Raw genomic sequence first — 139,838 nt, 5'->3', positions numbered from 1 at the left:
GGAGAACTGGGTTTAATTCCCCGCTCTGCCACTTGAGCTGTGGAGGCTTATCTGGGGAACCAGATATGCTTGTGCACTCCAACACATGCCAGCTGGGTGACCTTGAACTAATCACAATTCTTCAGAGCTCTCTCAGCTCACCTACCTCACAAGGTGTTTGTTGTGAGGGGGGAAGGGAAAGGAGATGGTAAGCCCCTTTGAGTCTCCTACAGGAGAGAAAGGGAGGATATAAATCCAAACTCCTCCTCCTCTTCTTCTTCTTCTTCTTTGTCCCCGTGTCATCTGAAACAGGGGAAGGGATGACTCATGGTCTCAAATGTTGTGCCAAACACCAGAAGGGTGATGCTAGCGACGCATTTCAGAAATACAAGCTAGAAAAGATTAGGGTCCCTAATATTGTGGTTTCACTTAGAAGCAGAAAATCCAGATCTGCAGAATTCAGAGAGAAATTTGGCACAGGAGAATGAATCTTGGAAGCACACAAATCCAACACCACCTCTGGAGCTGTTTTGAAATTATCAGACGGGCCAACGCTGCAGGCATGTGCAGAAGTAGATAGTGAACATACACTTCCCTGCTCAGCTCACAAACACCCAGATAACAAAAAGGTGAGGCAGAACTACGAGAGGTTGGTTACATCCCCTTGCCAGCCACAAAAAGTTTCTCAAACAGATCTCAACTTTTGCATGAAACAATGAATCCTCTTTCCCTGCAGCCAGAACCATCACTCTTCAGTCAGGGATGAGATTTTTGCAACTACATAATTAATAACTATTGAAAGAAATGAACAGGTATGATGATGACATGCCAGCAAGGTGTGGGAACCTGCCATCTTCACCTTCCTCTAAACATTCTGTGATGAAAATCCAATTGGCCAAAAAAAGGCACTCTTTGCAGACAAATAAAAATTGGCTTGAAATAGCTCTTTGGCATACGAAGAGCAGCATATTCAAATACTTTTGCGTATCCTCTGTTTTTGAGGCCCAGAAGGATTTTAACAGAGAGAAGAAGAGGAGTTTGGATTTATACCCCGCCCCCTTTCTCTCATGTAAGGAAACAGGGGCTTGCAATTTCCTTTCCCTCCCCCACAACAAACACCCTGTGAGGTAGATGGGGCTGAGAGAGTTCCAAAGAGCTGTGACTAGCCTAAGGTCACCCAGCTGGCATGTGTGGAGTGCACAGGCTGATCTTGTTCCCCAGATAAGCCTCTAAGGTTCAAGCGGCAGAGCAGGGAATCAAACTCACTTCTCCAGATTAGAGTTTCAGAGATCTTGTTCCTAATGTTTCACCTGCATCTGTGGCTGGCATCTCTTAACTACTTAACTACTACGCCACTGCTGCTGACTGTAAGGGTGATTGAAGGAGGGGCGCAAGCCCAGCCCACTCTGGGATCTTATAGGTCACTCGGCTGAGTTTTTCAAGTTTTCATTCTTAAAACAAAAAGTTAAGTTGCTGGTCTTTGTGCTTTGGGGAACCAGGGTGGAGGGTGGGGAATGCAAGCGGGTTTCTGTCCAGCTAAGGATTGGCTGAGCTGCAATCACTTGTACAGAAATCTTTAATCTTATCAATAATAAACATTTGAACCCAAAAATTCAAAGGCCCCTTCCGCACCTGCAGAATAATGCACTTTCAATCCACTTTCACAATTGTTTGCAAGTGGATTGTGCTGTTCCACGCAGCTGCAAAGTGCATTGAAAGTGGATTGAACGCTCGTTATTCTGCATGTGCGGAAGGGACCGAGGAATCAATGTCCCCCACAATGTCCTCTTGTTGACAGCCTTGTTCAGGTCTTGCAAACAGAGGGCTGTGACTTCTTTGATTGAGTCAATCCATCTCATGTGGGTCAGAGGCGTAGCTCCAAGAGGACGAGGGAATACGCAACACACCAGGTACGTGCCCCTCTGGGGGCGTGGTGAGGGCATGGTGGGGCATTCCGGGGCAGGACAGGGCGGACGTTGGCATGGCAACAGCAGAGGACGCTCGAGTGCACTGGGCGCTTTTCCCCCTCACTCCATCCCTGTGGTGGGTCTTCCGCTTTTCCAGCTGCCCTCAACTTTCCCTAGCGTTATTGTCTTTTCCAGTGACTCTTGTCTTCTCTTAGGTCCCTTCCGCACAGACCAATAAACACTGGTGTAGGATGCTAAAAAAACCAAAAACGAGTCTGCCCTGTGTCATTTCCCCCAACTCGGCTTTTTGGAAAATAGCTGAGCAAGCAATCCTGTTGAAAAATCCCAGGTTGCAGCCTCTCGCAAGCGAACGGCAAAGCAGGAGGTGCTTTATTTAACCTTCCTTTCCCTTTTAAAAAAATTTTGTGGCTTGCATCTGCGCAGATGGTGGTATTGTGGGACTTCAGCATGGCTGTGGGGGTTCATTTGTGCATGCCTGCTTGTCTATGCATGGGTGGGAAGTAATTAAAAAAACAGACGCCTGTCAGTACAAAAGCAAACGGCAACCCAGATTGTTTCTGTGGGCTCCAATTGCTAACTGAACGGGAATGCAAAAATAGGAAAACGAGTTCCTTTATCCTGACTGCAACCCATTATACATTTGCTGTGCAGAAGGGGCCATAAGGTGACCAAAGTATGACAGGTGATAGAAATTGCCATCAAGTCCCATATGACATAAGAACATAAGAACAAGCCAGCTGGATCAGACCAGAGTCCATCTAGTCCAGCTCTCTGCTACTCACAGTGGCCCACCAGGTGCCTTTGGGAGCTCACATGCAGGAGGTGAACGCAATGGCCTTCTGCGGCTGTTGCTCCCAAGCACCTGGACTGTAAAGGCATTTGCAATATGAGATCAAGGAGGATCAAGATTGGTAGCCATAGATCGACTTCTCCTCCATAAATCTGTCCAAGCCCCTTTTAAAGCTATCCAGGTTAGTGGCCATCACCACCTCCTGTGCAGCATATTCCAAACATCAATCACACGTTGCGTGAAAAAATGTTTCCTTTTATTAGTCCTAATTCTTCCCCCCAGCATTTTCAATGGATGCCCCCTGGTTCTAGTATTGTGAGAAAGAGAGAAAAATTTCTCTCGGTCAACATTTTCTACCCCATGCATAATTTTATAGACTTCAATCATATCCCCCCTCAGACGTCTCCTCTCCAAACTAAAGAGTCCCAAACACTGCAGCCTCTCCTCATAAGGAAGGTGCTCCAGTCCCTCAATCATCCTCGTTGCTGTTCTCTTGCTGTGTTGCCAGAGGATTTCCAGGGCAAGGGGTGTTCAGAGGTGGTTTGCCATTCTTCTCTCTGTCTGGCAAACCTGTATGTACTTGATGGTCACCCATCCAAATACTGACCAAGGCTAACCCTGTTTAGCTGCCAAGATCTGACAAATCTAAGCTAGCTTGGGTTATTCAGGTCAGGTATGATGATGATGAAGGAGGAGGAGGATTTATATCCCACCTTTCTCTCCTGTAAAGAGACTTAAGGAGGCTTGCAAACTCCTTTCCCTTCCTCTCCCCACAACAGGCACCTTGTGAGGTAGGTGGGGCTGAGAGAGTTCCAAAGAACTTTGACTAGATAAAACGGCAGGGGACTGGACTGCCTGTTCTTTGGTTAACTCATCAATTTGGTCTTGGTTGCAAACTCCATATGCAATTGTGAACAATATTTTACTTAAGAACTGAGTACTCAGTAGAACGATAAGCAAACCCCCCCCCCCCCCGCCAACTAGAGTCCAGGAGACACTGTACAAATTTACATACCCCAGTCTGCACTGCTGGGGGCGTGACCTAACCAGCTTGGATGACTGGGACCCCACCAAAAGAGGGAAAAAATCACTTTTGTTTAGTGTCAGGCGCAGTATCCGTGGGGGACTGCAAGACGATCATGATGCTCATAGTCTTATTTTGAACTGTATCCTGAAATTATTGCCATTGTATGCATAAAGTTCAGTTTCCAAAGCAAGGTAAATGCAGAGGTAGTTGCCTACAATATAATAAGCACCACAGTTCGTCTTGGCAGGCTTTCCAGTGTGTAAAAATTAATAGGTGAAAATCAAACATGTAGTTAAAGTTTAAAATTATATAACAGACTTCACTACAAAGATAAAAACAGTTTTCACCAGGATAGCGCTATCGCTATCACCACTAGCAATATTTGAGCCCCAGCTACAATTTTAGTTTACAGAAACAGAAAGGTACCATGGACATTTTAAGAATGTCCCACCAGGAATGTACAAGTGTGGAAACTATCTGGTTCACCAGATAAGCCTCTGCCACTCAGGTGGAGGAGTGGGGAATCAAACACGGTTCTCCAGAGTAGAATCCACCTGCTCTTAACCTCTACACCACGCTGGCAATCTCTAAAGAAGGGGGTGGTGGTAATATTTCTCTCTAGATCTGTAGTGGAAAAGTTTATATTCTATTTTTCAACATCTATGTGTAATTTTTCCTTCACCTCCCAAGATAAGGAACATAATCAATGACGCAATCCAGAATGGAGCACGTTGTGTATTGCCCCTTACCTTCTATGCACTGCATACAAAGATCCCAGTGCTGATGTACACTATGGGAAGCACCCTCTCCTCAGATAAGCAAATTGTTGTATTGGTTTTGGCACGTCCCGAGCATTGAACTGTGAAAGTACATATGAAGTAGCCAAACAGAGTTTACCTGGAAGGTGGGGCAAAGGATGTGATTAGAAGAGGGGAAATTACAGCAAAGAATCAGGAAACATTTCGCACAAATCTCCTTCTCAAGGTTCCAGTGAAGCATCCGTGAGATCAGAACAGAAGGAAATCCTCTAAAGATGTATGATTCAGCAAAATGCTGAAGACTTAGGGGCAGTTGCTGTGAAAGAATGCCAGAGTGCGTCTGGCTATTGGATCAGAGTCAGACCAACTGTCTATCCAGCCCGGTGTCCTGTTTCCAACAGCGGCATTTGGAAGCTCTCAAGCAGGCCAGGGAAGCAGTCCTGGTCCTATGTATCGGTGAAGGCTTTCACATCTGGAATCAACTGGCTGTTGTGAGTTTTCTGGGCTGTGTGGCCATGGTCTGGTCATTTTTGCTTCTAATGTTTCACCCACAAACATTGGGGGCGTCACATTAGGAGCAAAAACAACCAGACCATGACCACATAGCCCAGAAAACCCACAACAACCAGTTCCTGTCCCCTCACCCCAAATTTAGTATGTAGAGGTGTACAGCCACTGTATGTAGAGGTTTAGCCATCATCACAATCTTCTCTTTGATGCAGTCCTGCATAATAACATTTAAAAGCTGTGCTGGATTAGACTGATCTTGCTTCCCATGCAGGGGCGTACCGCCCAGGGGGACATATGGTGTCAAATGTCCGCAGGCTGTGGTAATTTAGTCATGGGGGGTGAAAAATCTCCCCCCACACCCCTTCTCCTTCTCCCCAGGTCCATACACTGTGTTCATACTTCATACACTGGTGGGGGAGGGTGGCCACCCATATGGGGGCGGGGGGACTCAGATTTTGCACAGGCTACATTTTCCCTAGATACACCTATGCTATGGTAGTCAGGTGAGAAGCCCACACAAAAAGCATGAGGAAAGTGCCTCCCCCTTCCATGCTGCTCCCTCAACAACTGATGCTGAGAAGCAGTCTGCCATTGAACCTGGGGGTTCTATTAGCCTTCATGACTTGTAGATATGAATAACATACTCCACAACCTTCCTGGGTCAGACAGACACTCTCACTGAAGCCCAAAATCCAGCTTTCAGCAGTGGTCAGCCAGGTGCTTCTGAGAATGTCCAAGCAGGGTATGAAGAATGCAAGTCTTTTGCCAGTGAGATAGACTGCTTCTGACCAGGAAGGCTCCATGGTGCTATCACGGTTAACAGCTACTGGCAGACTTCTCTTTCCACAGGCATATGTCTCAGCCCCTTTGAATATGAACATCAGAATATCTGGATCAGACCCAAACGGGTCATGTAAAACAGTATCCTGTTTCCAGAGGAACATAAGAGCTGCACTGGATCAGACCAGTGGTCCATCCTGTTTAGCATCCTGTCTTACATACAGGTCAACCAGTTCCTTGGGAGGTCCAGCAACAGGGGCCATCCAGACACCTCTGGAAAGCCAGGGTATAAAACCCTCTCTTGCTTACCCCCCGGGCAACTGATGTTCAGAGATATATTGACTCTGGGTTTGGAGGTTCCACTTGTGTCTAACAGAAGACAATAAATCCTTCCCTTTCTCTGTTAAGGACTCCACATTGACATCTTCCCAGCACTGCTAAAGGAGTCAAAAAACTTCCCACAGAGTACTGGGAAAGGACTGAGAACCGGCTGCTTAGAAAGCTCTTTCCAGTGCATGCCACTCAGGCAAGATCCCAGCCATACTGTGCCCCTTTCCAGCCTAAGTCACGAGCTACCACCCGTGGCCCCACTGGTCACGATGCAGGACACAGTGCGGAATGCAGAGGCCAGCTGAGTAGCCCAGAATGGGATACGTCCCCTCTTTATCAGCAGCAGCCAGACTCTGCTAAATCACCAGGCGTAGTTTCAACAATCTTCAGCTGTGAAAAGTCAACAGGGCTGATTTTCTTTCGGCTTTCAACATGACCCTCCTTTGTAAATTGAGCGGAACCTAACGTGAAGTCACGCGGCTCCCCCAGTTGGCTGATGAGTGTCAACACCAGAAGCTAGAGCATGCAAGTCATACTCTTTTCCCCGAGTGGAGTTCATAAACAGCGGGACGCCAAGATTAGCCAAAATACACACAAGTGTTTGAAATTAAAAATACATGTGCAGGAGAGCCATAAGACCAGGGCAAACAAACAAATAAGCTGTATGAGAAGTCCAAGACGACGTGACTGGGACAGCTCTTAACGAGAGGACAGGAAGTGAGATTTCTTCTGAACGTCTTCCCTGACTGAGTGTATGCAAAGGGCCATTAAGTTTGCAACCAGTTCATGGCAATTCTATAGGGTTTTCAAGGCAATAGACGAAAGAGGTGATTTGCCATTGCTCCCCTTGGCACAGGGACCGTAGACTTCCTTGGTGGTCTCCCTCCAAGTACTAATTAGGACCCGGCTTAGTTTCCAAGATCTGATGAACTCGGGCTAGCCTGGGCCATCCAAGTTAGCCTTAGATTTTAGAGAGTTCCAAATTACCTGGTCTTCATTCCAAGGGAGAACCACATCATTAGAAACTCACACACACACACAGCCTTTATTGGCATTTAAACGATAATGTGTTGAAATGAAACAGGATCAGTACAAAATTTACATTACAAAGAGCAAATAAAGTATAATTGGGGATGAACAGTCCCAAATCAGCTGTTCAATTCACAGTCTCCAAATCATCTGTCAACACACCTCCAAATCATCTGTCAACACACCAAGCATTAAAACATACAACATGCAATTCACTGTATCTAATAGCTTTCTGGAAAAACCTTGTGACTGATTCAGTGATTCTGGGATCTTGGTCAGTCATAAGAAGAGATATTTTAAAATCATAATTCCTTGACACAATGTAACTAGTGATAGCACTAGTGTTAGGTTGGTTTATGTACTAGGCTTGGCATAGCGATTGATGTTATTTTTAGGTTAGTCTTAGGTCGTTATGGTTGTGGTGGGTTTTCTGGGCTGTGTGGCCGTGGTCTGGTAGATCTTGTTCCTAACATTTCGCCTGCATCTGTGGCTGGCATCTTCAGAGGTGTATCACAGAGGGAAGTCTAGACACTAACAGCATTCCGTCTGCACAACCATAATGTGGTGGAAAGTGGACTGTTGAGTCTAAAGTACAGAAATGCAGACGGGATAACATACTTTATTCATTTATTTCAGTAACCGTCTGTCTTTCCGACTAAGACTAAAGGTGGATTATGAAATTATAAAAAGCATTCAGTTAAGACTTGTACAATGCAACAAGCAGGTCAATAGAACTGGACCGCCCAGTTAGGGATTTATGAAATAAAAACAGCCTAATCCCTCCAATAAATTTCACACTGACAAAACTGCCAAGGTATTCCCTTTCTAAACAGTGCTCTTCTGCTTAATTCTGGATCTTGGTCAGCTGTCAAGCCCTGGATCTGCACCAATAATGAACACAGTGATTTCAATCAAAAGTCTTTATTGTCAGACAGCAGTGTGGCCATAAAAGAAGCCAGTTCTAAGAACTGTCTTCCAGAACACCCTTTTTATGCCTACTAGGGTGTCCCCCTCCCCACTTCCCCCTGGATTCTCAAGCTGAGCAGTACAGAACAAGAATGCAAAAGATTGATACAACTGAAGAGGTAGTGTAGAACCTCCTGTACAGTGTCCCAATTTGGATCCATGCCTGGAAGCCAATTATAGAACGGATCCAATCTAACTTCCTATACAAGATATTTGATGTGAGTTGCTACCTTCAAATTTTGGGTGCGCCTTTGTTTTCATACAGACCCATGTAGTTTAACTCAGCTAGCAAAGTGGGAGTTTCAGCGCTCGAAATGATGGCTTCATATTGAAGTTAAAGTTCTTTCTCTGGGTTATACTTGGGAGTCTCTGCTAATGCTTTCTGCTCCTGAGTTATTTCACCAACTAAAAGCTAGACTATTTGAACAGGAATACCAATTCCTTTTAAATAAAGCACAGAGCTCTTGTTCTCCGTTATTTTTTGGAATTACTCCCCAGAAATTCAACCCTGCTACTTACCTGGACCAACTGGTAAATTATAAACTTAGGCTCATTCCGCACATGCAGAATAATGCACTTTCAAACTGCTTTCAATGCTTTTTGAAGCTGTGCGGAATGGCAAAATCCACTTGCAAACAGTTGTGAAAGTGGTTTGAAAATGCATTATTTTGCGTGTGCGGAAGGGGCCTTTGATTGGTTATGACCAGAGCAAGATGTAACTCCTTTCCCTCAGCTTTACTCCAAAGTAATTTTTCTAATATCACTCATCTTTAGCGACGCTGCCTGTTCTGTCTCCATATACCTGCTAATGTTTTGCTTCACTGCCCTAAACAAAATAATCTTAGATCTGACCTGGTTGCATTATTTCCTACAGGATTTGTGTCTCTGACAGACAAAATAACAATGATTAAGTTACTGAATAATCCTGAGGTGGAAATATCGGAAGCTGTAGCCACATTCTTAATACGTGTTTTGCATGCCTTGTAATAATGCTCTTTTAAGGGTAACTTTATTTAGTTTTAACTGTTGCAATTGGGTGCAATCTACTTACTACACGTTACAAAGCACAGTGACAGCAGGAAACCGGAAGTAGAGTGAAACCCATTAACATGACAGAAATCAAAACCCCTTTTGATGTCAGGAGGGCATCCTGGCACCAGCACTAGTGAGCACTTGGATGGGAGACCACCAAGGAATACCAGGGTCATAACGGCAGGCAAGACCGAACCACCCCCAAACAACTCTTGCCTTGAAAACCCTCTGGGGTTGCCGTAAGTCAGCTGTAACTTGGGGTCATTCCGCACATGCAGAATAATGCACTTTCAAACTGCTTTCAGTGCTCTTTGAAGCTGTGCGGAATGGCAAAATCCACTTGCAAACAGTTGTGAAAGTGGTTTGAAAAGGAATTATTTTGCGTGTGCGGAAGGGGCCTAAGTGACACTTTCCACCACCATCACCAACAATGCAGATAAATACAATAAGCTTTGCCTCCAAGTCAACCCCGCTGCCCTCTTCAGTCCAGAGCCCTGGAAAACGCTCAGGAGGTTGAAAGGGGGATGGCGGCAGGAAATCTGACTGCAAAACAGTACAAGTTCAATTGCTTGCCAAAGCATCTTCACTGAACTGTGTCCTGGATTTCTGTTGCTGTTAAAATAACTGACCTACTTCCTTCGTTTCGGAACCCTAGGCAGAAATTATGGGGCTGTGGAAACCCAGGAAGGATTAGGGGCCGCATTTCTTTTTAAAAACATGTTTTGGTTTTTATTTGAAAATGCAAATCTTCCTTTGAGTTTCCTCCAAGGTGACCTAGCATCACCCCTGCACGTGTGTTTTCCCAAGGGACTGACCTACATTGCAGTGATTGACAGCAAGCCCCAGGCAGAGATGAGCGTGCTGTTCAACACTGCAATTGTTTGTCTATCTGAGAAAAGGTTCCAACTAGGGATGCTTGACTCTCTGGTGAGTCTCATGTCCTGTTCACCAGTCCCCAAAAGAAAGCCGATTTTTCAACTGACCATTAGCCCTGTTTGTGGTTGTTCAGGAAGCTGCTCTACCATATTCCTAACAATAAATTCAGTGCACCTAGCTTTTTGCGCATGCCCATTAGCATACTTGATTCAGTACATTGCTCTGGCGCTGCTCATCAGTAGGACATTGTTTTTAAAAAACCAGGGTCTCCATCATGGTGCCCATGGACACCTTGACACCTGTCAACACCTATCTTGATGCCTGCCAATTGTTTTTAGAAAGTGGGTGGGGCCAGGTGGGGCTCCTGCCCAGCAGAGATCCTGATTGGCCACTGAATATCTGATAGCCTGTGCAGATTAAACTAACTTTTTCAGTGTTGGTTTCATTCTCTCCGGCCCCTTCTGCACAAATATTTTTAGACAATTTGAAGAAAGAAATAAAAAATTTCCTCCATGGAGTTCCCCATTGTTTTTACTCCCAAATGTTTTATTTCCAGCCTCAAAACATTTTAAATGAACCCCCCCTTTTAAAACGATCCTTCGGTAGAAACGTTTTCAAAACGTCTACAGTTGCTATGCGATCTATTGACGTTTCCGATACGTCTCTGCTTCCCTGAACCTCAGCACCATTTTCTGAACTCACTCAGTTCCCCTTTGCCTGTTTATTTGCAGCATTTCTCTGTTTGTTCTTTTATTGGGGGGAGGGCAATCTTCGAAGCATCAAGTATAAGAGGAGTATAGAATGCAGCATTGAAGCATCAATTCAACACAGAACTTTAAAAAGGGGGGGGGTCATGTAATGGTGGCCAGGAATAATTTTGTGGTGAGTGCAGACACACACCATTGTAAAGGAGTGGACTGAAAACATTTTATAAATGTTCTAGGCAGTGGTGGCGAACCTACGGCACAGGAGCCAGAGGTGGACTCTCAGAGCCCTTTTTGTGGGCACACGAGCTGTTGTCCCAGTTTGGGCACTCGGCAGTGGAATAGCGCCAAGGGGGCAAAGGGTGCACGACATACAGGGCACGCGCCCCTGCGGGGGTGTGGTGAAAGTGTGGCAAGGGTGTTCTGGGGCAGGGCGGGGTGTTTCCGGACATTCTGGAGCCATTCCAGGGCAGGGCGGGGGCGTGGAAGGGGCACAGGGCACATGCGTGCCCCAGATGCAGTTTCCCTTTGCTCCACCCCCGGCACTCAGTCTCTAAAAGGTTTGCCATCATTGTTCTGGGGGATTTGTGCAAAAGGGGTCTCTCACTCCTTATTCCCAGCGTATTTTTCAATATTACTCCCTTATTTGGGTGCTGTGTGGTTTCCGGGCTGTATGGCCGTGTTCTAGCAGCATTCTCTCCTGACGTTTCGCCTGCATCTGTGGCGGGCATCTTCAGAGGATCTGATGTTGGGAAAGCAAGTGGAGTATATATATCTGTTGAAGTGTCCAGGGTGGGTGAAGAAACATTGTCTGTGAGTAACAAAGAAGGCAACCAGGTCAATAGTTGAGAGCATCTGAATAGAAGTAAGAGTAACAATGAAGTCTATAGCATGGGAGTAACAATGGAGATAGCAAGGTCACTGGTGGGAGCATCTGAATAGAAGTATCCTGGCCTTTGTTTCCTTTGTCTGTGGTCATCCTGTGTTTGTGTGGAGTTGGTTAGACACTGTCTTGACTCTAGTATTTTTCAACACTGGCAGCCAAGTTCTGTTCATTTTCATAGTTTCTTCCTTCCTGTTAAAATTGTCCATGTGCTTATGGATTTCAATGGCTTCTCTGTGTAGTCTGACGTAGTGGCTTTCAGAGTGGTCCAGAATTTCTGTTTTTTCAAATAATATTCTATGTCCAGGTTGGTTTATCATGTGTTCTGCTATTGCTGTGTTCTGTGTTCTGTTCTATAGCAATAGTCAGGATACTTCTATTCAGATGCTCCCACCAGTGACCTTGCTGGGCAGGGAGGCACTTTATTCTGCTGTGCTTTCCTTTTTGAAAATTTCCCGGCTTCCATCTGCACAGCCAAGCAGGTGCAAAGGGTTGTGTCATGAGGCAGCATAGCTGTGGGGATTCACTTGTGCATGCCTGCATAGCTATGCATTGGTGGGAGGTAAATATTTTTTTAAAAAAATCAGCCTCTGTGTGAAGGTGCGCCAGCAACCCGCATTGTTTCCGTGGGCTCTGATCACTGCCTGCATGGAGGCATGCGAATGCAAAAACAGGAAAACGAGTTACTTTATCCCGACTGCAACCCGCTGTACATGTGCTGTGCAAAAAGGACCTTAGTCTACCGTTTAAAAACAACTGTTGATTGCTTTAATGGTTAGTTAAGGAATCCCTTCCCCATACCCACAAACAGTGAAAGCCCAGCCCAACAACACCATCAGGATCAGGAATGGGGCAGGAACCATCTTAAGAACATAAGAACAAGCCTGCTGAATCAGACCAGAGTCCATCTAGTCCAGCTCTCTGCTACTCGCAGTGGCCCACCAGGTGCCTTTGGGAGCTCACATGCAGGAGGTGAAAGCAACGGCCTTCTGCTGCTGCTGCTCCCGAGCACCTGGTCTGCTAAGGCATTTGCAATCTGAGATCAAGGAGGATCAAGATTGGTAGCTATAGATCGACTTCTCCTCCATAAATCTGTCCAAGCCCTTTTTAAAGCTATCCAGGTTAGTGGCCATCACCACCTCCTGTGGCAGCATATTCCAAACACCAATCACACGTTGTGTGAAGAAGTGTTTCCTTTTATTAGTCCTAATTCTTCCCCCCACCATTTTCAATGAATGCCCCCTGGTTCTAGTATTGTGAGAAAGAGAGAAAATCTTCCTGCATCACCTGCCTGCCGCTTTGCTACTTATGCTGAAGGTGTTTTCCCCTGCTTGCCTTTACATATCTAAGTGTATAATAGGAATATAGATTTTGCTATTGTGTTTGCACCTGTTGTCCTTTGCTGTCATCTTTTCCATGAAACATTTTTATCTTTCATCTTTTCCATGAAACCTATTGCTTTTATTGGTGTGTTCCACTCAGGTGTGTTCCACTCACGGAAGATCTATTCCAGGTTCCCAGATCTGGGGCGATAGAATCAAAACATCCTTGCCAGGCCACGGCGGGTCGGAAAACGCTTCCATCTTAGCCATCTCACAGTGTTGATGTGAGGAGAGCAGGACAATGCAAGCGACTTTCAAGGTCATGTAACTGACATGAATAAAAGCACACCTACATACATGTTGAAACCTATCTCATCTTTTATCCCTTCTTTCCTTGAAAATTTTCCAAGTAGTGCATGTGCTTTTCCCTTCTTTACATTATTTGCACACATAACACTGGCCCATTATGCATGGGACGTTTACCTCAGGTCTTTCCACTGCGCAGTGGATTTGGAGTGGAGTCTGCTCACGTTTCTGTGTACATGTGAGGAGGCGCTCACTCTTGCCACACAATTTTTCTGCAGAGGACTCTCCCGGGCCTGCTGAGAACTCTCCTGGGACTGCTTTTCCTCGTCTCTTTACTCTGTCCATCCAGTCATTCTTAAAGATCTCATCATACCCACTAGTCTCAAGAGTGCTGGCTTGTATTTCCAAAAAATAACCTCCCTCCTAAATGAAAGAGGCAAAACAATTCCCTGGAGCCCACACTGCTGAAGAAGGGGACCATGTGTACTGTTGATATTATCTCCTCCTTCCCTCCCCTCCCTTCCCCTCCACACACACACACACAATATTACACTTCCTGCCACTGCGACTGCTGAAGAAAGATCCTTCTCCCAGTCATTAGGGAGGGCAGAAGTAGAGAAGGGGAGGTGGGTGGAGCCAAAAGGAGACTCTGCTTGTACTGTTCCTTGGAAAATCCCTGTCTGTTATTATTATATCAAGATATCGATATCTCAGTATGAGCATTTAGGGAAACAAGAAGGAGCCAGCAACATGAGAAGGAGGACAAGGGTGGTGTGGACGTCGATGAGGGGGAGTGGGAAGGGTGGGGCTAGATAGGCTGGCCATGGGTGGAGGGAAAATGTCCAGCTCTGGCGGTGAAGCGAATTAAAAGCCACACTACTATAAGTAGTATTGCTTACTGCAGAGAGAATGGAAAGTGTGAGCGGGGCTCAAGAAAATAATCTAGATGCCAGTGACATTCACCACCATCACACAGCAGACACCTGATGCATAATCAGCCCCTGTGTAGTATGTTAGGCTGAGAGGAGAGAGGTCCAAGACAGCTCAGTGAGCTTCACAACAGAGACCTCAAACCATCCCAGTTCTAACCAGTACATAGCACTGCCCGGTGTAAAAGAAACAAACAATTCACACTAGAAACAACAGCAGGTAGACCACAATAACAACATACCCACACACAAAAGAGCATCTTTAAACCAACATAACAGGGGCAGGGGGAAAATCGATCAGATCTGAGAAAATCTTGTCAGTTTCACTGATGCTCACTGTCTGATCTGGCATGAAAGGGGTCTCCCCTGGAAACATTTAAAAAAAATGTGAATTACTATGGGCACCAAGAAGACCTGACTTCTAAAAGGAGAGCGGGATAGTGAATTTAAAGAACAGAATGGTCAGCCAAAGGTTCTCCTCACAGTCAGGGGGGAAAGAGGAAGAATCAGGTCCAGAAGCCATTCCTTGAACAACAACAGATATAGGTTGATTCCGCGCTTGCGTTATCAACCTAAGTTCGAGCTGCGTTTGACCTAAGTGCTCCGCACAACCACTGGGATCAACGTGGTTTTGTGTAAGCTTCGCCCCGTGTAACGGTCAAATTTCTGACTCCAGTTGGGAACTACTACTTTTTCAGAGAACCATGCTCGAACTCAGCTCGATTCCAGTAAAGTGCGGAATCTCTGGTGCCAGGAGTCCCCCATTCAGCCAATCACAGCTGAGTGTTTCGGGCATGTGTACAGCTGGCCAATCAAAAAACGCCACCTTCGTCTCTCCATTCCTGTGGCAGTTTTTTTTATAACATGTGTGGGGATGGACGGAACATGGCCGTAGAACAGTAGCCAATCAGAACGGAGCGGCGAAGAGGCACAGGATGATTCCGCCCTCCGAGCTAGGATCAAGCTGGTTGTAGTGGGGAACAACAATGGCTTCGACCTAGGTCAGTACCCTTCTCAGGGAACTGGGTCGAACCTATTTTACTCATGTGCGGAATCGCCCATAGTTTTGGACAGGGACAAGAGGTGAGAATGTACAAAAACCCCATTACCAAACTTTACTTCCTTAAATGAGACTACTCATTCGACCCAACAGCCTTGAGCAGGATCATACTAACCAAGCCTCACAGCCTAACACCAGATTTTGCTTCATTTATTTATTGATATTATTATATCTTGCGATAACTTGGGGGGGGGGGGACTTTGCAAAAGCCAAACTTCTACAGTTTCAACTTTAACCTAAAAATAAACTAATATCGCGCACACTAGGTTCCATTCAACCTGCATGCCTTCTGAAGGACACGCAGCCAAACATACAAAATTCCCTTCCACTTTTCTGGGGCAGACGTGGCAGCGGGACAAGCAGGCGAGATTTCTCTGCTATCAGTGAAAAGCATTCTCTCAGCAGCTTCCAATCCCGGAGAGCTTTTCACTGGAACCAGAAGTTGCCAGCGTCAATGGTACCCCAAGACAACTCTTTGTTCTTGTTATGGTGGGCTGCTTCTCCGGAATAATTTGCTCTGTTCCCTTTTCCAGACAGTATGGGTAGCCAAGAAGGAAATCTACACCTGTGGGGGGGGGGGGCAGGGGGGAGGATAAAATTTTTTTAAAGGGCTGGAACTATGGGGTTTTTTTTAAGCGAGGCAAAAGTTCAAAATGACACTTCCCTATATTATACATACATATTTTCTTCAAGTATACATATATAATCATCAACTCTTTTAAATGACAGAATAAATCATGTTGACATCTGTGAACTATTAATGAATAATTACACTTTTACATTATTTTATCAATCTATGAAGTTATTAATTTAGATTCCCTCATAAAAACCCAACCCAAGGAGAATATTTTTCAGCTTCGCCTTTTCCCATTTTTTTTTAAATGGAGCACATATAACTTTGACATGGGAAACACCAAACATTGTTCATGCTCCTTCAGAGCCTGATGAAGTACAGCCCAAGAAAAACAATATCTGGTTATGTTGGTAGAAGCTAAAACAACTAAACCAGGAGTATCCAACCAGAGGTGGGATCCAGCAGGTTCTCACAGGTTCCTGAGAGTAGGTTACTAATTATTTGCGTGTGCCGAGAGGGGGTTACTAATTGGTGGTTTTGCCACGTGATTTTTGCCTTAGTTACGCCCCTCCTCTCAGCAGTAGCGCGCAGAACTTGAAGCAGTCTAGCAGGAGGTACACCGGCGTGCGTGGCAGCCTGCGCCTGCGTGCATTCGTTTCCCGCCCAAGGACTGGCGCAGCGGCTACGTCCTTGCCACAGCTCCGCCCAGCAATGCCCCACCCCTGGAATGCCCGGCCACGCCCCCGTCGTGCCCCACCCAGCCCCATTGGCGCTATGCCACAGTTTGAATCCTACCACCATGGGAACCTGTTACTAAAATTTTTGGATCCCACCACTGTGTCCAACTCTGGAGCGTCAGATGTTCGTGGACTACAATTTCCCATCAGCCCCTGCCAGCAATGGCTGATGGGAATTGTAGTCCATGAACATCTGAAGCCCCAGAGTTGGACACCCCTGGACTAAACTGAAGCAATGGATTTTAGTCACTGGGAAAGACAATATTGCTAGGAACTGGTGAAGTCAGTAAGAAAAGAGGAAGACCCACCATGAGATGGATTGACTCAATAAAGGAAGTCGTGGCCCTCGGTTTGCAAGACATGAGCAAGGCTGTTCGCAATATGGCATTTTGGAGACTGTTGATTCAAAAGTCACAAGTGACTTCATGGCGCATGAAGGCACATTCCCAGGCCCTCTGTTCTTCCTCCCCACTTTCCCAAGGTGTAAAATCAGGCTCTGTGGGGAAGGCCAAGCCTATCACATAAGAGGGCTAGTCTAGTCATGGCCAAGAAGAAGAAGGAGGAGGAGGAAGAGGAAGAGGAAGAGGAAGAGGAGGAGAAGGAGAAGGAGAAGGAGAAGAAGGAGAAGGAGAAGAAGGAGAAGGAGAAGGAGAAGAAGAAGGAGGAGGAGGAGGAGGAGGAGAAGGAGAAGGAGAAGGAGAAGGAGAAGGAGGAGGAGGAGGAGGAGGAGTTTGGATTTATATCCCCCCCTTTCTCTCCTGTAAGGAGACTCGAAGGGGTTTACAATCTCCTTTCCCTTCCCCCCTCACAACAAACACCCTGTGAGGTTGGTGGGGCTGAGAGTGCTCCGAGAAGCTGTGACTAGCCCAAGGTCATCCAGCTGGTGTGTGTAGGAGTGTACAGGCTAATCTGAATTCCCCAGATAAGCCTCCACAACTCAAGTGGCAGAGCTGGGAATCAAACCCGGTTCCTCCAGATCAGAGTGCACCTGCCCTTAGCCACTACGCCACTGCTGCTCCAGGCAAAGCCTGGGGGGATAGGCAAAGCCAAGCCTATCACAGCTGCCAATTTTAAAGTGCAGGGTGTGGGGTGGGTGGAAGAGAAGAGTCCACCTTCTTCCTCTCTACCCTGTTCAGCTCCAGGCTGCTCCAAAACTTGCAGTGCCTCAGAGTCAGCAGAGCACAAGGCGAGGGTGGGGGGAGCCAGAAAGAGGGGCACATCAGATATTTTACACTGTTAACTGTCACCAGTCCCCAAAACTCTTACCCTTATTGAGATTTGAGAATGAACCTTAAGCCCCTCCACCAGAGGCATAGCTCCAAGGGAGCAGGGGTGTGTGCGACGCACTGGGTGCACGCCCCTGTGTGGGTGTGGTGAGGGCGTTCCGGGTGTGCGGCGGAGCGTTCCGGGGCTGGCCGGGGGTGTTCCGGGGCAGGCCAGGGGCAGAGGACGCACCAGTGCACCAGACGCTTTCCCCCCTTGCTACGCCTCTGCCTTCCACCAGAAGTCTTGTAGACCCAAAGCCTACCGTGGCCACAGTCAGTGCATGGTCATTGAAAAGGGGCAGGAAGACAAGGATTTGGAAGCTCCTGCAGGTGGAAGAGGGGAGGGTGCCTCAGCCAAGTGAAGGAGAGAGATTAGAGAGGCCAAGGACGGTTAGCTGGAGTCTATGACTCCCACTGCATAAATCTTGACATTTTTGAACCTTTAGCTCCCCCTCCTCTTCACTCACCATAGTCTCACCCGATTAACAGATGCAGCTTCTGCCCTACCAAAGGCTGCAATTCCCCTCTGAGGCCCAAGGTCTCCTTCTCCCTTCCCCCCACCTCTTAGCAGCAGCCTACTTGGGGGGATGGGCATGCACGCTGGAGAATGAGCCATCTCTGCTAGGCAATTGAGCCTCTGCCACTTCCTAGCATCAGCCTTTACGGAGGAATGGGGAATGCACCAGTGGTGGGATCCAAAAATGTTAGTAACAGGTTCCCATGGTGGTGGGATTCAAACTGTGGCATAGCGCCAATGGGGCTGGGCGGGGCACGATGGGGGTGTGGCCGGGCATTCCAGGGACAGGGCATTGCTGGGCGGGGCTGTGGCAAGGACGCAGCCGCTGCGCCGGTCCTTGGGTGGGAAACGAATGCACGCAGGTGCAGGCTGCCACGCACGCCAGTGCCCCTCCTGCTAAACTGCTTCAAGCTCTGCGCGCTACTGCTGAGAGGAGGGGCGTAACTAAGGCAAAAATCTCGTGGCAAAGTCACCAATTAGTAACCCCCTCTCGGCACACACAAATAATTAGTAACCTAATCTTGGGAACCTGTGAGAACCTGCTGGATCCCACCTCTGGAACGCACGGTGGAGAATGAGCCTGCTGGGCAATTGAGCCTCCCCGACCTCCTAGCAGCAGCCTAATCCGGGGACGGGCAGGGGGAACACCCTGCAAAATAAACCATCTCTTCCAAGCAACTGAGGCTCTTCTACTGCTTGCCCTCTCTCCGCCCGCCACTCAAGGCTCCTGCCCCACCTCACCTGCCAAGATTCAGTCCTGTGCAAAAGGTTCCTCTTCACACACTTCCTTTTGAGGACAAGCAATTCAATGGTGAAAACAGATGTTTGCAAAAATCTGGGTAGGTGGATACCTTACCAACCCACTTTGGGCAGAATATGTTCATTCACAAAAATGCGGGGTGCCTGAAAAACACAATGGTGAATTCCTGTTTGTTAGGTCTCGACCCTTGAATCAATAACCGGACTCTGGTTCTATTGGTCAGCAGTGTTTATTGGAAGGCAGCGAAATACCCAGCATGTACAAGCCAGTTCTGCTAGACCTGGCTTTAGCAAGCCCCTTTATCCAGAAACAATCCCCCCTTTCCCAAAGAATATGAGAGTTACATCAGAACCGAGGCAGCCTCAAGATCAGCAACAGACAGAGATAAAGCTACTTGGCCTGTCACCCGCACAGAGCAACAGAAACGTCCCGTTTCTCTCGTGGGCGAGGAGAGTATCAGGGACAAGCCGAGTGTTCTATTAAGCGTGTGAAAACATGAAAGCAAGGGTGTTCCATTACCACGGCTGTGACATTTAGCCGGCAAAGCGTACATATCTAAAAGCAGTTACATTGGTAGGAGTGCATCTCAATCACTTAGATACAATCACTCTCTATGTATTTTATGGAGCTCGGGCACGGAGTCAGGAACGCACCTCACTCAGTTAGGTGCCATGCCTGACACTGCTTTCTGTGAGGCTAATTTCAAAACTCACGAGAAGCACATGTTACGAACTTTTATATAAGGACTCTGCAAGCATGCCAATGCATATATAGCATGTGCCCAGAGAGAAGAGCTGAAATGTGCTCACTGGTCCTCATCCAGAGATCCAGACTGCCAGCTAAAAGGACCACACAGAGTCTTATACGGATACTCAGTAGGATTTTTTTTTAATAAGGAACAGCAGTGGCGTAGTGGTTAAGAGCAGGTGTATTCTAATCTGGAGGAACCGGGTTTGATTCCCCACTCTGCCGCTTGAGCTGTGGAGGCTTATCTGGGGAATTCAGATTAGCCTGTACACTCCCACACACACCAGCTGGATGACCTTGGGCTAGACACAGCTTCTCGGAGCACTCTCAGCCCCACCTACCTCACAGGGTGTTTGTTGTGAGGGGGGAAGGGCAAGGAGATTGTAAGCCCCTTTGAGTCTCCTGCAGGAGAGAAAGGGGGGGATATAAATCCAAACTCCTCCTCTTCCTTCTCCTCCTTCTTCTAAATGGGCCTCGAATGCATGGAAGAGAAAATGTGCATAACACTCTGGCTGAATGGAATGAGTGACATCATTGACGGGTCAAGTGGACACTATCCCGATCCCAAGTACAGGATGCCTGAATGCCTGCAGGAAGCAAACTGCACAACAGCAATTGGCAGAGAGGACAGAAAGATCCTTAAACAGCACAGATGCCAAAAAATCCATAGCTTCATAGTTTTATCACTTAACTTCTCCACAGTTATGATGTGCCTTTATGCTGGCTAGATTTCATGTGCTCCCCACAGGCCCCTTCCGCACATGCAGAATAATGCACTTTCAATCCACTTCCAATGCACTTCGCAGCTGTACTGTGCGGAATAGCAAAATCCACTTGCAAACAATTGTGAAAGTGGATTGAAAGTGTGTTATTCTACATGTGCAGAAGGGGCCACAGCTGTTCTTTCAGGGAGATTCCAGAAAGTTCCTTATCAGGAAAGATTTTGTTCTTGTAATAACAGTTGTATTGACTCTATTTCCCATGTTTTCTTTTCTTTTCTTTTGCACTTTGCGATAAATAAGTGGGTTTTGGGTTGCAATTTGGGCACTCGGTCTCGAAAAGGTTCACCATCACTGTCCTAGAATCCGCATATAACCAGTTGGGTTGGCTAGATTTCTTTTCATAGCCATGAGGATCTGAGGCCATAGGCAGTGATGGCGAACATTTTAGAGACTGAGCGCCAGGGGCGGAGCAGGGGGAAACTGCGTCTGGAGCACGTGTGCTCCCCGTGCCCATGCCATGCCCCCGTCTTCCCCCGCCTTGACCTGCAACGCCCCCGGAACACCCTGAAACACCCCATTTATTCCCTCAGAACGCTCTCACCATGCCCCTGCAAGGGTGCTATGCCACTGTCAAGTGCTCAAATTGGGACAATGGCGCACATGACCACAAAGAGGGCTCTGAGTGCCACCTCTGGAACACATGCCATTGGTTCGCCATCACTGCCATAGGGCATATATTTTTTCTAATGGTATCTGCCATATTACTATATGTCTTAACTGTTGGTATTTTATTTACGCCAATAAAGATTGACTGACTGATGTGTTCAAAGCAAAAGACCAGGGAGAGAGGTCAGAGGCTCATGGAAGTCCAATTTCATCAGGGATCTTAGCACCTCCCAAAATAAATATGGACCTGAAAAGGGCAGATTCCCTCAGCACTGAAAAATGGATGTTGGGATTTATGTCTCCTGTCACTTATCTTGCAAAATCAAACAGAATCAGGAGTTTCCAACAGACTCACCCATTCATCGGCTGCCATTTCCTTTGTCTTTGGCTGAGCGCCAAGAGGGAAGGATTTTTGAACTTGTAGAGCAGCTGCCAAACACACCTCCACTTTGGGTTTGGTTTCATGAAGGTTTTTATCCTGCCATCCAGACAGCCCAAGGCAGATTGCAGCATTGTGTGTGTGCCAAACTTTGAGGCAATTTTTCCATCAGAAACTACCCAAATAAAATCCCCTTCGAACCCCAACTTAACACAGTCAGGTTTTCTTTGTTCCTGCTTCGCTTCTCACAGTTTTGATGGATTGCAAATGAACAGTGAATGTATGCAACAAATCCCATCATGCAGTGCAACCACAATGCAACAAATCCCATCATGCAGTGTAACCCAGGTGATCATTCCTTCTCTGTTGTTATGTTCTGAAAATCCAAAATTGTGAAAACTAGAGCAGTGCAATGGTTAAGAACAGTGGTGGGATTCAAATAATTTAACAACCGGTTCCGGTGAGGGATTCAAATAATTTAACAACTGGTTGTTTACAAGCATCATTTTAACAACCGGTTCTGCCGAAGTGGTGCGAACCGGCTGAATCCCACCACTGGTTAAGAATGTCGGAGTAGGATCTAGAAGATCCAGTTTTGAAACTACGCTCATACCATGGAAGCTTGCTAGGTGACCTGGGTCCAGTAAGACTCTTTCAGCCTATCCTATCAGAGAGTTGTTTCAAGGATAAAATAGAGGAGATGAGGACAGCGTAAACTGCATTGGATTCCACTGGAGGTTTTAATTAATTAATACACCAATTAGTCCTTATTTTAGTGACACGTTGTTTCCTTGTACCAAACATTCCCCGTTAATAAACATTCTAAATTAATCCCAATAATAAACATTATTCAAAGTTTATTTTCGATTTCTTTGTGAGGAGACCCAGAAGATCTCCAGCCCATAGCAAAATCTACAAAAAAAATCTATTGTAGATTAATCTATAAAGCCAACAGCCACGCCAAAAATACAAACAAAAATATAGAAAGGCCTTGTCATACTCGCAGTGAACCCAAAAGTCTGTCTGTGGCTCATAAGATCAAACAAGACGCTCTGCGCATGCTCATGGGACCAGCCATCCACAGCCAGTGGGTGAGTTCGACAATCGCAGAAAATCCCCTCCATTCTCAATCCTTTCCTATGACAATCAAAATGATTGAGGGCTTCAGCTGAGGCATCTGGGTTTGGGTTTTTACAATTTAGGGGGGAAAAGTAGGAGGGGACATGATAAAGGTTTATGAAATCATGCTTGTGTTGCGAAAAGTCGATAGAGAGAACACTGTATCCCTCTCAATAATACTTGATCTCAGGGTGAGGTAATCTAAAAGTTAATGCCCAATAAATTCAGGATGGAAAAAGAGGAAGTACCGGTACTTCATCTTAACAAATAATTGAGTCCTGGAATTCAATGCAAGCGGACTTAGCAATATCCATGAGCACAGGCAGCTTTAAAAGGGAGTTAGGTTCATGGGAGATGAGAGACCATCAACTAATGGAACAAGTGGAAATACACCTATTTTAAAACAGCTACACTGCTTGCCGCTGTTTTGCTAGTTAAGTTCAAGGCAGAGGCAGAGAGAGGTGAAATAGAGTCCCTGATAGGGTTGCCAGTTCTGGGTTAGAAAATACCTAGAGACTCAGTGGTGGGATCCAAAAATTTTAGTAACAGGTTCCCTCGCCAGCCCCCCGTCAGCAAAGGGGGCAGAGGCGTATCTAGGCAAACCTGAGCCCTGGGCAAAACCTGAGTTGGATGCCCCAACCCCCCATGGGCAGCCACCCCACCACAACCCCAAAAATTTTTTTTGCACCAGGTCATTTCTAAATCATCATCACAATATAGAAAATGCCCCAACTCACAAATCTGAACACAGCAATGGTGAAACACACAGGTTCTTTGATAGAGACTGGTGAGATAAAAGGTACGAAAGGCTGAGAATCAATGAATTGCAGTACCTGAAAGGGATTAACCCAGTTCAGGGAGTTACATTATTAGTCGCAATTGCTATATGGAACCTTCATGTTCAAAGGCAGTATGCCTCTCGGGGAGGCGAGGGCATGGAAATGGGAAAGCGGACCCAATTAGTAACCCCCTCTCGGCACACACAAATAATTAGTAACCCACTCTCGGGAACTGGTGAGAACCTGCTGGATCCCACCTCTGTAGAGACTGTGGGGGGTGGAACCTGGGAAAGTCGTGGTTTGGTGAGAGAAGAGACCTTAGCAGGGTATAAGGTCATAGAATCCATTCTCCAAAGCAGCCATTTTCTCCAGAGGAACTGAGTCTGATCATCTGGAGATCAATTGTAAGAGCCAGGCAGTAGCAGAGATTACAACTGAGATTACAACTGATCTCAAGGCAACAGAAAATGAGTTCACCTGTAGAAAATTACTGCTTTGGCCATTGGATTCTATGGTATTATACACCCTCTTCACACCCTGCCCCTCCTCAGACTCTGTTCCCAAAATTTCCAGTTATTTCTCAGTCTGGAGCAGCCGATCCAGCATGCCTGTTCTGACGATTTTATGATTTAAATTGCTCTTTATTATTATTTAGATGACACAAATGGAGTACACAAAGAAACAGGGTTTGGTTTGGTTTCAAATGGTGCGTCTGCTCTCTATGGCGGCCACTTCTATCACACAATGGGGCTTTCCCCACTCACCTTCTGCTGCGCGCCGCTCTTGCGCCCCCTCAGCACGCGTCATTCCTGGCGCGATCTCGGGGTTCCCCACGACCCTGAGCTCCGCACGGGGTCATCAAAAGGTGCCGTTTCTTCAGTGCCAGGAATGACGCGCACTGAGGTGGTGCAAGAGCGGCAGAGTCGGGGCGGCTGCGTGGTTGCCGCCCTTGCAAGTGGGGAGCGCCGCTGGACCCCGCGCTACTTTCCTGGAGTAGCGCACAGCAGAAGGTAAGTGGGGAAAGCATGATTGCTTCTCAAATGGGGATTCCCAAAACACCTTATAGTACAAAAATGAACAACAGAAACGCAACTGAAAGAGACGGCAAAACAGAAGGGGAATGAATGGTTTTGAAATGCACAATGGGCCTATCCTTCTGTCCCTGCGAACAGATTCCCACACACACATACCGGCGCCAGCTCTAAGCTATTATGACCCTCAGACTTAGAGCCAAAGGTGTTTGGTTCTCGCCCTTGGGCTGGTGCCCCTGGTAAGCCTTAGGTAAAGAAAGAAAAAGAAATCAACAAATCTTTCCTCAATACAGCTGGCCAGCTACATAGCAAAATCTCCCTTATTCCTCACAAACATTTAGCTTGGCTTCTCTCCCATCCAGCTCTATACAATAATGTCTGTCAAGTACCCATCTAGCAATGATAGCTTAAATGGTTGTTTTAAAAAGCAGGTTGAACAATAAAGTAATTCCCAAGGATCTCCTGAGGTAGCCCCAAGCTAGTGATTTCCTATGTTCTCAGTTCAGAAGTTTGCATATGGTAGAGAGTAGCTCCACCTACAGGCCTTATCCTGCACAACAACAGGATTCAATTTAAAGTCTCTTAGGCTCATTCCGCACATGCAGAATAATGCACTTTCAAACTGCTTTCAGTGCTCTTTGAAGCTGTGCAGAATGGCAAAATCCACTTGCAAACAGTTGTGAAAGTGGTTTGAAAACGCATTATTTTGCGTGTGCGGAAGAAGCCTTTGTGACAAATAGGAATTCCTTCTTAAATCGCATGCATGAATACCATTTCCATCGCTTCAGGATGGAAGCTACTAAATTTGCATCCCAAAGGGGGTGGCGCCACAACCTTCTGAAATTTACTGGATTATTAAAAGTATGTCATTTTTCAGTCTGAATGTTCTGGTGGCTTTCCAAATTTCTTTCTTTTCCAAAGATTCTGCTCATGTGACTAGCCAAGTTGCATTCTTGCAGCGTTCACATCTTTCATGCCAACCTAGAAACATTCCCATGATATTTTTCTTAGAGGGATGAATTGGCTGCTGAAAGGAGGCAGCAAGGACGGAGCTCCACAGAAAAGTGCTAGAATATTAGGGCCCTGTCCCTTTCCAAAACTTAGCAGCTTCATCTGTTGTTTTCAGGTAATGTATTTGTGGAAGGTGATTCTGTGGCCAATTATGCACAAGATGCGTGAGGGGGGTGAATGTCTGTTGTGGCAAGATTTCTTGTACAGGCGTATTTCCTCGAGCCTCTCTTTCACTATCCATTCTCTCTGCAGCAAGTGAAACCACTTCTAGCAAGATTTTAACTTGCTTTGTTGTCAGAGCGGAACAGATTTCCCAATGAGCATGGCTTTGCCCTGGACCTCTTCTCTCTGCCCATGGCCAGCCTTCCCCCTCCCTCACACTGCCATCCAAGCCTTCCCTTCCCCTCAACACCCCCCCCCCGGTTGCGGGCTGTTTCAAGTCACAAAAAAGCTCACTCAACAGTTTTAGTCAAAACACACTGACCTCTAAGTCTCATATTGATATATCGAGATATCGATATAATAATAACAGAGAATGCTTGGAAATAACAAGCCTCTATGTTCTCTGGTGGCGCCAGCAGCAGAAAGTGTGTGTAGAGGGGAGGAGAGGGGGAGAGACTATCAGCTCAAGGACTGTCCCCTTCTTTAGCAGTCTGTGGTTCAGAAAATTGCTTTGCCTCTTTCATTGGGGGGAGGGTATTTTTGGAACAGTAATATTGATATACGTGCAATTTAAAGGGCTAAGCCAGCAATCTTTCCAGGAATAATGAGATCTGTAACTTTAAGGATTCCTTGATGTGTGGGGTTAAGGGAATCAGGTCCGGGAGAGTTCTCTGCAGAAAAGCTCGTGGCAGGAGTGAGAGTCTCCTCACATGTAACAGAAAAATGTGAGGAGAGCCCACTACAAGCCCACTGTCCCATGCATAACAAGCCTATGACAGAGCAAAATGTATCCTTGCAACCTTCAGCATTCTTTCCCTATCCATGTATGCTCAACCAATATTTCAAGTCTTCACCATACATCATCCTTATTCCAATACATACCTACAAAAGCTATCATTTAGAGCAACTTGGGTGAAATACACAAGCAAAAGGGGGGGAAGAATATTCCATCATTTACTTGGGCAGTAGGACTATCTGCAAAAAAAGTCATTGTCCAAGGCTGATTCCGCATGGGCCAAAAACAGCAGTGTGGAAATGGTGTTAAAGGGTTTAAAACGGTGTAAAAGGGTTTATACTTTTTTCACACCGTTCTCACACTGCTGTTTTTAGCCCATGCGGAATCAGCCCAAGCTCAGAAAGTGGAATTTTAGGATGGTGCATTTCTAAGTGCTAGTGTTGTGAGGATAAAGCAGCTTTTCATACCCTAAGCAAGCTGGCCCAACTCCCTTCCCACCGCCCGCCGCCTTCCCGCCCTCCCCCTCCAAGTAGCCCAAGCGCCCGAAGCCACTGACTGGCTAAGCAGTCTAGGCTCAAATAAATCAAATAAATAAATACATATTGATTCAGCAGAAGAAAGTGGGGGAAGGAGTGGCGTCCAACACCACTTTTGGGCAGCACTCTAAGAATTCTTGAAATCTCTATGATAAAGATTATAGAGATTTGGGGATTCCTAGAGCAATGCCTGTCATTTCCAGGTTCTGATCGTGGTGTGAGAGCCAGCAGCACCAAGCAGGCCATAGCTGCCACCCCATCCTCCAGGCACCTTCAGCTTCCTCGGCCAGCCCCTGCCTGAGGGGCTGGCTGCACGCCCCTCAGGCAGAGGCGGGCCCTGCCTTTCAGGCAGGGGCTGGCAGAGGGGAGTCGGAGGAAGCGGCTGAGCAGCCACCACCTGCACTACAACCAGGTGTATAGCGGGAGTTTTTGCGCCCCCATGTGACCTGGCGGGGGCATGCCCGGGACGGATGTCCGCAGATGTCCCCATTGGCACTACGCCACTGGATATACTTGATGTTGAAAAGCAGGGGTCTTATCACCTTTCCAGCTCATTTTGCACTAGGCCTAGACTCATTTTGCCTTGACACCAATACAATTATTTATTTCTGGAAAGCTAAAGAGACCCTCAGGATCTAGTATGATTACTCCCTAGGAGCAGCCCCCCGAAAAACCTTGTTTGGAATATAAAGTGTCCATCTCCATACATGCGCACTGTACTTCTGCCCGTTGTGGGCAAAGACTGCTCTCACGGGCTGCCGTTTCAGTAAGCAACAGGAAATCTGTCAGAGACCTCAAAAGTTCTCAGAAGTGAGGCAGGAAACAAAGATAGTTTTTATACTGTTATTATCCACTGCAGCATCTTCTAGCCATCCACCTACTCCGTCTCAGAAGTTTTGGCCTGCCAACAGCAGCTCTCGCCAGATTTGGGGCTTCGTATCCCATTCCCCTTCGGGCAGGTAATTGCCTGATGGTTTCGGGGGAGGAGAAGAGACCCGGCAAGGTAAAGGAGTATGCTTTGCTCTCAGGAGGAAGGAAGGGGTTAAGGGGAATTGGAGGGGCTGCCCCTTCCCTCTTCAAACAGATATGAAAAACACAAGATCAACGGACCAAAAGGAAACCCTTGTGAGCAATGATTGTCAGCTTGGCAAGTAGGTTAAGAAGGAACAACAGAGAGGGTACGTTTGTACCGCTCAGTGAGACTAGAAGTTCCAAAACAGCCATTCTCTCTGGAGGAAAGGATTTCTGTCATCTGGGGATCAGCTATAAATCTAGGAAATCTCCAGGGCCCACCTGGAGGTTGACAACTGTATCACAAGTGACCTGGGAAAGGGTGCTTTCTCAGTCTTACCTACTGCTCAGGGTTGTTTGGCTCAGATTCTCTGATACAAGTAGCGTAAGTAGTTTTCAAACTTGATATGCTGTGTGACCACAAATGAAGGGGCTAGAACATGGCTTAAATTTTTTTTAAAATGTCCAATTAATCCCCTCCTCTCTCCATCTTAGATCTGGGCTGAACTTCTTACTTCACTTCTGTTTCAGGTATTTAGTCTCAAAAGGATCTTGGTTTGTGGCTCTTAGCATATGGTTTGCTGCCTGTGATCCTGGGTATACCAGGCTAACAGAGGCCCCTTCCGCACATGCAAAATAATGTGTTTTCAAACCACTTTCACAACTGTTTGCAAGTGGATTTTGCTATTCTGCACAGCTTCAAAGAGCACTGAAAGCAGTTTGAAAGTGCATTATTCTGCATGTGTGGAATGAGCCAGACAGAGAAGGAACCCAGGACGCAATATATGAGGCCATCTGTTTTATTTTCTTAAACTGTATTTGGTTAAATGCTTTGGGTCCTCACTGGTGAGAAAAGTAAGGTTAAAATGCTTAAATAAATAAAATGAGAGACAACCCCATACACCACCCCGGGATCCTTGTAGGAAGGGTGGATAAAAATGTATAGATAATTAAATGAATTGATAATTAAGAGAAGCAAAAAAGAAAAAGATATATTACCGAAGGAGGAAGTTAATGCAGACTGATTAGCAGAGCTGGAACACAGACTTCTAGAAATATTTTAACCTTTGAAACAAAGACCACCAGAAAACTGACTTTAGGGATACCCCTGGAAATAACCATAACGTATCTCTTTGCTTTTCTCTGTCTCCTCATAAATCCGGTTTTTTCAACTTCTCTCTCTCATACTGTAAATGTTATCGGACAGTTTACAAGAAAGTACATATATTTGTCATGTCTCACAAGTCAAAAGGGTGCAGTCATTAGAGTATCAGACCAGGATCGAAGAGACCCACATTCAGATCCCCACTGTCTCATGGAAGCTCTGTTGTGAGGATAAAATCCAGATGAGGAGAACGGTATAAGTGGCTTTGAGTCCTCCTTGGGGAGGAAGGCAGGGTATCAATTTGTTAAATAAATTCATAGCATAGCTGGCCAGTATTTGTTTGGAATATGCTGCCGCAGGAGGTCGTGATGGCCACTAACCTGGGTAGCTTTAAAAAGGGCTTGGACAGAATTATGGAGGAGAAGTCAATCTATGGCTACCAATCTTGATCCTCCTTGATCTCAGATTGCAAATGCCTTAGCAGACCAGGTGATCGGGAGCAGCAGCAGCAGCAGCAGGCCATTGCTTTCACATCCTGCATGTGAGCTCCCAAAGGCACCTGGTGGGCCACTGCGAGTAGCAGAGTGCTGGACTAGATGGACTCTGGTCTGATCCAGCAGGCTAGCTCTTATGTTCTTATCTGCTGGAAATCCAATAGACATCCTATCCAATGTTAGCTGTACAGACAAATTCTTGGCTTCCACTACAAATAGAAGTGCCAGGTACCCCCCTGGCATCCAATGGGGGAAGGGAGCTCACCAGCGTCGCACCAAGGCCTAGTTCCCACCTTGTTGATGATGAATCGAGATCCCTTCTGGTGCTTGCTGGAGGTGGTGTCATCACGGCACTGGCAGCATGAGGACACTCTGGCATTTGGGCAAAAACTCTCTGGAGGAAGCTGTTTTCATCATAAATCTTTTGTTCAATTACCAGAGCGTTACCATGTTATTTATTTATCTATTTAAATTTATAACCCGCCCCCCACCCCCTGCAGGGTTCAGGGCAGTGAACCAGAAGATAAAAGCAATAAAATGAACCATAAAATGCAATAAATAGGAAACAATTTGTCGGTGCTGTGTTAATGTCACTTTTGATGGGTGCTGGAAGTGATGTTGATATATCTCCAACAACATGAAGCCTAGGCCTCAGTGTGATGGGCCTCACTTAGCTAGTTGAACGGTGCTGGGGAAGGAGGCCCGAAGCTGGAGACCCCCTGCCCCCAATAGGGGTAAGGCACCACTAACCTACAAACCCTCAGATACAGCCCTTGAATTGCTGTAAACCAGTTCCTTCCTGCCCAGCCCTCCCCTTTCTTCTGTTTAAGGCTGATTCCCATGATACAAAGTTCTCCTGGATTATGTTTCCCAACTTCCAGGTTGGGCCTGGAAATCTCCTAACATTTCAACAGATTTCCAGATCTCAGGGATCACATCCCCTGCAAAGAAACAGCTGGTTTGGAGGGTGAATTCTATGGCATGCTCCCTAGCTGAACTCCCTCCCTTTCTCAAAACCCACTTTCCTGAGACTCTGCCTCCAAAATCTCCAAGAATCTCCTAACCTGGAGTTGGCACCCCTAATGCTGTGCAGTGGAGGGATTTTGAAAAAAAGATAAGAAGAGAGAGAGAGAGAGAGAGAGAGAGAGAGAGAGAGAGAGAGAGAGAGAGAGTTTGCAAACTGTGATAGTAATCAAGGTATATTGGATACGTCAACATGGTTTCCGTGGCGCAAGTACCTTACCCATTGTAAAAACCCCTCCGAGTGTGAGACCCTAGCATCTTTTTTTTAAGTTAGAAGGCAGACTCCTTCCCTTCTTTCCCCACTTCAGCCTGCATGTAGCAAACATTTCAGAGTATTAGTGACCATCAATATCACATAAACCAGTGATGGCGAACCTTTTTGAGACTGAGTGCCCAAACTGCAACCCAAAACCCACTTATTTATCGCCAAGTTCCAACATGGCAATTTAACCTGAATACTGAGGTTTTAGTTTAGAAAAAGTGGTTGGCTCCGAGGCATGCATTACTCGGGAGTAAGCTTGGTGGTATAAGGTGGCTTTGCTTTGAAGCAACTGTGCAACTCTTCCAATGGGTGAATCACGACCCTAGGAGGGTTTACTCAGAAGCAAGCCCCATTGCCAGCAACCAAGCTTAGTCCCAGGTAAAGGATCGCGCTTTAGTTCTTCGCATGAAAATCAGTGGGGTTTAACAGTACTTCCCCAAAACAGTGCTTCCCCAAAACTAAGTCTTAGGTTTAATGATAATAATCAAGCCCAGCGGCCTAGGCCAGCCTAGGTGTGTGGGGGGTGGGGTGGGGGGCAACTCTGTTTGCACGTGCCCACAAAGAGGGCTCTGAGTGCCACCTCTGGCACCCGTGCCATAGGTTCGCCACCACTGACATAAACTGTTAGACCTTGGATCCTCAATCCACTCAATCGAGACACTGATGCCTCTCTGCAGGACGGGGTGATGCCTCCCACCAGCGAAGATTCCCCCTTGATCGGTGACAGTTTCGACAGCCTCTCCTCCACCAGCTCAGGGACCCTCTGTGTCCATCTTTATCACCACCCAAACTCCTTCCAACTGGCCCCAGACTCAGCCGGAAGCCTGAACTTCACGTACGGGGACTATACCGCAGAGCAGCTCTGTGTTGCTGCCGCCAAAGTGTGTGGTAAGTTGAACTTTTAATTTTCAGTTCGTTTCTCTGTGGTAACCAGAACCTTTGAGGGATAGCAAGAGCAGCAGATTGTGGGAAACCAAAGTGACAAGGGGAGGGGGGAGGGAGGCAGTGTTTAGATAGAGAAGGATGATATTTTATTTTTTTATTTATATCCCGCCCTGCCCTCAGGGCAATGAACGACAGCATAAAAAACACTATAAAACCATCAGTAATCAATCATAAAACCATAAATAAACAACAGACAGCAATAACCACCTCCACCCCTTTCTGCGGCCATGGGAGGCCAACAATAATATTTTAATTCAACCCACCTGGCAAGATGTAAAAGCCTGGCGGAATGGCTCCATCTTACAGACCCTGCAAAAACAATTCAGGTCTCACAGGGCCCTGATCTCACTGGGGAGCCTATTCCCCGAGGTAGGTGCACAGGGTGCACACCTGGAGGGTGCAGAAAATCGCCCCCAGGCCCCTCCCTCTTTCCCCCGCTCCCCCCTGCAGTGCCCCTCCACCCCTTCCCCCACTTACCTTAGTTCCTTTCCTTTTTCTTGAACTTTTTCAGGCTGCAAAAGGCCTGTTCGCAGTAAAAACGGCCTGAGGAACTACAGTTCCCAGGAGACCTTGGGGCTCACAAGGTCACCTGGGAAGTATTTGTTCCCAACAGGCCGTTTTTACTGTGAACAAGCCTTTTGCAGCCTGAAAAAGTTCTAGAAAAAGGAAAGGAACTAAGGTAAGTGGGGCAAGGGGGGCACTGCGGGGGGGCATGGGGGGCATGGGGGGCATGGGGGGGCGGAAAATATAGAAAGTGCACCAGGCGCAGTTTGGCCCAGCTAGGCCTCTGCCTTGGGGCGCCTCAGCTCCAAACTAGGTCTTTCTCACATTTCTTGGGAAAATGGGAGGGGGGACTAACATCTAAATAAAGGGGATAGCAAAAGCCAGATTTTCCAGAACTGGTTTTGTCAAGCTGGGTGCTCCAATGCCTATCAATAAACGCTTCAGATGAACAACACAGAGCCTGTTTACTGCTTCAAGGTTCAAGACCTAACAACATACATGCTTGCATGCTGAGCTATTTTAACTCCAGTTTGCATCAGAAATACCAGCTGGCTTTGCAGAGTCAAAAAGGTTACCCACCCTTGGACTTTTGCTATGATTCTCCACTTTAACAAAATTCCATGTTGTTGAGAAGTGGATCGTGGACCTTCCAGCGGAATACATGAACACATGAAACTGCCTTACACTGAATGAGACCTTTGGCCCATCAAGGTCAGTTACCCGAAAATAAGCCCTAGCATGATTTTTCGGGATTTTTGGAGGAGGCTTGAAATATAAGCCCTACTCCAAAAATAAGCCCTAGTTACAGATTCCCCGGCGCAGCTGATCTGGTCATGTTTGGGGGGGGGGCGCAAAATCATGGGAAAAAATAAGACATCCCCTGAAAAAAAAACCCTAGCGCATCTTTTGGAGCAAAAATTAATATAAGACCCTGTCTTACTTTCAGGAAAACACGTTACGTCTACTCACACTGGCAGCTGCTGTCCAGGGTCTGAAGCAGACGACTTCCCTATCACCTACTGCTTGGTCCTTTTAACTAGAAGTCCATTATACAGGGAACTCTTACCTTGAGGCTCTTTGCTGCACAGTGGGGTTATTGTGGGCTCTCCTTGCATTTCTCTGTTCACCCACAAGGAAGCACCCCACTGCCTACTGTGCAGTTTGCTTACTGAAGTCCCTGTGGCCTCTGCTGTTCCTGGTTCTCTTAACTCCGCCCATCAACTCCTTAAAGGCACACAGTTGCAAGATGGCTGGTTTTGTTAAAGCCCTTTAAATTGCAGTTATATCACAGCCCCTCCCGAACGCAAGAGAGTAAAAATAACTATTTCTATTTCTTTTTGCCAAAAAGACAGATCTCAAAGTGACTCACATAAATTATAAAGGTGCTAAAATGCTTCTCAGAAAGCAAATGCTTATCAGAAAGGGTGCTTCTCAGCTGGACCTAGGAATGACGGGGGGGGGGCGGGGAATGCTGCCCTCCTTCCTTCTGAAGGTTCCAGAGAAAACAGCACTCCCTGAGTTTCCTCAGCTGGACCTAGGTCTGATGGCGAAGTACCTGGATGCTGTCTCCCTTCCCTCTGAGGATCCCAGGAAAAAGGGAACACCTGGGCTCTTCAGCTGGATCTAGGCATGATGGAGGAGTACCTGCCCACATTTCTCCCTTCCCTCTGAATGCCCAGGGAATGCTGGAAACTGAGATCCCTCTTGTGCTGGCAGGGCGGAGTGGGTATGCTGCTATGGCAGCACCAGCACTGAGAAGGCTTCTGAGATGGGGATTCACCGTGACACAAGGTCAGTCAGTTCAATGTCAGGTCTTAACACAACACAGGAAGCCAGGGGAAAGTCCAAGAAACATAGTCAAACAGTCCAGGGAGTCAAGTAACACAGTATAGACAAACCAGGAGGGAGCAGCCGAGACGCAAGGTCATGGAAAGCCAGTCCAAGGTCAAAGCAAGATCCAAAACAGTCAGAACAGCGGCATGCAGGAGTTGCCGAGAAACTCACACGTTGCATCCACACCTGTAGCTCTTTACTGAAGCTCATTATATGCTTCTGGGTGGCTTGCTTGAGAAGACTTCAGCAAAGACTTCAACCCACACCGGGCTTGCAAGCGAGCAGAACGCCGCCTCTCTTTCAAGGCAACCCACAGTCTCTGCCGGCAACGCTGTGTTCCATCTGAGGCATCGTTAGAGCTATCATCCTCCCCGGTAGTCCTGATAAGCCCTGAACTGGGAAGCTGTCATTCTTCCTCTTCTGCTGACACAACTGTTGTGGCTCTATGAGGCAAGTCTTCCTCTGATGAACTGTCACCCACAACAGGGGAGCCATGACACCTCTTCTCATTTCTCTCAGGGATTCTTCCTGTCTACCATCCCCTGTTCTCCCTGGCCACAGAAGATCTGTCATGCTGGTATCCGCCCAACCATGTCTTCCGCGTGGACGAGTCATGTAGCAAAGTGGTGGTCTACAGAATCAGGTAATGTGGATGTCTCCAAGTTGAGGCCAGCCTCCTAAGATTTGTCCCCGCTCTGGCACTTCCCTCCACCTTGTATTAAGCCTACCTAGCTCCTCAGCATTTCATGTTCTGCTTCTCTCGATACAAATGCCTGGCATGTACAGTCTCTTCTTTTTCATTTTCCAGCATCTGAACTTGCTGAGTTAGACTCACTTAGCCACGGGCCTCTCTGGGGAATATCTTTGGGGGAGGGAGGTTAAAATGGCTGGTTGCAACTCATGTTTGCAAACATTTAACCATCACCAATCTCACTGTTACTGTTTTGGGCTATAAAGCATCACATCCAAACATTAGCATATCTAGCACCATGTCGAGCATTATACGTGAGCCTGCTGTGCAAAAAACACCTGGAACAGAACGTAAATTGTTATAATAGTTCATGCTTCCAAGTGTTCAAGGCACCTGGAAAGTCTGCCAAAGTCCCAAAAAGATGCAACTTTGACAGGAAACAGCTTGGCTTGCCCAAGGTTGCTAGGGTAATCACAGAGGAGCCGAGACGACTTGATTTGAACATCAATTTCTCAGGTCTTCTGCTGCATCAGGTCGATATCATATTTGTACATGCAGTTCATACCACACACACTGTGGGGAGGGGAGGGGAGAGTGATTTGCCCACCCCCTCTTGTCATTTCATGTCAACAGGAACTTTTAGAGGCCTTTCTAATCTATTGCTCTGTCTATAAACTAAACAACCCTTGTCATTCTAGTCTCAGCAGTCATCTTTTCTAACCAATCAAAAGCTCTTTCCATCTCTGTAGATCGATAATTTAATCCCACTGTCCCCCTTTCCATGTGAAAGCTCTGTCTTTTTTTTAATCCACTACTTGTTTAGAAAGCCTTCATTTCAAACAACATGGACCTTGTGTCTTGGGCAGGTTTTTCTTCCCCAACTGGTTTGGGCTACAAAACTCTTATCGTTTTGGGCCAGCAAACAGCCAAGAGAAACCTGTACTGGACGGCCCAACACTGGATTACCTCTTTGCCCAAGTGAGTATGTCACTTCCTTGTGAAGCCTCTTAAAGAACTGTCAACTAGGCACAATCTTTGCTATGTATTACCTTTGCCCAGAATGACTTCCTGATGACTTAAAGGTCTTCCAAGCGATAAGAGGTTCTGTACCTGTAGCATAGGACAGCTGGATTCCATCCCACACATCCTCCTGAACTGCGTATTATACCAAGAACTCCGATCCAGCCTGCTATCCCAAGCTATAGACCCTATGATTGATTATACTGAATCAGACAAAGTAGTTATGCTTTTAAATTGTCAGGATTTTCATTGTTGCCTTATAGTGGCAAAGTTTTTGTCAGAAGTTTGTAAACTGAATGTATGACAAACGCGAAGTTTTCTACTATTCACTTTTTAACTGGAACTGTATTTTATATTATCGTGTATATGCCAATAAAGGCTTATTGAAATTGATTGACTTCCTTAAGGCAATGTGTATTGTTATAAGTATTAGAGAAATGTAAGATTTAAGCAAGGTACTAGCTCTTGCAAGAAGCTGTAAATTCACACTGATAGCTAAGGGTAAAAGAATGCAAAATTAAGCAAAAATTAATGCAAAAAAAGAGATAATGGGGAGAAATCTCTTTTCCTACACTTTGAATCCATTACTCCTTGTCCTGTTCTCCGGAGCAGCAGAAAACAAGTTTGCTCCATCTTCATCATAACATCCCTTCAAGGATGTAAACATAGCTATCATATCACCCATTAACCTTCTTTTCTCCAGACTAAACTTACCTAGCTCCCTAAGCCGCATTTCGTAGGGCATGGAACCTTTTACCATTTTGGTTGCCCTCTTCTGGACTCGTTCCAGCTTGTCAGTATCCTTGAGTTGTGGCACCCAGAACTGGACACAGTAGTCCAGGTGAGATCTGACCAATGCAGAATACAGTGGTACTATTACATTCCTCACATGATATTTTGTGTCAAATTGGTTGGTCCTAATAAAACGTATTACATGGATTTAGTTCTTGTTTTTGAATTCTATGTAGACCAACATGGGGCGTTTCCCCACTCACCCTGATCCCCCCTATGCCGCACGCTGCTCTCAGTGCGCAGCATCCCAGGCACGCGCCCGGGCGTCCCCACGACCCCGCACTCTGGGCGGGGTCATCAAAAGGCGCCCTTTGCAAGAGCACCTGGGATGCCGCGCGCCGAGGGGGCACAACAGCGGCAGCGTTGGGGCAGCTGTGCTGCCGCCGCCCCTGTTGTGGGGAGTGCCAGGGGACCCTGCGCTACTCTCCTTAAGTAGCGCGGGGCTTAAGGTAAGTGGGGAAAGGCTCATGGATAGCTGCTCAAATGTTTCTACTATTACAGCATGCCAACAAGTGAGGAAAACCATTCTTTCTCAGTCCCGCAGTGATTTCATCAGTGGGCAGATGGATGTGTCCTTAAATCTGGAGTCCCAAGAAACGTGTCTTGGCCTAGCTGTGCTTGACATGCTACGAATCTCAAAGGAGAGGAAACAGAACCTGGAGGAGACCCTCAGAACAATGAGGTAAGAATGTTATCTGTGTTGCGGGGGGTGGATCACCAAGGAATTGGGAGGACATGGTGAACAGGACTCCTCAAAACCACAGGACTGTGTGAGACAGCTTTTTAAGGCCCTGCCACCTGGTGGCTGTAATCAGAGGCATATAGGGGAGAAATGGCGCCTGGAGACAAATTGTCTCCAGGCGTCCCCCCTGTGCCTGGGGGCAGAGTGTGGCTCCAGGCCCCGCTGCCACACATACCCCACTGCTGCTCCCCTCTAGGGAGGCCAGAAGCGACTGCTGTCCCTCAGCCTCCAAGAGCTGCTTTTATAAGCACTGCTGGGAGCAGGGCTCAGTGGGCGTGGCCATGTTCCATGCCCCGCCCCCAGCCCCAGTGCTTATAAAAGCAGGTCTCAGAGGCAGAGGCTGGTTTTGCGCCCCCACATGACCAGGTTAGGGGTGCCCAGGGACAGAGGGTACCCCTCGTTCCTAGGCAAATACGCCACTTAAGAACATAAGAACTAGCCTGCTGGATCAGACCAGAGTCCATCTAGTCCAGCACTCTGCTACTTGCAATGGCCCACCAGGTGCCTTTGGGAGCTCAAGTGCAGGATGTGAAAGCAATGGCCTGCTGCTGCTGCTGCTCCTGAGCACCTGGTCTGCTAAGGCATTTGCAATCAGAGATCAAGGAGGATCAAGATTGGTAGCCATATTACTGGCTGTAATAATTCCCTGTGAAAAACAGGATAGATCCTCAGTGACTGAGGATCTCTTAGCTTGTGCAGAATTCTTCCTCATCCTGCAAAGAGAACTTCCAGTATGTATATGAAGGATTTATAAACAAAGGGCCCCTAGTCATGAATAGAAAGGAATGCTTCAGAAGCAGACATCTATGCCAAATGTGACAGCTTCAGAAATTAACAGAACAAAAGAACCCTAGGTAAAGGACGATCCCACAGTGCCTTGTGAGAAGGCAAAGCTTTAGAAATTCAAGTTAGGGCCACTTCAGAATCCGCCCATTCCTTATTGGATAAGGAGGACCAGCCTTACGCTTAGTATGGGTGCCAGCTCTGAGTTGGTAAATTCCTAGAGATTTGGGAGGATGGAACCCAGGGATGGCAGGATTTGGGGAGGAGAGAGACCTTTGCAGGGAATAATGCCATAGAGGCCACTCTCTAAAGCAGCCATTTTCTCCAGGGGAACTAATCTGTGTGACTTGGAGGTCAATTGTAATAGCAGGAGATCTCCAGGTGCCACCTGGAGTTTGGCAATCCTAGGTAGACTGAGATTTCAGCATCAGCCAGATGTGAGCATCAGTCATGTTGCTAGATCTCATGTTATTTGGTCTCCTACTCAGGTTTTCCCAAAACAAGGCCAAAGGCTAAAGGATGAAAAATAAGGAGGAATTTCTGGTTGGCCCGAGGAAAGCTTTTGTCTTTAGCTGCCACCATGTTTCTGTCAGGGTCCACCTGGAAGTTATCAGACACAACTAAGTTTTTCCATCGTACCAGAAAAAGAGATGATTGCACAAGTCTGAGGACAACTCTAAGCACCCTTCCATTGTCAGTTCTTAAACATACTGGATTGTATGCCATTACCTTGCTTAGCTAACTGTGGCACCTTATTCCAACAGAAGCAAGTAAGCTAATTTCTAACCTTGCCCTCTCATCTCTCCTGTCCAGCTACAAGGCGTGTCTTCCAGAGAAGTTGCAGAGCCAGCTGCGGACACAACATTTCTTCACTGCCATAAGCGGTTATCCGCGTCACTGCATGTGGGCCGTTCCCTCCATTAGGGATCAGTGTCCCCTTGAGACCCCAGAGGGCGCGCATGATCTTAAGCTAGAAATTACCTTATGGAGCTGGAGAGTCTACAGGTAGCCCCAAAACAGGAGACCTTCCTGACCAAGGCCCCATTGGCAAAGGAGGCTACATGGGTGATCCAAGTCTCTGGGGAAACAGGGATCTTCTTGAGTCACAGTGACAATGAGGTGAGAAGATTATGGTTGAATCTATTTCCAGCAGTAGCGTACCGCTCAGGGGGACATATGGGGTCAAATGTCCCTGGGCTGCAGTCATTTAGTCACGTGGGGGCGGAAAATCGCCCCTTGCACCCCTCCTCCTTTCCCCCGGGTCCATACACTGACTTCAGGACCTGGTGCAAAAAAATTGTTTGGTCATGGTGGGGGGAGAGCGGCCGCCCATATGGGGTCAGGGGGAGCATAAAAACTCAGATTTTGCACCTGGCTACATTTTCCTCTAATTTCCAGACTCAGTTTATGGAGTTGGCAGGGTACCTCTGGAGTGAAAAAAATGTAACAGAAGCTAATCTGAGGATTAAACAAATCTCATAGCATACTATTCTAATTTGAACTGGTTGTAGAACGATTAGTTTTTCCAGGTACCACTAGCAATAATATCTGGGGAATTAATTTCTGCAAACACCAAATGAAAATCATTCCATCAAATCTAGCATTGTGTCTGAGGCTGGAACTACTTTATACACAATTCCCTAATTTTTGTTCTAAAAGAAATTACAGCCATGGGGTTGCAGCTTACATTGAGAGGGCTATTTAATTCTGCCCCCGAGCCATTTTCCTACTACAATTATACACCTGTACCTTTTCCTCAGCAGGGAATTTTGGATGGCATAAAAGACTTTCTACACGTTCATTCCCCCTTTGAAATTGAAACTCCCGGAGTTGTATTCTGTTAATATATATTGTTTAAGAAAAAATAATCACAGAACTGAAGAAAAAAATGCCTCTATTGGACTGTCAGTGGATTCACTTTGCCCTTTGTCCTATTCAGAAGCTTATAGGAAATTAAAAGGTCAATTATTGGATAGAGAGTTCTCTACCCTAATCACAGCAGCCAAGAAAACGTGCTCCCCCCTGTATTTTTCTCTCCCATTTGAACGGGGCCACTTGGCACACTACCTGTATTGCTTAATAAACCCTGTTCAAAGGAGAGCCATAATGCTCGCCAGGTTTAACGTTATGCCTTCTGCCTTGTTACATGGCAGATTTAATAAGCAAGAAAAGGCTAAAAGATTGTGCCCATGTAACGATGACTCAGTTGAATCTCTGGCCCACCAATTACTTCACTGTCTCAGATTCAAGGAAATCAGATCCACGTATGTGAATCTTACTCCTTTACATTTACCCGATCTCCCCGATTTAATTAGATTACACTACTTGTTGGACAACCCTGATCCTTCTCTCTGTATGATAGTGGCAGACTTTCTCCTGGAAATTACTAAATGCCAGTAGATTTCCTTCGACCTAACATGTATTTTGTATTGTATATGCTTTTTAATCTGTTTTTTTATTATTGTTGTACTGCTGTCTATGCCAATAAAGGCTTGCTTCTTCACAGAACTGGCTACAAAGTCCCCTGCCCCTCGATTTTCAGGGAGATTTGAAAAGAGAAAAAATGTTCCAAGTTTAAACTGCTACGGATTACTCTTAGATTTTGAAAGCAGAGAGAAAACATTATTGTTACTACAACACTAAAACAGTAAATTTACTTTTATTACTGCAACTATACAAGATAAGCAAAAAAAAGGACCAAGATAAGCAAAAAAAAAAGGACCAACAAGGAGCATATAGTGTATGTGTGGGTGTGTGGGTGTATTTTTAAACGTTTTTAACGCTTGTATTTTTTTGCAAGTCACTTCAAGCTTTGGAAAAGCAACCTAAAACAAAGCTAATGTTTAAAGTGAATCAATAAAAGGAGAGCACCGGAAATGCCTTTTGGCAGAGGCGTACCCGGGGTAAATGGCGCCCAGAGACAAATTGTCTCCAGGATGCCCCCCAGGCTCTGGCCCCCAGCTCTGCCCCTGATGACCCCAGGCTCCACCCCACACTGCCCTCGACCCTGCCCACGTCAACATGGGCAAGGTCTAGGGTGGCCACCTCCCCCACAGACTCCCCCTGCCAGCTGGGTTCCCAGCCAGCAGCCTGCAGTCTCTTCTGACCTCCCCTCCGGGCAGGCCAGAAGAGACTGCAGTTCCGGCCTCGGAGATCTGCTTTTATAAGCACTGAGGCAGGGGGTGGGGCTTGGGTAGCAGGAAGGGGTGGGACTTCCTTGGCAGCAGGACTTGTCGTTTTGCATGCCTTGACTGACACAGATGGGGCCGAGGCACTGAAAACAACGAGGCAGCAGGACTTCCTGGTCACGTGGGGGGCCGATTTTGCACACACACCCCACGTGACCAGAAGAGTGGTGTCCCGGGACAAGGGGTACCCCTTGTCCCTAGGTAGATACGCCACTGCCTTTTGGTTCTGCTAGAAAGTGAAAAGTGGAATCTAGTCGAACAGCAGGGGAAGGTCAAGTTCCAGGGTTGCGAAATTCCTCGAGATTTGGGAGAGGAGGCTAAAAAGAGCCAGGTTTGGAGAGGGGAGGGCAGGGGCGTATAGGCCTTTCGGTCACATGGGGGGGCGCCGGACACCCCCCCCCACCAAACAGCGTGCACCCCAGACACACGCCCCAAGCCCTGCCCCCAGGAGCCAGCCTGCAAGGAGGCAGGGGTGGGGTTCAGGGCAGGGCCACACCCCCAACCCTAAGCCATGCCCCCAAGCATGGGGAATGCCCAGAGAAGGACATGTCCCCAGGTGCCATTTCTTCCCGATACACCTCTGGGAAGGGGCCTCAGTAGGGTATAACGCTGTTCAGCCTGCCCTCCAAAGCAGGTGTTTTCTCCAGGGAACTCATCTCTGTAGTCTGGAGATCAGTTCTAGTTTCAGAAGTTTCCAGGTCCCATCTGGAGGCTGGCAACCCCAAGGCCGACAAGGAGGTGTAGGTTTTCCGTTGTTGTTTACTCTATTTTCAGTGGATCCTCAGGAATCCATTTATGCCTTCAAATTCTACCCATTTCGGGGCCTGGCAAGATCTATTTCTGGTCATTTTCATCTTTCCCAACCCTCTAGACCAGCCAGCCATTGTGCGACTTCCCCGAGATCACCGATATCAGCATCAAGCAACCAAGCCGAGATGGTCTGCCAGTGGAGAACCGCATTGTCAGCATAACCAAGACAGACAGCCGAGTCCTAGTGAGTTGGGAGGGGGCCATAGTGATCTCTGATATCCCATTTCTTCCCCTGTTGCATTCCTCCCTGAGTGGTTTCAGTTCCTCTGCACAGTCACTCGATGTCTCCCAAAAAAGCTGAACTATGATCAGGGAGAGAAGAGGAATTTCACTGTCATTTTCATCCTCCTGTAACGGCAAGCCTCCCATTTTGACAAATTTTCACACACCTTGGCAAGTTTGTGTGAAAAATTTGTTTGAATGGGAAGGTGCGGAATGCATTTCTCTTGTCAAGGTAGCCATAAAGTTTCCTCACACTGGGACATACAATCAACATTTAATCCCATCCTCTTTAAGAAGATACAGAGGAACGATGCCTCAGTTTGAACTTTGCTTCAGTTTCGAAATCCTTCCTAGGTGGCTAACCATCAGGGCCTTTTTTGTTGTGGCACCAAAAAAGCTCTTCCAAAATTAGGTTGTTTTAGAAGAACATAATTTATTTTGTCAGGTTTTTTGGTCAAAATATCCACCTCCCTCATATTATTTTGCCAGTTCTCCCATCATCTGAACTATCAAGTTCAATACTGCATACTGTCTTTTTTATTGCTGAATTTTATGCTATGTATACAGCTTTTTGTAAAAAATAAGAATATTGCCGCTTTTCAACACTGTTGTCTGTCTTCTCTCACCACTTTTATTAATGATCCCAAACTATTTTGTACCAAGTTTGATGTGATTAATTTTCACTTATTGTTCTCTGTTTTTAATAGATATCATGATGCCTGGACATTTTTTTCTGGAGTATAGATACTTGGAGGGGATATGGAAGGGTATGGGAGAGTCTGGTCTTAGATCTCAGAAGCTAAAAAGGATCTCTTTTTTTCTTTTCTTTTTTCCCCACTGAATCACAGGGAATCTCATGCATAGGTGTCAAACTCACAGCCCTCCAGATGTTATGGACTACAGTTCCCATCATCCCCTGCCAGCATCATGCATCATGCATCATAATGCCGTAATAATGCCGTAATAGTGTCGTTATAACGCTGTTATAAAGCCATTATAATGCTGGCCGTTATAACACAGCTGCTGACCCCACATGGCTGCCTCCCTCCCACCCAGGTGAGCGCTGCTCCTGCTGCACCATCAGCTCCTCCCCGTCTATCAGGGCAGCCAGAGTCCCCCCCAACAACAACAACGCTGCACCTCTCCGGCCAGTCGGCCAGCCATTATACTCTTGTACTTATAAACGCCATAGCCAAAACACCGTAATAGCATGCGTAAAATAGCAGCGGTAATGAAATTGCCGTAATACCGCGCGGATTATAGCGCCAATTATAACACAGTTATAACTCCATTATAATGCTGTTATAACACCTTTATAACGTCGTTATAACACGGCTACCCCTTTTACCCCTTTCCCCCACATTATAACGTCGTAATAATGCCGGTATATATTGCCGTTATATCGCCGTAATAACGCCATAATAACGCAGTTATAACGCAGTTATAAAGCCATTATAAGGCCGTTATAATGCTATTATACCGCCATTATAACGCCGTTGTATCGCCGTTATAACGCTGTTATAACGCCATTATAACTCTGGCAATGGCTGTTATAACACGACTGCTGACCCCACGCACAGCTTTCTCCCTCCCACCACAGCTGAGTGCTGCTTTTGCAGCACCGTCAGCCCCTCCCCGTCTATCAGGGGGCCAGAGTCCCCCCAACGAGTACGACAACGCACCTCTCCAGCCAGCCGGCAGCCAGGCGCTCCAGCAGCAGCAGCAATACCGCTTGCACAAAGTACCTCTCCTCCTCCTCCTCCTCTTCCTCCTCCCCACCAGCTGCTTCACTGTCAGGGCTCCAGGTTGCTTCCGCCTTTATGGCCTTTACAAAATGGCACTGCCAGCAGCTGCCCCTTTTATCCCTTTCCCCCACATTATAAAGTCGTAATAACACCGGTATATATTGCCGTTATATTGCTGTAATAACGCCATAATAACGCAGTTATAATGCCGTTATAATGCCGTTATAACACCGTTATAACACCGCTATAACGCCGTTATAACTCTGGATACAGCCGTTATAACACGGCTGCTGACCCAACACGGCTGCCTCCCTCCCACCCCCGGACGCTTCATCATGCTGGCAGGGGATGATGGGAACTGTAGTCCATAACAGCTGGAGGGCCGGCATGTTTGACAACTTTGTCAGAGTTTTCAAGGGAAGATAAATTGGGAAGTGGAATGCCATTGCTAATCTCTGTGTCATGACCCTGGTGTTCCTTGGAGGTCTCCCATTCAAATACTAGACAGGGTCAGTGGTGAGAATGTGTGACTGGCCTGAGGTCACTTAGCAAGCTTCCACAGCGCTAGTCCAGATTTGAAGTCTGACACCTTCATTACTACACCCCGCTGGCTCTTTCACCACACAGGATCTTCACTTGGAGGAAAGATGACTGAAGATTCTGCAGAGGAAGCCAATGGCAAAGTAAACCCGCTTCTCATGTACCTTGAAAGCTCCTTGCCAGCATGGTGTAATGGCTAAAAGCAGGTGCACTCTAATCTGGAGAACCAGGTTTCATTCCCCACTCTGCCACTTGAACTGCAAAGGCTTATCTGGTGAACCAAATTAGTTTGTGCACTCCAACACATGCCAGCTGGGCGACCTTGGGCTAGTCACAGTTCTTCGGGAGCTCAGCCCCCCCTACCTTACAGAGTGCTTGTTGTGCGGGCAGGGGAAGAAGGGAAAGGAGATTGTAAGCCCCTTTGAATCTCCTTACAGGAGAGAAAGGGGGAATATAAATCCAAACTCCTCCTCCTCCTCCTCCTCCTTCTTCTTCTTCTTCTTCTTCTTCTTCTCCTCCTCCTCCTCCTTCTTCTCCTTCTTCTTCTTCTTCTTCTTCCTCCCAAGCCTTAGTTGTGATTTGACAGCACGTAAGTACAGATGCACACCTGAAAACAAATAAATAATGTACATCCTGTTCTTTCCATTTCACGATTAATCCCTCAATCCTCAAAGGGTATCTAGTGGCCATAACTCCTCCCTCTGAACTCATGCAGTCCTAACCCTCAACAATGTGGAGTGAAATTTCCCCACTCTGTTGCCTACTTAGAACTCAGAAGTTGCTGCGGGAAGGAAAGCAATGATTGACACTCCTCTTGAGCAGGTTTCTTCTCTTCCAATAGGAGATGGAGTTCCTCACCCTGCAGGAGGCTTTATCCTTCGTCTCGCTGATCGACGGCTACTACCGGCTGACGGTTGACACCCAGCACTACTTTTGCAAAGAAGTGGCTCCTCCCTGGCTCCTTGAAAACCTGGAGAACCACTGTCACGGGCCTATCACGTGAGCAAAGAACCACACACACCACCACTATTTGGTGGAGGAGGGCAGTGTCCATCAGGCTGTGGTTGAACCACAAGAAGACAGACTCCAAGATGTTAGGAAGGACAAGGTCACAGGAGAAACGTCCCTCGATGATTATTCAGCCAGTGAATCCTTGAGCAGAACGTCCATGTTTAGAGGCAGTGTACCTGAGCTTCTTTGCCTAAGATGGCATATTATTTTCCCATCCTTCACTTCACCCTCATAACAACCTAAATTAGGGTCAAACAGAGCAACTGGCCCTAGTGAACTTCATGGCAGACCTGGGATTTGAGCCCATCCACCCAAAGACATAGCTCCGGGGAAGGGGGCATGATGCATCAGTATGCCACTCTGTGGGGAGTGATGTGGCCGAGGAAGTTCAAAGGCGGGCATCAGGGGCATTCGAAGGCGTTCAGGGTGGGAAGCCAGGGGCGTTCCAGGGCAGGGTGGGGGCGGAGGACACACCGGTACACCAGGCGCTTTCCCCCCTTGCTACACCTCTGCATCCACCCCATTGCTGCCTGACTCTCTAACCACTACACTCATTCTAAAATTGGCTCTGATGCTTTACAAAAACCTGTGAAGTTCAAGTAGGGCTGCCAGCCTTTGGATAGGGCTTAGCATTCTCCCAGAATTACAATTAAACTCTAGACCACAGAGATCAGTGCCTCTGAGAGACATGGCAGCTTTGGAGGGCGGAGTCTGTGCCATCACAGCTCCACTCAGCTCCGCCCCTCCCCAAACTCCACACTCCCCAGACAGTGTCCCCAAACCTTCCGGAATTTCTAAACCCAGAGCTGACAACTTTGAGCTCAAGTGAGAGTGAAGAATCAAATCTAGACCTTCAGATCAGAAGTTGAAACGGTTATCATTCCTCAGCTGTTGAATCTTCAGAGATCTTCTGGTTAGCCACAGCAACTATTTTACTTATTTAGGAAGCTTTTCGAGACAGTTCTATTTTTAAAAAAAAAAATAAGCAAAAGATTAACTGCAGTAGTACATCAAAAAACCCAAGAATTAATTCACCATTAATTCGGCATTCACCATTCTGAAAACAGTAAAAGCCCAGGTGTAAAATAATCAGATTCCTTCAAAGACCCCCCATTTTATTCCACGCAAATAACAACAACAACAACAACAACAAAATACCTGGTGTGGATTACCACCTCACACTGTTTATTGGACACCCTACCCTGTTGATATATTGATCTACACTGTAACTTGCCTTCAGTTTCAATGAGAAAAGCGGAGCATAAAAATAACTTGATTAAAGCCCAGCACTTACACCCTGTCTTTCCAAAAACTTTAAAACCCGAAATGAATCTGCACTTGGAAATGTTGCAAACAGGTTAAAAGGAAATCTATATTAATTTAAGCTTGATCTAGAGTTGCCAGCTCTAGATTGGGAAATACATGGAGATTTGTGGGGTGGGGCCTGAGGAGGGCGGGGCTTGGGCAGGGGAGGAACCTCAGCAGCGTACAATGCCATAGACTTCACCCCCCCCAAAGCAGCTATTTTCCCCAGGTGAATTGATCTGCAGGGGTGTAGCTACGGAAAATGGAGCTTGGGGTAGACTCCAAGTTTTCCAAACATCCCCCATAGGCCCCTGCACTGCCCCTGCACCTCCGCCGGGCCTTGCAGGGTGGGGAGAGGGGGGAAGGAGGGGTGGGGATGATTTTCCACCCGCCCCCCCCGTGACCCCAACGGCATCTGCCCAGAGCACCTGTCCCCATCCTTCCCTGTGGTAGCTACGCTACTGTTGATCTGTCACCTGGTGATTAATTGAAATCCCAGGAGATCTCCAGAGCTGGAGGGTGACAATCCTATTCTAAACAAGGTTGGGCAGGAAAAAGCTGGCTCCCCTTGGGAGAGATTTGGGTCCCTGATAGATTAGACAATTATTTTAATTAAGTGTTGGGAGGAAATGTGGTTGCACGCATTAAAGAGTAGGTGTTACAATGCAAAATCGCATGGAGGATCCTGTGGGGCCTTCTGTGGGACACCCAATAATGTGAACCCCCCCCCCCCACCATGACAAACTCTTGCATCCCCTAACCATAGGGTACCAAAGTCTGTGTCAGGAACATTTTTGCAAGATTACTGCTTTCACTCCATCTCTCCGCAGGTCAGAATTTGCAGTAAACAAACTGAAGGCAACAGGCCACGGGGCGGGGTCCTACTTGCTTCGACGAAACCCTGAAGATTTCAACAGCTACCTGCTCACCATTTGTATTGAGGTGATGGAACGGGTCTAGGACCCCACACGTTGGGCTTACTGTGAAGGGAGGGGGCAGAACTTCTCATTGCCCTGGGATAGTGATAACTTCTGCCTAGGCCAATGAGATTTTAAATATCAACCAGAGAATCAATTTTGAAGGGAAAGAACAGACTGAGGACATTGAGACAGGATTCATATTGGGGTTGGGATTTGGCCACATGTCTCAAATGTTCAACCAGCGGGCTAAATGACCGGTGACAAGGAAGATGAATTGCATAACCTCCAATTTTGACAAACACGAAAAAGGTAGACGGGGATTGGTTCTATCTTACAACATGATTCTGGAACGAATTTCAAGATCTGGGCCAGGCTGAAAGCAGTTTGCCCAAACTGGTAGTGTGATAAGCCCCATTCTCCCATCCTCATTTGCCTGGGTCATTCTCTCCTTGGCTGCTCCCATGTTTGCCCTCCAGATGCCAATCGGGAAAGCCTTCAAAAGCCTACTGATCCAGAAAAACAAAGATGGGACCTTCTCAATCGCTGGAATTCGCAAGAATTTCTGCAGCTTAAGGGAGCTGCTGGCAGTCTGTCAGCAATGCAGTCTCCAGGTAGACAGAATGACTGTCCAGCTGGGCACACACTGCCCCCCACAATCCAAAGGTAAGTCCAGAACCAAAGAGTGCCAAGACTCATCTGCCTAGAGTTGTCAGGTAGGGAAATTTGTGGGGGTGGAGCCTGAGAAGGTGGGGTTTGGGGAGGGGAGAGACTTCAATGGAGTATAAAGTCATAGAATCCACCTTCCAAAATGGCCATTTTCTCAAGGTGGACTGATCTCTGTCACCTAGAGATCAGTTGCAATCAGTGGTGGGATTCAGTAGCTAATTTTTCGCCTAGTTCAGTGAACCTGTTGTAATCCCACCATTGGCGGGGCGGACACTGCAACGTCAGGCCGGCTCCTGGACCCCAGCCTCATGTCAGCTTTCGTGCTTGCCCTGAGCCCTGTCCCCAGCCTTAGGTCCAGGGCACCTCTACCCTCCCCAGGGTCCTAGGGGAGGGGCAGGAGGTAAGCTCCCTAGCAAGCCCACTCCCCTAGCCCAGCCTTCAGCCAGAACAGCCTGGCACAGCCAGGCCGAGGGGTGGCCCACAGCAGGCTTTCCAGTCACCGCCTCAGCTGGGCCCCACCAGGCTGCCTGAAACCGCGGCCACCCTCCTGCATTAGCTAAGGTAAATGGGGCCTGGCTGGGGGGCACGGTGAGGGGGGCATGCAGTGGGAGGGGGCAGGCAAACCAGTTACTAAATTTTTAGATTCCCACCACTGGTTGTAATCCCGGGAGATTGGCAGCCACCACTGGAGGTTATCAACCCTCAGTCAATCAATCTTTATTATGGTCATAGACCAGCGTAAGGCAAATAAGATGCAATTAAAATATAGCAAAACTGTAAACATACATCTAAAAGAATCTACTGGCAGAAGGAAACTGGGAACCCAAAAAGGTATGGGAACATAAAGGGGATGGGATAAGAGTGTAAATATTAAAAGGAAACCAGGCATAAAGGAACAGTAAAACTGGCAGATAAAAGAGTACAACTATTAGATGACAGTGCATTCTAATAAGACAATCTTAATATTCATGAAGCGACCATCCTGCAACGAAATTCAATTGGTGCTGCACAAAACCTGACAACACTGTATGTCACGTCAGGCTTGGCCTCTTTAAGCAGCTGGGAAATATAAAATTGCCCCGAGTGTCGTGGAAATCTGTGCAGCAGTGGCGAAAAAAAATTAACATGTATATTTTGATAGTACTGACCTTGGAGAAACACATGTTCTGTTGTTTCTGTGTGCCCAGATCTTCTCCCGATAAGGAGTTTCTTGTTGGTTGGCAACCCTAAACCTGACCCAGGTCTGGAGCAGTTCAGTTAGACCCTTTGTCCAATACGGCATAACTCACACTGTTTTATAACAATGTGCCCTGATAGCTACATTAACTTCATGTTCAGAAGAATTTGGTATTCAGTACTGCTGACTACCAAACATTGGGGGACAAGCGACAGGGGAAAGATCCGGCATGAATTGCTTTTAGGCTTTCCGTAGTAGCATCTGGCTGCCCAGGATGGGGGGCCAGATAGACCCACCCTTAATTTCGTACCTTCGGGACCTTCGTACCTTCGGGACCGTCTTACCCCATATGTCCCTACACGGCCTCTACGTTCATCAGAGGCCAATTTGCTGGTGGTCCGTAGCCCCTCGATGATGCGGCTGGCCTCTACCCGACCAGGGCTTTACACAGCCCTGGTTCCCTGCCTGAATGGAACACTGCCACCAACTGGCATTCGAGACCCTCGCGGGACAGAGGGATTCCTTGGGAGCCTGTAAGACGAATTGTTCCACATCGGCGTTTGGGGAGGTCGGCAGCTGAGAGTCGCCCACGCCCCCTCCTTTCTCCCCTTTTCCCCTTTTACTTTCTGGGTTCTTCACTTCTCTGTTTTGTTTTTCCAGGGTGGATTTATGTAGTCTGTGTTTATGTTGGACGCCACTGCAATGCATTGTTATTAATCTGTTTTAATGGGGGTATTGTAATTATTGTTTTTATCATGTTGTTCACCGCCCAGAGGAAGGCCAGCCGGGGAGGCGGTATATAAGAACAAGTACCAATAAATAAAAATAAAATAAATTTGATTCAACTGGACTTTTGTAAAGCTTTTGTGAAAGGAGAATAAAATACATTAATGATAGAAAGTGAAGCAGCAGAGGCAGTCTACCTCTAAGCACCAGAAGGAAAAACAACAGAGGGAGTTTGGGGACATGTAGGATCACATGTCCCTGGGCGCACGCTGGCTGATCACATGGGGGTGGAGAATTGCCCCCCACACCCCTCCCCTCACCCCCACCAGGCTGCTCCTTCAGCCAGTGGAGGCTCCGTCAGCTGAAGGAGCAGTCTGGCAGGGTGGGGCCGATGGGTGCCCAGCAGTAGCCCAGCCAGGTAAGTAGGGTTCAGGGGGGTTGGGGGCATGGGGAGCATGGGGGTGGGGGCATGGGGAGTGGGGAATGGTGGAGGCATGGCGAGCCCACCACTGCTCTAAGCAGCAAAAGGAATTTTTTAAAGGCTTCATTTGCATGACTATGTCACTTCCGGGGGAAACCCAGGTGTTGCCCCGGACACTATTTCCTCCCCGCCCCGCCCCCTCGCCCCTCCGGGGAGCTGTGGTCTTTAAGTCCTACTTCTGGGCTTTCCCTGAGACACCTGCAGGATGTAGAACAAGCTGACCTGATCCAGCCAAGATATTCCCTTTGCCACAGAATGTCTCCCTCACTGATTCATACCAGCCCTCCATGTTGCTTGACTTTTCTCCCCCTCCCCCCAGAAAAATCAAACCTACTGATAGTGCGGGGTGGCAGCTGCCACAGGCTTCCCACTTCTCCGTCTGCTCCACGCCGGGCCATCAACCAGATGATGTTCCACAAAATCCAGGCAGAAAACCTGGTCCAGGTAAGAGAGGGAATAAGAGTGAAACATGGTGGGATGGTGGGGCTGCTGCCCCTAACTAGGTTCTATTTATCCCTCCTTAAAATACAGCTCACAATAAAGCTTTCCTGAATACAGGACTAGCCTTTAGAACTACAGCTAGGAAGGAATAGCATTCTTAGTACAAGATGAATGCTGAGATACACCTTACTCCCCAAACATACACACATGCACCACAATTCAACTGCTTTTTTCTCTTTAGTAAAATCAGCAAAACTGCAGATCTCAAACTCCCAGGTCTACTTTCATATTCTGTTTATGGAAGGTTTTTTAAAAAGGAAAGAAGGGATGTTAAAAATGGCTTCTACCATAATGTTTTTGCCCAAAATACCAACCTATTACCACAACATGATGACATCACATCCAGTACATGCCAGAAGTGACATCGCTGTGTTGATCGTAAGTCCCCTACAGGTAAGTACATCAGAGCATTGCCACAACTCTGGCAACGTGATGATGTCATTTCTGGTGCTAGCCTGAGGTGTCGTCACTGTGTCACTAGCAATGAGGCCAAAGCCTCCTTCTCATTCCTGGTGAGTCTCTCCACCCAGGCCTCCCCAGTTGTCAGGAAGGACCTGGTAACCTTAAATTGCCCACCACTGCTCTACACAGCAAGGGGAATTTAAAAAGGCTCTATCTGCATGATTGTGTCACTTCCAGGGGAAACCCAGAAGTGATGTTGGCAGCTCTCAGAATCACTTGAAACTCAATTGTTTTGCCAGAGAATTTCCAGTGAGCAATCCTACACCACTTCCAGGTTTTCCCTAGAAGTGATGTAGTGGTGCAGACAACACTCCATGTCTCTACTAAGCTTGGAGATTTGGGTGCACCAAATACCAGATTCGGCCTGAATCTGAGTGTATTCGGGCATATTCAGGCGAAAATCAGCTGAATATGTCCTGCCCGAATATGAACCGAATCCAAATGTTTGGGCTTTGGGGGGGTATTTTTTGGTATTTTTTCACGTTTTGGTTTAAAGCTAGTGGCACCAAAATTTGAGAGTATGATCCAGGGATTGTCCTGGTGATCCCCCCCCCCCAAAGTTTGGCTGGGGGGGGGGGGGCAAACGGACCCGAATAAGACAAATAATATTTTTGGATATACAATACAAAAAAATTCAAACGGACCTGAATTTTTCGGATATACCCGAATATTCAGGTGTATCTAAATATGTTATTTGTCTTGTTCAGGCATACAGATAATTTTATGCCCGAATAAATCCGAACCGAATTTTACCTAATTTTTAGGGTATTTACCAAGCCTAGCCCACCTCCAACTCTTGCGCAGACTGGCTTGGATCCTATCAATCTATCCCACTGGCAATAGCATTTTCCACGAGCACAAGTTGGTGTCTTTTATTAGAGGACCGCAAAAGGAACAGATTTGAAGGATTCAACCCCCTGCTTTTCGTTGTGGGCTTTGTAGATTGGGTTGCATTGTGTATGCATACTGTACAATTTTATGTTCAGTTTACAGGGTAGCTGTGCATTCACACCATGACACTTAAGCCTGCAATATACATATCAGGCTGATTGCTTGGTACACAAATAACTTTGGTAAATGCCGAAGTTTTAAAGGGAAACTGGGTAAAATACAGAACCATGGACCAGGCTTCCCGTAGGGATGGAGAAACTAAATGGAAAAGAAGATTTTCTGTTAGCTGCAGCAGGGGAGGGTAAATTTTAAACCACCTCTAACTCAAAGAGGCTTGAGAGACCAGGAGAAGGTGGGGCAAGATGCCGGGACGAGTCTTTACCACTGCATCCAACATGCCTTCATTCTCCTTCCTATGCACAGTGTGAGAACTTGGGCCAAGGAACTTTCACCAGAATCTACCGCGGCATCAAAGGAGAACAGACCGAGGAGGAGGAAGAGGAAGGAGAGGCCAGGAACCATGTGACGGATGTCGTGATGAAAGTCTTGGACCTCAGTCACTGTAACTGGGTGGAGGTAAGCCAATCTCCTGCTGGCCTTGACACCAGGTTGTCCCTTTTTTCCTGTCACATGAGTATGACATCACATCCTGGCAGCTCAGGCGTTTGGGTAGGGTTGTCAATCTCCTGCTATATGATTGATCCCCAGACGATAGAGATCCGCTCCCCTGGAGAAAATGGCTGTTTTAGAGCACGGACTGGATGGGATTGTACCCTGCTGAGGTCCCTTAGAGAGCCAGTGTGGTGTAGTGGTTGAGAGCAGGTGCACTCTAGTCTGGAGAACCAGGTTTCATTTCCCGCTCTGCCACTTGAGCTGGGGAGGCTTATCTGGTGAACTAGATATTCGTTTGCACTCCAACACATGCCAGCTGGGTGACCTTGGGCTAGTCACAGTTCTTCAGAGCTCTCTCAGCGCCACCCACATCACAGGGTGTTTGTTGTGGGGGGCGGGGAAGGGAAAGGAGATTGTAAGCCCCTTTGAGTCTCCTTACAGGAAAGAAAGGGGAGAATATAAATCCTCCTCCTCCTCCTCCTCCTCCTCCTCCTCCTCCTCCTCCTCCTCCTCCTCCTCCCCCTCCTCCCCCTCCTCCCGCTCCTTCCTCTCCTCCTTCTTCTTCTTCTTCTTCTTCTTCTTCTTCTTCTTCTTCTTCTTCTTCTTCTTCTTCTTCTTCTTCTTCTTCTTCTTCTTCTTCTTCTTCTCCTCCCAAACCTTACCATTTCCAGAATCCACCCCCAAATTTCCAGGTATGTCCCAGCTAAGAGCTGGCAAACCTACATGCGGGAAAAATACAAGTCCTGGGTGTGGAAAGCTTAAAGAGTGCTAGTTAGTCCAGCAGATACAAAGACAAGCTGTAAAGCATCTAGTCTCCAACCTGAATCTCACCACACGTCACAACCCCTCAGTCCTAGCCTCTTCATTCTGGCTTCTATTTGTGTCCTCCTTGCAGCCTTTCCTAGAAGCAGCCAGCATGATTGGCCAGCTGTCGCATAAGCACCTCATCCTGCTTTATGGAGTCTGCGTGGGAGCGGAAAGTAAAGTCCTTCTGACCCACACTGGCATCCCTTTCTCTCCCCTTCCAAGGTTCTTTAAAAAAGGAAAACAGAGGAAGTTGGGGGTTCTGACCCTTGCTTTGAGCCAGAACTCCAGAGGTCCATCTAGGCTACAGTTTCCAGCAGGGGCTGATGGGAATTGTAGTCCATGAACATCTGAAGCACCAGAGTCGACACCCCTGATCTAGGCCTCGGAAAAGAAGGGATGCTTCAGAATCCAAAGGCTGTTTGCCTGGTTACTAAAGAGTACAGACTGAAGCGCATTAAAACGTCACCAGTTCTCATCATCTGGTTGAAATTAATGCTTTGGGGAGGCAGAAGTGTTTTCCAAGAACCCCTTAACGGTGAAAACGTTCACATCTCTTCTTTTTAAAATCCTGCCTTTCCCATTTGTGCTGCTGCTTCAGTCCTTAAAGAGATGCACAATCCCAGCCAATCAGGGATCTCATACTCAACTAAGATGCTTTCCTATTATTCCCTAACCAATCAAGACTTGGCTGTATGATGTCATTAAATTCATCTTTCAAAAAAGCAACACTAAATTATCAAAATGTCCCAGTGAACATTCTCCCTGGGGGAATAAAAACCATCAAGGTAGTTGTCAAACAACAACTTGGGAAGAGATAGTACCACCACTAGGAAGGCCCTATTTCCAGAAGGTATCCAGTTCACCTGTGAAGGTAGGAGCACCCAAGGCCAGACCTGCAGCAAGTATTTGAACAATTGGGCAGATATGTATAGAAGCATTCTGGGTGCAGGCCACAGAGGGTTTTACTGGTTCCAAATAACACAGGCATTGAATGGAAGGACAGATGAAGCTACAAACATTTCTAAGATTAGACTCAGCTTCTTCCCTTTTGCAGACATCATGGTACAGGAATACATCCGACATGGAGCCCTGGACACTTACCTGAGGAGGAATCACGCGACTGGCAAGGTGACACCCACGTGGAAACTTCAGATTGCAAAGCAGTTAGCCTACGTCCTCAGTTTCTTGGTAGGTTTCCTCCAGCTTTCACCAGGTTTCCTCCAGCTTTCACCAGCTGCTCAAATCCACACTCAGTGCTCAATTCATTGAACGCTGATCAAGGGCTTCTCTGCACTTTTTATTTTCATTTTTTTCTTATTTTGCTCCCTCTAGTGGTTGCTTCAATATTACATTGCTGTATCACCAGCTTCTTTCCCTGCATTGTGAGGTAATATCAAAGCAACCACTAGAGGGAGCAAAACACATGCAAAAAGGAAAAAACAACACTGATGCGATACAGGCACACAAACTTTGGGAAAGTCCCATGTCACCAGTGACAGAAGGAGAACTAGGCTTACATTGTGCAGAAGTGACCATGTATCTCAACAGGGTCAGCTAAGCATTGAAATTGTAGGGCAAACACTAATAAATGTTTCTTCCTTAGGAGGACAAGAAGATTATCCATGGCAACATCTCTGCCAAGAAGGTGCTTCTAGCCCGGGAGGGGGATGCCTTGAAAAAAATGCCCCCGTTCATCAAACTCAGTGACCCTGGAGTCAGCACTGCCCTCCTTTCCAAAGAATGTGAGTTTGTGAAGTTCTTTTTTATGTCTTTATTGAATACAGAATAAAAGTAAATCCTGATGTTTATATATACCCGTGGTGGCGAACCTTTGGCCCTCCAGATGATATGGACTACAATTCCCAGCAGCCTCTGCCAGCATGGCAAATTATTACATGCTGAAAAGGGCTGATAAGAATATGTAGTCCATAACATCTTTAGTGCCAATGGGTCTCCCCTACTAATACTCTCAGCAATACATATCAACACTTTAGGATCACAATCATACAGTTTGATCTTAAATGACATGAACTCCCAATCAATTTCCAAAAAACAGCTAATTCAGCAAATATCGAAGAGCCAACGAGAAATTATTCCCAGAGAGAAAATAAAATCCATTTCTAGTTCTCTTCACATATGGGAATTTTTTATTTTAAAAAATCTCATTAAATACAGAGAAAAAGGAATGCAGAGAGTATACTTTCAATGAGGTATTATTTAATTTTCCAGTTCAAACAATACAAAATACAATGTTAAACTTTTTTTTGCCTACAGCCTACATTTCAAAACCTAAAGTTGGTATACAGGGGTATCTTCTTTTTTGAATGGCTAGCTGGTTCACCTCCAAGCAGGGCTGACTCAAGGCCTTTTAGTACCCCTTGCCCATGTAGAGTGAGAACACCTGATTCAAAGGTTTTGTGGAACCACTGATTACATTACAAAAAAAAAATTTTTTGGCTGACCTTGTTGGCATCATACATAGATAGATAGATAAACCTTTATTAGGCATAGAATCCATATAACAGCCAACATTGTCCAAACAAGTATCCCATACATGAGAACCATCACAGGTAATCATTTCAAAGTTTCTATAAGGAACCTAGCTACAAAAGTTAAAATCTCGGGGGCGGAATTGTTTAGTAGAAACGTAATCTTCCCCACAGCAGAGTATTCATTAAAGATTACAGGACAAAGAGCAAAAAGTCTGGTCCTAGATCCCTCGTATTTGGGGCAGTCGAGCAATATATATGTTCCATGGTTTGAATGGCTGTGATACCAGTGGGACATTTCCGGCTCTTACCACGATTAGTTTTTAGAACCTTCCTTGTAACATAGAGCAAAGGGAAGGGAGTTACAACTTGACCCCTAGTGATTATCCATCTATGCTTGAGCTCCTGGAGTAAACTCAAAAAAATCTATATGTGATTGATTTTTTTAAATTTGATGTTAAAAAAAGGGGGGGGGAGCAATTGCTTCTCGCCTTGTCCTGCAAGAACTTAAGGAAACTCTTGATCTAGCAGTCGCCTTTTTTAAAATGAGAGAAGATTTCAGAGAAGCAGGCAGCATTTGCAAGGCTTCCCAGGAAAATCCCAGGGGAAAAGTATTATTTGGAGTTTCCACTGCCCGCCACCACTTAGATTCATGAAGCTGGGGGAGGATAAGATACATAAGACTGTCAGTATCTGAGTTAAATGAAATGACCTTACATCGGGGCTGGACCCCACATATCTGAAGGACCATATCTCCCAATATATGCCCAACCTTCAGCAACACTCCATGCTGACCCATCATATCTGAATGCAAGCTCAGCGACATCCCAGTGCATACAAGAAATAGATTGGCTCCTCTAGTAAAACAGCATATCTACTAATCCTACATCAGGTTTCCAAAGACAGTTGTTAAGCCTCAATGTCCTTCCTTCCTCAGACAATACATTGTTCTTTATCTGACTAAATTCAAAGTGTCCAGTCATCCTGAATTAAGGTAGGTGGGACAAACAAGCATCATGTTCTGAAGACTGAATAAACATTCCATCCGGTTAAAAATCATCCAGACCCTTTTGCTGAGCCTCTGATCACCTGTCAAGGTTGTTAAGTAAAACCATAGCAACAGGCCACTCATCCCGACTAAGAAGGCCCAATTCTGACACCTTGAGCAGTGGCATAAGAACATAAGAACAAGCCAGCTGGATCAGACCAGAGTCCATCTAGTCCAGCTCTCTGCTACTCGCAGTGGCCCACCAGGTGCCTTTGGGAGCTCACAGGCAGGAGGTGAAAGCAATGGCCTTCTGCGGCTGTTGCTCCCGAGCACCTGGACTGTTAAGGCATTTGCAATCTCAGATCCCGGTTTCATCGGAGGTTCCCTCAAGGCCTCGGCAACGTCTCAAACCCCCCCCCCCTCCCCTCTCCTCTCCGTAACGTCTCAACTCTTCAACTCAAGCCATTAGGTTTTAGCTTCCCGGTCCCCAGGAAGGGATGGCTGCGCGGGAAACTGCGGCGGCTGGTTGCTTTCCCTCGATGTAGTGTGGATGTTTTGTGTTTTGTCTTTGTGTGCTCTGTTTTTGTGCTTTTTAAACATGCCTCATTAGACAAGAAGTTTTTATAATTGACAAGTCTTTAATACAAATTGGACTGAAAATGTGAAATATGGCACAATTAAGGAAGATTTCATATGTCTTCACAATATGCCGGCAGAAGCAGCTAGGACCCGGGGAACCTCCTGGATTACAATTCCTCCTGGTAGAAGGTTGAGGCCTAAGTGGGACAGAAGGGAGAAGAGAGGGTGCGGGCTGAATTGTTTTTACTAAGCTGGGAAGGTGTAGTTTCAAGTCTGCACTTCCAAACTGGTACTCTTACCCAATGCACAATCTCTTATCAACAAAATGGATGTGAATTAGGGCTACAGACTGTGAAGAGCAGGTTTGGCAAGAACAGCTGTGTTTTATTAATTACAGAAACCTGGCTTCACTCACAAATTCCCGTCGCGGCAGTTGAACTACTCTGGTTTCACTTTCTTTCCGGCAGGACAGAAGCAGTAAAGCATTCCCAAGAGGCTTAGAGAAAGGAGGTTTAAACCTCTGTGAATAAGAGCTGGTGCACTAATACAAGCATCACAGGGGGTCACTGCTACTCAAGGGAATTGGAAAGTATGACTATTAGATGCAGATTTATATATCTCGCCACGGGAGTTTAGTGTGGTTATCATCGATTGCCGGTATACATTCCACCTGATGCTAATGCTGCACCATGGCTTTGAGCCTCTCTAGCCTTAACATTATTTGAAAACCAGCAGAAAAAACATCCTGATGCTGTGCTCATTTGAGTAGGAGGAGACTTTAATCATACTAATTTTAAAAAACAGTGCTCCCTAAACTCTACCAGCATGTTGCGTTGCTTACTAGAGGATCCAATACATTGGATAAAGTGTATACCAACGTTATGGGATGCCTACAAGGTGATACAATTACCACTACTTTTGGGTCAGTCAGACCATTTGTCACTGTTTCTGGCGCCAGCATATATTCCACTTGGGAGGCGGGTGTTGCCTGTAATAAAGACTGTAAAATCCTGGCCTGATGATGCCTCTAAACTGCTTCAAGATTGTTTTGAGACAAATAAATTGGGATGTTTCCTACCACCCAGATCTGGAGGAGTATACCACTGCTGTTCTAGAGTTATATCACCTACTGCACAGACACCTCTTACTGTGTGGATAAGCGCATCGGATTTACTCAACCATGGAAAACCCTGGATGACAAAGGAGGTTCAGCGACTTTTGCACTGACAGGAATATTGCTTTCGAGATCTGGTGGATGAACCAAAGTATAGTCTTGTGAGAGCCAGTCTCAAAGAGGAGCATTCGACAAGCCAAGATGAGTTATAAGAGAAAGTGAAGATTATTTTAATAATAACAACATGAGGTGTAGATGTGGCAGGGGGAAGTTCAAACAAATTACCAATCATAAAACCAACCAATGACATCTCTGTGGATGAGGATTCTTCTTCTCTGGCGTGAGAGAATTTCTACATCACTTTTGCCCAAGCTTTGAAACAGGTCTATCAGAAGGAGATGACACACAGCCACTAGAGTCGATGGTGAACCTTTGGCACTCCAGATGTTATGGACTGAAAGTTCCCATCAGCCCCTTCCAGCATGGCCAATTGGCCATGCTGGAAGAGGCTGATGAAGGTAATTGTAGTCCATAACATCTGGAGTGCCAAAGGTCCTCACCACTGCACTAAGTGATTACAGCTCACACCTCACTGTGGAGGAACATGAGGTGAGAGCCTTGTAAAGTTTTGGAGGCTGTGGAGTCAAGGAAGGCTGCTGGACCCGGATGAGGTATTCCCGGTCGGTGTTAAAGGAATCGCTAGCGAACTAGCTGGCTGGTGTTTTTTTACTTGGGATCTTTAATCGATCTTTATCCCAGTCCCACCATTCCATCTTGTTTGGAAGTTTCCCACCATTGTTCCACTACTCAAAGAGATTTCCTGCTGACAATCTTCAGGATTATAGACCAAAGTGGCACTCTCACCCCCATCATCATGAAGTGTTTTGAAAAAACTGGTCCCATAAGGCATATTGAATACTTGCCTTCCAGATACATTTGATAAACATCAGTTCAAGATATGGACTTAATAGATCTCTGAGGAGGATACCATTGCTAAGCATTAGCCTCCACACAGCTTTGGCGCATCTGGAACAGCAGGGGAATTATGTCTGTGAGAATGCTCTTTGCGGGACTTTAGTTCCGCATTTATGCTAATCGCCACAATAAAAGACTGGTGACAAAACATGTGGACCTTTGGACTCTCACATTCCAATCTGTTTTGTGGATTAGGGGACTTCTTGTCTGATCGTTCCCAGAGGGTTAGGACTGGGGAAATCAGGTTCCCTCAGTTCTTACTCTAAATATGGGAAGCGCCACAGAACTATTAATGTTGAGTCCTTTACTGTTCACTGCTTATACATATGATTGTACTCCTGTCTATCCTTATAGTAACACCATTATCAAATTTACTGATGGCTGCTTAACGGTGGTGGGGCTCATCTCTGAGAGGATAAGGTCTGCCTTACTCGGAATGAAGTGGACCGGGAACTGCTCTCATGGGTGCAGGGGAAAATAACCTGGTTCTTAACACTAACAAGACAAAGAATGCTCATAGTGGACTATAGAAGGAATAGCTCAGAAATTCAGCCCTTGACTATAAATGGAGATCAAGTGGAGCCCGGGTGGCTAGGTTTTAAATTTCTGGGCGTTATGATTAAGAAAGGGATTTGACCTAGGAGGCTTACAGACTGTCAGCGGTGGTTAAGAAAGCCCAGCAAAGACTGTACTTATCTGAGACTTTGAGGAAGCAGCAACTGGATGGAAAACTCCTGGTGTCCTTTTACCCGGCTGTGCTATAGAGTGGTCCTAACCTACTGCAAATGTGTAGGGTTCTCCCAGTTGCACAGTGGCCGAGAATAGAGGCTAAGGCTCCAAAGGGTGATCACCACTGCAAAGTGCGATTGCTCGGCTGCCCTCTCCCTCAGGAAGAAATCCATATAATGCCCGAAGCTAAATGAAGCCCAAAATATTCTGAGGGATTACGTCTCATCCAGCACACTCTCTTTTAAAGCTACTACCATCTGGCCAGACTGATACAGAGACCCCTCAGAACTAGGAGACAAAGAAGGTTTAGAGACAGCTTCTACTCTAGAGCTGTGGCTATGCTAAACTCCGCTGCTTCATATTGATGTATTTGGGGCTGTGTAGGGATGGGTGGAGGATGATGATGTATGAGTCTGAAATTGTGTGCATCGAGGAATGCTGCTGTAAATTTCGTTGTGCGTGCACAATGACAATAAAATGCTTATGCTGATGCTTATGCTTATGCTTATGCTTATCAAAGAGGATCAAGATTGGTAGCCATAGATCGACTTCTCCTCCATAAATCTGTCCAAGCCCCTTTTAAAGTTATCCAGGTTAGTGGCCATCACCACCTCCTGTGGCAGCATATTCCAAACACCAATCACCTAACCCTAATTCTTCCCCCCAGCATTTTCAATGTATGCCCCCTGGTTCTAGTATTATGAGAAAGAGAGAAATGTAGTGCCAAAGGGGCGGAGGGCCACACTCCTACAGGGGGCGTGGGCAGAGGTGGGATCCAACCAGTTCTCACCACTTCTCTAGAAGTGGTTACTAATTTTTTCTGAGTGCCGAGAAGGGGTTACTAAAGCAACCTCGCTGCCCAATAGGGACTGGAGGTGCGTGTGTGCGACGGCGCCACTGTTTGAATCCCACCACCATCAGAATTTTTGGATCCCATTAAAATTAAAAATTTTGGATCCCACCACTGGGCGTGGGGAGGGGGAAGGTGGTGGGGAGGGGGCATGACAGGGGCGCAGGACGGATGCATGCCCACGGCGCAGTTCCCCCTCACTCCGTCCTTGACCTTGAGAGAGTACATTTGATCCTGTTCCCACCTTATACACACCCGCTGATCTGTCTCTTCTTCCCCTTTGCTCCCGTCACAGTGTTAATGGACCGTATCCCATGGGTGGCCCCAGAGTGCCTGGAGGACCCCAAGAATCTTGCTCTGGAATCAGACAAGTGGAGTTTTGGTGCCACTTTGTGGGAGATCTTTAACAGTGGGAGCATGCCCTTGACTGCCATAGAGCCGGGCTTGGTAAGTCTCCTTGCATAATGAAACGGAAGAGCTTTCCTGCTTCCCATTTCCCCTTTGGAAGAAGCTAGTGGAATCACCATGTATGATACAAGTGAGGGAAGCAAAATTAATTGCCGATGGTCTTTAGAGGACTATGCTGTGCTTGTACAAAAATTACAGAATTTGCCTTCCCCAGTCATCTACACTTTACTCCCAGCAAGCTGGGTATTCATTTTACTGACCTGAGTCAATCTTGAGCTGAAACTCAAGAAGGCTCTTGACTCTTGGAAGGCTGAGTCAACCTTGAGCTGAAACTGACTTCCCTCAGGATCGAACTGAGGTTGTGAGCAGAGCTTTGACTGCAGCTTACCACTCTGTGCCACAGGGGTCTTATTAGTATAGTCCTTTAATATAATTTCAATTATTAAAGCAAGACATACAAAGAAAGGCAACTAGGCTTTTTTTAAAAAAGATCAGCAATTCCTCTAACCAAAAGAAGCACACACAGAAATTTATGGAAGTGAAGTGATGCCTAAATACAGAAAGAGTAATGAAACAGGGGCTAGCCCTAAACAACATTAAAAACAAATCAAATAAGACAAGGACAGTTAACAAAGGCCCTGGAAAAATAAGCACGTCTTTAGCCAGCATCCAAAACTTAACAAGCTTCTTGCTGGCTGGATGCACAAATGGAGGTTTTCCATAACCAAAACTCATGCCCTGCTCCTCAAATAGATACTTGTCTACATTAAGGATTTTGTTTGCTTGTTTTGAATACATTGGTATTTGATTATGAGCTTCTCGCCCTTGTGGCATTTAGCAGGGGAAGTGTCTCCTTTTAAATTGTCAGCCACACGCAGCTGCTCCATCTATTTGCTTGGTATAGTAATAGCCAACAAAGTTGCCAAACTCTTTCTTGAATAGCCCTGACATGGAATTTGCCAAAGTACAAGCAGCAGCAATAATAGATCTTAGGGAGACATAATTGTTAGGTTTTTGCAAGGGTCTGGGTGAACTGTTTTGTATGTAAACCAGTTACTGAGGTCATTGTTTTATGACCTGCGCTATCGATTAGCTATTGGTCAGTGAGTTAGACCTTGCTTACATGCCAGTGGTCACGTATGCCAGAAGCTATAAAGTTAACTATGTTTCTTTGTTTGAAGAAGAAGCGCACAGCTCAGTCGCCATCAGACACGAGACAGAAGACACGATGTGACCATGAGGAGATAACAGATAGATAGATGTAACCAAGTGTATAGTAATGTAGTATAGTATAGTAATGTAGATATGTAACAGGAAAGAAAGGATTTATTACAGTGGAACTTTGGTGTTCGTTGCCTTCAGTTTTCATCGGTTTCGGTTTTTATCGATTTTTTCAGTGAAAAATTTGTCTCGGTTTTCATCAATTTGCAGTAAGGTGCAGGGGTTTGTGGAGAAAATTCACCTGGACAAAGCTGTTGCAGGCCGTGTCTGCAACTTGTTTAATGACAATGTCTTGCCCCATTTCAGACAAATCTTAAAGAGGCATCAGAAACAGACCTCTTTGGACAGCTTTCTTGTGTGACATTGGTCCACTGGCTCTGAAGCTGGTCCTATTGTTATTGTTTGTTACTGTTTTCAGCATTAAACACTATGTTTATTCACCAAAAATGTGTTTTTGGTATGCTTTTTGGAGTGCCTAGAACGATTAATTGGATTTACATTGATTCCTATGGAAAAGTTTGCCTTGGTTTTCATCAGTTTCGGTTTTCATCAATTTTTTTGGGACGGATTACCAACGAAAACTGAGGTTCCACTGTATTTTATCTCCATGTAACCCTTCCTAATAGCTAGTAAACTCGTTTATAACAAAGCAACGGATAATCTGTCACTTCTGTTTTACTCTGCTAATATTTATTAAATGCCTACAATAATCCCCCTTCCATTTCAAATAATCTGGTTTTCCTTCTATTCTGGTGTTCCTTTGTTCATCCTCATCCTCAGTAGTTTTTCTCTATCCTGACTTCCGCTACCCATTCAGCTTCAAATGAATGTGCATCCCCATCTAAAAGATGAGGCATGCAGAAAGAAGGGATGAGCCACACAAGATGTAGGTGCAGTTTTAGCATTTGCCAGCAGAGAGCAGCACAGCACAACATGGAATGTATTGTCGAAGGCTTTCACTGCCGGAATCACTGGGGTGTTGTGGGGTTTTCCAGGTTGTATGGCCGTGTTCTAGCAGCATTCTCTCCTGACGTTTCACCTGCATCTGTGGCTGGGATCTTCAGAGGGTCTGATAGTAGGAAAGCAAGTGCAGTATATATACCTGTTGGAGTGTCCAGAGTGGGGGAAAGAACCACTGTCTGGTAACAAGTAAAGGGTGCAATTAGCAAGCTAGATTTACATGTGTTCAGTGGGATCCACCCATTTGCATGTGAGTAACAATGAAGATAGCAAGGTCACTAGGGTGGATACCACTCAACACATGTAAATCTAGCTTGCTGATTGCACCCTTTACTTGTTAACAGACAGTGGTTCTTTCCTCCACCCTGGACACTCCAACGGTAAATATACTCCACTTGCTTTCCTACTATGAGATCCTCTGATGATGCCAGCCACAGATGGAGGCGAAACGTCAGGAGAGAATGCTGCTAGAACACGGCCATACAGCCCGGAAACCACACAGCACCACAACAGGGAATGCCTTATGTGTCCTTGCAATCGAAGTTAAAAGTAGGGATGCCTAAACAATCCCCATTTTGCTTATTTTTGTCAAGAATTTTGGTTCTCTCGTTTTCACTTTTGCTCTGGATATTTGTTTGTGTCGAACACCATGCCAATTCAAAATGCAGTTTGTCAATCAGTGTGTCAATCAAAATGCAGTTTGTCGATGTATAGTGCTGATTTGTGGATACACATACTGTTGGAAAATGTGTGCTTTTGAAAAATGTGCGCTTCTTACGGAGAAACGGAAAAATGCATGAAGATAAAAAAATCCGAGGCTTGATCCGTTCAAGGTAGAAGCAAGATCAAGACAGCTCCCTCCCCCCACAACCCCTTTGTTTTGTTCTCAGTGCAACTTCTGTTCCAAATCAACATGCATCTGGTCTCTTGCACAGCTTATCTGAGCTGTGACAACGGCTCCTACAGAATCTCCTGGCAAGAATTACCATTCAAGATTGAGGGCAGGGTCTCCTCTTCCTTGCCAGTACAGAAAGGCTTCTAGACCTTTGTTTGACCACTGCCTAGATGTCCAAGCAGGCAAAATTCAATAGGGTCAGCCTCCATTTGTTAATGGATATTAGGAAGTTGAGGTCATTTTCTTCCTAAAACCTTTCTCTTTTGCCTCTTCTGCAGAAACTTAAATTCTATCAAGACCGCCGCACGCTCCCACCTGTCAAATGGATAGAGCTAGCCAACCTGGTAGGCCAGTGCATGGATTACAACCCTCAGCAGCGGCCGGCTTTTCGCTCCATCATCCGTGACCTCAACAGCCTCATAACTTCTGGTAACGTTCCTTCCCGCCCTGTGGCTTGAGCTGCCAGTTGCGAAACCACCTCCCCACTAGCTGCCCCTTGAACCCTGGTAGGATCTGACTTGATCATACTTCATAGAAAGAGTTGCAAAAGTTTGATTCGGCAAACTTGGTTAACGGGTTTCTGGTCTGTTGGCGGCTCTAGGGACGGACCTGTGAGAGGTAACCAATCTCAGTTGTTGATAGTGGAACAGAAGAACAAGTTTGGCAGGACTTTCTTCCAGGGAGTAAAAAAGCATCTACTAAAATGATCTCTGGTACAGAGCTATTAATGGGAACCGAATCTTTCCCCTCCTTTAACTGTCCACTAAAGGTGAACAGGGCAAATGATACTTCACTTTCTTCCCTTACAAAGATGTCCAGCTGGCCTCAATCAGGACCAGGGCATTTCTGACCTTGGTCGCAACCTGGCGGAATTCTCTCGCAGTCCCTGCAAGACTTGATGCAATTTTACAGGGCCTGTAAGACAGAGCTGTTCTGTTAGGCTTATGGTTGAGGCACCTACAGTTTTATCCTCCAGATGGCTCCTTCTCTCCAACCCTTCTCCACCTTTTGCCCCTCCCCCACTATACCAGTGTGGTGTAGTGGTTAAGAGCAGGTGGACTCTAATCTGGAGAACTGGGTTTGATTCCCCACTCCTCCATATGGGCAGGCTTTTATCTGGTGAACCAGATTTGTTTTCCCCGCTGCTACATTCCTGCTGGGTGGCCTTGGGCTGGTCACAGTTCTCTCCGAACTCTCTCAGTCCCACCTACCTCACAAGGTGCCTGTTGTGGGAAGAGAAATGGAAAGGAGCTTGTAAGTCACCTTGAGTTTCCTTACATGACAGAAAGGCAGGATATAAATCCAAGCTCTTCTTTTTTATGCTGTTCTGTTTTTATGTTGTTGAGCATAGGAATATGTAGAATGTATCTGGGCATCAGTCAGGGTTTTAATCTGTTGTTTTAACTTTGGTTTTATGGTGTTTTTATTCTATGTTGGAAGCTACCCTGAGCCTGCAAGGAGAAGAGTAGCATGCAAATTGAAATAACAACAATGACAACAATGACGTTGTTGTTGTTGTTGTTGTTGTTGTTGTTGTTGTTGATGATGATGATGATGATGATGATGATGATGATGATGATGATGATGATGATGATGATGATGATGATGATGTATTGTTGAAGGCTTTCACAGCCAGAATCACTGGAGTTGTTGTGGGTTTTCCAGGTTGTATGGCCGTGTTCCAGTAGCATTTTCTCCTGACGTTTCGCCTGCATCTGTGGCTGGCATCTTCAGGTCCTCTGCCTCTACAGATGCAGGTGAAATGTCAGGAGAAAATGCTACTGGAACACGGCCATACAACCCGGAAAACCCACAACACCCTAATAACAACGACAATAATAATAACCACCACCCTCATCCATCCATCTCCTGTGCCTTCTAGATTACGAACTTCTTTCGGACCTCCCAGCCATCAACAGCTTTGCAGAGTATGTGGATATTTCCATGTGCCGGAACCCCACCCTGTTTGAAGACCGCCATCTAAAATACATCTCAGTATTGGGGAAGGTGCGTGGAATTATTTGTCCCTCACCAAAAAGAATGGGGATGATCAAAGGCCTGCGCTGGCTTTAAGAGAACAAGCCGGGTCGCCCTGTCAAATGAAGGAGATCATGAAGCCTGTGAAAAAAGACTGATGAATTTGGGACTTTAGGGGGGAAAAGATGAATCAGGAGGCCTGTAGTAGAGGTTTATCAGATTATTCACAAGGTGAGAAAGGTAGATGAAGGGCACATTTTCTTCCTCTTCTATAGCACTAGACCAGGGGTCTGCAACCTGCGGCTCTCCAGATGTTCATGAACTACAATTCCCATCTGCCCCTGGCAGCATGGCCAATTGGCCATGCTGCCAGGGGCTGATGGGAATTGTAGTCCATGAACATCTGGAGAGCCGCAGGTTGCAGACCCCTGCACTAGACTTTTCCAGGGGCAGTTGATTCACAACTTGACTAAAGCAGAAGTGGTTCTTCACACAATGCATAATTAACTAACGGAAGTCACCGTTGCCAGATGCAGTGATGTGCCATTAGCGTACAGGGTTGTTGTTGTTGTTTTTTTAAAAAAAGCTTTGATAAATTCGTGGAAGAAAAGGTCCAACAGCTAGGCTTGACAGCTCGATGGAACTGCCACATTCAGGGGCAGTCTGCCTTTAAATGGCAGGGACAAAGAGGCTAGCTGACTTTATGACTTGGTTCTGGGCATCCCATGGGGACATAAGATTGGCCACCGTTGGAAGCAAGAAATTAGACCAGAGAGACCTACGTGGGCTTGATCCAGCAGGGCTTCTGCCATGTCCCTGACTCAGAATGATAGAAGCGGGGGGTGGGGTGATAGAAGAAGCTATTCCCTCAATTTTAAAAAAAAATTACCTCAAAAACACTTATTTTCATTGCCAGGGGAACTTTGGGAGTGTGGAGCTTTGCTGCTACGACCCGCTGGGCGACAGCACCGGGGAGCTAGTGGCTGTGAAGCGGCTGCAGCAGAGCTCACCGGAGCACCGACTGGACTTTGAGCGAGAGATTGCTATCCTGCGCTCCTTACACCACGATTTCATTGTTGCCTACCGGGGGGTGTGCTATAGTCGAGGTGAGGGTCTGGCCTGATCTAGTGGGTCTGATCTTGCAGAGAAACCTATTAGCGCCAATTTAGTTATGATAGCAAAATGGAGCTTCCATTTTCAAAGGAAATGCTGGTTGTCACCCAGTATCCCCAGTGCTGATTCTGTGAACTTAGGTAGATCATGAGAAGGAGAACAGAAAGGGAAGACCCAGTGTTCAACTCTTGTGCCCTTTCTTACATGCCCACAGTAAGGTGACCAGATTTTCACCTTTTTAAACCGGGGCCGGGCGCGCAGCCGCAGGAGCGCACTGCCTTCTGGGGCGCTCCCCTGTTTCCCGCCCTGTGACAGGGCGCGGGATCGCCCCAGAAGGCAGTGCGGCAGCACAGGAGGCTGCCGCACTGCCTTCTGGGGGGCTCCCTGGCTGGAAAAGGAGAGCGCCCCAGAAGGCAGTGCGGCAGCCTTCCAAAAATCGGGACAGTTAAAAAACCCCGCGGGACGCAGAACAAATTGGTTTAAGGTGGGACTGTCTCGCCAAAAGCAGGGCGTCTGGTCACCTTGGCCCACAGTAACACCAATCGCCACCTTGGTGTCAGGAAGGAATTTTCCTCCAGGACATGTTGGCCAGATATCCTGGAAGTTTTAAGCATTCCTCTGAGTATAGAGCAGGGGTCACTGGGAGAGTCAGGGGAGGGAGATAGTTGTGAATTTCCTGCATTGTGCAGGAAGCTGGACTAGATGACTCTTGAGGTCCCTTCCAGCTGCATGGTTCAATACTTTCCTTCCCCCTCCCCAGCCAAGAGCCACACTGCTCACAGTATCAAAGGATAATTTTAAAAAACTTACTTTCAAAATCAAATTTGTTGGCCCAAATTAACGAACTTTTGGCTTCTAGAGACCACTGCAGGACAGGAAATGCAGGTTTACCACCCCAACCATCATTTCAAACTCTCTCTTTCTGCCCCAATCACAGGCCGGAACTGTCTTCGCCTGGTCATGGAATACCTGCCCAGCGGCTGCCTGCGGAACTACCTGCAGAAAAACCAGGAGCAGCTGGACCTAAAGAAGCTACTGCTGTACGCCTGGCAAGTCTGCAAGGTCAGCCAAGTTTGTCAACACTCAAAACTTTTTTAAAAAAAGGACAAGAAAATAAGGATAATTTCAGGGAGTAGCTGTGTTGGTCTGTAGTAGAACATCTAGATTCAAGTCTACTAGCCCCTTAAAGGCCAACTAACTTTTTAGGATATAAGCTTTCGAAAGTCAAGTTATCTGACGAAGGGAGTTTGGGCACTTGAATGTTCATACCCAAAAAATCTTGTAGGTCTCTGAGATGCTACTGGACTCAGATCTAGCTAGGAAACTCACCTGTAAGAAGCCAGCCAGAATTTCCCTGCCAAAATCCACAACAAAGAGATGACTGATAGGTTTAGATGTCCTGCAACATGCGGTTTAAAAAAGGGGTGCCATAAGTATGGGGGCAGGGGAATTTTTATTGGCTGCCACCACTCTGGGAAGGGCCTAAAACTGAGGTGGGCCCAGAGCACCCTCACTGCCCCAAAGTGTTTCTTTTCACAACAGGGAATATCTTCTAGGTCACCAAATTAGGCATGAGAGCCCAGGTAGACTAACAAACAGTTTATTAAAAAGGGTTAATAACAACAACAATCCAAGCAACAAGATGAAATCAGTAAAAACCAATAAACAAAATAATACAAACCTAATGCATCTTATCTTTACTGTTCCTATACTCTGTTTCACATAAAAATGTTAGCGGTTTGTATATTCACCACAGAACAAAGCATGCCAGAACTTCTTTGTTGTAGAATGCTCCCTCTGGGTCCTAGAGCCTATCTAGCCCAGCTCCCCTCACCTGTTTAAAAGTTTTGGCATAAATACTCTTGAATCAAAGTACCATGTTCAATAATGCACGAGATAATGGTTTTGACAAGGGCAGTGCACAAATATGAATGATAATTCTCATATTTTCACAAATATATTCTAAGGAAGCACACAGTTTTCTCAACTGCTGCCCCTCAACTGACCAAACTAACATCTTTATGTGAAACAGAGTATAGCTATATCTTGGATCTAGGCTTCAGGCCAGGGGTCCCCAAACTTTTTAAACAGGGGGCCAGTTCACGCATGGCCAGAGCCCAGCCAGGGGCCGGACCAAGTGCCGCCTGCGGGGGGGGCACCATCCATCCGCCCTCGACCCGCCCCTGGCCGAGCCCCCCACCTCTCAAGGCAAGTCCCCTTCCAATCCAGCCCCTGAAGCTCTCTCTCTCCCCTTGCCGCGATTGGTACGGTCCCCTCCAGGGGCCAGTCGCCTGGAGTTTGGCACTCATTCCTGTTAGCTTACAACAGATAGCATGGAGGATTGCAAAGCTTCATTCCCCAGCTGAGGGGGATCAAGTACTACTGCGGCAGGAGGAGGAGAAAGACAGCTCGTGCCGCCTTCCTTTGTTGCATTGGCACGGGTCCTCCGGCCGCTTGGGAATGAGCAGCCAGTCAGCCTGGCCATCACTGTTCTGGTAAACCTGGGGGAAAAGGAGATAGAGAAGGGGGGGGATCCGCTTCTGCCCAGCGGGCTGGATAAATGTCTTCCGGGGGCCTGATTTGGCCCCCGGGCCTTAGTTTGGGGACCCCTGCTTCAGGCCAACTCTTCCCAAGCACAACCACCTGATTGGTCCTAGTTTTCCCTGCAAATTCCCTTCCACCAATCACAAGGTTCAGGGGGTACCTGGAATATGTAGGCCCCTTAGCTACTTTAATATAGGCTTTCCTCAGGCCTGTAGGCCACACTATAGGTCTAGGATCATGATAGGGGGATAAGGGGGGATAAGGGGATATTTATGGAGGTGGGGAAACCAGAGTTATTATCCATAATAACTAAATCAAATCAACATGTTCGGAAGAGTTTTATCTTTGAATGTAGAAGGGAAGCTTTTAGGCATCACGCACTGCTTGTGAACATCTAGAAAAACATTTGACTGACCACTATGGGGAAAAGGATGTTGGACCAAATGGAGCGTTGATCTAATCCTGCATGACGGTGCTTATGGGAAGAGAAGTTTCATCAGAAGTTGTTAGCTATGACAGCAAAAGGGAACCTTCCCATTTGAGGGCAATGTGCCATCGAAATCTAAATACTGGAGGCACAAAAAGAGGGGCCCCAATATTCATCCTCCAGTACTGAATAACAAAATGGCTGCTTTTGACACCCCTTCCCCCAACTTCATCACAGGGTATGGAGTACCTGGGGTCTCAGCGCTACATCCACAGAGACCTGGCTGCCAGGAACATCTTGGTGGAAAACGAAAACCGTGTCAAGATCGGGGACTTTGGCCTGGCCAAAATTCTTCCGCACGGGAAGGAGTATTATGTGGTTCGAGAGCCTGGACAGAGTCCCATTTTCTGGTAGGGGGGGACACTTGTAGCTTTCATGGGCATTTGGGATCTCTGTTTGCATTTGGAGGAAGGAGACAGATTTTTTGAATTCTGTGCCAAGCTGTGAGGATGAGAGAATGGAGCTGAGATAAACTGGTAGCTCTAGTTCAGTTGGGCGAGAGTGTGTGTACGATTATTTAACTTCATTTATTCTTTGCCTTCCCCAATATGGTTTTACATAGTTCCTTCCATTTTTTTTTATCCTTGTGTATGAACTCTGGCGAGGTAGGTTAGGTTGAGCATGTGTGAGTCACTCGGCAAGATTTCTATGCAGAGTGCGGGTTTGGACCCAAATCTCCTAGTCCGGTACTGATGCTACTGTCATTGCAAACCTGCCTACAAAACTCACTCTGCTAGTAATGCCCGTTTTCTCTTGCACCAATTCCCCAGTCTCATATGGGTGAAATATACACAATTTAAACTGAGCTATCTCTTGAGAATACCTGCTGCTACTCACCTGTAGCATCTGTTGGCAAGGAGTTAGAAATGTCAGGTGAGGTATGGCAGCGAGTGACATACTCAACGTCACACAAGAGTTGCCTAGGCAATGCATATCAGCTTCTACCTTAGTGCCCAAACAGCAGTATAGAAAGAGGTGTAAAATGACTGTGATCCAAATTGAATATTCAACAAAAGCAAGCGGTGGTGTCCCCCGTCCCCTCGAGTGTTTGGGGACGCCACTTGCAATTCAAGGCAAGGGGGAACTGCCTATTTCCAGACCTGAACTTAAAACCCTGCAGCAAGTCTCCTATCTCTCAGGTTCATTTGCATGCTAGCGCTGCCAGGCTCCAAGTAGTTGATAACAACAAAAAGGCACCACAGATGCGAAAAAATACCAGCACATAAAAACCGTGTGCACACTGGCAACAATCACAACATATGTATTATTTCTACTAATCTATTGTACAATGTATAAAGAATGTGTACATGTATATATTTACCATCACAGAACTGTATACTTACACATACATATTTTCGTGGTAGAAAATGTTGACAGGGAGAAATTTTTCTCTCTCACAATACTAGAACCAGGGGGCATACATTGAAAATGCTGGGGGGAAGAATTAGGACTAATAAAAGGAAACACTTCTTCACGCAACGTGTGATTGGTGTTTGGAATATGCTGCCACAGGAGGTGGTGATGGCCACTAACCCGATAGCTTTAAAAGGGCTTGGACAGATTTATGGAGTGAGAAGCTCGATTTTATGGCTACCTCAATCTTGATCCTCTTTGATCTGAGATTGCAAAATGCTCTTTAACAGTCCAGGTGCTCAAGCAATGTCAGCAGAAGCTGCCATTGCTTTCACCTCCTGCCTGTGAGCTCCCAAAGGCACCTGGTGGGCCACTGCGAGTAGCAGAGAGCTGGACTAGATGGACTCTGGTCTGATCCAGCTGGCTTGTTCTTATGTTCTTTAATACACTGTACAATTGATTAATAGAAATAATATGTACATTGTTATTGTTGCCCCTCCCTAGGTAGTCAAAACTGAGAATAATGCACAAACAATAGCTAGCAGTCAGTAGGACTGAATAACTTAATACTTTAGTCAATTCCTAGAGTGAATGGAGCCTACAAATGGGGCTATGAGACAACTAATGCTCTTGTCTCCAGCATACAATCGTTCAACAATTCACATCAATGAATCTTCTCTAGCTTCAATAGAAAACCCACAATGAGCTGCCAGTATCTTGCAGCATCTAGTTTCAATAACTCTTCAAAGGCTCACGGGCACGTGGTATTTGCAATGTACTTAACATTTGTCCAAAGAAAGACATTTTTACAATTAAGTTTGGACTGTGCTACTCTCTATGTTGCCCAGGTAATGGCTGGAGATCTCCCGAAATTACAATTGGTCTCCAAGTAAAAGAGATCCGTTCCCTTGGAGAAAATGGGAGATGGACTCAGTGTCATTATACCTTACATCAGTGATGGTGAACATTTTCTAGGCCGAGTGCCCAAACTGCAACCCCAAACCCACTTTATTTACGGCAAGCAAAGTGTCAAACACAGCAATTTTAACCTGAATACTGAGGCTCTTTAATTTGAGAAAACGGTTGGCTCCCCATGCTACCATATTACCTGGGAGTAAGCTTGGTGGTAGTCTGTGTATGCTGCTTGAAGCCAAATCCATGCAACACCCCAAATGGGTGAATCATAACTCTGGAGGGTTTAGAAGCAAGCCCCATTGCCAGCAAACCCAGCTTTTACTCCTAGGTAAAGGATCGCCTTTTAGTTCTTCCCATGAAAATCAGTGGGTTTAACAGCATTTAACAGGGTTACCCACACGCCGTGCTCCAGCAGCCCAGGCCAGCCTAGATAAAGCGCATGTGGGGGGCAATTTTTCAGCCCCTCAAGACAATGGCTTAACTCTGTGCATGCCAGTGCCCACAGAGAGGCTCTGAGTGCCACCTCTGGCACCTGTGCTTACAGGGTTCTAACCACTGCCTTGCTACGTTATACCTTACCTTACATTATACCTCTCTTTGCCAACCCCACGTTGGCTTTTGAAACAGGCCTCTTCATTCTGTCTTTGACTGGGAACAGGAAATAGATCCACCTTCTCTCAGGCTAATGGGATGCGCGAGGGGGTTGGTTTTCCTATGCAAAACCATTCAAGGGCGGAAGGATAAAACTTTACCTCTCCTCCCCCATACGGACACAATCTGACAACAGCAGCTGAATTCTGCATTTCAAAAACATTGGAGAGGTCTTATCTTATTTTCGTTTTGAGGTCCCAGTCTGTTTATTGCTGCTTATAACAGCACCATGCAAATCAAAGATCTAAAAGACAGAGCCGGTAACACAAAGACATTCAATCTTGATTTGAGAAGGGCCCAAGGCAAGCAGTATAAAGGTGGCTCCAAAATTCTCAAGAGACTAGAGGTGGAAGTTTTGCAGATGAGAGGGTTTATTTATTTATTTATTTTATTTTGAGAAGTGACCTACGCCCCATCCCTAAGGGCTCTAGGGTGTACAAACAAAACAAAAGCAACAATACAGGATGCAATTAAAACATTAAAAGGCGAAAAACAACAAAACAATAATCGTCAAGAAAATAAAAATATAAATGGGGACCAACATCTAATTTTAAAGATTCCCTCCCACCCCCCCCTGTTGCGAGATAGTAATGGTGGCCCCGTTGGATGACAAATGACCTAGATGTCAGGGTCAGACGAGGGCCAAACAGGGAGGGGAGGTTGAACATGGACAAGGGATGTGACCTAAGAATCAAAGCAACTGAATTTACACACATGATTTCATGGTGGCTTTCCCTCCTATGGCAGGTATGCGCCAGAATCTTTAGCAGACAACATCTTCTCTCAGGAATCAGATGTCTGGAGTTTTGGCATTGTCCTGTATGAGCTTTTCACCTACGGCGGCAAGATTTCAGAGGTAAGGGGAGGAAAAGGACAGTCTGATAAGAAATCCCACTGCAAACATTGCAATAAAGCTTATTCGGAATCACATTCTTTTGTTCTGGGCTTTAGTGGCACACACTTTTGTGTCCCTTTACATCAGAACGACCGCACAAAAAAGACTCTTCATACCACCATGTTTCAAGATTGCCTGGTTTCGAGATTGCTTTATTGCAATGTTTTATAAATAAATGTAGTGGGTTTTTTGTTTTATAAATAAATGTAGTCAGCAGGTTCGCACTCACCTCTAAGGGTGAAACAGTCGCGCAAAATGGCGCTTTGTAAAACCAATTGTTAAACTATTTGAATCCCACCACCGGAACCGGTTGTTAAATTGTTTGAATCCCGCCACTGAATACATGTCAGTAACACAGAGGGGAATGCAAATGAAGACAGTGAAAACTGCTGCATCGTGCACATTCTCCGACTCCAGAATTAATTTTAGAAGTTCCCCCAGTCACATTAAAATTCAGCAAAAGCAAAATGAGCACAAAATTCAGCAAAAGCAACATTAGCACAGACTGGACCCTGAGAGCAAGGGGGGAAAGGGGATATGCCATGCCCCTAGAGACGCTGTGGAAGAAGGCGCTTATATTTATTACTTTTCTGCTGCCACCAAAAAAAAAAAATAAAATAAATCCCACAAAACTGATGTTTAAACGGTCACTCAACTCCGGGCTGGGGAACACAGAGACACAGACCAAAAATAATAACAACTGGAGAGGTTTTTAAAGATGAACAAACTTAAAACTTTTATTTGCTGGCTTTAACAAGGCTTCTCAGATAAACTGGAGAGGTAATATGCGTAATGGTTAGAGAGAGTTTGGCTTTAATCTTAAACGGGTTACTAAATAATGCTCGGGTTCTTAAAGCTGAGCTAAGTTACAGAAAAAAAGTTTTGCCGATGTAAGCGTAACGGTTTCAAACACTGTACTTCACTTCAGTTACACACTGGACCCTCACAGGTGTCCTTTCACTTAAGGTTTTGTTTCACAAAAGATGGTATTGTTGAGGGCTTACACTCCCTCCTAAAATCAAAAGTCAAAAAGAAAACACCTGAGGGCGGACACAAGCCTCCAAACTCAGGGTTTGAGAACACTGAATAGCCTCCTCAGCTATTCCTGCCACAAGCAGTGAGAGATCTCTCCCGATTCTCTCACCTTGTCACTAGAAAGTACCCGAGGGCACACAAGCTCAGTCAGAGCCAAAACAGTCTGAAGACCAAAAAAAGAAAGAGACTTTCATAGTAGTGAGAGACCTCTGCGGGTTCTCTACACTCTGCCTCAAAAAGTAAGAACCCTTCAGCACGCAGGCTGACAGAATTTATAGACTCTGCAGATTTTTCTCTGGCCAATCAGGGCTGGCCAGGGCTTAACTCTTTAGGGGGCGGGTCCACCCTGTAACATGAATGCAGGCTGAATGCATTCGTCACAGACGCCCTAGCTATTTTCTTTGTTTAGGTCTCAGTTATACCCTTTGCTAGAATGGACTTAACTGTTTTTGTATAGTAGTCCTTGGGAGGGAACTTTAGTTAGACCCTGTCCCTTTAAGAAGGTCTCTAGAGGCAAGAGCACTACAGTATTTCTTAGCTAGCAGTCCCTTTTTTCAGTTTGTTTTAATCTCAGGTGTCTGTGGAAGGCTGAAGACAGCAATATCCCAGACGTATAAGATGTTAGAGACCCGTAGCATTTTGAGTAATCAAGTCCCATCAGATTGCAAGAAAACGTAGTCCAGATAGAGGACATAGGAAGAACTCAGAAAAGGCACAAGCAGAGCAGACTTTCTTAGAAGCAATCAAGAAAGAATCAGTGCCTGCAAGTCCTCCAAGTGGTTTCAGTCGCCAGTTGTTTCCAGCATCGCAAGTATTCTTTGTTAGTTAGTCTTCATGGGAGAAGTCAGAGTCCTAAGCTTTCAATACTATGAAACCCTTTTTTGAACTGTTGCTCGTTTGTCTATGGGTCTTACATTCTGAACTTGGAGAGTCTACTGCCCTCTACTATTGTTACATGCCTAACGATAAATATATGCTCATATCCTGAGTTTTTTTATGTTTTTAATCTGTATTTTATTATTTGTTTTAATCTGTATTTTTGTAAATTCAGCTCTTTTGTATCTGGCTGGTCGTGAATAAATAAATCGAATCGAATGTATATGAACATTATCAGAGGCGTACCGGGGGGAAATGGTGCCTGGAGACAACTCCTTTCTGAGCACCCCCGCTCATGTCCCTGCACCCCCCCAGGTGTTCAGGGGTGGGACTCTGGGCCGTGGTCCCACTCTCCTGAGCCCCACCCCCTGGCCTCCATGGCCAGGTCAGGGCTCGGGCGTGGGCTACGCCTCGGTGTCCACCGCCTTCGCCTCGTGCAGGCTGACTTTTGCCCAAAAGCTGGCCTCCACAGAGGCCGGGGGGCATGGCTCGATGACCAGAGGTGGGCGGGGCGGGTTTGGTGACCAAAAGGCATGCACCCAGGGACATGGGTGACCCCATGTCCCTATGTAAGTGGTGAGCATCAGCTGTTATGGATCATACAGTTATCGTTTCGCCAGCATGGCCAATTGGCCATGCTAGCAGGGTCTGATGGGAATTGTAGTCCATAACAGCTGGAGTGCCAACGGTTCGCCACCACGGCTATAGGCCATACGCCTCTGAACATTATTGAGTAACAGTATTTTCTGTTCCTTTCTACCTCACACTTTCTGTCCTAGGAATTTCTTTGCATGATGGGGCACAGCAGGCCCCTCCAGATTGTCTGTCAACTTCTGGAACTCCTGAAGGGGAATAGGAGGCTTCCTCTCCCGGCTGGCTGTCCCAACGAGGTGAATTAGCAATCCTGGAGTGCAGTGTAACTGGTGAAGTGCTGGGCTGAAATTTAAGGATGGACAGTAGCATTCCCTCCCCTGGGAGATACGCATGCATATATCACAGGGTGCAACTCTATTTAGCATTTCACTATAAGAGTCTATTTAGGGATGCCAACTCTGAGATTTGAGGGTAGAGCTGGGATGGACCTTAGTGGGGCATAGTGTCATAGAATCCCACCCCTCCGGGCAGCCGGCCCAGGGTAAGTGGGATTCTGTCAGCCTCTGGGAGATGACTTCATTATTCCCAGGTTTTACCTGGAGACTGACATCTCTAGGGGTCGTGCAAAAACTAGAAACCCAACCAAGGAGAATCGGCACAGGAGGTAGCTCACAATCCAGGCAGCCGTGAAATGTCAAGTCCTGCTGCCCCAACGTGGAGATGGTGCCCAAGGTGGTGCAGTCCCTGCCTTGACCTTCCCACTAACCTACCCCTCTCTCTTTCTCTCTCTCGTTCCTTCCTCCAAGGTCTATGATTTGATGCTGTCCTGCTGGGCCTTCATGCCAAACCAGCGGCCTCGATTCTGTGACCTGGGCCCCCAAATCGAGAAAGTGAGAAATGGTCACAGCAAATCCCGGAGCTAGAAGGAGGCACAGCAACTGCTAAAACTGCTCCCCCCCCCCACACACACACACACACCATTGACAATGGCCCTTTCCCCACTTACCTTTGTCCAAGGGTTGCTGCACGCAATTCCCAGCGCGTGCAATTCCTGGCGTGCGCCCAGGCTTCCCTTACATTAATCGTGCTACGCATTTCTAAAAAAAAGGGCGCTTTAGGGAATTACGCTGCGCTGAGGGGGCAGCTAAGAGAGGGCAGCCGCCGCCAGGGCTGTTGTGTTCTCGCCACTTCCTGAAGTGGGGAGTGTGGAGCGGACCCCGCGCTACTTGAGGAGAGTAGCGCGGGGCTTAAGGTAAGTGGGGAAAGGGCCCAATGATGCACAAAAGAGGCACAAAGGATATTATGAAACTCTGCTTACTGGTATTTTCTAAATTTACTGCATCTCAATGGTGTTCACCCTCCGTGCACCCCCCCACACACACACACACAATGGGATACCCAGCCATGTTCCACTACTTTGATATTGCTTTATTGTCCAATAAAAAACCCATGCTCACACTCATGCAATTTTGGAACTATTGCAAGAACTTCAGAATGAAAACCAGGACCGTCATCAGACATTCAGACAACCAGCAGCTCATTGAATGTTAAGCGTATTCCCTGATGATGATCCACAAGAACCAGTGTAGCAGTTAAGAGTGTCAGACTACTATCTACGAGACTGTAGTTCGAATCCCAGGTTGTGCTATGGAACGGATTGTTGTGGGTTTTCCGGGCTGTGTGGCCGTGGTCTGGTAGATCTTGTTCCTAATGTTTCGCCTGCATCTGTGGCTGGCATCTTCAGAGGTGTATCACAGAGAGAAGTGTGTTACACGCTGTGTCCAAACTGGTGTGCTATGGAAGATTGCTGGGTAACCTGGGGCCAGTCATACTTTGTAACTTATCTCACAGGGTTGTTTTGGAGGAGATGGTAATGATGTAAGCCACTTGGGGACCCCTTGAGTACGGTGACCAGACGTCCTGCTTTTGGCGGGACAGTCCCGCCTTAAAACAATTTGTCCTGCATCCCGTGGGTTTTTTGAAGTGTCCCGATTTTTGGAAGGCTGCCGCACTGCCTTCTGGGGCACAAGGCAGTGCAGCAGCCTCCCGTGCACGCAGCCGCAGGAGCACTGCCTTCTGGGGCGCTCCCGTTTCCCACCCTGTGACAGGAAGCGCCCCAGAAGGCAGTGCACTCCTGCGACTGAGCGCGCGCGGCCACCCACCTACCCGCTTGTCCCGGTTTACAAAGGTGACCATCTGGTCACCTTACCCTTGAGGGAGGAAGTGGGGTACAACTGTATTGAGTAACATTAATTAAAATTAAATTACCATTGAATACGGAGGCTCCATGTAGCGATCATCAGTAAAAAAACTGTTTCGTAAGATGATTTCCTCAAGACGAGATTATGCAAAAAGTCTCTCCTATCCAGCATCCTAAGTCAAATGCCTCCAGGAAGCTCGCAGGTGCATCATGAAGGCAATAACCCTTCCCTGTGCATCATGAGAGCAATAAATTTTGAATGTTTATGGTTATATTGTTGGAAATTGGTTTTTTTGTGACCTGCCCTGCCCTGCCTTGTGGGGATAGGGCGGGCTACAAATAGAAAAAATCAATAAATAAAAATAACCCTTCCTTCTTGTTCCTCATTATCTACAGGTATATTGCATCTGAATATAGAAGTTCTGTTTAGCTACAGTTTTGCTTCAGTTTTGCTTTGTATACTTTAGGGCACAGGTGTCAAACTCGCGCCCCTCCAGATGTTCTGGACTACAGTTCCCATCATCCCCTGCCAGCATAATGCTGGCAGGGGGTGATGGGAACTGTAGTCCAGAACATCTGGAGAGCCGCAAGTTTGACACCTATGCTTTAGGGTCTTCAACATGGCTTTCAGGCCCCATCGTTCGTGGGTGTTTTTCCCACTTTCCCAGAGCGCTGGGGTGCTTTCATATGGGAACAAAGGATATGGGAAACAATGAGAGATGCTAGCCTCACCAGGCTCCATGCCCAAATCAACAGGAATTCCCCAACCCAGAGTTGGAGACCCGGGAACCCTCAGAATCAAGGGTGGAAATCGAGAATTGAGGCACCCTGGTATTTAGATATGAAAACATTTTTGTATCTCACCTTCTTTCTACACCTCTTTTCTAAAGGGGCACAACACAAGGCAGAAAACATTACTTGGTATTCAGGGGCCAGAAGGGCATGTCGGAAGGCCTGCTTAAGTGCTGGGTCTACTTGGGCAATACCCGGTGCGCGGCTCAGAGCTAAAGCCTCAGTTCTGGAGCAGTACCACAGCAATTCCATCAGAAAACAGACACTATCACGGGATTTTTTATATATATGTTTTTATTATACTGTTTTTTTTAGTAAGTACCCTACAGTTTCTTTTTAAAAATTAAACAATAAAAATATTCATAACTCATCTGGAGGGCTGCGTATGGGAGTTCACATTCCAGGAAACCAGGGGTAGAAATCTGCATTCGATTGTATCTGCGGCCACAAGACACAGAATATGGTGCTGAATCACACCAACGTTCCAGGTTGTCCAGTTGCCTGCCAATTGGATGGTTCTAAGAAGTCTATAAATAGGCTGCACGATGAAGGACTCCCCGACAAGTTTGCTTCCCTCCTTCAGAAACAGGTATTCTATTCCTGTTAAGAGTGAAGCGGCAAGTACCAGTACATGCAACACTTTTGCATTCTGTAGTTTCAGCCTGATGGGAAACCGTGAGGAATATCGCAGCAGGAAACAGTCGCCCAACACAAATAAAACGTTTGGAGGAAGCCTAAACCGTTTCCAGAAGGATTTCCACACAGCTTTTTGCTCAAAACTTTTGGGAAACATTTTATTTTTCCTCAAAACAGTTTGTTTTGAAAATGCTAAACTAGTGACTTTTTTCCTGAGACAGTTTTTAAACTGTTTCCTGCTCACTGTGTGGAGTTCAGGAATTTTTTAAGAGATGTATCTTTGAAGCTGCATAGACACAATTCGAGAATTGCAAAAATGGGCAGATTTCATGTCTCCGTAGCTTCGTAGATAAGAAGTCATTTTTTAAAAAAAGAAAACCGTTTTCAATTAAAACACTTAATTTTTATGTGCTGTATGGACAAAAAACAAGAAAAGAATACCTTTTAAACTGTTTCCCAAACATTTTAAATGCTTTGTCCAGAAATGGCCAGTATCATGTGGATCTGTCCAGTGTTACTATAAACAAAGGTACCAAGAACATGTTCTTGGTACCTTTTGTTTATGTTGTTGATACCTTTGATAAAGATCAGAAGTTTGAAAAATATTTCAAATGTGTGTTGGAAATGTGATCATCACCACGAAGTGACTTTTTATCATATATGATGGTCTTGTAACAAAGCCAAAAAGAATTTGGATACAAATACATTCCACGATTCAGATTTTAAAGACTAATATACACATGAAACCAGAGGCTTTTATTTGGAACTCATGGACAGACACCTTGAAAAAAGAAAAGGAACTTTGTTTCTATATATGACATCAGCAGCAAGAATATTACATACACAAAAATGGAAAACTTTATCTGTACCTAGAACAGAAGAAAGGCTTGTGAAATTGTTGGAACTGGCAGAGATATGTAAACATACTTCTTTATTAGGCTGTTTCCGTATGGGCCAAAAACAGCAGTGTGAAAACGGTGTGAAAACGGCGTAAAAGGGTTTATACAGTTTTCACACTGTTTTCACACCACTGTTTTTGGCCCAGGCAGAATCAACCTTAGAGAAAAGAACAGAAATTCATCGATAACTGGAGACCACATCAGACTTTTTGTGTAAAATAGAAAAAAAATGAATTGATGATTTGTGACTTTGAGGATTTGGAGAGCAAGGAAATAGGTATAACATAGATAAGTGTGGGGCTTATTAGTAATAATAATAAATAATTTTACAATTGTAACTAGACAGCAAGGAGTAAACCTTTATGTGTTTTTATATCTGATGCAGATGAAATTGGGAGCCCTCCCTTTTCCCCCTGTAGTGTGTTTTTGTGGGAGGGGGGGGTTTCCTCGCTCTCTCTCTCTCTGTATGTTTTTAAAGTCTTAGCAATGAAAAGTTCAACTGAGGACATCACCAAAAATAAAGTTTCAAATAAATTGGATGAGTTGTTTTTTTAAAAATAAAGAAATCCATTCTCTACACCCAAGGGTTGGATCCAATCTCAACTGGCAGTTCCCACCAATTTGGAAACCCCTCCTCCATGCCGACCTTCCAAGAGCAGAATTTTGTGGAGATCAGTGGGCTGAATTGAAAAATTAGTTTGGATCTTGCCCTAAGTGTGGTTATTTGTCTCCTGTTTTGTTTTTCTGTATCTCGCTGTTTTATGACAAGAGTCCCCAAGGTGGCACCTGGAGTCATCGTGGTGCCCACCGACAACTTTAATGGTGCCTGCCAGCTGTTTCTAAAAAGGGAGCAGTGTCAGATGAGGCTTTTGCCCAGCATGGCTTTGGATTGGTCACTGGAGACCTGATAAGCTGTGCAGATTTTTTTTACAGTTGCTTTGGCAGCAGCTGCCACCACAGCACAAGGATCTATGCCAGAAAACATTTTATGACAATCTGTTCCTTTTAAAAGGTATCGTGTTAAACAAAGCTTGTGCTTGAAAGGCTGAAGAGTTGTTATGAAAGGTATGCGTAACCTCAAGCCCTGACATTTTGCCTCCGGTAGAATCCTTATCCCCTTTACCCTTTCCTCGCTAACCCTCCTTACTGCCGAGAAGATATTTGTATTATGCTCTTAAACTCTTTGCTTTAAGAACTCCAGTAACTAAGACAGATACCATATGCTGTGCTATGCTTAGAAACTGGCCAGGACCTACTTGAAACAAAAGCATGGCTGAATACATTCAAGTATTGGATTAAATTATGTTTTAACTCTGATGTGCGCAGTTTAACATATACTGCGCGCCCAGACCTATTTGCCTCCGAATGGTATCATTCTCAACTAAGACAGGTGATCAAGGTTTTTTTAAATTTTTGTTTATTGCACTTGCCACTGAACTGTATGCCTTGATTTTAATATCTTTTCTTGAACTTCTTCAATTAAGCCACCTTTTGCTTTGTGTGGTGTGTTTCTCAGGGAGTTACTGAGACCAAAACTGGGCAAAGCTTGGCTGTACTGTACTAGCTTTAGTGCCCCCATCCCCATAAACCAAAATATTACACTGTCTTTTGTGACTGACAGCTTGCTTTTTAGATTTAGGACATTGACAGCTAGTGAGCAAGCAAGACAGAGGGTCCAGTTCTCATGAATTCAGCTGGCTTCCCATCTCTCCACAAAACCCTGCCCCATTGAGGGAGGTTGGCTTGCAGCCTGCGGGCAACCCCTGAACAGAAATTTCACACACAAGGCAAGATTCCTCCCCCCCTCCCCAGTTTTCCAGTTGCGAGTCTTCCATTTTTTTGCCAGAAATAATCCTCTATAAGCAAGGCTAAGCCAGCATCGTGATCTCATCCAAAAAGGGATGCTTTGGGATTCACTGAAACAACCGAGCACCTAGCAAAATCGGATCAGGTTTCTTTTGAACCCCACCAAACAAACAACCCGCCCTGCATTTGCCACGTCTTCACAAAACCATGGGCCATGCTGGGGCAAAGGGGACTGCATTCTTTACAAAATAGCTTACCCCCACAGTAAGGGAGAACTATGTTAAAATAATGGGGGGGGATGTTTTTTTTAAAGTCCAAATAAGACTCAGTGGCACTTACCAAGACTGAGGAAAACAGACTGCATTTGTATCACAAGGTGATTATTTTTTTTCTTTTGGAGGAAATGTTGCCTTACCTGAATGTCACCTTTGGTATATTAAGCCCAGTTAAGCCCAATTTTTGCAGTTCTGTCATTTACTGGTTATCCTGGGACCACATACGAGGCTTTCACATAACATGCAGCCAAAACCCAGATCCTGTTCTGACGTCATGGAATGTGAAAACACCTAGCTAACTGAATAAGCACCTTGGCACAGAGAAGAGGGCAGAAAAGATCAGGATAAGGAACTAGAACACAGTATCAAAGCAATGCAGATATTGTGCCATTCAGCTACTGATAGAAGGAAGTTAATGGATGTGTGTGTTTTTTCCTGGATCTAAAAGCAAGATACTTCTGTGCCAAAGCTTGTAAGTGCTAGATGCAGTGGGTCACAACAGTGACCAGACCAAGCTGTTTGCAAGAACTAAGGAAGTGGGGGAAGGCCAAGGTCTAGAGAGGACAATTCAACCCCACAGCAACTTCCAAACCCCAGGAATTTTGCCCCAACAAGGCCCATAAAAGTTTTCCAGAGTTCTCACTGATTCACGGCATGCCCCATCAATTCTATTGTCCTGTGCATCATTTTGGGCAAAGAATTGAATCCGAGCAGACAGTTTTATTTATCCTGAACAAAAACGTGAAGCCCAAGAATTCCACCCTCTCGCTCCACACCTTCACTTCAAAACGGATTTTGTCATCTTACCCCTGAATCTTTAACAGTGTAATGATCCTAAATAGAGGTAACTCCCTCTAAGTCCATGGAAGTCAGTGGGCTAAGAAGGGGAAACATCTGCTCTTCGAGGTAGTGTCTGTCAGTTAAGATTCCTGAGACATTACATGATGGGTTTATGACCTGGAAGCTTCATCTCACGAGAGACCATGAAATGCCAGGAGTTGCCAACTCCTGATGGGGAAATTTCTGGAGATTTGGGAAAGAGCCCAGGGAGGAGGCTCAGAAAGGATGTGATGCCACAGAACCCATCCTCCAAAGAGTCCATTTTCTCCAATGGAATTGATCTCCTCAGTCTGAAGGTCAGCTGTTATTTGAGAACTCCGAGTCCCCCTGCAGACTGGCAGCTCTAGAAAGAACCCACCAGAAGAAGTCATTGGGTTAAGTTTGCCTTCGAACCAGAGGCAGAGCGCTCATGGTCACATGTCCCCGGGCGCACGGCAGCTGGTCACGTGGGGGGTAGAGAATCGCCCCCACACCCCTCCCTGCCAGGTTGCTCCTTCAGCCGGCAGAGGCTCTGCCAGCAGAAGGAGCAGCCTGACTGGGCCACCACCAGGCGCCCCTCAGCCTCACCCTGTCAGGCTGCTCCCCTCAGCCAGCCTGGCGGGGCAGGCCAAGAGACACCTGGCAGCAGGCCAGTCAAACTAAGATGTGGGGTGTGGGGGGAGGCACAGGGGGCGCAAGAGGGTGTGGGGGCCAGGTGTTGCCCCGGGCACTATTCCCCTCCCCCCCATTCTTCTGCTTCAAACAACACATTTTCATAACACATCAAGTATCGTCCACCCTTCGATGTAGTCTCTTTAAGACCTGTTTTAATATCAGGTTCCTTCAAACGGTTCTTCCCCTTGGGCAGGGGCAGGGAAAACCAAACAGAGTCACACTAGGAGCTGCTGGCTGCAAATTGCAAGCCAATCAAAATAAATATGTGGCCCGTCGTCACCCTCCATTTTAAACCCTCCCCCCCCCCATGCAACCTCAGTGTTCATCAGAGCCTCTGATAGACCTCCAATCTCTTCCCACAGATCAAGTTGGGCTGGTTGATGGCTCTCCACATCACCAGCATCTCATACGGCACAAAGCGATGGACCAGGAGCAGTTCTTTGTAATAACAGGGGTCAAAGGACTCCAGCTTGGAGGATGGCACCCTCACCCCCACAGTTCGGATGCCTGAATGGGAAGCAGGAGCCAGCCCCGCTTTCTGGAGACACATCCCCAGGTACACATCATCGATAGGGAAGAGTTCGATGCCCTGTGATTCCTTGTAGATGGTGCGTGAAGTGTAGCCAGACATAAGGACACCTCCACCGCCACAGTAAGGGGGGTAAGAGTTGGAGGCAGTCACTTGCTCTGGCACATAGTATTTGCTCCACTTCTCACGGATGGGGCCCACGTTGGAAATAAGCTGGCCCACAAAGAGGTGTTCATCTCCTGCGCCTGGGATATCCAACAAGTAGTGGATAATATTGTCTGTGTTGGCAAAAACGTCGTCGTCCCCGTTGAAGACGAAACGGACCCCGGGGCACCGGGCCTCCATCCAGGAATGGAAGAGGACTTGCTTGAGGGTCAGGTTGAAAAAGCTATCATGGAAGTCCCACTGGAGGATGTCTCCGTTCTCTTCGGTCTCGGCCTTCAAGAGCTGGTTGATCTTCCGAGCTTCACGAGCATTAGCCACCTGCCCAGACAAGAAGAGCCTCCGAATATGGACCCCTGCGTACATCCGTTCCTGGCCCCACGTCTTGCGGATGATCTCACGCCTTTCATAATTCCCCGGCGAGGACTTGATAGCGAGGAGCAAGAAGACATCGTAGGATTTGTCTGGGCCGCCGCACTTCTCCGGCACGTCCAGGAGCAACGGGAATTCCTTGCAGTGCTTATAGCGCAAGAAGTTCTTAATGTGGTCGGGCAATTCAGCAAACCCAGAAAGGTTGGCCACTGACACATTCTCCCGGCACTCTGCGATGGGCTTAGGGTGTTCAGTCACAATTGGCCGGATTGGGCTGGAAATTTCTATTGCTTCTTTCAGGTCATGCCTGCTCTTCTCGTTTTGGAGGAGGAACAGAAGCCCAGTAAACCCAGCAAAACTCAGGATGGCAACTTCCAACTTGCGGCACCAGCGTCGTGACATTTTTCACCTGAAAGACAAATGAAGATTTGAATGGAAATCAGTGCATACCCTCCGGGCCTCTCGAGAATTTGTGATGACAACACGACAGCCCTCTGCACCCACCCATGCTTATCACCTATGCTTCAGTCAATAGTTGGTGACTAAAGCAATGAAAATGTACATTCTCATTGTACTGGGAGAACCCTCTCCGTCCACGCAAGCAGTTTATTATTATTAGTTTAGATTCCCCACCCCAATGACTCAGAAGATACAGTGATTTCTTAATTTGATGTTCAAAAGGGTAACTGGTGGTGTAGATTAGGCTGGGAGCCAAATGCAGATAAGGGGGCGAGGGAATCCAACAGGCCGAGGTGCCTTCCGACTCTTTAGGAATTTATACAACAGCATTGGATTTAGAAGAAGTAGAAGACAAAGAGTTCGGATTGATATCCCACCTTTCTCTCCTATAAGAAGGAGAGTCAAGGTGGCTTACAAGCTCCTTTCCCTTCCTCTCCCCACAACAGACACCTCGTGATGTAGGTGGGGCTGAGAGAGTTCCGAAGAACTGTGACTAGCCCAAGGTCACCCAGCAGGAATGTAGGAATGCGGAAACACATCTGGTTCACCAGATAAGCCTCCGCCACTCAGATGGAGGAGTGGGGGATCGAACCCGGTTCTGCAGATTAGAATCCACCTGCTCTTAACCACTACACCACACTGGCTCTCACCACGCTGTTTAGGATTGCCAGCTCCTATGTGTTAGTGGGAGATCTCCTGGGCTTACAACTGATCTCCTGGCAAGAGATCAGTTTGCCCAGAGAAAATGGCTGTTTTGGAAGCTGGACTTTAGGTCATTCTACTCCATTGAAAATCCTTCCCTCCCCAAACCCTGCCCCCCTCAGGCTCCATCCTTCCCTCCCCACCAGGTATTTCTAGAGTGGGCAACCTACCCAGGTCTTAGGCCAAGAAAGGTCTTTCCCTGAATGTCCTGGGATACTTTGACACAGAGGTTGAACCTGGGGCCCAGGGTTGGCATCAGCATACTTTGCAATGCGACAACTGCCAGGGCCCAGGGATTCTGGAAGGGCCCACTGTCTCTGACCCCTCCTGCTGCTGCCATGTACCTGTTCCCTGGCCATTTGCTTGCCAGCACTCCACCCAGTCAGAGCCAGCGTGGTGTAGTAGTTAAGAGCAGGCACACTTTAATCTGGAGAACCGGGTTTGATTCCCCACTCTGCCACTTCTGTGGAGGCTTATCTGGGAAACCTGATTAGCGTGTCCACTCCAACACATGCCAGCTGAGTGACCTTGGGCTAGTCCAGCGTGGCGAACCTATGGCACGGGTGCCAGAGGTGGCACTCAGAGCCCTTTCTGTGGGCACACGTGCACAGAGTTCATCATGTGAGGGGGGGAATCATCTAGGCTAGCCTGGGCATGATCCTTTACCTGGGAGTAAGCTCGGTTGCTGGCAATGGGACTTGCTTCTGAGTAAACCCTCCTAGGGTTGTGATTCACCCATTCAAAGTGTTGCGCGATTGCTTCACCAAGCTTACTGCTGAGTAACGTGCGCCTTGGAGCCAACCGTTTTTTCTAAACTAAAACCTCAGTATTCAGGTTAAATTGCCGTGTTGGCACTTTGCGATAAATAAGTGGGTTTTGAGTTGCAACTTGGGCACTCGGTCTCGAAAAGGTTCGCCACCACTGGGCTAGTCACAGTTCCTTGGAGCTCCCTCAGCCCCACCCACCTCACAGGGTGTTTGTTGTGGGGGTGGGGAAGAAAAAGGAGATTGTAAGCCCCTTTGAGTCTCCTTACAGAAGAGAAAGGGGGTATATAAATCCAAACTCCTACTCCTCCTCTTCTTCTTCCTGCTTCCCTCCATTGATGGGGAAATATATGTGGGTGGTGTCCTGGCAGCCACAGTAACTACAAGTTGCCTATGCCAGCCAATGCTGCCAGGGGAAGGGCATGAATGGGGGTACAGGCGGTTTTCTTGCGCAAGGGACTGAAGAGGCTTCTGAGAAGGGAAAGGAGGCACCGATAGGTAGGGGGGCACCTGGGTGAGGAGAAAGTAAGCATGATGGTGGACTATTATTACTACTACTACTACTACTACTACTACTACTACTACTACTACTACTACTATTATTATTGTTGTTGTTGTTGTTGTTATTGTTATTGTTATTGTTAATTCGACTTATTAAACCGCCCTACCCCCGAAGGGCTCAGGGCAGTTTACAGGCAACCAAACACAATACATCGCAGCTGAAACAATCGAATAGTCGCAATTAAAACAATACATACAATAAAAACAGTAGCAGCAGTAACCTTTCCATAATTAATTAATTAGGTGGATGACGTCTGGTCCTAAACCCCGGGAGGCGACTGGCAGATTTTCAGATAAGCCGATGACACACAGTGCAACAGAGAGGGGCGGACAACCTACCCAGCAGCCAGCCTCCCCCCAAAGCCCCGTGGAACAGTTCGGTTTTACAGGCCCTGCGGAACTCCCCAAGGTCCCGCAGGGCCCTAACAGCTGGAGGAAGAGCGTTCCACCAGGAAGGGGCCAGGGCTGTAAAATCCCTGGCCCAGGTGGAGGCTAGCGGTAGGCAGAAGGGGCCTCAAGCACTGTCAGCACAGGGCCCCCCAAAACCTGGAACCTGACCCTACTGAGACCTTCTACTTGCACAGAAGGAATTCAGCGGAGGTGCGAGGACTCCTCAGGGCAGCTTCCTTCCACTGACCAATCAGATGTGGGAAACCATTAATGTGGACACGGAATACAGAGGGCCAGCCCCATTGGGTGGGATCATGGAAGGGTCAACTTTGGCAAGGCAGGGGAGGAGGGGGAGGAAGGCTGACCGACTGGAAAAGCAGACCCAGAGCTCTCCTGGAGGGCAGCATGGAAACAGTCCCTTGCGCAAGAGAGGCCTTGGGCATCCTATCCCCCCAGATCAGAACAAAGATCACTTGTGTAAGAAGAGTTGAGCAGAAAGAATTCAGCAACACAATAGCAGGATGCTCTTTTAATTCCAGGCGGATTAGTGTCCGGGCTATGACAGCAGAAAAGACAGCTGAGTATTTTGTGGTAACTTTTTCAGCTTTATTTGGCACAGAGACAAGTTCTCTGAGTTCTCCTGACGTTACCTGCTTGAGGGTTTGGTGGTATAACATTTCTGGGTACAACCATAGAATTTCTAGTGATTCCGACAGCTACCCACGTCACTTCTGGGTTGTCCCCAAAAGTGATAAACCAGAGCAGAGGACACCAGTAGGCTTTAAAAATATTTTTCTCCCTTCCCCCCCCCCCAACACACCCCATTCCTCTCATGAGCAGCAGCCTCCAGTGTGGTGAACTGGGTTTGTTTTTCCATCAAGCCTCCTGGGCGATTCTGGGCTAGTCACAGTTCTCTCAGAACTCTCTCTGCCTCACAAGATGTCTGTTGTGGGGAGGGGAAGGGAAGGTATTTGTAAGTCGCTTTGGCCCCTTCCGCACATGCAGAATAAGGCACTTTCAACCCACTTTTACAATTGTTTGCAAGTGGATTTTGCTGTTTCGCACAGTAAAATCTAGCTGCAAAGTGGATTGAAAGTGCATTATTCCACACGTGCGGAAGGGGCCTTTGAGACTCCTTCAAGGTACAAAAGAGCAGGGTATAAAAATTAACTTGTCTTTTTCTTCTTTTGGGGTACTTTCCAATTCACGTTAAGAACATAAGAACATAAGAACAAGCCAGCTGGATCAGACCAGAGTCCATCTAGTCCAGCTCTCTGCTACTCGCAGTGGCCCACCAGGTGCCTTTGGGAGCTGACATGTAGGATGTGAACGTAATGGCCTTCTGCGGCTGTTGCTCCCGATCACCTGGCTCTGTTAAGGCATTTGCAATCTCAGATCAAAGAGGATCAAGATTGGTAGCCATAAATCGACTTCTCCTCCAGCTAAATCTGTCCAAGCCCCTTTTAAAGCTAATATCCAGGTTAGTGGCCATCACCACCTCCTGTGGCAGCATATTCCAAAACACCAATCACACGCTATGAAGAAGTGTTTCCTTTTATTAGTCCCAATTCTTCCCCCCCAGCATTTTCTAAATGAATGCCCCTGGTTCTAGGTATTGTGGGAGAGAAAGAGAGCGAAAAAAAATTTCTCTCTGTCAACATTTTCTACCCCATGCAAAAAATTTTTGTAGTGACTTTCCAATCATATCCTCCTCAGCCTCTCTCTCAAACTAAAACTAAAGAGTCCCAAATCTCGCTGTGCCTTCTCCCTCATAGGGAAGGGTGCTCCAGTCCCTCAATCATCCCTTTGTTGCCCTTCTCTGCACTTCTTTTTTTCTATCTCCTCAATATCCTTTTTTGGAGATGTGCGGCGACCACTGGTGAACTGGACACAGTACCTCCAAGTATGTCGCATCTTCACTGCTTTCTATATAAGCGGGCATGACAATCTTTGCAGTTTTATTATCAATTCCTTTTCTAATGATCCCTGTAGCATAGAGTTTGCCTTTTCACAGCTGCCATGCATTGAGTTGACATTCCCATGGAACTATCAACTAAGACGCTTCTTAAATCCCTTCTCTCCTCGGGTCTGTGACTGATAGCACTGACCCCTGTAGCGCAGGTATGTGTGAAGTTTGGATTTTGCCCCTATGTGCATCACTTTTACATTTTGCTAAGCATTGAACTGTGCATTTGCCATTTCCTGAGCCCACTCACCTAATTTATCAAGGTCCGGGCATTGGAGCTCTTCGCAATCCTTTGTGGTTCCTCACCACCCCTACATAATTTGGTATCATCTGCAAACTTGGCCACCACGCTACCCACCCCTACTTCCAGGTCATTTATGAATAGGTTAAAGAGCACTGGTCCCAAAACGGATCCTTGGGGGACACCACTCTCCACATCTCTCCATTGTGAGAACTTCCCCATTTACACCCACTCTTTGTTTCCCCTGTTTCTCAACCAGTTTTTAATCCATAGGAGGACTTCCCTCTATTCCTTCATATTAGCTGAGTTTTCTCAACAGTCTCTGGTGAGGAACTCTTGTCAAAAGCCTTTTGGAAATCCAAGTAGACAATGTCCACCGGGTTCACCCCTGTCCACATGCCCTGTTTACACCCCTCAAAGAACTCTAGTAAGTTTGTGAAGACAGGATTTGTGCTTCTGCAAAAGCCATGCTGACTCCTCTTTCTCAGCAGGTCTTGCTTTTCTAAGCATGTTTTATAATTTTATCTTTAAATGATAGATCTTCTACTAATTCTACTCAGGGAACAGATAAATCAAACTGACTGGCCTGTAATTTCGGTCCCCCCTAGATCCTTTCTCTTAAAGATTGGTGTGACATTGGCCATCTCTCCAGTCTCTCAGTGGGGATGGAGCCTGATTTCTCTAGGGATAAGTTGTATATTAAAGTGAGAAGATCAGCAATTTCACAAGCTTGAGCTTCTTTAAGAACTCTTGGGTGAATGCAATCTGGGCCAGGGATTTGTAACATTTAGTTTATCAATGGCTGCCAGAACTTCTTTCTCCTTGTCTACCACTATCTTCGCTAGTTCCCTCGGATCTCTCTTCCTAAGAAGCTTAGTTCAGGTGCAGGAATGTTCCTCACCTCCTCTTGGGTGAAGACAGATGCAAAGAATTCATTCAGCTTCTCTGCAATCTCCTGCCATCTTTTAGCACACACCCTTTGTTCCTTTTGTCATCTAACGGCCTACCGCCTTCCCTTGCTGGCTTTCCTGCTTTTGATGTACTCTGAAGAACTGTTTGTTGCTGGTCTTGATGTTCATAGCCATGCTGCTCTCATAATCCTTTTTTTTTTGCCTCCCTTACAGCTAACTTGCTTCTCTTTGCCACCATTTGTGTTCCCTCTCATATTCTTCATCAGCCAAACTGGACTTCCATTTTCTAAAAGACATTTTCTTTTTTTTCTGGATAATTTCCTCAACCTCTCTTGTTAACCATGGTGGCTTTCTTTTGGACTGGGTGCTGCCTTTTCTAACCTGTGGCACACATTCCAGCTGAGCTTTTATTACTGTGTTTTTAAATAACCTCCAAGCATCCTGGACAGTTTTGACTCTCTTGATTTTCCCTTTCAGCTTCCTCCTCTAAGCAAGACTCATCCCCTCATCTCTTTGAGTAGAAATTTCCCTTTCTGAAGGCTAATGTAACTACATTAGTAGTTGCCACTCTTGTTCTGCATGCTGAGATACTGAATCTGGACAGCATTGTGGTCGCTGTTCCCTATAGGCTCGCCAACAACACTGACTTCTCCCTCTGCACCAGGTCCTGGGTCCCACATAGAATTAGTGATCTAGGATCACCTCTCCCCTTGGTTGGTTCCACAACCATCTGCTCTAAGCCACAGTCATTTAGTAGCATATCCAGGGAATGCTCTCTCCTCCTTTACTATGACCTGAACATGCATTTTTTCCAGTTTATATGGGGATAGTTAAAATCACCCATTACCACTCACATTTTTGTTTTTGTTGGCCTCTCTAATTTCTTTTTTTTCCATCCTCAGAACTCCTCTTTGTGCACTTTGGTCAGGGGACTCCATAATATGTATTCCTAATATTAAACTGTTCCTCTCACACCTGGTATTGATATCCACAGTGATTCTGTAGGGGGAACCAGCTCCCCTTGCATTGTCTATTTTATGTGATACTATGCTCTCTTTGATGTAAAGGGCAACTCCACCCCAATGCGCCCTGTCCTATCCCTTCCTATAGAGCCTGTAGCCTGGTATAACAGCATCCCACTGGTTCTCCCCATTCCACCATGTCTCTGTAATGCTCCACTATATCAAAAGTCCTCCTCTCAAAACTCTGTAATTCTAGCTCCCCCCATTTGTAGGTTGGGTCGAATGCTTCTACCATTAGCATAGAGACACCTGTATACCCCTGTCTCTGTCCTTAACCTGGGATTGGATGTGCTTTACCCCTCAAGTCTTCTTTTGTAGACACTATCCCTTGTCACATGCACATTGCTATGTTCCTCAGCTTGTATGTGGTTGGATTTAGAAAACCTCCCTCTCTGTCTGCATCCCCATGGACTCTGTATTCAAACCTAAGTCACCTCAGCTCCTGTCGGCTTTCCCCAGTGATCAGTTTAAAAGCTGTTCTGCCACCTTTTAATGTTGAGCGCCAGCAGCCTGGTTCCTCTTGAGTTAAGATGAAGCCCGGGTCTCCGCTTGTGGCTACAGGCCTACCTTGTCCTGCAAGTTGTTCCCCAGTTCCCTGGACAAATCTGAAACCTCTCCTTGCCTTTTCCTACTAACCACCTTCTCATCCACTTCAGCATTGAGACCCTGTATCTCCGCTTGCCTAGCTCTCGGGCCTAAGCGCTATGGAACGGGTAGCATTTCTGAGACATGCCACCTTGGAGGTCCTGACTTCAACCTGTTTCCTAGCAGCCTAAATTCTAGCTTCCAGAACCTCCCGGGCTACATTTCCCAAATGTCGTTGGTGCCACTGTGGGACCACAACTGCTGGGACTCCACCTCCTAGCACTGTCTAAAGCTCATCTAGACGTAAGCTGACATCCTGCTAACCTTTCTCGCACCAGTGCAGGCAAGTCACCATGCGGTCATCACGCCTCTGCCACAAACCTGCTAACTCTCTACATTTCTAATGATCGAATCACCCACTACAAGGAGCCCCCACCTCCCCTAAGGGGTATCCCTCAGTGCGTAGAGGGATAGCTGGATCACCAGTTAAGGAAGGGGATCCCATCTAAGGGAGCATCTTCCCCACCTCAGACTGGCACCCTCCATCCCTCAAGGCCTTCATTCTCCATGACCATCTGGAAGAGATGTCACCTTGGGAGTGGGACCCGGCTGTTAGGTCCCTGAAAGCCTGCCTGTCACCCCTCTCTGCCTCTTTCTAGCTTCTCCAGGTTTGCCACCTTTGGCTTCAAGAGAGAACGCACAATGCCTCCTTGAGTGCCAGGGAGCTCATTGCAGCGAGGGCACACCCTACTCTAACTTCTGTCCTAGTGGCAGATAGTCATACATGTGACACTCAGTGCAAAACACTGGAAAGCCCCCATCCCCTGCTGGCTTTCTGCCTTCATATCTGATTTGTTTAGATGCTATTTAAATATTAAGCTTTTAGTCACTGCCCCTGGAGCTATATCTGCATCGCATCTATCTGTCAAATATGTCCTATTAATTTAAAAAACAAAAAAATTAAATTAAAATTGGTTCCAGAGACTGAACTAAAGCCCCACCTCTGAGGACAAAAGCCCCACCTCTCAGGACAAAGAGGAACAAGAGATGAACTCTGTTAACCCCTGTTAAGCCCCACCTTCCAGATTCAGCAGCCTTAGAAGGAGAAAAAGAGATAACCCCTGTTAAAATAACACTGTTTTAAAAGCTGTGGCTTTGAGAAAAGCCCTCCAAAATGAACACCAGCAGGTCACTCTGCTCTTCCTGGCCAAGTCTCTCACGTTATTGACAAGAACTCCAGAGCGCAGAGACTTTAAGAACATAAGAACTAGCCTGCTGGATCAGACCAGAGTCCATCTAGTCCAGCACTCTGCTACTCACAGTGGCCCACCAGGTGCCTTTGGGAGATCACCTGCAGGATGTGAAAGCAATGGCCTTCTGCTGCTGCTGCTGCTCCCGAGCACCTTACAATGGAAAGGTCGAAACCCTTACCTTTGAAGGCCCACAAAGGATATTGAGAGCCATCCCACTGGGTGGGATAATGGAAAGGTCAACTTTATTTAATTTTACATCGATCAAGGGATTTGCAGCACCCTCAGGCTAACCCATTCCAAACAGAGCCACAGTGTTGGGTGTGGGTAGAAAACACAGGGCGTGGCTTACTCTTATCATATACTGTACAGGCAAGGACACCCTGGTGCTGTGCCCTGAGCCAACAAGTGTCTGATTAGGTTCATCACTAAGCCTTCTCGAGGGAGCTGTGTCAAGTCCTTCTTTTCCCCTTAGCTGGGAGGTCTGAGAGCTGAGAATGCCATACCTCAAGCAAAGGGGTTCCTGACCCAGGTCCACACGACCCTGGGCTTTTCTGAGAACTGCCCCTTCGTCCTGTGAACTTCACCATTTTTAGGTTATTTGCTGGGCTTACTTATTATCCTATCATTGCTATAGACCCGTGGTGGCGAACCCATGGCACTCCAGATGTTCATGAACTACAATTCCCATCAGCCCCTGCCACCATAGCCAATTGGTACTGTCACAAATATTACACCCATACGTACTCCAACTCACTAGGTGAGTATCATTTTAACATTATCTTACTATCACAAATATACAAAAAATGTTTAGTAAGTACACCGTCAGGTATAGCTATAAAACCTCTAGATTAGGTTTTTATTTCAGCAGTCCTTTGTCAAGCCAATAATTGTTGTACAAAGTATTCTTTTTCTTACTCCTCTAGGAGCACAACTGTTTTTTCTTACACTAGATAGTTTCCAAACTGACTTTCAAGTTTCACTTGAATGGCTCTTCTTTAAATAGTCCTTCCCTCTGGATATCAGGATCTCATTTTTCTTGTATACTGTGATGCTTATTGATGTTTCCGAGTATTGATATTGCTGATATTGATATTGTTACTTATACTATTGTTGTGCGCCGCCCCGAGCCCTTTGGGGGAGGGCGGGATATAAATTGAATAAACTAAACTAAACCACTCACGCAATGTTCACCAGGCCGCGAGTACTGTCTCCAACATGGAACAAAAGGGGTGAAGGCAGACACTGGCCCTTAAGCAGCAGTAGCGTAGTGACTAAGAGCAGCAGTGGCGTACCGGTAGTAGCTAAGAGCAGCAATGGTGTAGTGGCTAAGAGCAGGTGCAGTCTGATGTGGAAGAACCGGGTTTGATTCCCAGCTCTGCCACTTGAGTTGTGGAGGCCTATCTGGGGAATTCAGATTAGCCTGTGCACTCCCACACATGCCAGCTGGGTGACCTTGGGCTAGTCACAGCTTTTCGTGTGTCTCTCAGCCCCACCCACCTCACAGGGTGTTTGTTGTGAGGGGGGAAGGACAAGGAGATTGTAAGCCCCTTTGAGTCTCCTACAGGAGAGAAAGGGGGGATATAAATCCAAACTACTACTACTACTACTACTACTACTACTACTACTACTACTCCCCCTCCTCCTCCCCCTCCCCCATCCTGCCATGGAAACTTGCTGGGTGACTTTGGGCCATTCGCTTACTCTCAGTCTAACCTACCTCACAGGGTCGTTGTGAGGGCAAAACAGTATACCACTTTGGGTCCCCCCTTGAAAGGCAGAGCAGCAGTGGCATAGTGGTCAAGAGAAGGTGCACTCTAATCTGGAGAACTGGGTTTGATTCCTTGCTCTGCCACTTGAGCTGTGGAGGCTTATCTGGGGAACTAGATTAGCCTGTGCACTCCAACACATGCCAGCTGTGTGATTTTGGGCTAGACACAGCCTTTCGGAGCTCTCTCACTCAGCCCCCCCCCCACCTCACAGGGTGTTTGTTGTGGGGGGGGGGAGGAAGGGTAAGGAGATTGGAAGCCCCTTTGAGTCTCCTTACAGGAGAGAAAGGTGAGGGGTATACATCCAAACTTCAGATCCTCTGAAGATGCCAGCCACAGATGCAGGCGAAACGTCAAGAGAGAATGCTGCTAGAACACGGCCATACAGCCTGGAAACCACACAGCACCCAAGCGATTCCAGCCGTGAAAGCCTTCGACAATACAATAAATGCTACCCTTTATATAGGCTTGTGGCTGAAACAAAGTTCTGTACCCCTCCTATCTCAGTGGAAAATGAAAGCCAGAATGACCACGTCCTTTCACATTTCCCAGACAAAGACACAGAAACTTCTCATGCACAAGATCGTCCCTCTACCTGCTGTGGTCTACCACTTTGGTTTACTTTGCACTTAAAGCAGAGAGAATGTTTGTTCTTTGGGCTGAAGACACACTTTGAAAAAATAGCCCGATTAACAGGAACTAACGATTCAAATCAAAACTCCACAGCTGCAGTGCGTGATGTACAGGGCTGACAACTCCCGGTTGGAAAATTCCTGGACGCTTGGCGTTAGAATATGAGGTAGGCAACGTTTGGAGAAGGGAGGGAACTCAGCAGGGTCTAATGCCGCAGCGACCACCCTTCAAAGCCTCCAGGGAATTGATCTCTGTAGGCTGAATTCCCACTGAAAATTTAATCTTGATACAACCAAGTTTCAAAAGAATAGGCACCTTCTCATCCAGGTTCCAACATCCTCACTGCAGCATGTTTCTAGGGAAGACGTCTAGGCCTGCCCCTTCGGGGACTGCCTGCTGTCAGGGGTGCAATTGTTAAACAAGCAGCACCAAAATTTCAGAGTATCTTTAGGAGCCCCTCATGATGATACCACCCAGGTTTGGTGAAGTTTGGTTCATGGGGGCCAATGTTATGGACCCTCAAAGGTGTAGCCCCCACCTCCTATTAGCTCCCATTGGAAACGATGGGGGATGGGGGTGTACCCCATTTGGGAGTCCATAGCTTTGGACCCCCTGGACCAAACTTTACAAAACCTGGGTGGTATCAGTAGGAGACTCTTCTGATGAGACCGCCCAGGTTTGGTGAAGTTTGGTTCATGGGGGCCAAAGTTATGGACCCTCAAATGTGTAGCCCCTGTCTCCTATTAGCTCCCATTGGAGTGTTTTTTTTCCCAAAAGGGTGCATATACAAGCAGGTCCAGAAAAATCCCGTGATAAGGGGCGGGGGGGGGGGAGCGCTAGAAACGGGACTGATCTGTGTTCTGCGGTTCGGCTGTGAGGAGATCTCGAGGGAACCTGGATATTTCAGGTGACTATCCCAGGATTAATCGCCAGTGGGAAATCGCCCCTAGAGCTCAATTGTAATTCCTAGAGTCTGCAAACCCCAGATGGTGATATAACAGTCTGCACAGCGCATCTGTGTGCACATATTCTTACTGATGTGTGCTACAGCCGCCCAACCTCTGTCAAAAAAAGGGGGAGGATTGCAGACCTTCCGTTTTCTTATCCAAGGCGCCAATCCAGACTGGGATTCTCGTAGAGTATTTGTGGAACCAGTTTTGCACTGTCAACTAATTTAATAATACTACCCAGCATTTAAGTAGCCCCATGGCATGGAGTGGTAAGCTGCAGTACTGAAGTAAAAAGCTTTACTCCCAACTGGAGCTTGATCCCAATGTAAGTGGGTTTCAGGTCGCCACTCGCCAGCTTGAGGTTGACTGCAGCCCATCCTTCCGAGGTTGGTAAAATGAGTACCCAGCTTGCTGGGGGTAAAGTGTAGACGGCTGGGAAAGGCAACGGCAAACTACCCCGTAAACAATCCGTCGTGATGTGATGTCACCCCATGGGTCAGTAAAGATGTGGTGTTTGCCCCTTTACCCTTCTATCTTTTCAATATTTAAGAAATGTACAGCACTATGATCTCTCGAGTGCAAATGAGAACAAACGGGGGAAAGTCCTGAGGCAGGCCAGCATGGTGAAGTGGCCTTTTCCAAGCTTTTTGACGTCACAGTACCCTTGACCTCACTCTTCAGCAGCAGTGGCGTAGTGGCTAAGAGCAGGTGCACTCTGATCTGGAGGAACTGGGTTTGATTCCCTGCTCTGCCGCCTGAGCTGTGGAGGCTTATCTGGGGAATTCAAATTAGCCTGTACACTCCCACAAACACCAGCTGGGTGACCTTGGGCTAGTCACAGCTTCTCGGAGCTCTCTCAGCCCCACCCACCTCACAGGGTGTTTGTTGTGAGGGGGGGAAGGAAAAGGAGTTTATAAGCCCCTTTGAGTCTCCTAAGAAGAGAAAGGGGGATATAAATCCAAACTCCTCCTCCTCCTCCTCCTCTTCTTCTTCTTCATACCTCATGGTACCCCTGCCATCCTCCCCCCCCCCACCTTCCCCTCCCAGTTCTCCTGCTTGCCACCACCCTTCCCACCTTCCCCTCCCAGGGTGAATGGAAGCACGGGGGGGGAGTGGCTGCTGACCTTGGGGCAGGCCCTGCCCCCTGGGCCAGCAGGAGACACCGCAAAAGTGAGGGGGGGTAGCGTTGCCGCGGTACCCCTGGGACATGCTCACGGAACCCCAGGGTACCACGGAACCCTGGTTGAGGGTCATTTTAGGATTTAAAAAGACCCAGGTTTCAGTTACCACTCTTCTGTGGAAGTGCAAATGAACTTTGGGGCATTCAGTTTCACCTACTTCACAAAGGGGAAAACACCTCTTTAAGCTGCATTGGATTCCCACTGGAAGAGAGAAATAAATACCCACGGAAGACCAAAGGCCCTCCTCATCTCTGCATTAGCCCACCAGATGCATTGAAAGGAAACCTCCTGGCCTGCAGAGCACAGTGATTGGTGGGGCAGGCTAGGACCAGAGAATCTGGGTTCAAATCCTCATTCTGCCTCAAAGCACACTGGATGATTTTGGGCATCACAATCCTCCCCTCCTTCACATCTCTGCATAGCCTACCCCACAAGTTTGTTGTGAAATAAAGAGGAAGGTTGGAGCATCACAAACACTGCCCTGAGCATCTTGGGGAAAGGGCAGGATAAAAATGCAATAGTGAAGACCTAACAAACCCCCTGCTAGATTAATCCAAAGGTCCACATAGCCCACCATTCATTCATTCATTCATTCATTCATTCATTCATTCATTCATTCATTCATTCATTCATTTCCCACCCAATCCCCAAAGGGCTCCAGGCGGGTTACAACAAGCTTAGAACATTAAAATATGGCACTCAGCTCCAACTGGCTGAACACACATTAACAACCATCGACCCATGCTGGAAAATGATGCTCTTCTCACAGTCAATGGGAGGCAAACCTTTTCTTGCCCAAAGACAGTCTCCAAACAGGTCGTGCAACAAACCAAGATCTGTCCTCATATCCACTTGTTCATTTGCCAATGTTATACATGCCCTCAAATGTCAGCAGTGCCCTTCCACTTGAACATTGCACATATAGCTCAGTCCCTCCTGTTTGCGTGAACTCCGAGGCTTCAGCTGTCCGTTCTGACTGACTCTCTTTTTCTCCAGTCTTCGCGGAGTTCTTCATTTTTTTTTTGGTCTCTTACCCCACCATGGCCAGCTAAACGTGTTTAAGGAGGACGGGAAGCTGACAGCTCTCCGTGCTGTTTGTTCCCCAGGAATCGGTAATCAGAGCTTGACTGATACTATACCAGTGGTGGCGAACCTATAGCATGGGTGCCAGCGGTGGCACTCAGAGCCCTCTCTGTGGGCTTTTCCAAACAGAGTGCCCCCTCCACACATCTAGGCTGGCCTGGGCTGCTGGGCTCGATTATTAGCATTAAACCAAGACCTAGTTTTGAGGAAGCAGTGTAGGTAACCCTGTTAAGCGCTGTTAAACTAAAGCGCAATCCTTTACCTGGAAGTAAGCTTGGTTGCTGGCAATGGGGCTTGCTTCTGAGTAAACCCTCCTAAATCGTGATTCACCTGTTGGAAGAGTTGCACGGTTGCTTCAAAGCAAAGCCACAGACTACCACCAAGCTTACTCCTGAGTAACGGAGCCAACCGTTTTTTCTAAACAAAAACCTCAGTATTAGGTTAAATTACCGTGTTGGCACTTTGCGATAAATAAGTGGGTTTTGGGTTGCAATTTGGGCACTCGGTCTCAAAAAGGTTCGCCATCACTGTGCTAGACCTTTAGCTGTCAGGGCTAATTTAATCGACAGACCTTCCCACCCTATGTGAATTTGTAAAAAAAATAATTCGAAATAGCCTGCTGGATCATACTACGAAAGGTCTGTCCAGGCCTGCATTCTCTTTCCCTGGCCCTGGCCAATCCCGTGGCTCTGGGAAGACTGCCGTCACAGCAAGAAAGCAACAGTCTTCCAGTTACGGAAACCCTGGATATCCCTTGCAATTATGATTCACCCTGCTGAGGTCCTTGCCCTCCCCAGATTCCATCCCCAAATCTTCAGGAATTTCCCAAGCTGGATTTGGCAACCATCCCTACAGCGTGGAGAGAACTGGCGGCGTTCCTTCGACCGCAAACCTGCCCGAAAAAATGCATCCCTTTCCACGTCACACGACCTCATATTCATTCAGCTAACAAAGCTTTTGCACAGTATTTATCTTTATTTCCTGGCCCACCCCTCTTCCCAGGGCACAGTTTGAGCTGAAAAGCCTTTGTGGTTATGCCGGCTCAATTTGCTAAAATTATCCTAGGTGCACAGACACCAACACACGTCCGCGAGATACCTTGGAATGTGACCAGGGGCAAAATAAAAGCTGTTCTCTGACCTGCTGCAGCCAGGATCTCTCTCCAGCCAGGCAAGCTTCTGTGTGTTGTAGCAACAATACACATGGGATGCAGGTTGCAACGGTAAGAGACTTGTGGGGTTTCCCTTCTCACTTGTTTGCTTTTCTGGTCACAATGGAACGAGTCCTCAGCCGGGCTCTCGCCTCCCCCTTCACTGTTTGCTCTGGAAGGGAGAAACAGGCTTTGAACAAGGTCGGGGAAACAGCCAAAAATTCAGCTCCCCCATCAGTTGTTATCAAAGATCAGAGGTGTTTTTTCAAAGAGGGGGGCAGGAGGAGAGAACAGACACCCTATCTCAGTGGTTCCCAACCTTCCTAATGCTGCTACCCTTTAACACAGTTCCTCATGTTGTGGTGATGCCCAACCCTAACATTTATCCATTTTACAGATGGAGAACACTGATGCAGAGAGTCTTGAAGCAATTTCAGAAGGGCCGCTCAACACCCCTGGGGTCACGACCCACAGGTTGAGAACCACTGCCCGATCTGCTTTTCTGGCAAAGAATCTTGCAGAGTTGTCAAGATGACAGGACAACTTTATCACGGCATGAATCAGAGCACTCCCTGCAAAGAAATGTCAGGTCACAGATCCTGCACATGTTAGTCACAAGTCTGACAAACTGATTAATGTTGCACTGTTAGGTCTCGAACCTCGAAGCAATAAACGGACTCTGTATTGTTGATCAGCAGTGTTTATTGATCGGCATCGAAACACCCAGCTTCTGGGGAACCTGGCTTTTGCTACCTGTTTTATTACAACATTGATCCCCCCTCCCTTTCCCCCAGGAAGGTGAGAAAGAGTTCGTCTGGAGCAGAGGCACCCCAAAGTTCGGCGATAGACAGAGATAAAGCCACCTGGCACCCAACCACCACAGGACAATGGAAGCAATCCCATTTCCCATGAGACTAAAGTGTCAGGGGAAAGCCTAGTTATCTGCACGGAGTGTGAAGCCATAAAGCACAGATCAAGGAAAGAATGTCCCAGAATAGCAGTGATAACATATAGCAGGCTGGTTACATATATCTTGTAGCAGTTACAATGAGTTAGGAATGCATCTCAATCACTAGATAAACCCCCCCGACATGCATGCACCAGCCTGTCACAAAAAGCACATGCAAAGGTTCAGTCTCAGAAAGCATGCTGGCTTCCGTTGTATTGTTGAATGCTTCCGTGGCCAGAATCAACTGGCTGTCGTGGATTTTCCAGGCTGCATGGCTGTGGTCTGCTAGTTTTAGCTCTTAACATTTCACCTGCATCTATGGTTGGCATCTTCAGAGGCATTACTTCCTATTACTGTATTACTATTTGACTTGTGAGCGCATCGTCCTCCACGTCTGGGGAACACAAGAAGGGCTTACATGATTATGCCGCATATTGATTCCCTAGACTGGACAGGCTATTAGTTGTTCGAAGTGGTCAAGCCCAGGACAGTGAGGGTGAAATGGGTGTCTTATTTGGAATTTCTTCATCTTCATTGTTTATATTTGACTTTCACATGCGACTAATCATTGAATCTGCCAACAATTACAAGAGAGGACCCTGTTCTAGGGACACTACTTCAGAATCTATTGGACTGAAGACCTGTTGAATTACCAATGATTCTGATATGGAATTATGACATGTATTGCCGAAGGCTTTCACGGCTGGAATCACTGGGGTGTTGTGGGGTTTGTTCTGATACCATTTTTCCCGACATTTCGCCCGCATCTGTGGCTGGTGTCTTCAGAGGATCTGATGGTAGTAAAGCAAGTGGAATATATATACCTGTGGAATGTCCAGGGTGGGAGAAATCACACTTGCTAATTGCACCCTTTACACTTCTTAACTAATGCAAACGGCAGCTTTGGAGGGTATGTATGTATGTATGTATGTATGTATGTATGTATGTATGTATGTATGTATGTATTTATTTATTTATTTATTTATTTATTTTTGAGTTTTTTATACCACCCTACCCCCAAAGGGCTCTGGGGGGTTAACAACATAGTGATACAGCATACAATTAAAACCCATTTAAAATAAACAACAGCGATCAGCATATAAAAACAGCGTCGGCAATAAATCCTTAATAAAACCCTCCCAGATGGGAGGGAAGGGTCCCATAGATGGTAGAGGGACCCCAACACAAGAGGCTAAAATAGGGGAGGGGAGGGGTGGGAGGGGGGCGGGGGCACATCAGCGGCCGGACACTCCAAAAGCCCGGTGAAACAACTCCGTCTTACAGGCCCTGCGGAACTCACCGAGATCCAGCAGGGCCCGGACAGCTGAAGGAAGAGTGTTCCACCAGGCAGGAGGCCAGCTGCATCATTGAGGGGCCGGGAACCAGCAGCAGATATGGCATTATACTCCACTGAGCTCCGTCCCCAAACCCTGATCTCTTCACCCCAAATCCCAACCCAGAATTAGCAACACCAATCCAGAAGTGACTCTGGAGTGTTTGTGACATACACCCCTCCCCAGTTCCACTACCAAGAACCCCCAAAGGTTCCAAGTACGCGGCTGCCAACTCTACATTCCTGGCTTTCCTCCACTTCTTTAGACTAGGTTTCAAAAGAATCCAACAAGTGACCATACAACATGGAAGGTACAGAGACCTCAGTAATCATCCCATAGCTAAATTTTAAAGTCCAAGGGCTGAGTATTAAAAAAGCAATAATAATGAACTGGAAACAACATGTATTAGAAATCTAACCCAAATCACAAGGAAGTGACACCCGGCGCTCACCAGCATTTAACAAGCTAACATGAATCTCTCCAAAGAAAAAGAGAGGGATGTTCCCCCCCCCCCATGTGGCCCATTCTCATAAGATTTAAAGCAACAGTCATGCAATAAGAACATGCCTCTGTGCTATGAGCTCTCTCAGTCGAAGTCACAGATAAATAGAGACAAGCCACAGCCAAAGTCACTTCTGTGTCTACAGGGAGGCCCCCATGCCAAATTTCCCAATCATTTTATGATTAGTCGCAGTCCCCATTTTGTGGATTTAAAAAAAATATATAAATAAAAGGAAACACTTCTTCACGCAACGTGTGATTGGTGTTTGGAATATGATGCCACAGGAGGTGGTGATGGCCACTAACCTGGATAGCTTTAAAAAGGGCTTGGACAGATTTATGAAGGAGAAGTCGATCTATGGCTACCAATCTTGATCCTCTTTGATCTGAGATTGCAAATGTCTTAACAAACCAGGTGATCGGGAGCAACAGCAGCAGCAGGTCATTGCTTTCACATCCTGCATGTGAGCTCCCAAAGGCACCTGGTGGGCCACTGCGAGTAGCAGAGAGCTGGACTAGATGGACTCTGGTCTGATCCAGCTGGCTTGTTCTTATGTTCTTATGTGGATACGCCCACTCCCTGTCCGGGAAAAATCAGAAGTGCCAAGAGAGGCAACAAGATTGCAAACCCATGATTGAAATTTCCATAAAAAAAAAATCCTGTTCCACGTAAAATGTCAGAATGCTTTTACTGGACTAATGAATCAACTCTTAGCCATGCAGGAAGGCCAATTTACTCTCTCATTTCAACCTCCCTGATCTTTACAGGATTAAACTCTTCAGTGGGCCGATGGAGTCAACAAGATTGCAAAACCATTTTTTTTTTAAAGTCCTGTTCCTCGTAAAATGTCAGAATGCTTTTACTGGATTGATGAATCAACTCTTGGCCATGCAGGAAGGCTAACTTACACGCAAATTTCAACCTCCCTGATCTTTACAGAATTAAACTCTTAAGTGTTAAATAGATGCTGCAGTGTTAGCAGCCTATAATTAACCTTGAGATAGCTCTACATCCGGGACCCATGGTTTTTCCAACCAGTTCTTGAGAGAGACAAAGCTTTTTTTTGTACCTAATGTTTTGTGATAAACCCAGGTGAGGCAATCTATACATTTCCAACACCTTTGTGGCAATCCTTTCCTTTTTTTTACCCCATTACCCATCGTGAAAATAAATATTTGTCTAATTGGCTTAATTGAAGACTGAAGGATCCTCCATCTGCTGCCTTTCAACATTTCCTAGTTATCAACAAATTAAAGATTGCAGATATCTCTTATCGGCAACCTCTATTTCACGATTGCTCTGCAAACCCAGGTTGCAGGCCTCAATTTGTTTCTAGGGATGGGCAAACATCCTCAAAGGTTGATGGTTGCAAGCACACAGTTTCCCTGTTGGTTCTGCTGGTTTGCTTATACCTCGTAGGCAACTGATAACAGTATTTATGCATACAACACAGTCATTTAATCCTATAATAGACTGATGTACAAATAATATATTTTACACGGGGGAAAGTGATAGCGGAGCCAGAAGTGATTTTATTCCACTTCTGGTCTTATTTTTTAATCAAGATGGTCCCTGCTATATACCTGCAACAACTTATTAATTACAATTGCAGATGGGTCATGACTAGAGCAAGGTGTAACTCTTTTCCGTCAGTACATCTTCAAGGTCGCTTCTCTGGTATTCCACAAAATGAGCGTTGCTGTCGATTTTGTCCTGATACAACTGATACACTTTCTCATATTCTGCTTCATTGTTCAAAATATAACAACATCAGAACCGATTTGAGAACTGTGTTACCAACAGGATTTATGCTCCTTTCTGATAAAATAAAAATGGCTAAGCTTCTAAATAACTCTAATGTTGAAATCTCTGAAGCTGTTGCTATATTTTTACTCTGTGTACTGCAAGTTGAGCAATAATGATCTTTGTATTGTATTTGAAATTCTTGGCACTGGTTTTATGCCTAATAAAGGTTTTGGATTTGGATTTGGAATAAAGATGGAACAATGTTTTATTTCTGTATAAGATAGGTAGGAACAACCCTGTATTAGATAGAAAGTAGGAATTATAGTTATCTTTTGTATTTGCGTCTGCATGGAACCTCCTTGGCTCAAGGCAGGAATCCACCCCTGCCCCACCTGGGCACGTTCCTTTCATTTGTAAAACCCGGAATGGACATTGACAAAAGGGACCCCAGAAGAAGTGCCTCAATCTGCCTAACCCCACCAGCAGGCAGATAAGGGTGCCATCATCGTTAAGTTTTGTTTCCTGACCCCAAGCACCCAAAGGACTCTTTTGTGCCTTTCCTGCCAGTACCTACGTCATCGCCTCGCCTTACTCCAGCCGCGAAATCCAAGAAGGGACTGCCCATCGGACTCTGATTGGTTCCCATGTATTGTAGCTGTATGATTGGTTGTCATGTATTTTGTGAATGAATGGTTGTAGGCTGTCCCGTATTCTCCTGGACTCCCGACAGGAGAAAGTGTATTTAAGATGTTGTAAATCTGCTAGGCAGGGCAGTTGCTGTGGTGCGGAGGTGCTGACACATCTCAATAAAACCTTTTATTATTTACTATACTCGCTGTGTCGGGTCCCGGTTGTGTTCTCCTGCGCTGCCGAGAGCTGGTTGGTCTGGAGCTATTAAAAGTTACCAGGCAGCGCGGTAACAGAAGTATTATAGCTCCTGAAGTGACTAGATGTGGCGGTCCCTTCCAACTCTAAAATTAAATTAAATCAATGTGCAACAGCAAAAGGGGGATCCAAAGTCTGAGATGCACGAGGGTAAAGCAAAAACAAATCAACAATTTTTCAGGTCAACGCATGAAAATTTCAAAACCATTGTGATTCGCCCCCAGAGAAGGGAACACACGAGCCAAAGGATTCCCCCAGAATCATCCCCCCAAGTGGCACCCCCAAAACTCCAAGCATTCCCAAAGCTGGAATCAGCAACCCTACCAGAGAATGAAAACCTAAACTGAATAACTGTATTGGTTTCAACATTTTTGTTTCTCTTTTTCTGGTTATGTTTAAAAAGAACAAGAAAAAAACACCGGAGCTAAAATTGTAACTCTTAATCTAAAGATTAAGGCATCTGACATAGGCAGAACCTCTCTCTCATGAGGGGATATTGTGTTTATAGGGTGAATCAGCAGACCTGGGTGAACGCAAGTGTGGTTTCTACCACACTAGTGCTTCAGCCACGGCTAGCTTACCCTTAGGTCAAGCCTAGTGAATAAAACAGAGGAGGAAACGAAAGTTGCACAGAGCTTGCACCCTGGTCTGCTTCCCCCAGATTTCACCCCGTCTCCCTCCCCAACTCCGCCCCTCACCGCCAGCTTCTTGGCTATTATGAAAACAGTGCCAGCGCCCCTTGGGAGACAGGAAACCAAAGCAACCTAACCCCTGCACATTCTCAAACTCAGAATGCTGCAGGGCCGGTTTTTTGAGAACAAGGGCAAAGTTAGTCTATCGGGGCCATCCAGTTGGGAGTGACAAAATCTGCCACCCCAGTTTCTCTCAAGCTTGATTTACGAATCAAAGCCAAGGCAGCTAATCCAGTTCAGACCCTGGTTTCTGCATCAACACTGCAACTCCAAATTTGCAAAGAGGCACAAGCAGGCATTCGGTTTGGTTCGGCATGCCCAAGGTCAAATGCCAGCATCCTCCAAAGCTGCCTCTCCTGTTCTACAAGGAAAGAGTGTAAAAATAAGGTACAATTTCACCCTCGGCATTTTTTTTAAAAAAATGTAGGTTTTTAGAAGAAGAAGAAGAAGAAGAAGAAGAAGAAGAAGAAGAAGAAGAAGAAGAAGAAGAAGAAGAAGAAGAAGAAGAAGAAGAAGAAGAAGAAGAAGAAGAAGAAGAAGAAGAAGAGTTTGGATTTATATCCCCCCTTTCTCTCCTGCAGGAGACTCAAGGGGGCTTACAATCTCCTTGCCCTTCCCCCCTCACAACAAACACCCTGTGAAGTAGGTGGGGCTGAGAGAGCTCCAAGAAGCTGTGACTAGCCCAAGGCCACCCAGCTGGCGTGTGTGGGAGTGTACAGGCTAATCTGAATGCCCCAGATAAGCCTCCACAGCTCAGGCGGCAGAGCTGGGAATCAAACCCGGTTCCTCCAGATTACATACACGAGCTCTTAACCTCCTACGCCACTGCTGCTCCATTTGTTACCGTACCTCATGATTTAACTTTACAAATGAAAGCTGCTAACGAGAGCTAGTGTGGTGTAGCCAGCATGGTGTAGTGGTTAAGAGCAGGTGCACTCTAATCTGGAGAACTGGATTTGATTCCCCACTCTGCCACTTGAACTGAGGAGGCTTATCTGGTGAACTAGATTGGCTTGTGCACTCCAACACCTGCAGCTGGGTGACCTTGGACTAGTCACAGTTCTTCTGAGCTCTCTCAGCCTCAGTTATAAGAGAGGAAGGGAAAGGAGTTTGTAAGCCCCTTTGAGTCTTCTTACAGGAGAGGAAGGAAGGATATAAATCAAACTCTTCTACTTCTGCTCTAGGAGCTTCATTGGTTTCAAAAACAAATTCAGCACACAGTTCTCCTGGCCGCATGACACACTCCACAGCCACTGAGTCAACTTATGGTTCTTCCTGACTTGGACTGGATTTTTGTCAGGAGTCATCACTATATCATTTTTTTCATAATTAGGAGGATGGGGAAGAACTTCCCTTGAGCTGCCTACCAAGGGACAATTAGCGGAAATATTATTTATTAAAGAAAGCTAATGCATTTTCCCACTAGCTTTGTCCTGTCCTCCAAGCACAGAGCCAATCCTAGGTTTCTTCCACCTCATGAATACAGGAAGTGCTTCAGAGAAGCCCTGGATGAATCACCTTTACATCTCCTTTATAGAAGGATGCTTGGGAAGGAACCTTCTAGCGTTTGTGGAACCTCCAGCTCCACCTCCAGTGCTCCACTTCCAGGAGCAGCAGTGGCATAGTGGTTAAGAGCAGGTGTACTCTAATCTGGAGGAACCGGGTTTGATTCCCAGCTCTGCCACCTGAGCTGAGGAGGCTTATCTGGGGAATGCAGATTAGCCCGTACACTCCCACACACGCCAGCTGGGTGACCTTGGGCTAGTCACAGTTTTTCGGAGCTCTCTCAGCCCCACCTACCTCACAGGGTGTTTGTTGTGAGGGGGGAAGGGAAAGGGGTTTGTAAGCCCCTTTGAGTCTCCTTACAGGAGAGAAAGAAGGGATATAAATCCAACTCTTCTTCCCCACCCCCAAGGCAGCCATTTTAAGTGGTGCCGAACTTCCGTTCACCAATTCTAAAAGTGACCATAGGCACAAGGATGGGGATCCTTCAAGCAGAAAGTTCCATCTACTATTCCTGTAGAAAATCACTGCACGTTTGCAAATGCTCACAATTTGCAAGGGCTAAATGTTCAATCCTGCCCCAAGGCTAAGCAGATCTCATCAGGTCTCAGAAGCTAAGAAGGGTCTGCTCTAGTTAGTATTTGGATGGGAAACCACCAAGGAAGCCAAAGGTTGGCTATAGCAAACTACCTCTGGCTATCTGTTACCTTGATAGCCCTGTGGGATTGCTCTAAACCAGTGGTGGCGAACCTTTGACACTCCAGATGTTATGAACTACAATTCCCATCAGCCCCTGCCAGCATGGCCAATTGGCCATGCTGGCAGGGGCAGATGGGAATTGTAGTCCATAACATCTGGAGTGCCAAAGGTTTGCCACCACGGCTCTAAACTTTCCACCACCAATTGGCCATGCTGGCAGGGGCTGATGGGAATTGTAGTCCATAACATCTGGAGTGCCAAAGGTTTGCCACCACGGCTCTAAACTTTCCACCACCAAATGTGTATTTCTATGCACATTTACCAGGAAGCAAGCAACATTGACAGGGGTTAGAGACTGTCTTTTGACTAGACCTGAGTAGGATTGCACTATAGCCGTGGTGGCGAACCTTTGGCACTCCAGATGTTATGGACTACAATTCCCATCAGCCTCTGCCAGCACAGCCTATTGACCATGCTGGCAGGGGCTGATGGGAATTGTAGTCCATAATATCTGGAGTGCCAAAGGTTCACCACCACTGCACTATAACATATGGAGACTTGGACTCAATGGAAATAGAGTCATTATGTGTGTAAAGTGCTGTCACGCTTCAGTCAATTTACAGCATCCCTGGTGGAGTTTTCAAGGCAAGTGGTTAAGCAGAGGTGGTTTGCCACTGTCTTCCTCTGCAGACTCTTTCCTGGAGGTATCCTTTCGAGGTTCAACCCCAGTTTAGCTTCTGATGTCTAACAAGATCAGGCTATGCTATACCATTCCACATGCTAAAACCAGCTTGTAGTGGTTAAGAGCAGGTAGACTCTAATCTGGAAAACTGGGTTTGATTCCCCACTCTTTCACAAATCTGGTGAACAGGATAGTTTCCTCACTCCTACACACCAAGCCTGCTGGGTGACATTGGGTTCTCCAGAACTCTCTCAGCCTCACAAGGTGTCTGTTGTGGGGAGAGGAGGGGAAAAGGAGATTGTAAGCCCCTTTGAATCTCCTTACAGGAGAGAAAGGTGGGGAGAAATCCAAACTCTTCTTCTTTTTCAATATAGGATGGAGAAAATCCACCAAGTGGCATAATTCCGTATCAATACCAACTAAAATGTCACAAAATTGTAAGCTTTGAGTCCAATAGAACTATCATTCAGCTGTTAGCTCAGGTCTTCGAGACATCATGTTTACCACTAATAATTAACTGGTATCATTTGTGGATTTATTTCCTCAACCAACTCATATGGCAATCAGCCACTTCTGCCTGCTTAGACATGTCTCGGGGTTGAAAGGAAATCATCAGTTTTTCACTCAGTTTCTTGAAGCCCAAGGACACAGCTGGAAAGGCAAACCATTTAATGGCCCTTTCCCCACTTACCTTGGCCGAAGGTTGCTGCGCGCAATTCCCAGCACGCGCAATTCCTGGTGCGCGCAATTCCTGGCGCGTGCCCTGGCTTCCCCACGACTTCGTGCTCTGCGCGGGGTCATCAAAAGGTGCCATTTCAAAAGGCACCAGGAATTACGCGCGCTGAGGGGGCGTGAGAGAGAGGAAGCGTCGGGGCAGCTGCGTTCTCACTGCCCCTGAAGTGGGGAGTGCAGCTGGACCCCGCGCTACTTGAGGAGAGTAGCGCGGGGCTTAAGGTAAGTGGGGAAAGGGCCAAAGTCTTCAGTGGGTTCTTTGCAACCAACAGAAGTTTCTAGAAACTGGTGTACATATCCATTTTTTAATGTAAAAAAAATGACAAACGAAAAAGGAAGCATTTTTGTTTGTTTTCAGACACTTAGCGACTTAGGAAGACTGTTTCAGCAACGCAACTCCCAGACTCCCTCTTCGTTGCCCGTTGCCATTCTGCAGGGCAGCAGGGTAGGAAAGGACTCCCCAAATCAGCATTGTGTTTCAACAAATAATCAGAAGTGACTCTTTAGGAGCCAGACAAAACCATAGGGCTCTGTCTGAATCCTAGAGCTTCTCGTCAGCACTTCCCAGTATTCGCCAGGAGTGACATCCTGCCACACTGTCATTCCCCCCCATCAGCATCTTTTTCTTCTTCTGCTGTTTGCCAGCCAATGCCTGGCAACCTTACAGATCACAAAATCTTCCACACTCCTATTCCTCTACCACAGGGAATTGGCCATGCGGGCAGGGGCTGATGGGATTTGTAGTCCATGAACATCTGGAGAGCCGCAGGTTGCAGACCCCTGCTCTAGCAGAATGTGTAAAACAGACCTGTTCAGGAGTGTGTGTGTGTGTGTGTGTGTGTGTGTGTGTGTGAGCGCGCGCGCGCCGAGTCCAGTTTTGTTTGTGGGGGTCAGTGGGCCTTCATCATCAGAGACTTGGGCCCCTTCCGCACATGCAGAATAATGCACTTTCCATCCACTTTCACAATTGTTTAAGTGGATTTTGCTATTCCGTACAGTAAAATCCAGCTGCCAAGTGCATTGAAAGTGGATTGAAAGGGCATGTGTGGAAGGGGCCGAAGTGGGAAGGGCAACCTGGGAGAGGAATCAGTGAGAAATCATCCATTCTTTTTCTGAAGTCTTAGGTGCCCTTAAGTCTTTGGAACTATATGGTCGGATACATGCCTCTCTACCTTGTCTGAATGCTTACAACAGCCTTGTAATATAGAACAATATTGGTGGCAAAAGTGCCATCAAGCTACAACCTAATAGCAAAACTAGAAGGTTTTCAAAGTAAGAGACGTTCAGAGATTCTTTGCCATTGCCTTCCTTTGCATGGCAACCCTGGTATTCCGTGGTGATCTCCCACCAAGAACTAACCAGTGCTGACTTTGCTGAGCTTCCCGAGATCTGATAAGATCAGGTTAGCCTGGGAAATCCAGGTTACGGCAAAAACAGGTTAGGGTTGGAAAGAATTAGGCAGGAGAGCTCTGCTTAGAAAAGGAAGAAGGTGGCAGCTTTGTCAGTTACATTTTTAGGCAAATGTGAAATCCCATATATTGGAGGCTCTGGGCAGAGGTGGGATCCAGCAGGTTCTCACAGGTTCCCGAGAGTAGGTTACTAATTATTTGTGTGTGCCGAGAGGGGGTTACTAATGGGTGATTTTGCCACGTGATTTTTGCCTTAGTTATGCCCCTCCTCTCAGCAGTAGCGCGCAGAACTTGAAGCAGTCTAGCAGGAGGTGCACCGGCGTGCGTGGCAGCCTGCGCCTGTGTGCATTCGTTTCCCGCCCAAGGACCGGCGCAGCGGCTGCGTCCTTGCCACAGCCCCGCCCAGGAATGCCCCGCCCCTGGAATGCCTGGCCACGCCCCCATCGTGCCCCGCTCAGTCCCATTGGCGCTACGCCACAGTTTGAATCCCACCACCATGGGAACCTGTTACTAAAATGTTTGGATCCCACCACTGGCTCTGGGCTATTTTTATTGTACGAATTTCAAACTGGGTGATCCGGTCTTATTGACTTGCTTATTATATTATGCCTGCAAGGTCACTGTATGCCCTGAAACGGAGAGAGAGAAGAGTACCAAGAAAGATTGGATACAGAAGATCACAGAATATTCAGAAAAAGCCAAATTAACATTGAAGGACAGTAAAACAGAGAAGCTTGTAGAATGCTGTAAACCTTTTACAGACTATCTATTGAAAAATATGGCAGGAGACAAATAATGCAGGATTTGAGATTTAAAAGAAAACAGCAGACTGAAACAGAATAATGGAAATGATAAAACGTAAATGATACATTGTTTTATTTTAATTAGATGCTTGAATCTAGACTGGATTAGAATTCAACAATGAGACAGTGGGACGTCATTATTTGGTTATTTTCTCTCTTCCTCTTTTTTCTTTTTTGTATTCATGTTCTTCTTTTGTACGGATGTGGTGGGGTGTGAAAGTATTTATGTTTATTTTATTAATTCTTGTACATGTTGAGAAAATAAAATATATATTTTAAAATGAAAAATGTAATTATTAAATCTTTAAAAAATTTAAAATGAAGACCTGTGTGAATTATAACATAATCACTAATTCCACCATTTTATGACATCAATTTTAACCCTAACTATTACCATTTTAAAGTATAAATCTTTCTGACCACACGTATATTTTAATTCTGTGCCACTAAAGGTATTTTGTGCTTGTACCTGCCTTCAGAGTTGCCAAAAGGCCTGGCGAAAAGTATCCTGTCACTTTCACGGAGGCTTAATGAGACAATAGTTACTAGGAGACGTTATTTACTTCGACGCCATGAAAGACTTCCCACACATTAAGACTCTGCTATACAGATATGGCATTTCTGTAAATGCCTCATATGACACCAAACTGAAAAGAACAGGAAAGAGAGAGTTCCACCGAAGGATAAATGATACAAAACCTCCTTCACATCATTCACAAAAAGGCCGCGCCAGGCATAAATCCATACCGTTCGGATCAGCAAATCCAATCTGCAATCGAAGGACACTGTAAAAAAAATTTTTTAGGACTGACTAAAAAATTCAAAGAGCTTTAAGCAACCTTTAGAGTTCCACAGAACTCTTCTTCAGAATCTTTCCCAGTGTTAATTAAAGGGGATCTCCAGTTCCTACCAGTTCTTGCAGACTGCTGCTCAAGAGCGACCTGAAATTCTTCTAAAAGCACTACGGTACCCTCAAAAAATGCACTCACCAAGATGATGAAGCTCCTGCAGGCTGAAGTGTTCCGTTTTTTACTCCTTCGGTGCTTCGGCCCTGCCTCACACACCTGAGCTTAGCTCTCATCTGAACAGCCAGAGGAAGGCCCAGCCCAGCCGAGGAAGGTGGGGCAGGTGGGGCGTGGTGATATCCAGGTGAATTTTGCCTGCAGGCAGCCTTCCTGACAAGGCAGGGTTCCTGTGGTTTTCCGGGTGGAGATTTGAAGACCTGACAAGGAGGTTGTGGGGGAATCAGCCATTTCCTCCCCTCACAGCCAAACAGAAATGTTCACAACTCAGCTGTGTTTGTTGATATCTCTCAGCATCACAGATCGCTGCTTTGCAAAATTCACTGCTTCCTGTCGACAGGAAGCCTGGTCTGGAGGAAAGGGGTTTTTTAAAGCATTCTAGGAAATCTGCTAAAGAAATGCTTTTTCAACAAGACGCCCACCTTTTTCTTATTTCTTTCCTTTTTTTCAACAAGACGCCCACCTTTTTCTTATTTCTTTTCCTTATTTCTTTTCTTATTTTTTTCCTTACCCCAGCCTGCCCTGCCCCACCCTGCCATCACCATCTCATTAACTAAAAAGTGGTTTGTTTGCTGGGTTGCCAAAGGATAGCAGCAAGCGAGCTAGCAGTAAATAAATAAATGTGGGGAAAACTTCTGAGGATTGGGGAGCAATGTTCAGGCAGTTAGATCTATGTGGAGTTTGGAGCACAGTCACTTAGATGGGGGGGAGGGGGCAAGGACAGAGGTATGGCTGCCAACTCCGGGAGGGGAAATGCCTGGACAATTGGGGGTGAGTTTTAGGGACGAATCTCTGTTGGATCCAATGCCGTAGTCGTAGACACCACCTCCAAAGCAGCCATTGTCTCCAGATGAACTGATCTCTGCCACATAAGAACATAAGAACAAGCCAGCTGGATCAGACCAGAGTCCATCTAGTCGAGCTCTTTGCTACTCGCAGTGGCCCACCAGGTGCCTTTGGGAGCTCACCTGCAGGAGGTGAAAGCAATGGCCTTCTGAGGCTGTTGCTCCCAAGCACCTGGACTGTTAAGGCATTTGCAATCTCAGATCAAAGAGGATCCACCTGGAGATTGTAACAGCAGGATCTCTCTAATCAACACCTGGAGATTGACACCCCTACAAAGTGCCCTACCTAAAGTCCACTCTCCAAAGCAGCCCCTTTCTCCAGGGAAACTGTTCCGTTATAATGCCAGGAGATCTCCAGGTCCTTGTCTTGAAGTGGGAAGCCCTCAAACTTATCTCCCAGCCTGGTCTTCTACCAGACAAATTTGAATTCTGGGAAAGCACTCTTTAAATGGGAAACTACCGTGTCACATCGTTAAGACCCTGTTCTCCAGAAATTTCAACTTCTTCAAGGTGTTGGTGTTAACCTTATCAGTGGTGGGATCCAAAAATTTTAGTAACAGGTTCCCTCGCCAGCCCCCCCCCCCTCAGCAAAGGGGGCAGAGGCGTACCTAGGCAAACCTGAGCCCTGGGCAAAACCTGAGTTGTATGCCCCCCCCCATGGGCAGCAACCCCACCACAACCCCCCCAAAATTTTTTGCACCAGGTCATTTCTAAATCATCACATGCTCCAACTCACAAATCTGAACACAGCAATGGTGAAAAACACAGGTTCTTTGATAGAGACTGGTGAGATAAAAGGTGCGAAAGGCTGAGAATCAATGAATTGCAGTACCTGGAAGGGATTAACCCAGTTCAGGGAGTTACATTATTAGTCGCAATTGCTATGTGGAACCTTCACGTTCAAAGGCAGGATGCCTCTCGGAGAGGCGAGGGTGTGGAGATGGAAAAGCGGACCCAATTAGTAACCCCCTCTCTGCACTCACAAATAATTAGTAACCCACTCTCGGGAACTGGTGAGAACCTGCTGGATCCTACCTCTGGCCCTCATGCCTTAGGGACCGTCTGATCCCTTATGTCCCCACTCGGCCTCTGCACTCTGCAGAGGCCAATCTACTGGTGGTCCCAGGGCCCTCTACAATCCGGCTGGCCTCCACCCAGCCCAGGGCTTTCAGTGCACTGACCCCCATCTGGTGGAATTCTTTACCAACGTCCGTCTGGGCCCTGCAGAGCCTTGAACCTTGAATATTATTCCGCTGGGCCTTGGGGGAGGGGGAGGAGAGAGCCGTAGTAAAGATGCCATCCACTACTGATATGTCAGCTGGTCCAACCCTCGCGACGCAAAACGCCATCTGATTTCCTGTATTTATATGTTAAATTCAGTATATTGGTTTCAAACTGTAAGCTTGTATATGTAAAATGTTTTATTTGTACAGTTTTAATGTATGCATTGTACACCACCCACGGCCCTTCAGGGGTGGATGGTCTAAATAATAAATAGATACATTTTACAATATGGGCTGCTGCACCCATCGGCCACATTCAGTTAAAGCCTTGGAGCACCCACACTACAGGATCAACAACAGAAGTGTTGGTAGCAGGGCCAGAGTGACGGAGAACTGTGCCTGGAGCATGTGTGCACCCTGCGCCCCTGCCATGCCCCCAGCCCAGAATGCCCCCTCCACGACCCCCTTGCCCCCACACTGGCGCGCACCCGGGGCAAGACACACGCCCCCCTTCCCCGGGCACTACGCTTCTGGTTGGTAGGTATACATAATGAGCAGAGTTTAGCAGATACCAATACAGACCCAGAAACTAATGAGTTTTGGCACCCAGTGCCCCATTTGACGAAATGGTATGCGCCTGGGGACTTGGGTTACCTGCTCCTGCTTTCAGCATGCTGGGAAGATAAAATAAAGGGAAGGGAGTCCCATAGGTGATGCTTGGAGACTTCCAGGCGAGGCTTGGAGACCTCCTTGAATCATAGCTGATATCCAGACTAACTAGCCAGATTAATTTTCCTGGAGAAATTGGTTCCTTTGGAGGGTGGATTCTATGGCATTATATCCTGCCAAGATCAGTACCATCACCAACCACCACCCCCATCCCAAATTCTCCAGGAATTTCTCAACTTGAAGTGGAAATCCTAGCTGTTAAAGAGAAAGACATGATTCTCCTGACGAGTTTACAGGCCAGCTTCTTAGGGGAAGGTAAGAGGAAAATATAACACAAAGATTTAAATACACTGGACTTCATTAGGATTACATCTGAGTAAACATTTTCAGGAGACCCCTCTTCTGTTGAAATAATCGTGACTCAGAAGTGCTGAATTATGCCTGATACTGAGCTTTTCTCAAATTGCCAGTCCTTGCCACAGCCCCGCCCAGGAATGCCCTGCCCCCGGAATGCCCCGCCCCGCCCCCGGAATGCCCCGCTCAGCCCCATTGGCGCGACGCCACAGTTTGAATCCCACCACCACGGGAACCTGTTACTAAAAATTTTGGATCCCACCACTGATTATATTTCTCATAAAGAACTTCATAAAGATTGTTTTAGTTTATTCTTCTGAACATTATCCTTTTCAACTTACCTGCTATAGGAGGGTCAGGAAAGAAGGGGGCCTTTTAGATTTTGTTTTAAATTTTGGCATGAATCACCCTGCAAATCCATTTTGAATGGATGTGTAACCTCAGCTTGTGGGTTCTGTGGGGCAGTACTTGGAAGGAGTTGCAAAGAACCAAATTTAAACAACAAAATGGTTTACTTTTCTTTACAATTAACACTTTTAAAACATCAACATTTAACGTTACAATTCAAGGTCCTGTTCAGGTTGCATTTCAAGTCCTTCTATTTACAGTCTACTGATATTGCCAAGTCCAAATTCTTCTTTGCAAGTTGGCTGGCTCCTGAAGACTCCAAGGGCTTGATGAACAGGTTGCAACATGATGAAGGTTTCCAGGAGAACTCTCACCCATTACAACCACAAAAGAAACCCTGAAACAATAAACTCCAACATTTACAACATAGCAAAAACAACAACTACCTTCCCAGTAGTTCCCAACAATATTGAAATTACCTTAACAAGGTGTTAAGGGCTTATAGAAATCAAGGTCCGAGTCTGGTAGCCTTGTTCTTCTGCAAAAGAGCTCTTTCAGCCTCTCTGCTGCTCCGAGTCTCCACCCCTTACTGGGTCAACCCATTCTGGGCCAACCCATTCTGGGCATGGGGGTTACAGATGCAGGTGGTATACATCTATATAAATAAAAATGTAAATGTTTGTTTGTTCAAAATCTATACTCACTACTTTACAATTCCATCTTAATGTTTCCGATTTCACCAGACTGGACCACTGTTTCCGATTTCACCAGACTGGGCAGGAGGGAAGGGAGGGAGGAGTGGCATGCAATGAAGGGAAGGGAGGGGGAGGGGCCCCAGCATCTGCACATGGCCCACCCACCCAAATGGAGGGAGGGGAGGGAGGGAGGGGTGGCATGCAAGGGAGGGGAGGGAGCAGAAGGGGGCCCGGCATTTGGACATGGTTCACCCACCCTAATGGGGGGAGGGGGAGGGGAGGGAGGGGCGGCATGCAAGGGAGGGGAGAGAGTGGATTTCCCCATTTTCTCAATGTTTCCCATTTCACCAGACTGGGCCACAGCAACGCGTGGCCGGGTATGGCTAGTTTGTAATAAAAATAGATTTGTGTACTTTAAAAAGTAGTTGCCCGCTGGCCAAGAGAAAAAATATTCTATGCCTTTAATAAACTTTTAATGTGTGGAAATAGGCAGCAAAAACCTTTCACAGCATGGATATCAGAACCTCACCTGGTATTAGATGCAGATCAAACTGATATTAAACAGAACAGTTTTGTTTCATTTATATTGGTTATATGAGAAGCTCCATAACACTTAATAAAAACAAAAAACCCACATAATTTTATATTACATTAACAAATCGTGTAAGTTAATTATTCATGATAATAATGTGTTATTACAATTAACAGCACTGAAAAAATCGCAAGATATTGAAAAAGTCGCAAGGGCTTGCAATTCTATAATGAATAATTAACTCATGTGATTTGTTGTTATACCAGCAGAGCCAGCATGGTGTAGTGGTTAAGAGCAGGTGGGCTCTAATCTGGAGAACTGGCCTTGATTCCTCACTCCTCCACATGAAGCCTGCTAGGTGACCTTCAGCCAGTCACAGTTCTCTCTGTACTCTTTCAGCCCCACCTACCTCATTAGGTGTTTGTGGGGAGAGGAAGGGAAAGGAGTTTGTAAGCCGCCTTAAGTCTCCTTACAGGAAAGAAAGGTGGGATATAAAACCAAGCTCTTCTTCTTCTAATATGAGTTTTGATTTCCAGACTTCTGCAAACACTAGCCTTGCTGTTGGTAATAGGCATAATGCAAATAGTCTGGAACTACCTTTGATAAACACTGTAAAGTTCAGCAAAACCAGTTCAGTAGATTTTCTGAAGTTTATTCCATAGATCCTGGACTTTGATTTAATGTATTGTTGAAAGCTTTCACAGCCGGATTCAACTGGTTGTGGAGGGTTTTCTGGGCTGCGTGGCCGTGGTCTGGTAGATCTTGTTCCTAACGTTTCGCCTGCATCTGTGGCTGGCATCTTCAGAGGTGTATCACAGAAGTCTGTTACACACTGTGTCCAGAGAGAAGGAAATGTTTGGGATATATATTGTCCATGTCCCAGGGTGGGGAACCAATCAGTAAGTGTTTGGGTGGAACTTGTTATGCAAAGATGTGGTTGGACACCTCTGCTCCAAAGGGCTTCTTAAAGGGACAGGGTCTAATTAAAGTTCCCTCCCAAGGAATACTATGCAAAAACTATTGATCCCTTTCTATCTAAGGGTATAACTGAGACCTAAACAGAGAAAATAGCTAGGGCATCTCTAGGGGCATGACAGGTCCCAGGAGTATCATGCTTGGGACCCCAGTTCTGTTTCATAAGTGGAGTTCTGTTGGGTTCGTGAGGACTTCCCCCTCCCCCACTCCTTGGTTTCAGTTTGAAGCAAACAAGATAATCAAGATAATCAATTTAACACGTAACTCACAACAGAAGTGAGAAACAACACAACTGTTTCCAATGCCCTGTCTGGTTGCAGTGGCATAGTGGTTAAGAGCAGGTGCATTCTAATCTGGAGGAACTGGGTTTGATTCCCTGCTCTGCCACTTGAGCTGTGGAGGCTTATCTGGGGAATTCAGATTAGCCTGTGCACTCCAACACACGCCAGTTGGGTGACCTTGGGCTAGTCACAGCTTTTTGGAGCTCTCTCAGCCCCACCCACCTCACAGGGTGTTTGTTGTGAGGGAGGAAGGGAAAGGAGATGGTAAGGCCCTTTGAGTCTCCTACAGGAGAGAAAGGGGGGATATAAATCCTCATATTGCAAAAAGGGGAAGGTGAGGCTGTCAGCAGCTCCCAACGAGGCCCACGGCCCTGATTCATATCTGTCTCTCTGAGCAAAACTGAAACTGCAGTTCATCAACTGCAGATCGACAGAGAGATAAAGAAGATCAACCCATTTGTTGCAGAAGAAGGCTGGTTGAGGTCCCCTCGGAAGAGAATTTGAAGCTCTCTCGTATTTTGCTGTTTCTCGTTCACATCCTCCAGAACGCAAAGAAGCTCTACCTGGATGGACCTAAAGGCTATCTAGTCCGGGGCCCTTGTGTTGCTGTCCTGGGGGTGGGGGTGGGGGCGCAAAATGGTGGATTGGCTCAGTCAGAGACACTCGTAAACAAAAACCCTCTGGAAAACTCAGCTGCTAAGCAAAACACAGCTGGGTAAGTAATGCATACATAAATGGCCTCTCCCTCGATGATGTAAAAAGCTTCCACTGTCTGTTCCTGTGCAGTGAGCCACTGCTGAAGGGATAGGGCCAAGACCTGACCTAAATGGGCCAGACTATCTCAATCTATTCACATCTCAGTAGCCAAGTAGGTTCGTCCCTGGTTCGTGTGTGAATGAGGAATTCCAGGGTTGCTATGCACAGGCAGGTAGTGGAAAGGTAAAGGTAAAGTTTCCCCTTCAGTCGTGTCCGACCCTGGGGTACCACTGCAAGCAGTGATTTCATAGGCAAGCCGTTTTTGTGGGGTAGTTTCCCCAGCTATTCTTTACCCCCTAGCTACTCATCTATCGACCAAAGAATGAATGGATGGCTGAGTTGACCATGAGCCAGCTGCCAGGATATCTGACCCACAGGGGGCTCGAACTCCTGACCGCGTGAGTGGCAGTGCAAGCACTTAACCATTATGCCACGTGGCTCCTTAGGTAGTGGAAACCCACCCCTATTCCCTGCTTGTCTTGAAAACTCTACAGGGTTATCATAAGTTGGTTGGAATTAGACAGCATTTTCCACCAAGCGCATCTTTCTCCAGGCCTGATGGCAACCATAGCGGGCAGAGACCTGGTAGCCCCCAACAGAAGTAAAGCTCAACCCCAGCTGCTGCTGTGCATCTTGGGTAAACTTACCTGCTTTGTAGGCAACCCCCAAGAAACTCTGGAAATTCCAACAGGATTCTTAATTGCTTCCCGCTGGGAGAAAAATAGCTGAACAAGATACCCAACTGCCCATCACTTCCATGTAAAACTGAAGCCACTACTAGACAAAACTTGAAGGGGAAAAGAGGAAATAGTCCTGGACAGTTCCCTTAAAGCTATACACACTTGCAAACTCTGCGAGAGTGGTAAACTTTCCAGCTTTTAAAAAGATCTTTCCAGCTGTCTCTTTAATAGCAGTTTGATCTGCAGCAAGCACCAGATGATTTTATTTACCTCCATGCCATGATGAAAAGCTTCCATTGTTTATCCCACACCTTAGGGCTCTATAAAGGGGGCAGGACATTTTTCTCTGGACCAGCTGACCACTGTAGAAACTGTTAGGGCTCCCAGCCAGAGGCGTATCGGGGGGGAATGGCGCCCGGGGACAACACTTGCTCTGGCACCCCGACTGCACTCCGCCCCCCTGCGCTCAGGGTGGGGCTTGGGGGCAGGGTGGAGCAGGGCAGCTTGGATGGGCACTGCAGTGGCAGCAGGCCAGCAGCTCCCTGAGCCCTGCCCCTGAGGGCCTGGGGACGGAAGGAGGCAGCTCGAACAGGTGCCACGGCAGCAGCTCAAATGGGCCTGGACACCACAGCAGCAGCTCGGACACCGCAGCAGCAGTGTCGGACGCGGCAGCTCGGACAGGTGCTGCAGCTCCTGGCAGCAGGCCAGCTCTATCTTCAGGTGCCTCCCCCATGGCGAACCAGCTCTTCCAAGCCGGGATGGTACGGGGAGGAGGAGGGTGAGGGGCGATTTTCTGCCCCCCACCATTGCACCCGGGGTCTGACTCCACCTGTCCCCGTGGGCAGTACGCCACTGCTCCCAGCCTCAAGAAGAAGAAGAAGAAAAAATTGGATTTATATCCCCCCTTTCTCTCCTGTAATAGACTCAAAGGGGCTTACAAACTCATTTTCCTTCCCCCCTCACAACAAACACTCTGTGAGGAGGGTGGGGCTGTGACTACCCCAAGGTCAAGGAGTTTCTCCTGGAACGGCAACTGATTCCTAGACTACTGATTTCAGTTCTCCTAGCAGGGATGTCCAACTCTGGCGCTTCAGATGTTCATGCACTACAATTCCCATCAGCCCCTGCTGGCATGGCCAATTGGCCATATCAGCAGGGGCTGATGGGAATTGAAGTCCACGAACATCTGAAGCGCCAGAGTTGGACACCTCTGCCCTAGAGGAAATGGGGTCTTAAAGTGACACCGCACTGCCAACTAGGGTAGCCAAATTCCAGTTGGGGTGTGAAAATCTTCTGGAACATGAACTGATCTCCAGACGATACAGACAACTTCCCATGGAGGAAATGGCTGCTTTGGAGAAAGGAATGCGTGGCATTATACCCTACGGAGGTCCCTCCCCTCCCAAACTCCACCCTTCTTAAGCACCACCCCCCCCCCTAGATTTCCAGGAATTTCTCAACCCAAAGTTGGAAGCCCTATTTCCCATCCCAAGTTCCACTCTCTCAAGGTACTTCCCCCACATCTCCAGGCATTTCCCAAGCCGGAGTTGGCAGCTTCTGCAGTTTTACTCACAAGTAAATCCTGCATAGGTCACCTAGTCACTTTCTGAAGGCAGCCTCTGTCTATTTCTGCTCTGTTGTCTCCTTTACTTCATTTATACCGTGCCTTTCCCCTCAGTGGGGAGTCAAAGCAGCTCATGGTGTTCTCCTCTCTGTTTTACCCTCACAACCTCCTTGTGAGGTAGGCTAGGCTGAGAGTGTGTGACTGGCCGAAGGTCACCCAGCAAGCTTCCATGGCAGAGTGAGGATTTGAACCTGGGTCTCCTGACTCTTTGTCTGATACTCTACTTATTGCACTGACTCCAAAATAAAAGGATTACAGACCACAAGGCTAACAAATACTACAAATGCTGTAATCAGGCTGTAATCTAATCAGTGCTGTAATCTTATCAGTGCAATCCGGAACAGAGTTACTCCAGTCTAAGGCCATAGACTTGAGTAACTCTGTTCCGGATTGCACTGTAAATATACCAGTTCCATATTCCTATCACAAAAAGTGCTTTAATTCTATACTAAATGCCGCTGTCCCTTTAAATCTCCATCAACGCACAATATAGAGTTTATAAAGTACAGTATATAATATATCGCAGTCTCCGCAGATCAGTTCAATTCTCTGTATCAGTTTCTAATAAATATATGCAAAATCCTTAATGAGTCCAGTACAGGGGTCTGCAACCTGCAGCCAATTGGCTGTGCTGGCAGGGGCTGATGGGAATTGTAGTCCATGAACATCTTAAGAGCCGCAGGTTGCAGACCCCTGGTCCGGTGCCTTCTGTTCCAGATGTAAATTCCAGATGTTTTGTCCATCTCATCAATTGCACTTCCTCAGAACTAGTGGTTGTTTTTTTTTAATCTTTTATGACAACTTTTCTTCAGAGAGATGCTTGAGCATTCAAGGATTCAAAGTATCCCCACTTGTACCTTAATCAGCTCTGAATCAGCTCTTCGAGATGGCTATACAGGAAAAGCTGGTTCATGGCTTAAGAATCTCCCTGAAGGAAAGTTGTCAAAGCGAGCAATTAATAGTTCTGAGGAAGTGACCTTGATGAGATGCATGAAGCGGGCATTTCCACGTGGAACAGAAGACGTCAAGGATTTGCATATATTTGGCATATATTCTTCAATGTTAGGAGGATACAAGAGGAAACAGGCTATAGCTTTAAATTTATGACGTGGCCAAACACTGATGCTTAAACTGTCAGGTTGATTGGTAAAGAGGCGATAATCTCTCCCCACAATCGGATTGATCACTGTTAGGCACTGGGTCACTGGGTCAGATAAACCTTGCATTACCAGCCTCCTTGCCCGATGCCATCACTACAGAAACAGACAATCCTACCCTTGAGGAGACAATTTCCTTCTCATTGCCTTCTGTCAAATTAGAGCTACCTACAAATATTCTCCCTTTCTCACCATCACTGGGACCAACGCCCACCTGTAGCCCTACACAGTAAGGAGGATGATCATTGTGTCCACAAACAGAGCCTCCAACCGGTCCACCCGGTTCTACTGGCTCGTACTCTGCAGCATCCACTCTCTGCCTTTCCTACCTCACAGGTTGCTTTTGAGGTGGAGACAGGATTTAAGAAGGATATTGACAAGCTGGAATGTGTCCAGAGGAGGACAATGGAAATGGTAAAAGGTCTGGAATCCATGCGCTATGAAGAGAGACTTAGGGAGCTGGGGATGTTTGGAGATAGGCCAAATCACCTTCTAGAACTGGATCAAACCTAGATTCTACATTGGTCACAAACCACTTTAAACAACTCTGGCTGGTCAAGATTCTGCTAACGCTGTGGAGAAAACTCTCTTCGACGTTTCTCCCAGTGACATTCAAGCCATCTCCCAGGCATTTCATTTCACCTCGCTCATCTGTGCCTGGACATGGATAACCAAGAGTAGACCAATCTTTTCAAATCTTGGGAGCTCAAAGTAGGGTCAGCTCTGGTCAGTATTTGGATGGGAGACCTCCAAGAAAGTCCAAAGTTCCTACACAGAGGCAAGCAATGGCAAACCACCTCTATTTCTCTCTTGCCTGGAAAACTCTATGGGTCACCATAAATTAGCTTTGACTTGATGGCACTTTCCACAACCAACTTGCCTATAATCCAGTGGTGGCGAACCTTTGGCACTCCAGATGTTATGGACTACAATTCCCATCAGCCCCTTCCAGCATGGCCAATTGGCCATGTTGGAAGGGGCTGATGGGAATTTTAGTCCATAACATCTGGAGTGCCAAAGGTTCACCACCACGGCTATAATCAATGAAGAGGGCTCCCTAGACAGAGTTTGGGACTACAGTTGAATTTCAATTAGCTTAGGTATTTTCTTTAAGAGATAGGGTTTGCAAAGCAATTCCACTAGCAATGGCCCCTCCCTCTGCACAAGTCTTTCTGCTCCACTACAAGAGAATCTTGAACATTAAAATAATCGCCTCTTTTAAAGGACCCATGGAAAAACAAGTTGCTCGGTACGGGGAAAATTAAACTGTCAATAAATTATAGGCCAGGCTGTTGAGGGTTTTCTGGGCTGTGTGGCCGTGGTCTGGTAGATCTTGTTCCTAACGTTTCACCTGCATCTGTGGCTGGCATTTTCAGAGGTGTAGTACCACAGAGAGAAGTGTGTTACACACTGTGTCCAGTGAGAAGGGAATGTTTAGTGGGATATATATTGTCCATGTCCCAGGGTGGGGAACCAATCAGTAAGTGTTTTGGGGGGAACTTACTATGCAAAGGTGTGGTTGACTGCATTGTATTACAGGTGGGGTTTTCAGTCCATTTATATTCGTATTCCCATTTGTATTCCCTGCAGTAGCAAAAGTATCCGTGAATGCACATCCTGTGTCTGGGTGGAGTTCATTGTCCATGAACCTAGCATGTTCTTGAACCTAGGCCTTTGATTCTGCTGTTTTTAAGTACTGGTAGCCAAGTTTTGAAAGTGGATTGAAAGTGCATTCTTCTGCATGTTCAGAAGGGGCCATAGTCTTTCTGGGGGTTGATTTTATTTCTGTTTCCCCACCACCACCACAATTCTGTTGACATGTGGCAGCTATCCAGTATTGTGACACCAGAAAGAAAATGGATGTTATTTTCACAGCGTTGTGAAAATGCTGTGCCCTCTGCCATTTAGATTATAATGACTGCATTAGGAAGATGATCTGGTGTGGTTTCGCTCAGATTCTGGGAGATGCCACTAAATGGCATGCCCCAGAATTTAAGCAAACCCAGGTCATATCACCTCCTAATGCAATCATTAATGGGCCTAAATTCCCAGCTTCCATTGTAGCCTATCATGGCTTCAGCGATACAAAAACAAAAATAACCCGGTCATCCTCTGTCCAAACGTTACATGAGAAACCAGCCTGTTCTTCTATCATTCTAGCCAAGGGGAATTATCGCGACGACCAACATGCTCACCACAAGTTTTGCATGAGTAAATCTACTTCTTCACATCCTTCCCTGTCTTCGTGTGGTTGTCAGCAGGAAGCGGATGATGCAATAGTTAATACGAACACCTAACTATTTGCATTGTGTGCAAATGATAGCAGCCGAGTTTGGGGAACTGGAGAACTACAAGCTCAGATGGTTGTTGTGGGTTTTCCGGGCTGTGTGGCCGTGGTCTGATAGATCTTGTTCCTAACGTTTCGCCTGCATCTGTGGCTGGCATCTTCAGAGGTGTAGCACAGAGGGAAGTGTGTTAATGGCCATGTGAATCCAGCCAGTGGTGGGATCCAAAATTTTTAACAACAGGTTCTGATGGTGGTGGGATTCAAACAGTGGCGCCGCCGCACACACGCACCTCCAGTCCCTATTGGGCAGGGAGGTTGCTTTAGTAACCCCTTCTCGGCACTCAGAAAAAAATAGTAACCACTTCTAGAGAAGTGGTGAGAACTGGTTGGATCCCACCTCTGAATCCGGCCATGAAAGCCTTTAACAAAGCAATCTTAGACATCCTGCACATGATGACAGCCTCAGCCACTTCTGTCAAAATCAAATGGTTAATGTTCAAGTTGCCAGAGTGTTCCTTCTCTTTCACCTGACAGAACAGAAATCAATATTCGACAAAGTTGTGTACTTACAGATATGACTGATGTTATGGAAATGATCTGATGTTAACAGTCGCAGTCCTGTGAACACTTAACTAGAAGGAAAGTTACCAGGGTATATCCAATGATCTGCAGACTGTCTAGAGCAGTGATGGCGAACCTTTTCGAGACCGAGTGCCCAAATCGCAACCCCAAACCCAGTTATTTATCACAAAGTGCCAACACGGCAATTGAACCTGAATACTGAGCTTTTAGTTTAGAAAAATTGGTTGGCTCCGAGGCGTGCCGTTACTCAGGAGTAAGCTTGGTGGTAGTCGGTGGCTTTGCTTTGAAGCAACTGTGCAACTCCTCCAACGGGTGAATCACAACCCTAGGTTTACTCAGAAGCAAGCCCCATTGCCAGCAACCGAGCTTACTCCCAGGTAAAGGATCGCGTTTTAGTTCTTCGCATGAAAATCAGTGGGGTTTAAGAGCACTTAACAGGGTTACCTACACTGCTTCCCCATAACTAGGTCTTAGGTTTAATGCTAATAATCGAGCCCAGCAGCCCAGGTCAGCTTAGATGGGGGGGGGGGGCAACTCTGTTTGCGCGTGCCCACAGAGAGGGCTCTGAGTGCCACCTCTGGCACCCGTGCCATAGGTTCGCCATCACTAGTCTAGAGCAGGATTTTCTGGCTTTCTCCTCCACTGAGCCCAGTTTTGTTTGTGGGAGTCAGCAGACCCTCATTGTTAGGGACAAAGTGGGGAGAGCAGCAAGAAGAAGGAGTCAGAGGAATTACAGCCCTGTAATGTAGGACAGTATTGGTGGCGGAAAGTGCTGTCAAGTCGCTGCCATCAAGTCAGGCCCCTCCTCCCACTAAAAGCCATCAAGTCAGACCCCCTCCTCTCACTAAGTGGTGCCATGATGGCATGGGTGCCAAAAACCGGCATAAGAGCAAAACACAGCTTCCTGTACAATGGAAGCCTCTTGGGAGAATTTTGGGATCCATCTTGTGTGCCACGCCTATTGCGGTGTAGTGGTTAAGAGCAGGTGGACTCTAATCTGGAGAACCAGGATTGATTCCCCACTCCTCCACCTGAGCAGCAGACTTTTGTCTAGTGAACTGGATTTGTTTTCCACACTTTTCCATGTGAAGCCTGCTGCGTGATTTTGGGCTAGTCAGAGTTCTCTCTGTACTCTCTCGGCCCCACCTGCCTCACAAGGAGTCTGTTGAGTGAAAGGAAGGGAAAGGAGTTTGTAGGCCCCTCTGAGTCTCCTTACAGGAGAGAAAGGCAGGGTATAGATCTAAATACTACTTCTTCCAGTCAAGAACACTGTTGATTGCTGAATGTTTCCCCTGGCCCTAGGGCCGTGGTGGAGAACTTTTGGCACTCCAGATGTTATGGACTACAATTCCCATCAGCCCCTGCCAGCATGGCCAATTGGCCATGCTGGCAGGGGCTGATGGGAATTGTAGTCCACAACATCTGGAGTGCCAAAGGTTCGGGATTTTCTTTAGATGCTCTCAGAAGCAACCTCTGCCTTTCACATAACTCTTTAAAGTGGTACATGATCTTTGTTCAGTTTTAAACTGCTCAGATTTTCATGACATGCATTTTTCTTTATCCTCGAATGGAAAGTTTCAACTTCCATAGCTGGACTAGGGAGTTAGCAATGACTCGGCTTTTTAACCCCTCAATTGTGACTTAGTGCTTTCAGCTTTGCTGTCCAGCTCCCTTCCACCCCACTTTTCTTTTTTTGCTCCACTATTTGACTTAAGTTTTTTTTCCAGCTTTGCAGGAATCCTGGTTGGAAACTTTTCATGTACATCTTCTAATTCCCCTTTGAGCCTTCTGTTTCTCTCTTTTTTTCACCAATTAGCGTTTGCTTAGCTTTGACCTAAGTAGCTTCTCGTTCATTTTGTCTGAATTTAATTTTCACCAACACATCTGCTCAATTATAAAAGGCATATCAAACATCATGTACAATGGCATATATGTCCTTTTCAATTCTGGGAGTCTGGATATGAATCAATTGCCCAAATCTACCAAAGTACATAGGGGTCCTTCATATGGGGCCTTCATCCTTCCCATAACTGATGACTTATTTGCTTTTAACAACTTTCTGTTGATAGAACTTATATCGCCCCTGTGTCAACAGGGCTTCCACCCACAACTTCCCCAGTAACACTTTCCTTCGATCTCAACCCGCATCTCTGTTCCTCAGATATCGCACTATTTACATCAACCAGCTGTAACTCTCCCATTCTCACTCTTGGTTCTTGTTCAGTGGATTTAACAAGTTCCTCCTCACCAACATATCTTCTTAGTTGTCAGCGCCAGAGTTTCTCAGGACTTAGCAGAGTTCTTCTGGCATCACCGGTGAGCAAAATCTTCCTTCCTTGGAACAAAGCAGAACTACCTGGTGAATCATTAATCTCCTCCCAATCTTCATTTGCACCAAAGAAACCGATTATTTCCAACATGTTGCACTCTTGTTTTCTCTCTTATTTTCTTCTTGCACATTGTGATTTGATGACCCTTTCTCCACAAAAAAGCAGATTATATTCCTTGGTGTATAGATCTCAGCGGGTTTACTGGGCGGCCTTGGAAAGAAGTCCTTTCTCTGGAAGCAAGCTTTTCTCCAGCTAACACCGTAAACTCATCTTCTCGGGTTGGTTTTAAACAATTCTCTCTTCTCGATACAAAAGCGTGCTGGTTTCTTTCCTTGCTTTTATGGCTGACCATCTGGTCTGCGAGAAAGCAACCAAGTCAGATAAATCTAAGTTCTCTTTGAGCAGACAAGGCTGAGATTTCTTGAGGGAATTATTATTGAAAAAATTGCTCTCTTGCTATCCAAGTTGCAAAGTCTTCTATGGACTGAACCTTTGCAGCTCTATACCATTGCTGAACTTCATAAAGTTTCAATGAAGACCGCATAAAAGCAGCATATACTCCCCTTCCTCTTAGAGCTCCCTCAGTTCTTCCACCTCTAGCTGGATCTCAGTTTTCCAAATCTCTGGCTAAGGCACCTTTTAAAATTCTCATAGGTGGCTTCTTCCCCAAGTGTAGGGGTTGCTAAGCAGCAGGCTAAATCTCAACAGCGCCAAGGCCATAGCCCTCCACTTGCTCTCTTCTGGGAACTTCATTTCTCTCAGGGCGGCTTCAAACAAAGCTAAAAAACTTTCCGCACTGACTCACTTATGCTGATGCCTGGGGAACTGTCTCTTCTGCCAAGCTGCAGTGAGCTCCTCTGTCTGTCACCATCAGCAGTTCATGGTGGTTTCTTGTATTAGTGCATAAACGTTGCAGCATCCTCATCCATCCCTCAGTGCTGGTTGGTGCCTGAGATGATCTCAATATCTATACTATCCCGTTCTGGTTGCATTAACTCTGGGTAGTCCTCTGGGTGTACTACAGACGCTGCTGAGGTCATTCATCCATCTTCTCTGGCTCCTTGCCATTCCAACAGCTCCGGTGACTCCCAACTCTTGCAGGCACTCTGCTGCTTGATTCGGGCTCAACTGAGAAAAATGGTATATTCTGGGCTCTTCCAGTGTGATACCGCTAAAATTTCACCTTTTTAGATCGAAGGGTTTCGCTACTGGTTCGTCCATCTGCACATTCAACTGAAAGCTGGTTTGTACTAGAGCAAATTTACTCTTTGCTTGCCAACAAAATGCTCACTGAGTGTATTTCAAAATCCCTCAAGCTTGCCACCATGTCAAGGAAGAACTCCACAGTCCCCTTCTACTTGAATTGCTTGCAATGATTCAATACACTCACATAGAAACTTCTTCTTTTGTAGTTTATTACATATAACGGAGCAAGCTACTTATCCTAACGAATTAACAAAGAAACTTCGGAAAAAAACGAACTGGGCTTCAGCTTCCAGTTAAACCCTCACTCACTAACTTCCGCCCTTCCTGTGTTCTGAGCCACATCCTCCAGCTGACGCACCAGAATGTTCCTGAACTCTTCACAACATCTATATGCACCTTCTTGTCCGAAGTTGGTCCTGGGTTTTACGGATGGGATGTCACCGGTACATTGATAACGCAACTGTATCCTGAGTGGCTGACTAGTTAAATTTGCTACAGATATATTAGCCCAATTGTTGGCGAACCATGAGTAAAATGAATGAAACAGAGGTGGTGAAATAAAATCATTGAAGATGAAGTCTGTGCAACCATCAGAACCTAAGTGTGATATTAGATTTGCCTCCCCTTTCTATGGAGTGCAGGTCACAAATGTAAACAAACTCACAATTTTCCATCTGTGCCGGTTTGGCAACTGGTGCCCTATCGCAGCCTGCCGTCCTGACCTAACCACAGTGATCCATGCAGTGAGTGCCTCGAACTGAATACTACAATACCATCCATGCAGGACTACCTTTTGAGACTGCTCAGAAACTCAACAGGTGCAAGAGTAATGTTAGTACCACCCAGGTTCTTGAAGGACATGGAGAGCTCATATTCCAGCCAGTGCTCTTTCAGGTGCATTGTCCAGGTGAAATCTGAATCGGGTTGACAGTTTTGGTATTGACCTTCAAGCCCGAAACAATCTGGGACCTTCATATCTGCAAGACCCCATTTCTCCTGATATACCAGATAACACTTTATTTGCTGGCCGTTGGTAATTTGGTGATGGTCCTGACCAAAAAATTCCCTTGTGAACCCTCAGACCAGAAGTGCAAGGAGAAGCCGGGGCAACACCTCCTCGAAGAGTGGCTCACCTTTGCGAAAACACAACACTCCCATGGCTGTGGGAGGGCAGCGGTGAATGCAGGGCAAGACTGGCAGGGCAAGGCCTGGCAGGGCTGGAGCCATCCTGAGATGCAGCAGGCTCCTAGCCCCTCCTTCTTCTGGTGGAGAGAGGGCGAGGTATCCAGGCAGCAGCTTCCTGATGGGGAATGGAGCCTGGCCGGGCTGAAAGCATTTGGAGGATGCTTGAAATATAAAGCCCTACTCCAAAATAAGCCTAATTTACAGATTCCCCTGGTTTCGCAAATTCCCACAATAGAGTCCGTGGGGAGTAAAAAAAAATAAGGTTAAGAAAAAATAAGGTTAATTGCATCCCAAGAGATTTCACCTCATATCACTTTAAGTTGAACAACTATGCACCAATATAAAGAGCTATCCAGCCAAAACTCATCTACTTTGGCCTACTCACAGCCTGCAGAGTTCACAAATCCTCAGAACAGATTGCGTTAGTACAAGCGGCAGGCTCTCTGCAAAAAACCCTATCCCCATTTTGTATTATTTGTACATATAGAGTTATATCGAAGATGAGCGTTGCTCATTATCCCAAAGCTGAATTGCCTTTCAGAGTTGCAGGACAGAAACTTGGTTGTTTATTTTGCCTTAGCCTTAGAGGCCAATCTGGTGGCGGGCACCCCATCTCTGGGGAGGTGCTGCATTCTAGCATCTGCCCCAGAAGCGCTGGGTGACTGCAGCGCTCCATCTGGCATGGAAGTATTGCACCCAGCAGGGGAAGAGGCATTCAGGGGACAGGCGAGGGTGGATTTGGCTGCAGGCAGTTTCCACTGCGCTTTCAACCCCTGGACCGTGGTAGTTAAGCGGTGTCTAAATTTTAATAGTGCAGGTTTAAGCTTCCCTATGGGAGGCAACGGGGGGCCGGAACCGGGGCTTCGCACCCTCGCCCCATCCGCAGCCCTGGAACACCCACCCGATACAGGCGCCCGGCACTTTCATCGGCGCACCTGGTGTCGTGCCCCCACCCCTTGGCTCTATGCCGCTCCATCTCCAATGGAATACCGTTGTACAGCAGCAACGGGGATCCTACTGCTGCTAAGAAGGCTGCGCTGGAAAAAAAATACCAGCGTTGGCAGAACCCTTTTGAGCCGGGTGCGCTGCGTGGCGGCCGAAACCATGGCTGCGAAACTGCCAGCACCAGCAATTTAACTTCCAGATATCGAAGGGTTTGGATTTAAACGGTTGGCTCGAGCCGTTACTTGGGAGTAAGCGGTAAAACAGCCGTGCAACTTCAAATGGGTGAATCGACCCTACGGAGGGTTTGCTCAGAAGCAAGGCCCATTGCCAGCAACCGAGCTCCCGAATTGCGTCGATGCCGAGCCTAGATGTGTGTGTGTAAGGGTGATTTTCCACCCCATGTGATGAACTCGTACGTAGCCTTACAGAAAGAGTTGTATCACCTGACTACCGATGTGTTTTGGCGTGTCAGAGGGCGACCAGGCATGTTCCTGGGTTGAAGCCCAGTGGGAAGCTGACTAAAGTCAGCTTTTCAAGACACCCAGTCCACCACCGCTGCTGCGCTCTCTGCTGGCGGTGCAGCCTTCAAGTGTGGGGGGGGGGTCAGCGCTCTGGCAGTACGCAGACCGCAATGCTTGGGGCGCGGTGTGTTTGCTCTGACTGCTAGGAGTGGGTACACATATGCGATGGGGTGGGCGGACATATCAGTGAGGACACAGGCTGCTCCGGCCAGCCCTCATACATCCGCTCCTGGATTGGGTAACAAGCATAAAGTGCAGAGAGCCTACTGGAGCTGAAAGAACCACAACAGCCTGCTTTTGATCATTTCCTCTTTAGTTCCACGAAATGCCACTGGCTTTAATAGAACTTCGCCCATATGTTTGTTCCAGTACCAAGCGCAGGGACTTAATCTGCGGCTTTTGCAGAATCGCCCGGCAACTAAATTTCAACTGATGAGCTGAAATTTTTGGTATTGCTTCTGCAGCTGAAGGCAGAAATTGAATGAGTGCATTTTACTCCCTGGGACTCTACACAACAAGAATCGCACCTTGCTCTATCAGAGGCAAATGGGAACAAAGTCGAGTTTTCCATTTTATTTCCCCGCGCCAGGAGGAATTTCGGTCAATTAATATAGTTTTCCTTTTAGGATGGGTAATTTGGAAGGATCCACTGACCAAGAAAAATGTCAGATTCCATAGTTCTGTTGATTACCATCCACCTGCTGAAAATATGCTTTACAGGAGCAGGGGTAGGAACCTTTAACACTCAAGCCATTTGGACCTGTTTCCGGAAAAAAAAAAACACGTTGAACGCAAATAATTTTTGGCATTTCGGCAAAGAATAGCACTGTATATATTTGGTTTTACCTTTTCGCTCATTCTGGCGCATGAATCGTCCACCCTGCTGCCTTACTACAGAGGATAGAACTATGCAATAAACTGCTTGCTTAACTAATGAAGGCGAGAGAAGCAGACAGTGAATCGCGTAGCCTGCTGCAGGACGAGGCAGACAAACGGCGAAGAGCGAAGCCTTTTCAGCGCCCGGAAAAGCCGATGTAGTAATACTGCCGACCCAGCAGCACCCGGCGACGTTGGGGCCTTAGCGGACCTCTGACCCTTGCGATTCATACCGCGCCCATCCTCATCCCATGAGTCCGCGAGATTCTTGAACTGTCTGAAACTTCCGAAATGTCACGAGCGCAGGGTTAATGGTCTTGCCCCAGGTAGGGGTCGAGCTCAAGGCAACATCTCTACATACGTATGGGTAAGATCGTATCGTGATGATCTCCGACCTCCATACTCCAGCGCTCTCCACGGAACTCCCCGATTCTCCCTCCCGATAGGATAACAATAAGGTGCAGGAACGGCATGCGGGAACTTCGCTAAGATACGGACTCGATTACTGGCGATCTACCAGATGTTATCTTCAGCGTCTCGATCTCGTTACGCTGACCGTGGGTGGAAGAGCTACAAAAGCCTTGTGCGGCTGAAGTCCTCGAACCTTTTCACCCTGCTCGCATTCGCCTGGGAAGGGCGATACCGAAGATCCGTACGGATTGCGGCATCCAGGGACCACCCGTTCATTTCGCTGTCACTCTGAATCTGGCGCATCCAGAACAACGTCTAGGACACTCTCGTCGGCTGGAACACCCGGTGAAGTATGGGAGCTTGCAAAAGCAGCAGGAGCTTATGACCAAAGCGTTGGCGAGCTGGCGATTAGCATCTCGGCAAGGTCGGCAGAGATACCTGGTTGAGAGATTGAAGCTCAGTGTCCGCCGTGCCCAGAGGGGCATTGATCGCAGGACTGGAAACATCCCGGAGCGCCGCTTTGGCGACCTACGTAGCGATCAATACCACTACTGGCGTGGAGACAATGTTTTATTAAGCCATCAACCTCTGAACCTATGAAGCCATACATAAGGCGCCCTCCTTCGATCTTTCACCTTCAATTTCAACCCGAATTTTCTCTATCCCACTAAATTGGGCCTGTCTCCTTCACGCCCCTACGGCTCCATACCCCTGAATTCAAACTCTCAGCGGCTCGGCGCCCCTCTACCCGCTCGCGCTGTTTCGAAGCCACTGCACCTCCGTCAGCGCCACATAATGGCGCGGGTTCGCTCGCCAGAGCGTATTAGCCGCGATCTGCAGAAGAAAAACCCTGACGGAAGAGCGATCACCGAGATGCCTTGCATTGTGCCCGTCCACTTCGGAGATACTGAGGGGAGGGTAAAGGCGTCATTAAATGGCGGGTTATGCGTCGCCCCTTTAAGCTATAACTTTCTGCTGGAAACTCCTAGAAAGCAATGCGGACTGATAAAGGAATCACTAGCCTAAAGTGAGAGGCATGCTGGAGGCCATAAAGGAACCACCTAATGGTTCCGAGCAGCTGAAGAACCACCACTTCATATACAATTTTGCGAATTTGTGTGGAAGCCAGTTCCATAGCATGAAGTGCTTCAACAGGAAGCAACCCTCAGCTTCACCGTAACGGCTTCGGCAGTACTTTACGTAACCCCAATGATGTTGTCCTGCCTGTAAGTACCGCCGATCGCCTCTGGACGCCTACAGGCATTTGTGTCAAGGTCTAGCATGGCCAATAGCCAGAGTTTCTCCTCCATCGGCAAAACCCCAAAGAGCCCTATGCCGGATTTGTGAACAAGGCTCCAGAAGGCGCTCAAGAGGCAGGTAGATAGCGAGGAGGCCAAGCTGAAGCTCCTCATGCGCCACCATAAAGGCATACTCCATGGCTGAATGCCAGAGGCGATCACGGGCCTGGGCAAAATCCTGAACTGGCCGTATGCTTAAAGGCTTGCCAGGACGCCGGGTCCTCCATACCAGCTAACCTCCTACGCCGCAGCACTCTCCACCGGAGGCAGCCCTCAAGATGACACTACTTTAACTTTCGCGGCGAAGACGGACACTTCGAAGTGTAGGCGGCTAATTGGGGGGCCTACAACCCGATGGAGGGTCCTCCCCCGGAGGAGCACCTAAGACCCGATGCCCACACGTTGCCGAAGGCTGCTGGAGAAACATTTTACCGTCGAAGAGCGCCCGGATCTCCCAACCAAGGACCAAGGAGGAAATTTTGCTAGAGCAGATTTGAAACGCCAAGGCCCTGCTAAACCACCCCCTTCATTGGCATCTGCTTCATGCACCCAGCCATCTCAGCTGTTCCCCGCGAGGTTCTTGTAAGCTATTGGTATGATGGTACATCCTACGGGACTATTGGGCTGGTGCTGCCAGGCTCTTCGAACAGGGACTGTTCGCCGTCCCGAATTGATCGACTCCACGCGCAAGGACCCATCCGCCAGTGGACAAACATCACAGGAGTTGCCTGCGGAGCCAGCTCGACTCAATGATTCTCTTGCCCCATCGCCATGCCGTTAATAAAGGCTCTGAGCCCCAGCAGCCAACGCCGGCGCCAGCCTACCTACCGATAGCGGTGCAAATACTCGGGAGCTCCATACATACCTGGAGCTTTCGCCATAGAAGAATTAAAGTTCGGAGGCCTGGTGAACACCGGCTTTGATATTTACCGTCATCAGAACAGCAGTGGCGCTGACCAGTAGCCGACGAGCTTACCATCTACAAGGGGTGGGGAGACAAACCTTGAAGGCGGAGCATCCGCCCGCTCGCGGTCAACAGCCGGGCTTCGGCGGCAGCTCGCAGTCCGCCCATCGTTTTTAGACATCCATGTCAAATCTCTGGGGAAAGGACCTCATGAGTCCGGTTGGTCTGGGATGGGTAAAACCGCATCACAGATCACTGATCAATGATGCCTTCGCGAACTACTTTCTAATTTCGGTAAGAAAAACTGTTTCCCTCTTCCCCTCCTTTTCTCTTTCTGTTTTCGACCAGTAGAGGCGGGGAGGGTATTAATGACGCTGGCCCCTCCCTGGATTAAAAATCTGAGCCGTCCTACGATGCGCTGCTTTTGGGACAGGCCCCAACTTAAGGGTTGCCAAACACAGATCCCACTCTATGATTTGGGTGGGTGTGAGGTGTTTGCCAAAGCGCTAGAGGCAACTGTATGGTCCAGCTTGCAGGCCTAGCGCTTCGACGGCTTATAAGGAAGGCGATCTCAAGCGGTGGCAATTCACAGAATCATTGATCACAAAATTTTGCTTCCACCATCCAGCTTCCTGCGTTAGCCACCAAGGTCACAGTGGGTGCAACTCACTTGCAAAAGAACCCTTTTTTTTTCCTTTATTGTGCTGTCTTGGGGAATTTTATTGCCTGATTGCTTCATTCCCGGATACCCATCCCCAAAAGCCTTTAAAGCCTTTTGTGTTGCTGATTAAGCATGCATACCTAATCCCCCGGGAATGCTGTTCCCTCCCCTCCGGGGCTGGGACCGCCTTGGCCTTTCCCTGATGACGCTCTGAGCCATTCCACCAGGGTCATACCTCCCGCCCTTCCTGTCAAACAACTAAAAGAGGAGTAAAGGCTGGGAAGACTAAAAGCAACCTTCACAGGCTGCCAAAGAACAAGCCTTCTTATATTAAATTCTAAACTCTAAGCCAGTCCGATAATACGCCATCCGGCTCTAGAGGGCGAGCCTGGGGACCCATTACATAACCTGGGAAGAGTTGTGTTCAGTCCTCATCCCTACAGGTCCCTGTGGACTCCGATTAGCCATGACAGGCCAACCCATGGAAGGTGCATGAAACAACTATCAGATGGAACACATCTCTCCTAGAGGATCCCATTAGCGATCTCAACAGAAGACGCGTCGCCAATGCCCAAAGACCAGAATGGCCGCAAGGGGCGTCAAAACACCAACCAAACCCTAGAGGCTGCTGCTGCGTAACCAAAGAGATACCGGGGGGGCTGAGAACCTCTGGCGCTCTCTTTTGCAATCATCACACGCGCCAACTTCGAGCCCACCCGTCTGCCTGCTCTACTGCCTCCTGCTTACGGCAAACACCCACAATGACTTTCCGCAGACCAACATCACAGGAGCAGTTTGCTGCATTGCGCCAGCGTCTCATCTCTTTCTGCCTGGGTGAGTACCTGGGGTGAGGAGCCTGCTAAGCTCCTGCCTGCTCCCGTCTGCA

General features: G+C 46.8%; 2 protein-coding genes across 4 annotated transcripts; one reads left to right on the top strand and one right to left on the bottom strand.

Moving 5' to 3' along the window:
* Window positions 1–27,824: 27,824 nt before the first annotated feature.
* Window positions 27,825–78,790, top strand: JAK3 (Janus kinase 3). Its single transcript, XM_048497808.1, has 25 exons — window positions 27,825–27,953; window positions 31,523–31,733; window positions 34,647–34,770; window positions 35,685–35,796; window positions 37,167–37,312; window positions 38,969–39,039; window positions 39,126–39,274; window positions 42,215–42,337; window positions 45,502–45,659; window positions 47,807–47,918; window positions 48,373–48,559; window positions 51,266–51,390; window positions 53,224–53,376; window positions 54,308–54,392; window positions 55,274–55,407; window positions 55,823–55,961; window positions 62,239–62,390; window positions 65,706–65,856; window positions 67,310–67,434; window positions 68,321–68,510; window positions 69,455–69,579; window positions 71,726–71,898; window positions 75,215–75,323; window positions 78,053–78,163; window positions 78,674–78,790. The coding sequence occupies exons 1-25, from the start codon at window positions 27,921–27,923 to the stop codon at window positions 78,788–78,790; spliced, it is 3,315 nt and encodes a 1,104-aa protein (XP_048353765.1). The 5' UTR covers window positions 27,825–27,920.
* Window positions 78,791–81,183: 2,393 nt separating this feature from the next.
* Window positions 81,184–115,647, bottom strand: B3GNT3 (UDP-GlcNAc:betaGal beta-1,3-N-acetylglucosaminyltransferase 3). Of its 3 annotated transcripts, none has more exons than XM_048495813.1 (2): window positions 115,575–115,647; window positions 81,184–87,441 (listed from the first exon to the last, which is right to left on the bottom strand). In XM_048495813.1, exon 2 carries the CDS (start codon window positions 87,432–87,434, stop codon window positions 86,295–86,297), a length of 1,140 nt encoding a protein of 379 aa, XP_048351770.1. In that variant the 5' UTR covers window positions 87,435–87,441; window positions 115,575–115,647; the 3' UTR covers window positions 81,184–86,294. The 3 variants fall into 3 exon arrangements, with proteins under 3 accessions (XP_048351770.1, XP_048351772.1, XP_048351771.1); XM_048495815.1 differs by lacking the exon at window positions 115,575–115,647 and adding an exon at window positions 102,640–102,706; XM_048495814.1 differs by lacking the exon at window positions 115,575–115,647 and adding an exon at window positions 102,598–102,672.
* Between the last annotated feature and the right edge of the window lie 24,191 nt (window positions 115,648–139,838).

The sequence above is a fragment of the Sphaerodactylus townsendi genome, linkage group LG05 (genome assembly GCF_021028975.2).
Source record: "Sphaerodactylus townsendi isolate TG3544 linkage group LG05, MPM_Stown_v2.3, whole genome shotgun sequence".
Classification (NCBI taxonomy): Eukaryota; Metazoa; Chordata; class Lepidosauria; order Squamata; family Sphaerodactylidae; genus Sphaerodactylus; species Sphaerodactylus townsendi.
Note: the sequence above shows the minus strand (reverse complement) of the source record. Positions and strands in the feature narration are given on the sequence as shown.

Bases quoted from the DNA above. Each gene is read 5' to 3' on its own strand.
- JAK3 (XM_048497808.1), top strand. From the start codon at position 27,921: ATGGTTTCGGGGGAGGAGAAGAGACCCGGCAAG. The intron at 39,275-42,214 runs GTGAGAAGATTA...CCAACCCTCTAG, and splicing joins TGAGTCACAGTGACAATGAG to ACCAGCCAGCCATTGTGCGA. The intron at 69,580-71,725 runs GTCAGCCAAGTT...ACTTCATCACAG, and splicing joins ACGCCTGGCAAGTCTGCAAG to GGTATGGAGTACCTGGGGTC.
- B3GNT3 (XM_048495813.1), bottom strand. From the start codon at position 87,434: ATGTCACGACGCTGGTGCCGCAAGTTGGAAGTTGCCATCCTGAGTTTT.